This window comes from Molossus molossus, unplaced genomic scaffold (assembly GCF_014108415.1).
Source record: "Molossus molossus isolate mMolMol1 unplaced genomic scaffold, mMolMol1.p scaffold_m16_p_1, whole genome shotgun sequence".
Lineage (NCBI taxonomy): Eukaryota > Metazoa > Chordata > Mammalia > Chiroptera > Molossidae > Molossus > Molossus molossus.
This window is the reverse complement of record NW_023425344.1, coordinates 55,562,627-55,706,805: the sequence shown is the minus strand read 5'-3', so window position 1 is coordinate 55,706,805 and position 144,179 is coordinate 55,562,627. Positions and strand designations below refer to the sequence as shown.

General features: G+C 41.4%; 5 protein-coding genes across 7 annotated transcripts in view; 4 read left to right on the top strand and 1 right to left on the bottom strand.

Annotated features, from left to right (window-relative positions):
* The window catches only part of ART3 (ADP-ribosyltransferase 3 (inactive)), a 117,131-nt gene extending 110,004 nt beyond the window's left edge, over positions 1–7,127 (bottom strand). The window contains exon 1 of the mRNA XM_036243995.1: positions 6,996–7,127. The gene's annotated coding sequence lies outside the window, so the exon portion shown is untranslated. The remainder of the gene's footprint in view (positions 1–6,995) is intronic.
* Positions 7,128–13,797: 6,670 nt separating this feature from the next.
* Positions 13,798–18,516, top strand: CXCL9 (C-X-C motif chemokine ligand 9). The gene is made up of 4 exons (XM_036247684.1): positions 13,798–13,861; positions 15,509–15,635; positions 16,802–16,886; positions 18,407–18,516. The coding sequence occupies exons 1-4, from the start codon at positions 13,798–13,800 to the stop codon at positions 18,506–18,508; spliced, it is 378 nt and encodes a 125-aa protein (XP_036103577.1). The 3' UTR covers positions 18,509–18,516.
* Positions 18,517–32,893: 14,377 nt separating this feature from the next.
* Positions 32,894–65,351, top strand: SDAD1 (SDA1 domain containing 1). Its single transcript, XM_036274974.1, has 22 exons — positions 32,894–33,082; positions 35,544–35,648; positions 36,365–36,463; positions 37,457–37,567; positions 39,816–39,887; positions 39,963–40,063; positions 42,471–42,528; positions 43,606–43,680; positions 45,297–45,398; positions 46,499–46,568; positions 47,457–47,560; positions 49,099–49,156; positions 51,130–51,188; positions 51,776–51,852; positions 53,181–53,278; positions 53,391–53,467; positions 54,372–54,501; positions 56,234–56,328; positions 56,453–56,643; positions 56,751–56,835; positions 57,956–58,117; positions 62,004–65,351. The coding sequence occupies exons 1-22, from the start codon at positions 32,993–32,995 to the stop codon at positions 62,049–62,051; spliced, it is 2,067 nt and encodes a 688-aa protein (XP_036130867.1). The 5' UTR covers positions 32,894–32,992; the 3' UTR covers positions 62,052–65,351.
* A 6,474-nt stretch (positions 65,352–71,825) lies between these two features.
* Positions 71,826–95,416, top strand: NAAA (N-acylethanolamine acid amidase). Its single transcript, XM_036266992.1, has 11 exons — positions 71,826–72,035; positions 72,652–72,816; positions 75,737–75,863; positions 77,941–78,031; positions 84,097–84,173; positions 89,097–89,269; positions 89,417–89,479; positions 90,271–90,337; positions 90,736–90,764; positions 94,059–94,174; positions 94,771–95,416. The coding sequence occupies exons 1-10, from the start codon at positions 71,830–71,832 to the stop codon at positions 94,132–94,134; spliced, it is 1,074 nt and encodes a 357-aa protein (XP_036122885.1). The 5' UTR covers positions 71,826–71,829; the 3' UTR covers positions 94,135–94,174; positions 94,771–95,416.
* Positions 95,417–104,708: 9,292 nt separating this feature from the next.
* Positions 104,709–143,037, top strand: PPEF2 (protein phosphatase with EF-hand domain 2). 3 transcript variants are annotated; one of them, XM_036245962.1, is made up of 17 exons: positions 104,709–105,030; positions 109,426–109,562; positions 112,729–112,856; positions 113,005–113,062; positions 114,116–114,291; positions 116,179–116,296; positions 117,774–117,820; positions 118,615–118,781; positions 119,280–119,316; positions 119,409–119,558; positions 123,158–123,544; positions 125,445–125,630; positions 126,967–127,109; positions 129,714–129,820; positions 131,157–131,320; positions 132,527–132,614; positions 142,886–143,037. In XM_036245962.1, exons 2-17 carry the CDS (start codon positions 109,508–109,510, stop codon positions 142,939–142,941), a joined length of 2,067 nt encoding a protein of 688 aa, XP_036101855.1. In that variant the 5' UTR covers positions 104,709–105,030; positions 109,426–109,507; the 3' UTR covers positions 142,942–143,037. The 3 variants fall into 3 exon arrangements, with proteins under 3 accessions (XP_036101855.1, XP_036101853.1, XP_036101850.1); XM_036245960.1 differs by lacking the exon at positions 142,886–143,037 and adding an exon at positions 136,378–136,736 and having other exon boundaries at positions 116,182–116,296; XM_036245957.1 differs by lacking the exon at positions 142,886–143,037 and adding an exon at positions 136,378–136,736.
* The last annotated feature ends 1,142 nt before the right edge of the window (positions 143,038–144,179 follow it).

Below are 144,179 nucleotides of genomic sequence, written 5' to 3'. Positions count from 1 at the left end.
TCTCTCTCTCTCTTCCTCTCTCTCCCTCCCGCTCTATCTGAACAACAAAAAAAAGAGATCCACCTCAGAATGAAAGATACACACAAAGTAAATGGATGAAAAAAGATATTTCATGCAAATGGAAATTTTTTAAAAAGGTAGGTAGCAATACTTACATCTGACAAAATAGTCAACAAAACAAAGGCCATAAGAAGAGTCAAGGAAGAACATTACATAATGCTAAAGGGAACAGTCCACCAAGATATAACCCTTGTAAACATATATACACCCAACTTAAGAGCACCTAAATATATATTAAAAAAAAACTGATGGACATTAAGAGAGCAATAGCAATAGACAGTAATGTAGTCATGGTAAAGGATTTTAATACCCCATTGACATCAATGGATAAATCTTCCAGACAAAATATCAACAAGGAAACAGCAGCCTTAAATGACACTAGACCAGATGGATTTAATCAATATTTACACAGTACATTTCATCCCAAAACAGCAGAATACACATTCTTTTCAAGTGCACATGGATCATTCTCTAGGATAGACGACATGTTAGGATAGAACAAGTCTTGATAAATCCAAGAAAATTGAAATCATATCAAGCATCTTCTCCAACCACAATGGTATGAATCTACAAATCAATTACAAGAAAAATCCACAACCATATGGAGGCTAAATAACATGTTAATAAATAACAAATTGGTTAACAAGGAGATCAAGGAAGAAATCAAGTTACCTTGAGACAAATGAAAATGAACACACAATAACCCCAAACCTAGAGGACACAGCAAAAGCAATCCTAAGAGGGAAATTCATAGCATTACAGGCCTACCTAAGAAGCAAGAAAAATCTCAAATAAACCACCTAAACCTCCACCTAAAAGAACTGGGTGGGGAGCCCAGAGTAAGGAGAAGGAAGGAAATAATAAAGATTAATGTGAAAATAAGTGACAGACAAAAAAAATACAAACAAAAATCAACAAAACCAAGAGTTGGTTCTTTGAAAATATAAACAAGATTGACAAACCTTCAACCAGACTCATAAAGAAAAAGACAGAGGACCCACATAAATAAGATCAGAAATGAAAGAGATAAAGTAACAACTGACACCAAAAAGTACAAAAGACTGTAAGACAATATTACAGACAACTATATGCCAACAGATTGGACAACCTGGAAGAAATCAATTAATTCCTAGAAACATACAGTCTTCCAAGACTGAACCAGGAAGAATCAGAAAATCTGAATAGACTGATTACAACTAATAAAAGCAAAGCAAAAATCCTGGACTGGATGGCTTCACAGGTGAATTTTACCAAACATTCAAAGAAGAACTAATACCTATCCTTCTCAAACTATTCCAAAAAATTAAAGAGGAAGGAAGCCTCCTAAGCTCACTTCACAAGGCTAGCATTATCTTAATTGCAAAACCAGATAAAGACACTACAAAGAAAAAAAATTATAGGCCAATGTCTCTGATGAACATGGATGCAAAACTCCTCAACAAAATACTAGCAAACCGGATCCAGCAATACTTTAGAAAGATCATACATCATGAGCAAGTGGGATTTACTCTCTGGATGCAAGGTTGGTACAATATTCGCAAATCAATAAACATGATATACCACATAAACAAAATGAAATATAAAAAGCACATGATTATATCAGTAGATGAACAAAAGCATCTAATAAAATCCAGTACCCATTTATGATAAAAATTCTCAGCAAAGTGGGAACAGAGGGAACATACCTCAACATAATAAAGGCCATACATAACTCACAGCTAACACACTAGTCAATGGGGAAAAAATAAAAGCATTTCTCTTTTTTTTTTTTTTTTTAATTTTTTTTCCTTTATTGATTTTAGAGAGAGTAGAAGTGAGAGGGAGAGACAGACAGAAACATCAATGAGAGAGAACATCGATTGGCCACCTCCTGCATGCCCCCCACTGGGGATTGGGCCCACAACCTGGGCATGTGTCCTGACCAGGAATTGAACCAGTGATCTCTTGGTGCATGGGTCAATGCTCAACCACTAAGTCACACCAGCTGGGCTAAAAGCATTTCTCTTCGTTGGCCTACAGTCCAGAGAGACCTGGGTTCGGTTCCCCCTATGGGCACGTACCTTGGTTGCAGTTTGTCCCTGGCCCTGGTTGGGTTGTGCGGGTGGCAGCCACTCGATGTGTTCTTTTCGTGTCGATGTTTCTCTCTCTCTCTCTCTCTCTCTCTCTCTCTCCCCCTCCTGCTCTATCTGAACAAAAAATGGAAAAATGTCCTCAGGTGAGGATTAAAAAAATAATAAATAAATAAAAGCATTTCTCTTAAGATCAGGAACAAGACAGAAATGTCTACTTTCACCATTCTTATTCAATATAGTACTGAAAGTTCTATCCACAACAGTCAGACAAAAAGAAGAAATAAAAGGCATCCAAACTGAAAAGGAAGAAGTAAAACTGTTATTATTTTCAGATGACATAATACTGCATATAGAAAACCCTAAAGGTTCCTCTAAAAAACTACTAGCACTAATCAATGAATTCAGTAAAGTAATAGGATATAAAATTAATATTCAGAAATTAGTGGCATTTTTATATACCAATAATGAACTATCAGAAAAAGAAACTAAGAAAATAATCCCTGTTTGGCTGATGTGGCTCACTGGTTGAGTGTCGACCCATGCACCAAGAGGTCACCGGTTTGATTCCCGGTCAGGATACATGCCCAGGTTGTGGGCCTGATCCCCAGTGGGGGGCATGCAGGAGGCAGCCAATCGATGTTCTCTCTCATCAATGTTTCTATCTCTCTCTCCTTCTCACTTCCACTCTCTAAAAATTAATAAAGGAAAAAAAAAATTTTTTTAAAGAAAACAATCCTATTTACAACTGCAACAAAAAAATATAAGGTACCTAGGAGTACATTTAACCAAGGAACATTTTCAAGATACTGAAGACAGAAATTGATGAAAATACAAATAAGTGAAAGCATATACCATGTTCATGGACAGGAAGAATTACATCATTAAAATGTCCAAACTACCCAAGGCATTCTATAGATTCAATGTAATTCCCATCAAAATACCAATGGCATACTTCTTAAAACTAGAATATTCCAAAAATTGATAATGAAATCACAAAAGACCCTGAATAGCCATAGCAATCTTTTTTTTATTTTTTTTGCATTTATCATCAGATAGAGTGGGAATGAGAGAGGAAGAGAGAGAGAAACATCGAAGTGAGAGAGACACATCGATGTCTCTAAAATCAAGTGGTCAGCCCTGGCCGGTTTGGCTCAGCGGTTAGAGCGTCGGCCTGCGGTCCTGAGAGACCCGGGTTCAGTTCCCGCTAAGGGCACGTACCTCGGTTGCGGTTTGTCCCCGGCCCTGGTCGGTTGTGCGGGTGGCAGCCACTAGATGTGTTCCTTTCACATCGATGTTTCTCTCTCGCTCTCTGTTCCTCTCTCTCCCTCCCACTCTATCTGAACAAAAAATGGAAAAATGTCCTCGGGTGAGGATAAAAAAAAAATAAAAAAATAAAATCGAGTGGTCGCCACCCACACGACCCCAGCTGGGGTCAGGGAAAAACTGCAACCAAGGTACATGCCCTTAGTGGGAACTGAACCTGGGCCTCTCTAGTCTGCAGGCCAATGCTCTAACCGCTGAGCCAAACCAGCCAGGGCAGCCATAGCAATCTTAAGAAAGAAGAACAAAGTTGGAGGTATCATGCTACCTGATATTAAACTATACTACAAGGCCATAGTAATCAAAACAGCATGGCATATAGATCAGTGGAACAGAATAGAGAGCCCAGAAATAAACCCACACCTTTATGGTCTATTAATATTTGACAAAGAAGGAAAGAACATACAATGGGGTAAAGACTATATATTTAAAAAATGGTGCTGGGAAAATGGGACAGATACATGCAAAATAATGAAACTAGACCACCTCCTTACACCATAAACAAGAATAAACTCAAAATGGATTAAAAACTTAAATGTAAGTCTCGAAACCATAAAAATCCTAGAAGAAAACATAAGCAGTAAAACTCAGACATTTCTCGTAATAGTATTTTTTCTGATATATCTCCTTGGGCAAGGGAAAGAAAAGAAAATATCAACAAATGGGACTACATCAAACTAAAAAGTTATTGCACAGCAAAGGGAACCATCAACAAAATGGAAAGACAACCTACTGAATGGGAGAACACATTTGCCAACGGTATATCTAATATTCAAAATTTATAAAGAACTCATACTATTCAACACCAAAAAACCCAAAAATATCTAATTTAGAAAAGGGCAAAGGACCTGAACATACACTTCTCTAAAGAGTACATAGAGATGGACAAAAGACATATAAAAAGATGCTCAATGTCACTAATCATCAGAGAAATGCAAATTAAAACCACAAAGAGATATCATCTCACACCTGTCAGAATGACTATCATCAATAAATCAACAAACAACAGTCTTGGCGAGGATGTGGTGAAAAGGAAGAGAGTAAAATCTTTGAAAAAAATAGTAAGAGCATTTGCTGTACTACTGAAATAATAAAAACAATTCAATGCCTAGCACTCAGAGTATAAACAAACTACAAATATAAAGAACCATATTTAAAATATATGCGCTACATAGCTACAAAGAAGTGTTTATATAAAATATGATTAAAAGATACCGTTTAGTAATAAGGGTCAGATATAGATATATGTGTGTGTGTTTGTAAATCTCCTCACATCATTTCTTTGATTCAAGTCCTTCAATGTCTCCTAATCACACAGAGATTTACAACCATCCTGGTTCCTGCTCCATTTCTAGCCTCACTTCTCGCCACTGCCCCATTATCACTCTACCCTTTACCTCTGCCAAAGATCCTGCAGTTTCCAAAATTTGGCAAACTTTCTCATGCCTCCAAATCAGAATGACACCCCTGCCCCACCTTCTTCTAGTAACAAATTTCAGCCAACTCTTCCTTCCAAACCTAGTTCAAACAACTGTGTTTAAGCCCATTAGCCAGAGTTTTGTGGCCTTCTATGCACCTTCAGTAACTATGTACAATCCCTTATCATACCATTTCTTCTATAATTGCTCATTTACATGCAGCTACCCCCCCACCCCCCACCAAACTGTAGGGGCAGAGAATATTGTTCATATCTGTGTCCTCAGAGTCTGGAATCATAATAATGAAAGTTTAATGAATAAAATAAATGAATGATAAACAGTAAATAAAGCGTTTCAAGAATGTGGATTTTTTTTCTTATAAAGTTACTTAGATAAGTGATTTTAATGTAAATTGCTTTAAATGTATATGATATTTTATAAACAAAAGTATTGTCTCCCTTTTCAGAATAATTTTCTTCAAGTTAGGCAGCAGCTTCTTCATAACTATGGTTACATGTCATTAGACTATAAACTAACTTGCCAAAAGTCACAAAGCAAAAACATTGTGGCACTGCTAGCATTTAACCCCAGCTGTCCTCTAAATGATGTCTGGACATTCCCTTTCAGGATAGTTTATTTACAGATTTAATCTAGTCCTTAAGCTTTACATAAAAAAACAAACCAGCCAAGCCAAATATTAAGATCAATAAAGGAAGAATGCGTTCCTTTCTCTTTGTTACCTGAGATGCACACAGGACATGAAACCCCTACAACTACGATTTGCTTGTAGTCATACTATAGTATTTTGGAAGAAAGAAATGACTCCCTGAACTGGGAGAAAAGTGGAAGAAAGTAGGGGCCTCTGAGACTTTCAAGAAATAAACCCTTTTCAAATCAGCATCCTTCAGTACTAGCTGCTGAGAGGAGGGGAAGTCCACACTGTAAGAAACTCCAACAGGCTGGGGGATTTCACTGTGAGAAACTTCTCCTTTCACAAGTAAAAAGGAAGACTCTTATTTTCACTGTGACAGTAAGTCACGCTGCGTACATAACTGAACAAACCACACTTGGCTCCATAACCAAAAAGAGGGAAGGCAGAGGCTGGGGACCACACGTGAAGAACAAGAATCTTGCTCTGCCGGGCTGGTGTGGCTCAGTGCATTGAGCATCTTCCCGTGGACTGAGAGGTCCAGGTTTGAGTCCAGGTCAGGACCCATGCCAGGCAGGGTTGCCGGCTGGATCCCTAGCAGGGTGCGTGCAGGAGGCAGCCTATGGCACTACTGATGTCTCTATCTTTCTCCCCCTTCCTCTCTCTAAAAAATCAAGAAAAACATAAAATAAAAATAATCTTGCTTTGCGTGTCTTTTGAGGTTACATCAGCACTGGTTCCTCTGGAGTAGAAACTGGACTTTTTCCAGGCAAAAAGGTTAAAACTCCTTCCAAAAGGAAATTGGTAATTATCTGATTTCAACAGCACTGGCCATGCTTGGCTCCTTGCCCAGGACTGTGAGAAAAGCCTGCTAAGATCTTCTCAGCAAGTTTCTGTTTCTCCTAAAAGCCCTAGCTAGCCATAAATGCCACGTCCATGGGAGTTTTCCCACTGCTTTCAAGACAACATCCACAAAGAGGCCTGGGAAGCAAGAGACTGAACAGGCTGGAAACGAGGGCGACGGGCTCGGCCTTCATTTGCACAGGCCAACCCTGCCCCCCCCCCCCCCCAGGTGCTTCACGGGGACCGCTCCACCTTCAGCTGGGCCTCCAGAGGCGCCCTCCCTTTCTGCTGGTACCCAGACAATCTGCCCTGTCTGCACGATACGGTCGGGCCTGGAGTGACGCCTAACTGATCCCAACACCTCCTTTCTCTTGTCCAAAAGGCCGCTGTCCCACTCGCCACAGCCCATAGTCGATGGACTCTCCTAGGCCTTGCCTGGAGGCCTCCGCCCCAGTGACCAGGCCCTTCTAAAGCCATTGTGGCCTTAGGCCTCAACCCAAGTCTCGTGTGGAAACTGCAAAATGGGCCCCGCTCCCGGCATTCCCCAAGGAAGCGAGGCCTCCCCAAGTCAGGAGGCAGCAGGAGGACCAGCAGGAGACCGGGAGGGGAGATCCCCGGGGGTTCAACCACTACCTTTCCCACGGTGGGCTCCTCCAGGCGGGATCAGCGCAGGCAGCAGGGACCCCAGCAGCGACCCCAGCAGCGAGCTCAGAGCGGAGCGAGGTGCGCAAACTGCGGCTGTTGCTTCCCCACTGAAGGTTCTGGAAGCTGGCTGGCTGGGCATGCGCAGTGCGCCCGTCAGCCCCCCAGGGAGCCAGGCGCCCTTCGCAGGCGCAGTGCGAAGCCAGGCTGGGAGCCTTTGTTTGTTGGCTCCTTCTCTCACGCCTGTGCTCGTATCTACTGAGCACGTACTGTGTGCCAGGCTCCGTGCTCAGGCGGAGAGTCTCACTCGCCTCCCTTGTTGTGGCAGAGAGATGTTAACCATCGGCTTCCAGATACACTTAACCATTGTCTTGCAAATAGGCTGAAAGAGGGTAGGCGCAACGGGCCATGAGAGCATATGGAGGAGGACCTGACCATGTCCTCCCAGGGGACATGCCAGCCTGGATGTCTAAGGTGGGTAAGATAGACAGTAGGGTAGGGAGGCAGAGCAGGCACAGCATTTCAGGCAGGGAAACAGCGTGAGCAGAAACAGTGTGGTGGGAAGGAGCATTGTCCCTTTAAGGAACAGAAAAGAAAGGGTGACAGAACAGTTATGCAAGAAGAGGCTGGAAAAGTGGGCAAGGGCAGACTGTGCTGGGCCTTAGTCTTTATTCTAAGGAGTTTTCGTCTTTCTTTTTTTTGCTAAAAAGAATGCTTACTAACTCTATGATGCTTTGCAGTTGATAATGCGTTGTTGCCATAATTTTAACAACCTGTGAGGTCAGTAATAGTTTTCCCAGCTGAGAGAACAGAGACTAACAGAAGTTAAATATTTTGCAGTCATTAATTAGCAAAGTTGGACCTGAACCCACCTCCACCTTATGCATAGTCACAGTCATTACCAGACTTAAGCATAACCGAATGAGTAAGCTGGATCACCACTGGTTTTATTTTTAAAGATTTCTGTAATGTTGTATTTAAACATTAATAATCCATATAGAAACCAGTTCAAAAATGTGCACCATGTAACAGAAAATGCTAGTATTTGTCCCCCCCTTACTTTATAACATGCATTCTCAACTGGGAACGTGGGGACAAATTGGTTCTTAGGGGAACTAAAAATAATCTTAGATATTAACAATTATTAGGGGCACACCAAAGTTCAACCCTACCCAACAAAATCTTACTTATTTCCTAATACTGTCATATGTTGCTTAACAACTGGGATATGTTCTGAGAAGTGTGTTATTAGGCAATTTCATCATTGTGCGAACATCATAGTGCACTTACACAAACCTAGATGGTGTATGTAGCCTAAGATACACCTAGGCTACAGGAGTACTTGGGAGATATCGTAGGTTCGGTTACAGATCGCAGTAATAAAGCAAGTAACACAATTAAGCGAGTCGTAATCTTTTTGCTAGTGAGGAGCTGGCCTTCAGTTTGTAAAAAATGCAAGTATAATAAGCATAATAAGATGAAGTATGCCTGTATAGCGTGTAACCTATTGCTCCTAGGCTACAAACTTGTACAGCATGTTACTGTACTGAGTACTGTAGGCAATTATAACACAATGGTAAGTATTTGTGTATCTAATATAGAAAGGGTACGGTAAAATACAATATAAAAGATGAAAAAATAGTATATCTGTACAAGGCACTTATGTATGGAGCTTGTAGGGCTGGAAGTTTCTCTGGGCGGGGGGGGGGGAGGGGGTGAGGGAGGGAGTGGTGAGTGAATGTAAAGGCCTGGGACACTACTGGAGACTTTATAAACACTGTACTCTTAGACTACACTCAAATTATTTTTAAAACTTTTTCAATTAAAAAAATGAACCTTGACTTATTATAACTTTCTAACTTTTTTAACCTTTTAATTTTTTTAAACTGTTGACTCTTTCATAACATTAAAATACAAATACTCTGTATGGTTGTAAAGATATTTTCTTTCTTTATAACCCTATTTTAGAAGCTTTATTCTATTAAATTTTTTTAAACTTAAAAAAAACAACAACAACAACTAAATCACAACATACCCACTAGTTTAGGCCTACACAGGGTCAGGATTATGAATATCATGTTCTTCCACCTTCACATATTGTCCCACTGGAAGGGAAGGTCTTCAAGGGCAATAATGGGTGGAGCTGTCCTCTCCTGTGATAACAATGCCTTTTCTGGAGTACCTCCTGAAGGGCCTGAGGCTCCTGAAGAGGTGTCATTCTTTTCAGAAACAAGTCCCTGTGGTTTGCTTGGTTCATTTCTTTCTTTCATCACAGATTGGCTTGTAAGCAAATACTGCACCATGAACATTCCTCTTGTCAACAAAAAGAAGACGAATCTTTGTAGATTTAAAGAGTTTTTTATTTGGGATCATTTGATGATGTGCCCAAGAAGCTTTTAAACAGTGTTGCAACTTTAGGAAAGTGAGAGGATATTTATATAGGCAGGAGGATAAAGAAAAATATACATCAGCAGTTTTGGTTTCATACATCCGAGAATTAACAGTTTTATATCAGGTGAAGAGAATATACAGACAAGGTAGGGTCATCAAACATCTGGAGTTGGGAGTCATGGGAAGAAGTCTGGAAGCAATTATTTATACATTTTTATCAGGTTATAGAAAGAACAGGCATTGCCTTCTAAAATCATTTATCTTTTTAATTGAAATTGTTGGGAAGTGTACGTGGCTGGTCCCTCGGATGGCCTTGGTTAGGAATTTACTGTATTCCTTTGGTTACTGATCATGTTGGAGCAGCCGCTTTGACACCCTTTTCTTTTTCCCTGTTAATGAAAACCTTTTGGTATTGAGGTCCATGTTTTCAAACTTTTTAAGAGCTTGCTAATGTCTGCAAAAACTTCTGCTACCCCCTTCACTGACTTTTCTTGAGATTTATTTTTCATCTTCAGCAGTTTCCTTTGCTCTTGCCTCTTCTTCAGCTATGTGTTCCTGTTCCAGTCCCAACAACTCCTCCTTCGTCAGTTCCTCGGGAACAGTTTCTAAGAGCTCCTCAATGTCATTTTCATCCACACTCAGGTTAATGTGTTTACCATCAGTCTCAGCCTTGTTGATTTTTGCAACCTTTACACCATGATGTTACAACAGCTTCCCATCGTTAGGTGATGGGAATTTTTCGGCTCCATTATTATCTTATGGTACTACTACATATATGCGGTTAATCGTTGACAAAAATATCATTATGTAGTGCATGACTAATTTTTTTCTTTAGGAAGAAATTTAACTAAACATTTTTTTATCCTCACCTGAGGATATGTTTATTGATTTTAGAGAGAGAGAGAGAGAGAGAGAAGAGAAACATTGATCAGTTGCCTCTCGTACACACCCTAACTTAGGATTGAACCTGCAACCTAGGTATGTGCCTTGACCAGGAATTAAACCCACAACCTTTCTGGCGTACGAGATGACACTGTAACCAACTGTGCCACCCAACCAGGGCATAATTTGATTTAAATTTAAGTTAATTTAAATTTCATCTCAGGAGAGGCACTAATAAAAAAAAAAGTTTGAGAAACATTGTTCTACCATAATGGAACCTCCAAATTTTAGTGTATCAACCAGAATAAAAGTCACATTTCTTAACTTCCCCTGCAGCTAGGTGTGGCCATGTGAATAAGTTCTGGCTCCTGGGAGGTGATGGAAAGTGATGAGTGCAACTTCCAGGGGGGTCTAAAAATGAGGGACAAGCCCTTTTCTGCCTTCCCATCATTCTGTACTTGGAAAGCAGACATGATGGCAAAGCCCCCTTGGGCCATCTGCAGGAGGGCAGCAAACCTAGAGATGCCAGTGAAACAAAGAGATAGAAAAAGCCTAGCCCTGGCCGTTTTGGCTCATTGGTTAGAGTGTCGGCCTGTGGACCAGAGAGTTCCGGGTTTGGTTTCTGCTAAGGGGGTGTACCTCAGTTCCGGTTTGTTCCTGGCCCCAGTTGGGATCGTGTGGGTGGCAACCACTTGATGTTTCTCTTTCTCTTCCTCCCTCTCCCCCTCCTGCTCTATCTGAAGATAAATGCAAAAATGACCTTGGGTGAGGATAAAAAAGAAAGAGAGAGAGAGAGAGAGAGAAAGAGAGAGAGAGGGAGAGAAAGAAAGAGAAAGAAAGAGAAAGAAAGAAAGAAAGACTTTATGGAGCAGAACTGTCATACACACACTAATCCACCTGCCTCTGTTAGGGAGAAACACACTTTTATCTTAATTAGCCACTATTAATTTGAGTCTCCCTTACTCTTTTTTTTTTTTAAGAGAGAGAAGAAAAGAGAGGGAGAGAATCACTGAGGTGAGAGAGAAACATCAATCAATTACCTCCCATACACACCTGCAACCTGGGTGTGTGCCCTGACCAGGAATCAAACCCGCAGCCTTTTGGTGTACAGGATAACCCTTCAACTGAGTCACACTAGCCAGGGCGTTACTTTTTGTTTTTTAATTGTGGTAAAATATAATGCATAATGTGAAGTTTACCATCTTAACCATTTCTAAGTGTACAGTTCTTAAGTATATTCACATTGTTGTACAACAGATCTTTAGAACTTTTTCATTTTGCAGCACCGAAACTCTATGCCCACTAAAGACTAATTTCACCTCACCCTTTCCCCCAACCCTTGGAAACCACCTTTCTACTTTCTTTTTCTAAGATTTGACTTGAAATACTTCAGATGGATATTTGTCCTTTTGTGACTGGTTTATTTCATTTAGCATAATCTCCTCCAGGTTCATCCATGATGTAACATGGGACAAGATTTCCTTCTTTTTTTTTTTTTTATCCTCACCCGAGGATATTTTTCCATTTTTTGTACAGATAGAGTGGGAGGGAGAGAGAGGAAGAGAGAGAGAGAGAGAAACATCGATGTGAAGGGACACATCGCACGACCAACCGCACGACCAACCAGGGCCGGGGACAAACTGCAACCGAAGTACATGCCCTTAGCGGGAACTGAACCCGGGTCTCTCCGGACCGCAGGCCGATGCTCTAACCGCTGAGCCAAACCAGCCAGGGCCAAGATTTCCTTCTTTTTAAAATAAAGGCTGCATATAATTTCATTGCATGTATATACCACATTTTCTTCATTCATTCATCTGTCAATAGACATTTAGGTCACTTCATCTTTGCAAATAAGGCTGTTGTGAATAATGTTACCATGACCATGGGTGTGCAAATATCTCTTTGAGATCTTTGAATTCTTTTGGACTATTCCCAGAAGTGAAATTGCTGGATTATATGGTCATTCTATTTTTAATGTTTTGAGGAGCCTTGATATTCTTTTCCATAATGGTAGCATTATTTTACATTGCTACTAATAGTGCACAAGTGTTCCAACTTTTGCACATCCTCACCAACAATTGTTATTTTCTATTTATTGATAGTGCATCCTAATGAATATGAGATGATATATCATTGTGGTTTTGATTTGCATTTCCCTATCTTTTATAATTATGATGTTGAGCATCTTTTTATGTGCTTATTAACCATGTATATATCTTCTTTAGAGAAATGTCAAGTCAAATCTCCTATTTAAAAAAATATATGTTTTCATTGATTTTTTTAGAAAGAGAGGAAGGGAGAAAGGAAGGGGGAGAGAGAAACATAGATTGGCCTCCTGCATGCCCCCCTACTGGGGATTGAGCCCACAACCTGGGCACATGCCCTGATCAGGAATCAAACCTGGACCTCTGAGTTCCTGGGATGATGCTCAATCCACTAAGCTACACCAGCCAGGCCCTTTTCCCATTTTTTAATCTTTTTTATTATTATTATTGTTTGTTTTATTGTTGTGTTATAGAATTTTCTTATATATTCTGAACTCCTTATCAGATATGTGTTTTTGCAATTATTTTCTCCCATTCCATAGGTGTTTTTCCATTCTGTTGTTTGTTTTCTTTGATGCAAGCAAAGAAGTTTTTAAGTTTAATGTAGTCCCATTTGTCTATTTTCTTTTTTTTTATCCTCACCCGAGGACATTTTTCCATTTTTTGTTCAGATAGAGTAGGAGGGAGAGAGAGGAAGAGAGAGAGCGAAACATCAATTTGAAAGGGACACATTGAGTGGCTGCCTCCCACACAACCCAAACTAGGGCCAGGGATGAACTGCAACCTCGGCATGTGCCCCTGACCATAATCGAACCTGCGACCCATTGGTCCCCGGGCTGACGCTCTAACCGCTGAGCCAGACTGGCCAGGGCCCATTTGTCTATTTTCAATTGATTTGTTATTCTAACTAACCATTAAGAATAATAATAAACTGTAACGGCAATGGTTAAAAAAAAAAAAGCTTATCACAGTAGAAAATAATCTGGTTCTGGAGAAAATTAAGATGCTTTTTAATTTATCATAGATTAAGAAAAGATAAATCTAGACATGCATTATATAAATAGTAAGGGAATTTGAAAAGTGCATTCCTTATTGGGACTTTAATCTTTCCCAGTTCTTGTTTTATGATATTATTATAGTCATCATACAATCTAGTCTTCACCCAGGTGAGGAGCTGTGTGTCTACCAAAGGCTACCAGTGACACTGGTTTCACATCTCTTACTATAAACCACCCATTTATGTGAAATGGAAATAAAACATGCAGAAATTCCCTAGGATCCGAGAGTAGGGTTTCCCCCAGTGCAAATATTTGTGATTAGTTTAGCTAGATCAGCTAAGAATACTAGCCAATCAGAGTTCAGGAGGGAAAAAGTTGTTCTATATAAATATGATTCCCAAGAACATGTTCTCCAAAGAATTTCTCAGACTTGAAATCCTATAGAAGAGTGACTGAGTAGAATTCCATTCTACTACTATGAAGAAAAGTGGTGTTCCTCTCCTTTTGGGTATCATCTTCCTGACTCTGATTGGAGTTCAAGGTAAGGGATTCTGAGTGACATTAGGTTAGTAAAGTCGGAGATGTAAATTTCTATAAAAGCCTCTTGATTTTCCCAGTACAGGTGATTGCTTTGCACCCATCAGAAAGTGATATGAGTCACTCATAAAAGCTTCTCAGTGATGTGGTTGGTTATCCAAAGTTCATATCTTAGACTTGTCAAATCACAAAAGTCTTCTCAATCTTGGTGTGTGAATTCCTGGCATGTTGTAAGTGTTCAATAAATGTTTCTTGAACTAGGTGATAATGTGATGAAAGACTCTGTCTCTTAAGTTATATTTGTCACCTTGATATTGTTTCTTGATAAGTATGTCTGTGCTTAACCAATTAAAGATCCAATAATCAGAGAAAAAGTTCTTAACCTGTTTACTATCTACCTTTGTTACCTTGAGCAAATTAGTGAACTTTTCTAGACTTCAGTTTCCTCAGCTGTAAAATAGAGATTTTATAGTTATGCTTTTTCAATCTACCTCATGATATATGGCATATAAGCACTGAGTAAATATATGTTGAATGAATGAAAGAATTAAGATATGAAGATAGTGTATTTTAAAGTATTTCCAAGAGTTTAAAGCACTATTGAAAAGCAAAGCAGACCCTGGCCGGTTTGGCTCAGCAATTAGAGTGTTGGCCCTCAGACCAAAGAGTTGCGGGTTCAATTCCAGTCAAGGGCACATACCTCGGATGGAGTTTCATCCCTGGCCCTGGTCAGGGTCGTGTGGAAGGCAACCAATTGATATGTCTCTCTCACATCGACCTCTCTCTCTCTCTCTCTCTCTCTCTCTCCATTCTTCCCTCTCAGTCTATCTGAAAATCAATGAGAAAATATCCTTGGGTGAGGATTAAAAAAAGAAAAGCAAGTCCGTAGGGAGGATGAGGATGGTGATCGTGATTATATGTAGAGTTTCCTGTCCAAACCAACATCAGCTTCATTTTACTAAGGTTACATAATAAATGGCTTTGGAAATTACTTAGGAAACTATGGTCCACAGAGCACACATGAATTAGGTATCTGTGTGTGAGTTAGGTGATATGCAATAGGCATTTATTAAATATTGTAAAAATCTTTTCCCCTAAGGTTGTGGAATATGGTAGTTAAGAGGAATGCCTTTGGACTCAAATTCTGTACCTGCCCCCTAAAAGCTGAATGAGTTTGTTTTTTACTTAACTTCTCTGAACTTTAGCTTTTTTGTCTATAAAATTAAGGTAATAACTACTTCAAAAGTGTGTGGTAATGGCTCTGGCTGGTTTTGCTCAGCGGTTAGAGTGTCGGCCTGAGGTCCAGAGAGAGCTGGGTTCAGTTCCCGCTAGGGGCACGTAACTCGGTTGCATTTTGTCCCGGCCCTGGTTGGGTTGTGCGTGTGGCAGCCTCTCGATATGTCCCTTTCACATGTCCCTTTCACGTCAATGTTTCCCTCTCTCTCTCTCCCTCCCACTCTACCTGAACAAAAAAAATGGAAAAGTGTCCTTGGGTGAGGATAAAAAAAAAAAAAGTGTGGGGTAATGATTATTAGACACTTAGTAAATGATAGTAATAACCATGATTAAATCAAATGTATCATTTTGATGGATCACCTAAATTGAGACATTGCCTTACACTGATGTGTGCTACCCATTCTCTTTCCCTTAGGAGTCCCAATGATGCAGAAGGGACGCTGTTTTTGCATCAACACCAATGAAGGGACAATCCACTTAAAATCCTTAAAGGACCTTAAACAGTTTTCCCCAAGCCCTTCTTGTGAGAAAACTGAAATCATGTAAGTAAAATCTCATCAAACACGCATGAGTCCTATTGGCAGAAACATTAAATGTAGTGTGATTGTTACCCTCAGAGTGCTTGCCCACTCAGATACTTCGAATTCAGATTGTTGCTCCTCTGCAAATCTGGCCTACTTCTTTCTTTAAAAAATAAGTAATTTCTGGTAAAGATTAAGAACAAAGGGTGACATATTACAAAAGTAATACATGTTTGTTGTAGAATAGGTTTAATGCAGATAACACAAAAGGAGAAAATAAATATTATTTATAATCCTACCATTCAATGACAAAAACTGTTAAGCCCTTTGTATGTAGTTTTCCAGATCTCTCTCATTTGCTTTGTGTGTACATATATTGACACAAAAAATATATACATATATTTATAAACACTATATGTATATACATATATATACACATGCACAAAAATAAAATCATACCCTACATACTGTTTTGTAATCTTCTTTGTCATTAACACTATATCATAAACATTTCTTCATGTCAGTAAATCTTCCGTAATAGTATCATCTTTGTCTAATAATGTCATTTTAATGGCCAAATTATATTCCATCATATGAATGTACCATAATCTGTATGACCAATACCTAAATGTAGGTTATTTCCAAATTTTTGCTATTGATATCAAACTCTTATTATGGCAATATCATGTCTTAAATTCTTTCTTATTAATAATACTTTTCTGGAGATTAGGATTGCTAGGTTAAAGTATATGCATACTTTGTCTTTTGATGCCCAAATCATGGATGATATGTAGAATGGCTACTCTTATTCTCAGACTATCCTGATAAATTAAGGAAAAAAATCTTTGAATTATTCCTGGAGAGTCTGCTGTAGGTAATATTTAAAAATTCAGTTTGTTAATCTTATTTTAAGATAACATTTTATTATATTTTAAGTAGTTTTATTAGAAAATTCGGCAAAATTCATACTGATAATCATTGTTTCTGCAAAAAGGTAGGTATACTGATAACTTTTCTATTTTGCTGCTTCAGTTAAGCTTAAATAGCTATTTCCAGAACAAACTAACCAATATCATCTTTAGATAAAAGTTTCTCCCGTTACATATACCTGTTGGATTGTTTAAGGATAAGACGAAGCATTTAAATTGTTAAAATTTAAAGAAATCTTGTTGCTATTTCCTTGGCAGTGCTACAAAGAAGAATGGGGATCAAATATGTCTGAACCCAGATTCAACCAAAGTGAAAAAATTGATTAAAGAATGGGAGAAACAGGTTGGTGAAAACAAGGAACAAAATTTTCTTTCTCTTAGAAGTTAACTTTGGAAGACAAAGAATCTATGTAGTTCCTTTTGTGTTGTTGTTAATCCTCACCAGAGGATATTTTCCCATTGATTTTTTAGGTAGAGGGGAAGGAAGGGAAGGGAGGGTGGGAGAGAGGGAGAGATATAGAAAGAGAGATGTGAGAGAGACACATTGATAGGTTGCCTCTCACACGACCCTGACCAGGGCTGGGGATTGAACCTGCAACCCAGGTACATGCCCTGGACCAGGAATTGAACCCCCGACCTTTCAGTCCGTGGGCTGATGCTCTAACCACTGAGCACCGGCCAGGGCTAAAGGTATATATTTAAAATTCATATTATTGTGCTCCTAATTTGTTCCTAGAATGATGCCATCACTTGAGGTATTATTATATTCCTGCATAGAGTATCACTTGTCAGTCACACCACTAGAATGTGGGTTCTATGAGGTTAAGGAACTTTATCTTTTTTTTTTTGTGGGTACGTGCCCCTAGCGGGAACCAAACCCAGACTCTCTGGTCCGCAGGCCGATGCTCCAACTGCTGAGCCAAACCGGCCAGGGCACTTTATCTTTCTTATTCAACACAATAAATATGTATTGAGTCGAATAATAGACACTGAGAATAGAAAGGTAATAAGATGCAGTAAGTTCCTGCTGTAGAAAATATTCTAATAATAAATTAAAGAACAATGTGAAATATAAAATAAAAATATGTATGAGAATCTTGAAGATTATGGAAGAAAGAGTAATTAATTTTGCTGGAGGCAGGGGCAGGGAGAAACTATTAAGTAAGACCTTTTATATCAGGTGACATTTGATTTGGGTCTTGAAGGATAAATAGTTCACCAGGAGGGCAATGACATCACACACACACACACACACAAAGAGTAGAATCATGAGAGAGTTTGCTGTGTTCAGAGATCCTCAAGCAATGTGTGTGGAGTATGCTTGGAGGGAATTAAGGGATTGAGGTAAAAAAAAAAAAAAAGTAGACCAGGACAAAGTGGGAAGAATTCTGTATGACATGCTAAGGAGTTATGTTTGAAGAGGACCACAGAATATATAGTCGGGAGTGTGGCTTCCGGAGTCTGAGAGATTAGTGGTTCTACCACATACTAGCTGTACAACTTTGGGCAAGTCACCCTCTCCAGGCTTCAGTCTCTCCATAGGTAAGAAGTAGATGATAATATTCCCAACCTCAGAAGGTTGTACTTGGCACAGTTTGTTCGTGAGCAAGGTTGGAGTGAAGGTGGTAATAAGCCAGGAGAATGGACAAGAGAACACCAATTAGAAGGCTGTTGCCTCTTCCTCAAAGTGGGTGAAGTAGAAAGAATCAAATTTCACTTTTGAGAGTGAAACAACTTTAAACCAGTTCTGAGGATGAAGATGGACCACAGTCTGGAGAGTTCAAATATAATATAAGAAAGGAAAAATGGTAAGATAAAGAAACATTTTATTTTATATTTCACATTTCCCCCCTCTCCTTGCAGGTCATCCAAAAGAAACAGCAAAAGAAAGGGAAAAAAACATCAAAAAAGCAAATTCTAAAAGTGAAACGATCTCAACGTCATCACCAAAAGAGGACTACATAGGCGACCACTTTACCGACAAGTATTTTGTGTTAAAAAGGTTCTTTATAATTATACTGAAATAATTCCAACAGCTTAATCTATAAGCTTGTTGATCTGACTAGAAATTATAAAGCATCATTACGAAACTGTAATTAAAGCTAGAAAGTGGCTTTTTAAATCCAAATGTTAAGAATTGTTAGAGGCTGTAGTTTGTCTTGATTCTTCCGCCTACAGTCCGCTGACTTTCATTATGCTCAAGAGCAGGATCTTAGTAACACCCACATGTGGACAAATGCCCACACAACCACATCTCACACACAACAGCTGCCTGGGAGAGCAGCCCTAGGCTTCCAAGACCACAGCCTGCAGTTTTCAGAGAGTCAGCACGCCCCAGCTGGTCAGCTTGTTGATAAGCCAAGCAGCTTGAATTGAGCTGGACCTCGCCAAACTGCCATGGCCATCAGCATCTGTATTTTAATCCACCTTCAGGCCTCACATGCAATGTATCTGATGTAAGTGCTGGTTGTTTCTGGGGACCACCCCTGGAGAACACTAGCACTTAGCTGTCAGAACCTTGTATCTCACGTTTGAGGCCCTGTGACTTGATCTTGCCTGCCCAGGCTGACCACTTTATTTCTGTTGTTCCCCTTTGCCTCAGTCAAGCCAGTTCCTCATTGTCCTATCACAGTTCTATGCCTGCCTGCTCTACTACACCGGCCATGATCTCACTGCCCTGGTCTACTCTTTTCTCAGTATTTCCCCTACACCGCACAGGAATGCCTTCTTCTCCCCACTGATCTTCACTTGACCCAGGCTTCAAGATTCAGTTCAATCCTGCCTGTTAAATAAAACCTTCTGGACACTCAGATTATCTTAAAACTCTTATTTCACTTGTGTTCCACATCACACAGGTGAACACTTAATTATTTTCTAATTATTTCTTTCTGTTTATTCTCTCTCTCCAGCTCCTGAAAGGCAGGGGCCATAGTTCATTTCCTTGAATCTGCCACTGTGCCTCATATAATGTGGAACTAGGTTTTGAATAATTTCTTAATTGCAATTGTTACAGGTAGGAGGGCTACCAGGCCATCTCTTCAGAGCAGGAGCTGGCTACCCTATTGGCTACTCAATGTTGAGTAGCCCCTGGTAACCTCATTATCCTAAGGCCATGGTCTCTGCAGGCACCCAGGGTGGTGCAACATCCTTGCCTTATGGATGTTAAGTTGGCTTCTTTAGCAGATAAGAAGGAAACGTGTAAACATTTGTGGATATTCTGAACTGTTTTCATAAAATATACAAGGTGCCTAGAATCACAGAATCTTACAATAGGAATCTTGCAAGGAGCTTTAGGAATCAACCAATGCCCAACCTTTTCCCACCCCATACAAAAATTCCTTGAGTATCATCTCAGACAAGCATCAGATTTCTATAATAGGACAAGAAAGCCACCAATATCCTTTTGAAAACTGATTTTAAGTAAATATGAATGTCATTGTCATTAAATGTCATTAAACTTTTTTCAGAGTTTGTCAAGTATTGTGATTACTGATTATCTCCCTAGGTCTCATGAAGAAAGGGTGTATTAAGGTACCAAGAGCTAGAGGGAGCAGCAAATCCTACTAGTGGAGATATGGTTGGTGCTCACTTAACCTCTGCAGGGCTTAGAAACTGTCTTAAAGAAAGGTTCGGTGAACTGTTGTAGGACAGGATGTCTTTGGCCAGAATTTAAGTATATATCTACTTTCCCAAGTTTTGTTACTCCTTACACTACAGATGATTTTCACTGCTGTCTGGTGGTGATCCCACCCAAACAGTGTCTTATCTGATCATGAAATTCTAGTTCCTTCCATATAACTTCCCTGAAAAATCTAAATGTTTCTAATTTGAGAGTCTTGTGACCCAGTTACCATGCATCTCACAGGTAAAGTGGACAGTATATAACTAATAACCAGAAACCACATATTATGACATATATGTACATAATAATCATTCATCATTTATATAGACATGTATACTCTCTAAGCAAGTAATTAAGTTCAAAGCAGTATTGGCATATATACCTTGTACTCTGAAATAATTTCTTTGTTAAAAGACAGTGGTATCAATAAATGGACCATTAATCAGAAAACAAATCTTGATTTTTTTACATACACTTCAATGATTGCATGCTTAACAGTAATTCTTATGTCTTTGTTCATTTGCTTTCATCTCGGTTAAGATGTAATTGAGATAAAGACATGGAAACCCTTGAAAGGGCTTTTAGGAGACAGGAGGAAAAAAAAAAAACTGTGGAAAATGTGACAAAATTACCTTATAACAACATTGACTTATAAGAGGTGTGTGGAATGAAATTTATTTCCTAATCCTAAAAGATAATCCTATCTCGATGAGATATATACCCAGGAAACAAACAAACAAAAAAGTCTTCTTTTTTATATTCTGAAAGTATATATGTTTAAATATTATAAAGCCATTAGTAGTTACGGTGGAGATCAAGCACAAGGTAAGAGTTTAGAAAAATTGGGCTGGAGATATTTTGCAGTGTGGACTCTCAGAGAGGGTTGAGAGTGAACAAAGTATAACAACCTGGTACATTTGAGGTACACTTGAGAGGCCAGACAGGTGTCACGTTTGGGCAGGTAGCAGCTGCTGATTATGGACATGACTACCCACAAGGGCCTTAATGTGAAAGCCAGCAGGATTCTAGATTCTGAGATATCTGGGTTAGGATCAAAAGCCCGCCACTTATTAGCTATGTGACCTTGCTTCATGTATATCACTTAACCTGCCTGTGCACCCGTTTCCTCATTCAGGGCTGTTGTGAGGAACAGGCCCCGCATAGACCTTGCTGTAGTGAAAGTACTTAGTGTCAGTTCCACTCTTCTTGGACTATTTTCCTCTACGGTTGCTTCCTCACAACGAAGGGTGTTCCACATCTCCTACACAGAGGGGTGTTTCCAGGACTGAACAAGTATGTTGGAGAAATGAGATTAAAAACCTGACTGACCAGTTTCATATCTATACTTTTATACTCAAAGTCCAAGCCATCTTTGTCTCTAGCCTCCTATTTTCCTGCAGCCCTTTTCTTCAAATTTAATCTTCCTTCAGTACCTTCATGACAGCCGGAATGATCCTCTCAAAGAAGAACTCACAGAACACCACCACCTTGCTTAAAATCCAGTAATTTAGAATGAAGTCAACCATATCATGGGCTACCAAGCCATATATGACTTAAGCTCTGCCCGCTTCTCTGACATGCTCCCTCTCTCCTCCCCCTCCTTTGTTGAGCCCCCAGCCTCACCTTCTTTCTGTTTCTCAAGCACACTGAGTTCATTTCCTTCTCAGGGCCTTTGCCTGTGCTGTTCCCTGTTGTGCTGGGTTGTGCTATATCAACTTGGTTAAGCTGAGAATTCATTGTCCCAGAATCCCCTTCCCTGTGTGGTTCTAGGTTAGAGTTAGCCAAAGAGAGATTTATAAAAGAGAAGTGAAGACGTAAAAAAGAGAGATGAAGGAGTAGCCATTACTCTTGATTAGACAGAATGACAGACACCTTGGTATCCATGGATCCCAGCTTACCCTCGCTGTCCTCCACATTCACCTTGTCATCATGACTGTTGGCCTTGTGACCAACAATGGTCCCAGGCCCTCCACCAGATCTTGGAAGTGTACCCACAGAGGCTATAGTTACACAGGAGCAGCAGCTTCCCACAGGCCCCTAGCAGTCCCAATTTAGCAGCTGGACAGGCTTGGCTTCTTGGATTTTTCTCATGAGCTCTTACTTGTCCAACTGTACCAGTGCTTCTGCTGGCTTTGTCAGTGAATCTTTCTCCAACCTCTTGACTATCCTCCCAGACTTTCCCTTCTTGAGATCCTCCCTCATCTGTGTAAGATCTGATTCTTGTAGTCAACCCTTTATTTCCATAATATTCACAGTGGCTCTGCTTCCCTACCTGATACACCGGTACCTGAAACACTCTTCTTTGCAGGGTTGTTCCCACCTCATCATTTGAATTTCAGCTTATATGTCACAATCTCCTTCTTTATCATCCCTAGTGAAATGGTAGTCCTCTCCCCAGACTCTCGTTAGTGTAGTGCTTTCCAAAGTGGGTGTGTACACCCTATGGGGTAGATGAAATGAGAATATTTATAGCATATTTAATATATTAAAACATATATTTAAGCCCTGGCCGGTTTGGCTCAGCGGTTAGAGCACTGGCCCATGGACCAATGAGTTGCAGGTTCGATTCCAGTCAAGGGCACGTGCTTCAGTTTCGATCGTCCCCGGCCCTGGTTGGGGTCGTGCGGGAGGCAGCCACTTGATATGACTCTATCATGTCAATGTTTCTCTCTGTCTCTCTCTCTCTTCCTCTCTCTCCCTCCCACAACAAAAATAGAAAAATGTCCTCAAGTGAGGATAGGAAAACAACAACATATATTTGAACTGTATATACATAACATATAACATTTTAACAAATAAAAATGAACTGAAGACTTACTATAAATCTGAACCCAGCAGTTGATCCTGGCATCTTCAGTCAATGTATTTGTCTGGTGGTGGTCTGTCACATGCTGATTTCCTACAGGAAAGTGAGAATGCCACAACTGGGAGGGATTGACGTGTGCTATCATTCAGGCAGTCAATTTCTCAACATCGCAATAATGGATTGCCACTAATGTGGGCAGTCTGCTTCAGCTAATTCTAAACTACCACCAGGATTATAAAGATTATACAATAGATAGCTAACTAAACCAAACTTCATGAAATGGGCAAGTGGCTTTAAAATATCCCTATTAAGAAAGCCATCTGGAAAAGCTAATACTAATAACGTAAACATAAAACTAACAAAAGAAGAAACATACGTGCAAGGGATGCCTGTTGTAATTTAACTTAAAAGGGCCCACAATTTTTAAAAATCTTGGGGCTATAGTTTGTTTCATTCTCTTTTAACCCAATCAGAGAAAACAAACAAATTTCATCACAATCTGAAATTATGTTTTAAAAATATTTACGTTGTTATTTTCTGTCCCCCATCACATCACAAATATTAAGTTTCTTGACTGCAGAAAACATTGTCCTCTTCACCACTACATCCATAGTGCCTAAAACAGTGCCTGGCACCTGGAAGCACTTAATATATATTGTTTAGTTGGTTGATATGTGCTCCACTCCAAATATTTTTCCAGACCTTTCCCAAATCAATCTCAATACTCTTACAATGATCATCCAGATTTAGCATGATCACTCTCCCCTCGGCTTTGCTCATGCTCTTTTATTCATCTGCTCCCCTCAACAGCCCCTTCCCCCCAATCTATCTGATCCTTACCTACACATGATTCAAGTCTTGCTTTTCCATGACTCCATCCCAGAATGCTCCCAGTCATATGGAAATACTCTGCCTATTAATTCCCTGTCATAAAGTGACTTTAATTATTAAGAATTGTTCTCTGATATAAAATTTAAATTATTTTGCTATACCAGAAAGCAGTTTGTATCTAAACAAAGTTTATATATTAGAGCAATTGGTAAAGAAATCAGTAAAAGTATTTAATCTGTAAACTGTACATTTTTTGTTGTTAATCCTCACTCAAGGATATTTTTCTGTTGAATTTTAGCGAGAGTGGAAGGGAGAAAGAGAGACATCTATATGAGAGAGACACATGGACTGGTTGCCTCCCACAGCATAGGTATGTGCCCTTGACCTGAACTGAACCCTTGACCCTTTGCCCGAGGGCCAATGTTCTAACCCTCTAACAGCTGAACCAAACCAGCCACGACTGTACTTTTTTTCTTTTTTTATTGACTTTTTAGAGAGATATGAAGGGAGAGGGAGAAAGAGATAGAAACATTGATGAGAGAGAACATTGATTGGCCACCTCCTGCATGCCCCCCACTGGGGATTCGGCCCACAACCCGGGCATGTGCCCTGACCAAGAATTGAACAGGCGACCTCTTGGTGCATGGGCCGACATCCTACCACTGAGCCACACCAACTGGGCTAGGGCTGTACTTTTGAATTTAAATGCCAGTATTATTGTTAGTGGCAAGATGGTGAGACCTTGGTTCTTATCTTCTTGAAGGAAAAATTTCAGTCAAGAGACAAAGTGTAGCAAAGCAAGCAAGAGTTTATTGGCCATGGAAAAAACACACTTAGGAAAGTGAAACAAGGAAGCTCATAGAAGAAGCAACAGGAGAGCCTAGGTTGGGCTGCTTTGGCTCACTGGGAAGTCAGAGAAAAGGGGGCCTTAGAGACAGATTTAGGGGGTGAGCCCTGGATGAGCTGCCACTGTCCATTGTTCCCCTGGTTGCAAGTCTCCTGGGGTCCCCTAGAGGGAAGAAAAGGGAAAGGAATGGTGCTAGTGTGCTCCCCTGGGGGAGAGTTCACACTGGGCCCCTCATCCTGAGTGTATTTTTCTCTCTTGCAGGTGGGAATCTTAGAGGAGGTCTCAGGGGAGGATCTTATTAGAATATTCATTAGCTTTTGAGGTGTGCTCTTTCAGGGTCGTGGTGCCCACTGATTGGTCAGTACCAGGGCAGGGGGTCATTAGTCAATGATACTGGTCTTGAGGCAGCCACATTTGCCTGGTTTTGCTGCTTTTCTGGGCCTGGAGCTGAAGTACAACTAAGGCCTAGATGTTATCTTTTGGGAGGAAAAAGGAGGTCTAAACCGCATGACTAGGGGAGGACAGGTTACCCTGGGGGCAAGGTTCTTGTTTTCCCAGTTTTGCCCCTTGCTAGACATCCAGGGCTTTCTGTCCTGGTGAGTTTCTGTACCTGGCCCATCGTCCTTGCTCTGCTCATGTCTGTTTACTTGCCTATTATCTCAGTCAGCCAATTAGGAGAAAGGTCTTTCTTTCTTTTTTGTTTCATCGATAGTGATTTGTTACCACTTTATTTATTTATTTGCTTATTTTTAATCCTCATCTGGGAATATTTTTACATTTATCTTCAGACAGAGTGGGAGGGAGAGAGAGAGAAACATTGATTGGTTGACACTCACAGGACCTCATCTGGGGCTGGGCACAAACCGCAACCGAGGTGTGTACCCTTGGCCGGAATCAAACTCGGAACTCTTTGGTCCGCAGGCTGACACTAACCGCTGAACCAAACTGGCCACGGTGAGAAAGGTATTTTTTTAAAAAATATTTTTTCCTTTATTGATTTTAGAGAGAGAGGAAGTGAGAAGGAGAGAGAGAGATAGAAACATCGATAAGAGAAAACATCGATTGGCCACCTCCCGCATGCTCCCCACTGGGTTTGGGCCCACAACCTGGGCATGTGTCCTAACTGGGAATTGAACTGGTGACCTCTTGGTGCCTGGGTCAGTGCTCAACCACTGAGCCACACCAGCTGGACGAGAAAGGTATTTCTTAATCCCTCCAGGGAAAACAGAAATTTGCTTCCTTATTCAAAAGAACTATAGAGAGAGAGATTGCAATCACATGTGCACTAGTGTACTATCACTTTCCTTTTGGGCCTGTCTAGAGACAAGATGAAATTATGTAAGATAAATAGGCAACCTTCTAGTACTGATAAGGGGTTAATCTCCTGGTTTAAGAGATTACCCGAGACTATTTTTTTTTTCCTAAATCCTCACCCACTGATGTATTTATTGATTTTAGAGAGAGGAAGGAGGTAGGGAGAGAGAGAGACAATGATTAGTTGCTTCACCTGTGCACCTGGACCAGGGATGAAACCTGAAACTTTATGGTGTATGGGACGATGCTCCAACCAATTGAGCCACCTGGCCAAGGCAACCTGAGACATTTTGACACAAAATTAATTGAAAATTCAAAGGACAGTTTTTGACTCTACATTTTAAGAAACACATAAATCCCACCCTGGCCAGTTTGGCTTAGTGGCTAGAGCATTGGCCTGCAGACCAAAGAGTTGCTGGTTTGATTCTGGTCAAGGGCACGTACCTTGGTTGCGGTTCAGTCTCCAGCTCTGGTCAGGTGTGCAGGAAGCAACCAGTTGGTGTGTCTCTCTCACATTGATGTTTTTCTCTCTCTCTCTCTTTCCCTCTCACTCTATCTGAAGAAAAAAAAAGGAATAATCAAATTGAAGTCTGTGACTAAGATTATAAACTAGGGTAAATTGATAAAAGATTAGAGGAAAAGATATGGAATTATACATAACTATTTGCTTTCTTTAAAAGTCTGCTACACAGATAAAGAACTTTCATTCTTTAAATATAGTACTTCATTATACTGTTTCGAGTTGACTGTTTTCATATAGAATTTGTTTTTATTTTTATTTGTTGTTAATCCTCACCCGAGGACATTTTCCCATTGGTTTTTAGATAGAGTGGAAGGGAGGGAGGGACAGAGAGAGAGAGACAGAGAGAGAGAGAGACAGAGAGAGACAGAGAGAGACATCTACTGGTTGCTTCTTGCATGGCCCTAGGGGCCTGGGATCTAATCTGCAACCCAGGTATGTGCCCTTGGCTGGTAATCAAACCAGCAACCCTTTGGTCCTCAGGCCTATGCCTTAACCGCTGAGCCAAACTGGCCAGGGCAAGAATTTGTTTTTATAAAAAAGAAAAGCGCTGGCTGGTGTAGCTGAGTTCGTTGGAATATCATCCAGTACAACAAAAGGTTTCTGGCTTAATTCCCGGCTAGAGTGTGTACAGGAGGCAAGTGATTGATGTTTCTCTCTCACATCAGTCTCTTCCCTCCCTCCTTCCCTCCCTTCCTCCCTCCCTCCCTCCCTCCCTCCCTTCTTTCTTCCTTCCCTCCTTTTGTCCTTTCCTCTCCTTTTGTCTCCTTCCCTCTCCTTTTGTCTCACTTCCTATCTCTAAATTAAAAAAAGAAAGAAAGAAAAAAAGAGCCCTGGCCGGTTTGGCTCAGCAGTTAGAGCTTTGGCCCGTGGACAGGAGTCCTGGGTTCGGTTCCCGCTAAGGGCACATACTTCCATTGCAGTTTGTCCCCAGCTCTGGTTGGGGTCGTGTGGGTGGCAACCACTCGATGTTTCTCTTTCTCTTCCTCCCTCTCTCCCTCCTGCTCTCTCTGAACATAAATGCAAAAATGTCCTCAGGTGAGGATAAAAAAAAAAAGAAGAAGAAGAAGAAGAAAGAAAGAAAGAAATAGTTGCTGGTATCTCCATCTCTAGGGAACAAGGCCATGGCCTCTGCCTCTATGCAGAATGTAGAACCAAGTAGGCCATGGGGATCAAGCCTGAAACGGGCATGTGCCCTGACCAGGAATGGAACTTGCCACCTCTTGGTGCATGGGGCACTGCACAACCAACTGAGCCACACTGGCCAGGGGAGTAACAGCAGATCTTATAGAACAAGGCAGTGAATGGCATCAGGTTTATCCCAAACACCCAAGAAATCTGACTACAAAATAAGGGCAAGCCTTTGTTTCTGTTACCTTTTGATGAGATTAACGACTTCCTGTGCAGTGGTCTATCACCAAAGGATCTAGTTACCTCCTCTCTGTTCACAAAACTATTAAAGATCTTTCAAAGCCAACTAAATGTTATCACGCTTTGAGGTTTTAAGTGTAAAGATATAGGAAATAAAACCATTAAATGGTTCTTGGGAAACATTCTGACTTTAAAAACTTGGCTATGATGATTTTAGAGAAGATAATAATCAGAGAAAGATAGTGGAACGTCCTAGTGAGCTTGGGGGTGACAGATTTATCCAAAGGCAGACTCAATAGTTCTCACTATCCACAAAGAGGAAAGGATAGATGGAATAGTGGGCAAAACTCACAGGAAGCTGGAAAGAGAGGTGGTGTTGTGGGGGTGGCGGGGTTGAGGGTGGAACAATAAGAAATTAAACTAGTCTTGAAAAGAACAAAAATTTCTTCTGGTACACTTTTCCTGCGGAGTTTGTCTGTGGTCTTTTTGTAAAATGATGTAATTTTCTTGTTAAAAAGAAAAGCATGAGCTCCCTCCAGTGGCTACACAAACAGTTTTTAAAAACAATATATTTTTATTAGAAAAGTACTGACACATGCTTGGCTTTTCTGAACATAGTCAATACCACTGGTTTCTAGTGAGGGAAACAATAACTAGGATTCACATGTTAGTTACTTTCTGATTTTGAGGTAAATTTCCACTGTGGATATCTAAGATATATTAATTTCTTACTTTAATAAGTCACACAATTGAAGGATTGGAAGAGACTAGAGATTGTTCATTCATTCATTCAACAAATATTAACTGATCACCTACTGTTTGCCATGCGTTGCTCCAAATGCAGAGGATAGGGCAGTGAACAAAACAGAATCCTCATTAAATTCAATCTAGTGCGGAAAGACAGACAATAAACAATTAAGCTCTCTGGTCTATGCTCCAATAAAGAAAATTTTAATCCATTTGAATTCAGATATGATCCATTTTACAATTATAATAGGGTCTCCTTTGCAAAGGTATAAAGAATATTTTCTTTTCTAGAATAATTTACTTCAGGTTAAAAATAATTTGTGAAAGAGAAAAAGATGAAAACTTCCTTTACCAATTCAAAACTAAATATGAGTATAGCATTGATCTGGCTAATATACATTGAACACATGTATATCACGTTACATATAACATAGCCATTATTTATCACTTAAAAAATACATATTCAGTTAGTCATTCTAAATACATACAGTTGTCCCTAGGTATCTGTAGGGGATTGGTTACAGGAACTCCTGCAGATACCAAAATTCACAGGCACTCAAATCTCTTGTATAAAATGGCATAGTACCTATACACATCCTCCTATATAGTTTAAATAATCTCATTAGTGCTCATAATAACTAAAATAATGTAAGCTGTTGTTATACTGTATTGCTTAGAGAATAATGACAAGGAAAAAAACGTCTGTACATGTCACTACAGATGCAACCATCAGGTGTAGTTGGCTACGTAGTACACATCAGTAACAATGCAATATTTTTTTCAAACTTTTTTTTTTTCCAAGTATCTTTGGTTGACTGAATCCAAGAATAAGGATCCCATGGACATGGGGAGAGGGCTTACTGTATTCAGTTAGCCACTCTCAGCCTTAATTTTTTTTTTTCTTATTCCTTACCCGAGGACATTTTTCCTTTTTTTTTTTTGTTCAGATAGAGTGGGAGAGAGGGAGAGAGAGAGAGAAACATCGATGTGAAAGGAACACATCAAGTGGTTGCCACCCACGTGACCCAACCAGGGCCGGGGACAAACTACAACTGAGGTACGTGCCCTCAGCGGGAACCGAACCGGGGTCTCTCTGGAACACAGGCCAACGCTTTAACCGCTGAGCCAAACCGGCCAGGGCTCAGCCTTAATTTTTTCATTCATTTTTTTAAAAAATCTTGCCTTCAGGTGTTTTGGGTAAAGTGCCCTGACAGATATGCCCTCCTTAGATGAGCATATAAAGCCTTGCATCACCCAGACTGCATAACCTCACCCAATTCATTTTTCTCAACTCCTGTTCTGTTGCACACTGCCCTTCCAAACTTTAGTCACACCAAACTTCTAGCCATCTCTTAAATCCACTAGACTTTTTCAAGGCTTTGTACCTTGATACAGGGTCTTTTCTTTTTATCCCACAAGCAGATGGGTAAAACTAGTATGGGTTGATATCTGAATTTTTAACTATTGTTTAGGGAGAAGAAGGAGAACAAGTGAGGAGAAAGGATAAAAGAATAAAAAAGTTAACTAATCTAAATGTCATTTTATCTCCTGAACTCTTCACATGTTATTTATTTTTAGGTGGAATATATATATATATATATATATATATTAATTTATCTTTATTGTTGAAAGTATTACAGATGTCCTCTGTTTTTTCCCACATTGACACCCTCGGGCCCCCACCCCCCCATCCCCCCCTTCACTGAACTATTATCTGTGTCCATGGGTTATGCATATATGCATATACGTTCTTTGGTTAATCTCTTCCCATCAGGCTATTTTCTTTATTTAAAAAGCTTTTCTTTCCCTCCTACAGAACAAGTAATCTTTCAGAATTTCAATCAAATACTATCAAAAACTGAAATATTCTGATTCCTCTAGACCAGTTTGTACTATTGCTTCCATTGATCTATTGTAAGAATACTTTTATTCACTTTATTTATTTATCTTTTAGAGAGAGGGAGAGATAGAAACATCAATCGATTGGCTGGCTCCTGCATGCCCCATACTGGGGATCGAACCTTCAACCTGGGCATGTGCCCTGACTGGGAATAGAACCAGAACCTCAGTCCATGCTCAATCCACTGAGCTCTTTTATTCACTTTAAAAGTGTTTGTCTACCCCTGGCCAGTTTGGCTGTACCGTTAGAGCGTCAGCCTGGGGACCAAAGGGTGTGGGTTCAATTCCCAGTCAAGGGCACATACATGGGTTGCAGGTTCGATCTCCAGCCCAGTTGGGGTCATGCAGGAGGCAACCAATTGATGTACATCAATGTTTCCCTCGCTTCTCCTCTATTTAAGAATTAATGGAAAAATATCCTCAGGTTAGGATTAACAAAAAAATAAATAAATGTGTTTATCTGTCTCCCTTATTAGTCTGTGAGTTTCTTGAAGGCAAATGCTCATGCCTTATTTATTTTCGTATTCTTAGTACCTACACTAATGCCTGACATATGGATGGTGAATAAAAGCTTGTGACATAGCCTGAGTGTTTTATTCACAAGTCACATTTTGTGACTTAAGATGATTATTCATAGTACATAAACATAATTTTGACAGAAATTATATTGAATATTTCAACATATTTTGCTTTAAGAATGCTTTTTGTCTAATATTACCTAATCATTAAAAAAATAAATAAATCTAGCCCTGGCTGGTTTGGCTCAGCGGTTAGAACGTCGGCCTGCGGTCCAGAGAGATTGGGTTCGGTTCCCTCTAAGGGCATGTAACTCGGTTGCAGTTTGTTCCCGGCCCTGGTTGGGTCATGCGGGTGGCAGCCACTCGATGTGTCCCTTTCACGTCGATGATTCTCTCTCTCTCCCCCTCCCACTCTATCTGAACAAAATATGGGAAAATGTCTATGGGTAAGGATAAATAAATAAATCTATGAATTTTTTTAAATAAAAGATTTAATGCTTACATTTAATAACTACACAAGTACTTGATTCAATGGTTAATAAATAGAAGTGATTTTCCAAGTGCAGCTGAAAAACTAATCGTGGTTTGCAAAATGTTCTTGATTTTTTGTGTGCTTAGATGTGATTAGAGTTGTCTTGTTTTTGGCTCAGCCACAGATGACCTTGACTGAAGTTGGTGTTCTGTGAAATTGCTTATTTTAAGCAGGAGAGCACCACTGTCTGTCTACTGCCAAATCAGTTGCCAGCTGACAGCTGTCAGGCTACTTTTTTTTCTTATCTAGTTACAATCAAGACTGCCTGGAGTGAAGTCCCAGCTTGCTCACAGGCTATGGATTTGGACAGCCAACTTGTCTGAGACTGTTTCCTCATCTATAAAATGCAGATAATTATAGTACCTATTTTAGAAGGCTGTTCTGAGGAATATATAAATTAATACACATGAAGTGCTTGGAACAGTGCCTGGCTTAGGGTGTGATCAAGTGTATTTTTATATTAACAGCCCCCTATCTCCTACATTCATGACATATTTATTTTTGCATTGTGACATTGTATAAATGTATTCTCTGGACCGCAGGCCGATGCTCCAACCGCTGGGCAAAACTGGCCAGGGCTAAATGTATTCTCTTCAGATTACCAGGATCTGAATTTAAAATTCTGGTTGAACAGTACTTACAAAGATTGTTAACAGTGATTGACATTTAAGTACAAATTAATTTGCACTTTATTTACTTTTTAAATTTTTTTCTTTATTGCTTTGAGAGAGGAAGGGAGAGGGGGAGAGAGACAGAAACATACATAAGAAAGAACATGAATTGGCTGCTTCCTGCATGCCCCCCACTGGGGATCGAGCCCTCAACCTGGACACCTGCCCTAACTGGAATCGAACTGGTGACCTCCTGGCATGGGTCCAAGCTCAGCCACACCAGCGGGCTTAATTAGCATTTAAGCCAATCAATATAGCACTTCTTTACCAGTCTACAGCTGGATGACATTGAGTTGAAAAAATCCCAAACAAAACTTATAAGGTATTTCAAGTTATACAAAAATACTAATTTACACCTCTCTTTGCTCTTTCTCCCCCTCGTTAGAGGATAGACTACTCCTCATGGATATTTTTAGCTTCTAACTTTAGCCTGTGGAATTTAAAAAAAAAATTAGTAATTCTCATCTGTTTCACAAGAGTGTGTCGGGGAAATAATATGTGTGAAAACAACTTCGCGTTTTAGAATAGCGCAGAAACGACCGGCAGCAGCAGCGGTTGGCCGAGGAATAAAACCGCCGTATCAACCACGGAGCATTGCGGCAGAGCAAGTTTGACACTCCGAGGCTGCCGTAGTCTAGCCTTGCTGCGCGCCCCACGTGCTGCTTCCGGTCGTAGTGGGACACACGATTCCCAGCCGCTGCTGGCACCGCTCGTAGTTGCCAGCGGTGTAGGTATTTTTTTTTTTCGCCGCGGAGCTGGTCAGCAGCCAACATGTCCAACAGAAACAACAACAAGCTGCCCAGCAACCTGCCGCAGTTACAGAATCTGATCAAGCGGGACCCGCCGGCCTACGTGGAGGAGGTGGGGTTGCGCCCTGGCGACGCTAGAGGCCGAGGCGCGACTGGTGGACACACCAGTGGGGTTGGGGAGGCGTGGAGTGGAGTTGGGATCCGGCTGGCCGCGTGTGCTGCTCTTAGGTTCTGGAGTCTTTCGTGAAGTGAGAAGGGGTTGGGGAAGGGACATGCTTTAGGGTTCGTTCTCCACCTCTTGGGGCTCTGCTGTCCCTTTGGATGTTTCTACCTGCTGTGCAGACCTCGCTGTCACGGACCTTTAAAGACGTCGTTTGCTTTAGGGCTTATCTCTGATCTCACAGAGATGGAAAGACAAATGGCCCGCCCCCAATCTCCAACTTCTATGTAGTTTTCTCTGCCTTTTCTTTTCAGAAGCTACTAACTTGAATTACTTGGTAACACTTGATGAATCGTCTCGTAGGATCCTTTCGACCGACGTCAGTGTCCGAGCCCGCGCTCTGCGGGTTCTTGTGTTGGGAAGGAGGGGACGTTCCAGAGTATAAGGGGCAGACGCAGGCGCTTTTATCTCGTTAAACCAGGATTCGGCCTCCTCGGAAGCTTGCATGACCTGGATGTCAGCATTTGCTTCCGGAAAAGATGAGGTTCAAAATTAAGGTTAGGTCCAGGTTGTGAGGGACTTTGTATAGTGACTTGATACAGATTGTGAAAATGGAGGGTGTTTGAGCTGAGAAGCAACTAAATGAAAATGGTGATTTTGATATATTAATTTGTCAGATGTGTTCTTCAGACAGCCATTTGTCTGACAGGCATTTGCTGCAATTGTTTGTGCTTCTTCCTCACTAGATTGTGATTTGTTCAATGGCTAACGCAATTACTCATAGATTGCCCTTTTCACCCTCCCCAACTTGTCACTTAGAAATATTTAATTAACTCCTTTTTAACAAATAGCAGTTTCAATGGTTTAGGTCAATGAGTATAGAGAGCCTTTCCAAGGAAAATAAAGAGTAAGGAACAGATAACAAGAAATTAATAGGCAAGATGGTAATATGTGTAGAGCAGTATATACAACCATTGACAAAGTAATAGTTTTATCTGTATAGTGCTGTATTTAAGAGCATTGGTTTCAAAACTAACTCTACATCCTGGTCCTGCTGTTGACCAGTTGTGTTACTAGGGGACATTAATCATTGAGCCCATTTTAATATGTAACAGATAATTCTTACCTCAGAGAATTGCTTTCATTCACTTAACGAATACATATGCAAATCTACACATATTGTACCTACTGTGTGTCAGTATAATTCCAGACACTGGGGATACAATGATAAATAAGACAGCTATGAGAGCCTTCTTCTCTTGGACTTATGCTCTAGTGATGGTAGACATATAGTGGTAAGGACTATGGAGAACGTAAAACTGGATATGAATATGTCCTGATCATCTCAAGGCAGATAGTGGTGGCTGGGCTGGAGTGGGAAAAGGATCTTGCCAGAAGCAAACTGACTTCTGGGCTGCTCTCCTCACTCCTGTCAATGGCAGTAGGGTGTCAAGAAAGAGAGGGCCTTATCTGAAGCATGTAGGAGACTATATGCAGGTCTCTATCTTAAGTCTTACTCTTAGACAAAGCTGAAGGCCTACCAGTTTTGTTGGGGAAATCAACAGTTACATTTTTAACATGCTAAGTTTAAAATGTCTGATAGACATCCAAACAGAGATGTCAGACAAGTAATTGGATATATGAATTTGGAGTTCACTACATCATTTAGAGCTTGTGATATTAAGAAATATTCATTTTCATAGTCTCTCTCTCTCTTTCACACACACACACACACACACACACACACACACACACCTTAAAGCTGTGGTTTAGGGATGAAGAGTAGATATATAGAACTAACTGATGTCTGGTGTTCCAACATTAGATTATTACCTTTTAGGATTAAACATAATTAAATGGGATAATGTACACCGTGAGCTTGGCACATAGCAAGTGCTGAACAAGTGGAAGCTATTATCATTATTTCTGTGTATCTATTGCTTTTGGCTGTTAACACATTCTGTCTTTAATTCTAGGACAGAATCTTAATCAGTAGAAGAAGGAATTTTGACTGGAGTGCTTCATGTTCTTGAGAGATACATAATTTACATTTTCTGACGTGGTATTTTCCGCTGATAAGAGTGCTCCATATAGATACACAATGTAGAAGGGGTCATTTGGATAGTAAATGTCAGAATAGGGCCAGAATATGAGTTTTTGACTTTTGGCTTCTGTTTTTTACACTGTACCACCTAAATTTCTAATGATAAAGGAAAGGGTCTTTATCTGTGATGTGCACAAAGTTTTCAAAACTTACTTTGAAAATACAGTTAAGGAAAAGTGTTTTTACATACTTTTTGTCACATCTTTTTCTCCATACCACTATCACAGACTTTTACTAAGTAATTTTTTATTCTGTACTGAGCAAATCATATAATAAAAGGTGACCAACTTAAATTTTATTTTTTTACAGTTTCTACAGCAGTATAATCACTACAAATCCAATGTGGAGATTTTCAGATTACAACCAAATAAACCCAGCAAAGAACTGGCAGAGCTGGTCATGTTTATGGCACAGGTAAGATTATTTCAAACAAAGACGAGTTTTACAGTTTGTAGAATATTTTTCCAGTAATAGCCAACATCATTCCATTCGAGAATAAAAGCTTCATTTATTTATTTATTTTTATTTTTTTATTCTCACCTGAGGACATTTTTCCATTTTTGTTCAGATAGAGTGGGAGGGGAAAAGAAGAAGAGAGAGAGAGAAACATTGACGTGAAAGGGACACATCGAGTGGCTGCCTCCTGCACGACCCCAACCAGGGCCAGGAACGAATCACAACTGAGGTATGTGCCCTTGACTGGAATCGAACCCACAACTCATTGGTCTGTGGGCCGACGCTCTAACCGCAGAGCCAAATGGCCAGGGTTTCATTTAAAGAAAAAAATTTAAAAAATTTTTCCCTTTTTGCAAACTTTATTTTCTCTGTGTGGTGAATTAGAAGATTTTGCTGGAACTTTTCATAGAACCACCCAAGGCAAAACGTTCAAACTATTTGTTTTCTTCAAATTCATTATAAAATCAGATTCTAAATCGTATTGCACATATTTTAATTAAGAGGAAATATGAAAAAGATCAGAGAAATTGACATGTAGAAGAAAAAGACATGATTTGGAACCATCTACCTTTATGAAATAGCCTTTACCCTCCTTTTGCGGAATATCTGAAATACATGCATATGAATAAAAGGCGAGAAAGAGAGACTTCAGGAGAGTCTTTGTTTTGTTACAGATTGGTCACTGCTACCCAGAACATTTAAGTAACTTTCCTCAAGAGTTGAAAGATCTTCTCTCCTACAATCACACTGTCTTGGATCCAGATCTTCGAATGGTAGCGTTTGGATTTGGATTGATAACTTGTGCTGTGTTCGTGTGTATGCATGTAATATGTGTTTAAATGAAAGTAGCCTCTCAACTAAACATCTTTTTAAATTGTAAAACAGAATGTGTCGCTCCTTACTTAAAATTCTTCTGTGGCTTCTTTTTATACTTAGAATTAAACTCAAATGTATTTTCATGGCCTGTAAATTCCTACATCATTTGCTTCCTGCCTCTGTGTGTGTGTGTGTGTGTGTGTGTGTGTATTAATCTCATCATCTTTTCTACTATACTCCTCTTTTTTATCTTTTTGTTCTTCCAGCATGCTAACCCTCCCAGTATGTTCTTTTCCCTCTTTTGAATAGGTGATATCACTCTGGTCATTCAAATCTCACACACATGAAGAACTTTAATTACAATTTATGGTTTATACAGTGCTTAATTTAATAAATTTGTCTATTAAATAGCCAGTTTGGATGTGTAAATATGGTCACTTTAGTGGTTGACATTGGGTCCTGGGCAAGAGATCCCTTTTTCCAATCCAGTGCACCCATTTCCCCTACCTAATGACCCCCAGCTACGCTATTTCTGGAGCATTGTTCTTAGCTAAATGGGAGACCTAGCACCTGGGAAGTTGCCCTTGCTAGTACCTGACCAACCCAGTGGCATGAAAACCCAGCCCCTTTCCCTTAAGGTGGGTCCTTCTTTGTGTTGCAGTTTGTTCTCCCTGTGTGAAGTAGCCACAATGTATCAATTATATTGCCTTGTTTTACTTCCTTTGTGACACTTACTGAGATACTCCTGTTTATGTGCTTACTTTCTTATCTGTCCTCTCTTCTGCTGCACCCCCAGTGTGTAAGGTCCATGAGGGCAGAGACTATCTGTTCTGATGCCTAGAATAATGCCTGGTTAGTAGGAGATATTACACTCTTTTGGGATATACATGGTCTATTTTCTTATCTTAATTTTACATTGTTTTATAGTATGTTTTCTTTTTCTTCCTGAGACATTTTGCAAAGCTTTGATCTTGCTGAGAAATAAGAATCTCATCAGTCCCTCAAGTTTGCTAGAACTCTTCTTTGAACTTCTGCGTTGCCATGATAAGCTTCTGCGAAAGGTAAAGAACAAAATTGCTTTTTTTTCATATATCATTTTTTTCCTGCATGAAACTTGTAAAGTGAATTCTTGATGCTTCACATTATTGGATGAAGTATGGTAATAATAGCCAAATGTTTGCTTACTTTTTGCCAGGTACCTTTCTCAGAGCTTTTAAAGTATTTATTTGTTTATTCACAAAATGACATAAGGTGTAGTAGTAGTAGAAGTAGTAGTAGTAGTAGTAGTAGTAGTAGTAGTAGTATTTTACAGATGAAAAGGCTGAGGTAGAGTAACATGCCCAGAGTCACACAGATTCTGAGTGGTGAGCAGAAGTATAAACCCAGGCATTCTGGCTCCAGAACCCAAGTCCTTTGTCACTACACTAACTGACTAAATCAGAGCGTGGACTGTCCACTCATGGCTATAACTGCTTCACCTTAGCCCCCAAGAAACTAAATTTTTTGTTATTACTGCTTTTTTATTACTTTGTATTTGTTTATATAAGTAATATCAGAAGCTGAAGGTTTATGAAAGAAATTTAAGAAAGAACTTAACTTCACATTCATTAACTTAATTTTTTTCAAAGTGTTTAGAGACTGCCACCATTTCATTTTAGCAATTGTACTGCTTGGTCTAACTTGTGGGATAAAAATTGTCCATGGGAGTGTATCTTGAGCACTAAATGATACTTGTATTGCCAACATAATCTTGCATGGAGTTAGGGGTTCAGTAAATGGAGCAACTCTTCTTTTTTTGAAAAGACGATTTTATTGAGATATAACTCACACACAATTCATCCGTTTAAAGTGTACAATTCAGTGGTTTTTAGTATATTCACAGAGTTTGCAAGTATCAAATCAATTTTAGAACATTTTTATCACCCTCAAAAGAAACCCTATTCCCATTAGCAATCATTCCTCATCACCCCATCTCTCCCAGCCCTAGGCAACCACTTTTCTATTTTTGGTCTTTATAGATTTGCCTACTCTGGGTATTTCATATAAATAGACTCATACAGTATGTAGTTTTTTTGTGTCTGATTTCTTTTTATGTTTTTTTTTGTTTTTTTTTTTTTTTATCCTCATCCGAGGACATTTTTCCATTTTTTGTTCAGGTAGAGTGGGAGAGAGAGAGAGGAACAGAGAGAGAGAAACATCGATGTGAAGGGACACATCGAGTGGTTGCCACCAGCACAACCGACCAGGGCCGGGGACAAACTGCAACCGAGGTACGCGCCCTTAGCGGGAACCGAACCCGGGTCTCTCAGGACTGCAAGCCGACACTCTAACCGCTGAGCCAAACCGGCCAGGGCTGTGTCTGATTTCTTATGTTTTCAAGGTTTATCCACGTTGTAGCATGTGTCAGCATTTCTTCATTCCTTTTTGGTGCCATTCCATTATATGGTTATACCACTTTTTTTTTTTTTTTTTAATCCTCACCCGAGGACAGTCTTGCATTTATCTTCAGATAGAGCAGGAGGGAGAGAAGGAGGAAGAAAGAGAGAGAAACATCGACGTGAGAGAGACACATCAAGTGGTTGCCATCCACACGACTTCAGCCCGGGTGGAGGATAAACTGCAACTGAGGTACATGCCCCCCAGCGGGAACCGAAGCTGGGACTCTCTGGTCCGCAGGCGGACGCTCCAACCACTGAGCCAGATTGGCCAGGGTGGTTTTACCACTTTTTAAAAAATTCATTAATTAGTTATTGGGCATTTGGGTTGTTTTCACTTTTTGACTATTATGAATAATGCTGCTATGAATGTTTATGTGAACATTGGTATGAAACTATGTTTTACTTTCTCTTGGGTATATAACTAAGAGTGGAATTATTGGATTATATGGTAACTCCATGTTTAACTTTTTCACAGCAGCTTTTCTTTTACATTTTAGCTGCTGCTTTTTTAAAAAATCCTCACCTGAGGATATTTTCCCATTTATCATCAGATAGAGTAGAAAGGGGGGAGAGAGAGAGAAACATTGACATGATTGACTGGTTGCCTCCCGCATGACCCAACCAGGGCCAGGGACAACTGAGGTACGTACCCTTGACCAGAATCGAACCCGAGATTGGTCCACGAGCTGATGCTCTAACTGCTGAGCCAAACCAGCCAGGGCACTGCTGCTTTTTGTTTTGTTTTTGGTCTCTTTTGTGATAAAATAAAAAGTAGATAATATTAAATCCTCCTGTACATTTGTACTTTTCTCCAAATTAAACAATGTTTGAAATGTTGGTTAATATATATGTTTTTGTTTCTTTTCCTCAGACTTTATATACGCATATTGTGACTGATATCAAGAATATAAATGCAAAACACAAGAACAATAAAGTCAATGTAGTAAGTACCCTTCTGTTTTCCATGTTGCAGCATTGTACCATCAGTGTACTAAGGCTTCCTTCTCTCTCTCTTTAGGTGTTGCAGAATTTTATGTACACCATGCTAAGAGACAGCAATGCAACTGCAGCCAAGATATCCTTGGATGTGATGATTGAGCTGTACAGAAGAAACATCTGGTAATACATATGTGTTTGTCTCTGGAGAAATAGAATCTTTTGTTCATTTGTAATTGCTACAGAGCACAAACACAATTATTTTTCTTGGTCTTGAGCTCTTTAATATACCTCTCTCATAGATTCAATTGGAAGTAAAAATGGAGAGGCCATACAGATGGCTAACAACAACACTGGCTACCATTTGTTGAGCACATACATTTTATGTTACTTGTTCACCCTTCTAAACAAAGTAATGCAGCTTATCTGGAATTATTCTCACTTGATAGGTATTGAAACTGTAGTTCATAGAGCTTAAGGTTAGTAGCTAATAAAGGGCAGAGCTTAAATTCAGACCCAGATCTGTCTGACTCTGCAATCTGTGCTCTTTCTACTTTGCCATTCTGACAGTTTTCAAGTCAATTTATTCTATTTTTGTAAAATATTAATGATTTATGAACTTTGATGTGTTGGTATAATGCCTCCAACTCATGTCTTTTGCTTTCCCTATTTATTTATTTACATTTTTTTCCTTTATTGATTTTAGAGAGAGGAAGGGAGAGGGAGAGAGAGGTAGAAACATTGATGAGCAAGAACATTGATTGGCTGCCTCCTGCATGCCCCCCCACTGGGGATTAGACCCACAACCTGGGCATGTGCCCTAACCGGGAATGAAACCAGCGACCTCTTGGTGCATGGGTCAATGCTCAACTATTGAGCCACAGTGGCCCAACCTATTTATTTATTTAACTATATATAAAAGTAGTAAAAATTCATTGCAACAGAAAATTTGGAGAGGCTAGAAAAGTTTTTTTAAAATGCTGTTTGATAGCCCTGGTTTGTTTGGCTCAGCAGTAGAGTGTCGGCCTGTGGACCAGTGAGTCTCATGTTCAATTCTGGCCAAGGGCACGTACCTCGGTTGCGGTTTGTTCCCGGCCCTGGTCCAGGTCGTGTGGGAGGCAAACACTCGATGTGTCCCTGTCACGACGATGTTTCTCTCCCTCCCATGCTATCTGAAGATAAATAGAAAAGTATCCTTGAGTGAGGATTAAAAAAAAAGAAAAAGAAAAATGCTATTGATAGTCTCACCACCCAGAGACAGTCTCTGTTAGTAGTTTATGATAATTCCTCCTGTGTTTTCTTTAAAATGAATTTTTACAGTTAGATTTTTGCTATATTAATAGTTTTTTATTCTGTGTTTTTTATTTGTAAAAACCTCTTTAGTAGGTTCCTATGTCATTAAAATTCTTCATAAGTGCATCTTTTTTTTTAGAGAGAGAGAAAGAGAAAGAGAGAGAGAAAGTGAAACATTGATTTGTTGTTCCACTTTCTGTACTCTCATTGGTTGATTCTTTTTTTTCCCCTATCCTCACCCGAGGCCATTTTTCAATATTTTGTTCAGATAGAGTGGGAGGGAGAGAGGGAGAGAGAAACATCGACGTGAAAGGGACACATCGAGTGGTCGCCACCCACATGACCCAACCAGGGCTGGGGACAAACTGCAACCGAAGTATGTGCCCTTAGCTGGAACCAAACCCGGGTCTCTCCGGACCGCAGGCCGACACTCTGACCCCTGAGCCAAATCGGCCAGGGCTCATTGGTTGATTCTTATGTGCCCTGACCAGGGATCTAACTCACAACCTTGCTGTATCAGGATGACACTTTAACCAATTGAACTACCAGGCCAGGGCCATAAATGCATCTTTCTTTTTATCCTCACCTGAGGACATTTTTACATTTATCTTTACATAGAGCAGGAGGGAGAGAGGGAGGAAGAGAGAGAAACACCGGTGCGAGAGAGACACATCGAGTGGTTGCCACCAACACAACCCCAACCGGGGTCGGGGACAAACTGCAACTGAGGTACGTGCCCTCAGCAGGAACTGAACCTGGGACTCGTGGGTCTGCGGGCTGACGCTCTAACTGCTGAGCCAAACTGGCCAGGGCCATAAGTGTAACTTAATGGCTGCTTAATATTAACTTAATTAAATTAAATAGTCAAACTGTGGTCGACCATTTAGCAACCCATGACTTTTTAAAATATTACAGCTATTTTAACATGTCAGAAATATTTTTTACATTGTTTATTTTGTGCCATTATCTGTGCTGTCAAATACAATAGACTGAAAATTTACTTTATTTATTTATTTTTTTCCTCACGCGAGGATATTTCTCCATTTTTTGTACAGATAGAGTGGGAAGGAGAGAGAGGAAGGGAGAGAGAGAGAGAAACATCGACATGAAGGGACACATCGAGTGGCTGCCACCCGCACAACCAACCAGGGCTGGGGACAAACTGCAACTGAAGTACGTGCCCTTAGCGGGAACCGAACCCGGGTCTCTCCGGACCGCAGGCCGACGCTCTAACCGCTGAGCCAAACTGGCCAGGGCCTGAAAATTTACTTTAAAACATTTATTTGTCTTCCCCCAGGAATGATGCCAAAACTGTCAACGTGATCACAACTGCATGTTTCTCTAAGGTCACCAAGGTGAGTGTCTGTAGGGCTGTGTGAAGGCACTGTCTGCGTGTGGTCTGCTTCTCCAGACAGCGTAAAGGAGATGGCATATGAGGAAGAGCGAGTATGTGAATGTGCAGTTCATGTCACTGATGCTCACTCTCTGTTTAGGCTACTTCCCTGGTTCATCAGCCTGTGCTTTAGAGGAGCAGAACAAAATTATCATAAGTTCTTTTTTTTTTGGTATCCTCACCTGAGGACATTTTTGCATTTATCTTCAGATAGAGTAGGAGGGAGAAAGGAGGGACGAGAGAGAGACACACATTGATGAGAGAGAGACACATCGAGTGGTTGCCACCCACTCGACTCCAACTGGGGCCGTGGACAAACTGCAACTGAGGTACGTGCCCCCAGCAGGAACCAAACCTCCCGGGCCTCTGGTCTGCGGGCCCACGCTTTTAACTCCTGAGCCAAACTGGCGGGGCTATCATAAGTCCCCCCCCCCCCCACATTATTGAATTTATTGGGGTTACACTGGCTGGTGCACAGTTCTACATATCATGAGTTTTTTAAATGCTATGTATTAAACAATAGCCTCAGAATTTATTTTATGTTTTGTTTTTTTCCTCCTATAATTCTTGACTATTTTTTTATTGGGCTCAGATACAGCTGAAAGAAATTTAAGGCTGTGTTTGATTTTCTGGGGTTGTAATGTCACTTTTTTGTGGGAGATGTGGAAATTCTTATTTATTCATTTATTTTTTTTAGTGAGTGAGAGGAACATCGATTTATTGTTCCACTTATTTATGCATTCATTGGTTGATTCATGTACGTGCCCTGACCAGGGATCAAACCCGTAACTTTGGCGTATCAGGTTGATGCTCCAACCAACTGAACTACTGGATAGGGCATGGAAATCCTTGACAGCCTATTTGAAGGATAACTGTGTGGAGCCTAGATGTTTTTATCTAAGGTTTTTTAAATTATATATTCTTTAGGACAAGTGATTTTCTTTTTACTTATTTCTTAGTATGTACACATGTATAAGGTATAGATAGAAGTATTTATTCTTTGTTATAAGATGGGATGAATAATTGACTTTGTTTTTAGATATTAGTTGCTGCTTTGACATTCTTCCTTGGGAAAGATGAAGAGGAGAAACAGGACAGTGACTCAGAATCTGAGGTTAGTTTAAGATGCTTCTGAATTTTACAGATTATGAGATTTCATTATTGCTGTGAGTACAAATTATAAAGTACATGACTGCTTAAGTTAGAAAGAAACTTAACCTTGATTGAGTTCTGCCATGCTGAGATTTTAGTGTTTAGAATTTGTCACTTAACTTCAGTAAGATTGGTTAGGTAACTAATAAAACTTAGATTCATTCAGCCTTGTTCTTAGTTCTGAAGCAACACCTACATCTCACTATAGAAACCTAGAATGAAAATTGCTTCCAACATATTTTTAGGTGAGTGTTGACATCGTAGAAGTTCAGAGTGGGGAAATGGAGGGTAGTAATATCTTGGCACCTTTAAAAGGGAAAATCAAAATATATGATGTTATGAAATTTTCTTTATTAAAACATTTTTTATTAAAATAAGAAAAAAGTTTTCCATTTTAGCATTTTGATAATATTGGAATATGTAATAATATCTTGTAATTCATATTGCTATTATCTTATAAAGTAGTCTGTGAACAACACATTTTTATTATAAAAAGTTTCAGATACTGTAGATAAAATAGAAGTTTTCTTGACACTGTTTTATTTCCACTTCCCAGTTTCTTCTTCACAGATAACCATTTTGTTTTCCCTTGTATTTATATATGTAGGTGTGTATATATTATCTTATATGTGTAGTGGGTTTTTATTCTTATTTTTTATATACATTTTTATTTTTTTTTTTTAGAGAGGAAGGGAGAGAGAGATAGAAACATCGATGTGAGAGAAAAACATCTATCGGCTGCCTCCTGCACACCCCCTACTGGGAATTGAGTCCGAAACCCAGGCATGTGCCCTGACCAAGAATCGTACCAGAACCTCTCAGTCCATGGGAGAATGCTTAGTCCACTGAACCACACCAGCCAGGTTGCTAGTGGGTTTTAAAAAAAATATGTGTAAATAATACACATATTACTGTGCAACATGTTTTCTTTCTGTTGATACATATTGATATACTAATGCATTTAGATTTTGGTGCAGGTTTTTAAACTTTTTTTTTCTTTAGTGATTTTAGAGACAGGAAGGGAGAGAGAGAGAACATCGATCAGCCGCCTCCTGCACGACCCCCACTGGGGATCGGGCTCACAACCTGGGCATGTGCCCTGACCGGGAATCGAACCGGCGACCTCTTGGTGCAGGGTCAATGCTCAGTCACTGAGCCACACCGGCCGGGCTTGCATTTAGATCTTTTTTGTTAGTACATGTAGATCCACCATATGATTTTTAACCTCCAGATGTTATTTCTGAATATGAATATATTATAGTTTAAACATTTTTCTGTTCATGAATATTTACTTCCAATTTCTTTTTTCAAATAAAAACAATGCTGCATTCTGTCAATATATTATACTTAAATAAAAATTAAAGTGAAAATACAAAGATAAAAATCTTTGTGTGTACCTGTTAGTACACATGGGAAAATATTTTTTATTGAATTTTAGAAGTCATGTTCCATTTTAATAGCTATGTTCAAAGAGTGTAAGTACAAGGAAATGGTTGAAAGGATTACTCTTTGCTTCTATGTAGATTTTCCTTATTTACAGTTATACAAAGTAGTTTTTTTTTTTTTTTTTTTTTTTAGGATGAAGGACCAACAGCAAGAGACCTGCTGGTGCAGTATGCCACAGGGAAGAAAAGCTCCAAACACAAGAAAAGGTTGGAAAAGGCTATGAAAGTGCTCAAGGTGAGACTTGTACCTGGGAAATGAGGGTAGGAATCATTAGAATATAGGAAAGGTTTTCAGCAAAAGCTTTTAAGAATTTGAAATAGCCCTGGCCTGTTTGGCTCAGTGGTTAGGGCATTGGCCTGCAGTCTGGAGAGACCCAGGTTCGGTTCCCGCTAAGGGCACATACCTAGGTTGCAGTTTGTCCTCGGCCCTGGTTGGGTCATGTGGGTGGCGACCACTCGATGTGTCCCTTTCACATCGATGTTTCTCTCTCTCTCCCTCCCTCCCACTGTTTCTGAACAAAATATCAAAAAAAGATGTCCTCGGGGGAGGATAAAAAAAAAATTTGAAATAAAGAAATCATATTTTTGAAAGACTTAGACATATGTAATGAATTTTTACGCACTAATTTTTAGATGAATATTTTCAGCTCTAGCAAAATCTATGACTTGAATTAATTTGATTAAATTTACTTTTCACTTGTTATGATTGAGATGACCTGTATTCAGAGATCTTTGGTAGGCATGTCTTCTCAGAAGAGTACACGAATAAAGTACATTTTATATTTTGTAAAGATTATTCCAGGAATCATTAATTTGGCCATTATATGGTTTAATTTTATATTGCGAAATTCCTTTAAGTCTTACGGGTACTAATAGGTGAATCTTAAAAGACTAAAACCATCTGTACTTCTATGAAAGAAAGGTTTCTGGAACAAAGTTGTTGTTTTTTTAAATAGTGTGGCGGACTTGATAACAGCTTTAATTTATTGATTTATTATTTTTTAAATCCTCACCCAAGGATATCTTTCCAGTTAATCTTCAAATAGAGTGGGAGGGAGGGGGAGAGAAAGAGAAACAATGATGCAAGAGAGACACATCAGCGGCTGGGCTGCCTCCCGCACTACCCCAACCAGGGCTGGGGACTGAACCATAACTAAGACATGTGCCCTTGACCAGAATCAAACCCAAGACTCTGTGGTCCTCAGGCCGATGCTCTAACTGCTGAGCCAAACCTGCCAGGGTTGATAACAGCTTTTAAAAAGCACATTAGCACATTTAAGCGAAGAGCCTCATTACTGTAATTCAGAAAGTAAATATTTTTCCTCTCCCTTTCAGAAACAAAAGAAGAAGAAAAAACCAGAGGTGTTTAACTTTTCAGCTATTCATTTGATTCATGATCCCCAAGGTACTATAATTATGACTTCCCAAACTCATTGTTGGCCTGATCTCTGCCTTTTTAGTTTCTTACCTTCCGAGTTACCAGGGAATATAAGATCCCTGACGCTCATTAGACAATCAGTAAATACTTAGTTGTTACTAGTTGGTTGTAGCCTAGAAAATTATGTTCCGAAGCAATGATTCTCAGCGCACAGCAAAATAAGAAAATTGTGGAAGAACAGCTCTCTCTGAAATTTTTATCTTTAACAACACAATAATGGTAGGGCATTGTGCTTGATCAAATGAAAAATTGACAGTCTTTTTGTTGGTCGTATTTTTTAAAACTGACCTGTGGAAACCAAAAGTTTGGGGAATGATGTTCTAGAACACCAGTTCTCAAATTGGAACTTAAATGCTCTGGGTGCCTTAACATACAGCATTGTTTGCTGGCCCTTTCTCTAGGTCAGAGTTTCTCAAACTTTAAGGTACATATGAATCACCTGGGGATGCTGTTAAAGTGCTGATTGATTCAGTAGGTCTGGGGTGGGGCCTGAGATTCTGTATTTCTAATAACCTATCATGTGGACCAGCTGCTGGTGGTCTGTGACCACATGTTGAGAAGCTGAAGTTGCAGAAAAATTGTTGAATAGCGCAACTATTAAACAGTCACTCAACATAATGCTGAAAATCTTAGAAATCCTTAAGACTTGATTTTGGTCACTATTGAAACTATTGACCTGTGTGTGAATCTTTTTACCTTCTGTTATACTGCTGCTTTTACCATCCTGGTTCAGTGGCGTGATTTCAGGCACAGTCATACCAGTCACTGATCTAACTACTGCCTTCCTCTACATCTGTTAGATAATGCTGTACAGACAATGGACCCACAGTGTACTTCTCTGCTACTCTCTTCTAGATTTTGCAGAAAAACTACTAAAGCAGCTAGAGAGCTCCAAGGAGAGGTTTGAAGTGAAGATGATGCTCATGAACCTCATTTCCAGATTGGTGGGAATTCACGAGGTACATATTAGAAACAGAATTATACTTTGTAAAAATAAATCCACTAAGGTAGAGGAGTGGCTTAATTTTACCTCCCCACCCCAAAACATTTAACTTCTTACAATTTAGAGATACTCTGAAAATAACTGTTTTTATTGTTTTTTAGTATGGATATTAAATTGTATGTATGTTTAGTTTATGGGCAGACTATTTTGTGTTCTATTTTTCTAATTTCCTTTTATTCAACTTTATTTCACATATACATTTTTCTGAGCCAACATAACCTACATATTTTTATCAACTATTACTATATTTTGCAGTTTGTTTATTTCTTCATAGCTTTCCTGACTTCCAGACCACTCTAGTGGGAGATTGTCATGTTTGCAAAGCCAAATTTTGTGCTCATTTATTTTATATTAAATTAGCTTGCAAGAGCTCCTTGGTGGTGTAATGTATATATATTGTGTATACTTAAGGAAACTTCACACATACTCTTGGACCAATGCCATTATAGAAGAGATTCCAAAAAATTTAGGCCATAAAAAAATGACCATTATCATTTTGCTCTTGGGACTAGTGCTGCTGTTCTGAAAATCATTGAATATGTTGCTTTCTTTGAAAAAAATTGTAATTAAGAAAGAAAACAGGTTTGGCTTATTTATTGAAAATCAAACAGTTTAGACATATATTAACTAAAAAATGAAAGTATACATGAGTGAAAGTACTCATTCCCTTTCTCTAAGAAAAACAATATTTTGGCGAATAAATTGCTTTTTCTCCATTGTACAGACCTAAAGCAGGATTACCAAGTCAATTCTTGATGTATTTGTATGGTAATTTTATGCCCAACCTGAATTTGAGCTTGATAAGAAAGCATAAGTAACTTATAATTTAAGCATAGTTTGGTAGAAATGATACCTGAGTTTTACAACTGACTACAATTGAACATCCATCCTTCTATTGAACCCAAGCCTTCCTTGTTACTTCACTGGCCATGGTTTTGCTCTGTGGCTAAAATAGAAAAAAATTAATTTGTTCTCGAATAATGAATTTTGATAAAGTCCAGTCCATCTCCAAAGTTTCTCTTCTTGAAGTTGAAAATTGGTATTGTTTGCCCTGAATGGTGTGACTCCATTGGTTGGAGTGTTATCTTGTACACCAAAAAGTGGCAGGCTCAATCCCTGTCGGAGAACAACTGATCTATGTGTGTCCCCCCCCCCCCGCCCCCCGGTCTCAAATCAGTTTTAAAAATTGCATTTACTTTGATAACTTGACCCATATCACCTTGATTAGGTAGACTCCAGAGTGATAGTGTTTTTTCTCTAAATAGAGCTCAGAGTAATTACTTCAAAGTGGTTGGTCTTGCATCTAATAATAAAAAAAGAATTGTGTGGGAGGGTTTTGTGTGTGTGTGTGTGTGTGTGTGTGTGTGTGTGTGTGTGTGATCAGATTATACTAGATACTATTCAGATTTGAACTTGGTGATATAATTGCATTTGGAAAAACGAACCTATAGCTTTAATTACATAAACATTAAAGTCTGCATTTCCCCCCCACAGCTTTTTCTCTTCAACTTCTATCCCTTTGTGCAAAGGTTTTTGCAGCCCCACCAAAGAGGTAAGCCTCCTACTTGCCATGTCCCTTTGGTAGCCTTGGAGTTAAAATGACAATCCAGAATTTTTTGTTCTGGAGTTGTTGCTTCCTGCACGATCCCAACTGGGTTTGGGGATCAAACCTGCAACCCAGGTGCGTCCCCTTGACCAGAATTGAACCCACAACCTTTTGGTAATGCTCTAACTGCTGAGCCAAAGTGGCCAGGGCTGTATTATATATTTTATTCTTACATAAAGTAAGCTAGAGAAAAGGCAGTGTTATTAAGAAAAAGACTGATGAATCTCAGAGGTGTGGAGGGGAGGAAGAAATAAACCAAAGAATATATAGACATAGGTCATGGACACAGACAATAATGTGGTGAAGGCCTGTGGAGGGCGGGGGCAGGGTGGAGGCAGGCAAAGGTGGGGTGGGAATGGGGGATATATGTAATAGAATCAATAATTTGAAAAAGAAAAGTATAAGGAAGGTGGAGGAGGTGGCTCTCCCTTCATCCTCCACCTGTGTAGGATGGGCTTTGGCCAAGGTCCCTTCCAGAATGGAAGGATTCTTCCCTTTTAATTCACATTATCTCCAATCTCGCTGCACCCGGGATGTGAGAAAATCTATAGTATCTACTAAACATACGATGGTGTCCCTGAAACTACCAACCTAAACCCCATGGCAGTGTAACCAGGTGATACTTGATAACTCAGACATAAACTTAAGAAAAGAAGGGTGGAGGAAAGGAAGGAAATAAGACAGAAAAACCAGGCATGTTCTTCTTGGTCTTAAAGGAAAGGGGTTTAAAGACATCAAATAGAAATGTTATCTTTGCTTTACTTGTATGCCTTTATTCTTTTTGATTTACAAATAAGATCACTACATTGAAAAACTTACAGGGAAAAAAGAAGTTTGAATCCCAATAAAAACTAAAGTAAAAAATAAAAAATAATAAAGAAGAGAAAATACATTTATTGTATTTATTGAAAAAAGTCCACATGTAAGTGTACCCATGAAGTTCAAACCCATGTTGTTTAAGGGTTAGCTGTATGTAGGGAAAAACAGTCTATAAACAGGGTCAGGTACTATATGAGGTTTCAGGATCTACTAGGGGTCTTGAAATGTATCCCCTGCAGATGAGATGAGATGACTGTAATGCCATAAATTCTTATGTGGAAAATTCTAAAATAGAAGTTTGACCTTTTTCTATGATTTGGTAATAGATATTAGGATTTTATCTTACTGTTCTCATTGCCCTCACATGTATTCGCAAGAGAGATGGTTGCTTTTGTTTTCTAACTTAAACCAAGTTAGGAAGGAATTGAACATTTTTTGAAAATCTAACATGAACCAAGCACTGTGCTAAATGCTTTATATACATAATCTCATCTAATCCTCTCTCCAGGCCTGTTAAGTATAGGGAAATAAAAGGCCAAGATTACTCAGCAAGTAAATGACAAATTAGGATTCAGCTCACTCGTTTCTTTTGCCAAAGGCCTTGTTCTTTATAAATACTGCCCTTTGTAGGGAGACTGTATGTATATATGTATGTTTATATTTATTCACTTACTGAGTGATTTCTAGGCAGGGCACTGCATTAGACATGAAGAATTTCACAGTAAACATAAGGCAACATCCCTACCTTCATATATCTTACATTCTAGAGGGAGATCCAGAGAGTGCTGTGTATATGTCCAGGTGAAGACAAGAGTTTTGAGGAAAGAAGAAGCAAAATAAGGACAGTAGGGAGTGCTGGGGCAGGTTCTATTTTTAGATTGTGTGGTTAGGAAAGACATTTTGATAAGGCAGTAATTGAGTAGGGACTTGAAGGAAGCAAGGGAACCATGCAGATATCGGGGGGTTGAGTATGCCCTGTGGAATAAGCAACAATAGTATTAAGGCCAGAATGTCCTTGCCATGTTTGCTATAGTCCACTTATAGTCCAGAGGGTAGAGCAATAAATCAACTATGACCTTTCTGACCTCTTACATTTTTAGAAGTAACAAAGATCCTTCTGTTTGCTGCACAAGCATCTCATCACTTAGTGCCCCCAGAGGTGAGAACTCTTAAACCTTCCTTCTGTCTGGATCTAGTGCATGATGCATATTAGCGTTACTATTAAGTATCACGTGGCTTTTCCCACAGGAATAACTGCTCCCCACCCCCCAAGTGAGTAAAAGCGACATTAACTTTTAAGGAGATATACACAGAAGTTTAGTTATAGAAACTGAAAACCAATTTATTATAGAAAATAAACTTTATATTAAGAATTCTGATTTTAATTGCTCGATTTTATGACAAGGTTGAGAATGTCAGTAAATTTGTAGTGATTATTTTTCAAAGCTCATAGTTCCTTTTTTTGATTGAAACTGTATTTGTATTGGATTTTCCTGGGTCAAAGCAATTTCTTTAATTTATATAAAAAACTAACTTTAAAGGAGAGCAAAATGTAATCTGAAGTTAGCCAAGAAGACTAAAACCCAAAGTGGAGTATTTTTTCTTCCTCAGTGTTATTTCCTTTCAATTCCCAAACTGAAGGTGGAACACTGTTTTTCTACTATGAATAATCTATTGTTCTTCATCCTCAAATGTTTGAGTAGATACAGATATTTTACCAGCACTTTTCTTTTATTCTCAATTCAGATCATTCAATCATTGCTGATGACTGTGGCCAACAATTTTGTTACCGACAAGAACTCTGGGGAAGTCATGACAGTAGGGTATGTAGAACATGGCTGGAGGCACTGGGTATGTTTTTTTTTTTTATCCTCACCCGAGGACATTTTTCCATTTTTTGTTCAGATAGAGTGGGGAGGGGAAGAGAGAGAGAGAGAGAAACATCGACCTGAAAGGAACACATTGAGTGGTTGCCGCCCGCACGACCCAACCAGGGCCGGAACCAAACTGCAACCGAGGTACATGCCCTTAGTGGGAACCAAACCCCGTCTCTCTAGACCGCAGGCCGACGTTCTACTGCTGAGCCAAACTGGCCAGGGCTGGATATGTTTTTAATGTACTTTAAAACATAATGTAGATTTGCTTTACATGACCAGGATATAAGATTTCAGCTAGCAATGTGGCTGGCCTCTTGGAAAGCAGTTTAAAGTATACTTTGGTCTTCTCAGGAGGTTTAATATTTTTATTTTATTAGTCAGAATTTTCAGGAGGGAGTCAGAGAAAAGATATTTGTCTTTCTAATCAACATTTTGTTTTTTTACTAGCTTTACTCTTTCAAATGAATGATTTTTTTGGCAATCTAAGCATTTTTCTTCTGTCTCTACCCTGAATTCATGTCTTCCAACAAATGATTTGTTATTGAATCACTCTTTAATCGCTAGACAGTTCAATAACTTTTTGATTCACTCAAAAATGCTTAATGAGTGTAAGCACTGATTTAATAATTATCTAATCTGTCCTGGTAACTAAGCAGTATGTTAAGAGCTGGGATAACAACCCTGAAGATCTTTAGCTTTTCTTATTTGACCTAGTTGCTTCTCCCCTTAGAGCTGGCGAATAAATGCTGCCATTATTTACTTTACAAAGAAGATAGTGTTTCTTATTTCACTAGTAGAGGAAATGGCAGTAAGCTATCTGGAACAAAGCCCTGTAAGGCTGCCCACCCTCACATTCTCTCCGATGCTGCAGTTTTAGAGACCTAAGCTCTGTAAAACCCACTTCTATTCTTTTTAGTCTTTTTAGGAAACGTTCTTAGGTTGAACCATATGAAATTGCCATTTGGGTTTTTTTTTTTGTTTTTTTGTTTTGTTTTTTGTTTTATCTTCACTTGAGGACATTTTTCTATTTTTTGTTCAGGTAGAGTGGGAGGGGGATAGAGGAAGAGAGAGAGAAACATCGATGTGAAAGGGACACATCGAGTGGCTGCCACCCGCACGACCAACCAGGGCCGGGGACAAACTGCAACTGAGGTACATGCCCTTAGCGGGAACCGAACCCGGGTCTCTCGGGACTGCAGGCCAACGCTCTTAACTGCTGAGCCAAACCGGCCAGGGCACCATTTGGGTTTTTTAATTCATTTTTGCTTTTCTAGAATCAATGCTATAAAGGAGATAACAGCTCGATGTCCTCTAGCCATGACTGAAGAACTTCTCCAAGACCTGGCTCAGTATAAAACACACAAAGATAAGAGTAAGTTGCATGTTAGTCTCTGTAGACCAAAGAATATAGAGTGATTCATTTTTTAAAAATCTCAATAGACTCTTTCCTCTGGAGTTTCTAAATTAAAGATATGATTTTACAGATGTAATGATGTCTGCTAGAACTTTGATTCAGCTTTTCCGAACACTGAATCCACAGATGTTACAGAAGAAATTCCGGGTAGGTAAAGCATGCATATGCCGATCTAAAGGTTATGGTCTCAGAAGATGAGAGTAATGTCCTACAATTTGAGTTTTAGTATTTGTGATGCTTATGTTATGAGTTTTAATGATATGCATAGTTTTATTTATTCATTCATTCATTTATTTATATTCTCATCCGAGGACATTTTTGCATTTATCTTCAGATAGAGTGGGAGGGAGAGAGGGAGAAAGAGAGAGAGAAAAATCGATGTAAGAGAGACACATCGAGTGGTTGCCACTCACATGACCCCAACCAAGGCAAGGGACAAACTGCAACCGAGGTATGTGCCCCTAGCGGGAACCGAATCTGGGACTCTTTTGTCCGTGGGCCAATGCTCTAACCGCTTAGCCATACTGGCCAGGACCATAGTTTTATTCTTTAAGCTCAGAATACATTTGATTGAAAACCATTGCCTTAAATATTCTGTAGTTGACATGTGCTTTGATGATGACTGAGTCTTAAAGATTAGTCAGACTGTTTCACCTTAAAAGCTTTTGACATCATTAACTAATTGGAATATCAAAGATCAGTCAGTAGCTGATGTCAGTATTGAATGGACAATCCGCAGGCAGATACCACCTCTTTGGAGTTGGGAGGGGAGAGAGATGTATGTATGTGACAGAGTCTTGGTGATCTCAAGACTTAAGAATTGGAATGGTTATTCTCTAATAACTTCCAGTTTTCCGATCTGGATCAGAAGAGAGCAGGAAAATAGTGGACAGAGTTCTGGCTCAGGGATTTACTTTGACTGTTTTTTTGTCATTTGATTATTTCATTTTTTGTGATTCTCCCTTCTAAATTCATAATTCTAGAGAATCCTTTTCATGAATAATGTTTTACAATCTAAGGACCATGTTAAAAACAATTTCCTTACCTCTAGGGTAAACCTACAGAGGCCTCTGTAGAGGCAAGAGTACAAGAATATGGAGAATTAGATGCTAAAGATTACATTCCGGGAGCAGAAATTCTGGAAGTTGAAAAAGAAGAAGAGCATGTTGACAATGACGAAGGTTCATTTTTATTTCACCATTATTCGGGATATAATCACTTCTGTATCTGTATTGACCTTGAAATCCTTATGTTGTTTGAACATTCATTCAGCAGATATTTATTGAGCAATGACTACATACCAGTCACTGTAACAAGCATTGGGGATCAAATGAGCATGGTTCCCAATTTTAGGGAACTTACATTCCAGTGTAGGAGATACCTTTTCATGTCCTTCAGGTGGCTGCCCCTTATCAGAGGTATGCTGGTCCCTTGGGAAAGATAATGTGTTTTTGTTTGTTGCCTGGAAAAAAATGTTGAGGTATTTATTAGACCTTAGCAATCTTCTAAGATTCTTCTGCTGAAAGAGAATGCTTGTTGAATTTGTTGAAGAATGCTTGAGGAACTCCATTCTGACTTCTAGGGTTAGCCTTTATTACGTTGGTTGCTTAAGCCAAGTCTTCTTCCTATTCATTCATGCATGATGTCAACAAAGGTTTCTTAAGCATTAGCTGTGGAATGGCCAGTGTCAACACAAAGATAAATAATATGGTTTCTGCCCTGAGGGCCTTTCATAAAGAGCTGAGAATGAAGTATTAATAGGATTTATGATTGGAGTGGGACATAAGGGCAGGAGAGAGAGAGGTCAGGTCCACCTCATAGGTTTTAAAAAGGCCTCGAGATGGTGACCCACGAACCATATTTTGAATTATAAGTGAGGAATGGTAGAACAATGGAGACTTTCCAGGCAAACTGTAAGCAAAATCCTGAAGGATTTGGGAAACTATTATAGTATAGAATATAAAGTGGGATATAGCCAGGTAGTAGACTAGAGACTGAGTTGGGACCTTCTCGTGACTGGTTGTGTATGTGCCATACCAAAGGGCTGGGACACTGTATTATAGAACACAGGGAACCACCGAAATTACAAGTATCTGATTTTGAAATCTTTCTGTGGTGGCTCCATTAAGAACTCTAATACCACTTTATTGTGGTGTCCACAAATTGTTTTTTATTTTGTTTTGTTTTAAATGTGTTTTTATTGATTGTTTTTAGCGTGAAAAAAAGGGAGAGGGAGAGAAAGAGAAACATTGATGAGAGAGAAACACCCATCAGCTGCCTCCTTCATGACCCCTACTAGGGATCAAGCTCAAAACCCGGGCCTGTGCCCTGACTGGGAATTGAATTAGCCACCTCTCAGTGCATGGGACAATGCTTAATTAACTGAGCCACACTGGCCAGGGCTGCAAGGTTTTTCAACATCCAAAATCTTCCACCTCAGTTCTCTGAATGACTGTTTTTAACTAGTTTCTACAAACATTTATTAAACTGCTTAGAGGAGTTAAATACTTGCTGTGTAGCCAAGATAACTGCAGTTTTGATATACATGGTTTGGTGGAAAGAACATGGCCTCTGGAGTCAGACATGATTTTCAGGATTTCAGTGTACATTGCATTTTCTGACTGGCTTAGGACAGGTTACTTAACTCGAGAATCCGTTCCTCTTCTGTTGAGGTGTGAGGGTTCAAGAAAGTAAAGTTTTGGCTTAGGGTAGATACTTGGTCAGTGCTTATTTCCCATTCCTTCAATTAATTCAATTGATGTGGCTTATTTGACAATAAATACTGCTCAGTTCTTGTTTTGTAGAACATCTATTTGAGGTCCACACCCTTACTTTTCTTTCACCTCATTTATCTCCACTTACCATGAGTACTCAACATAAAGTGGCAGACTAACAGTGTGCTGCCTCACACAGATGGGTGGGAGAGTGCCAGTCTCACTGAGGAGGAAGATGACGACGGTGAGTGGATTGACGTGCACCACTCTTCCGATGAAGAACAGCAAGAAATCGTAAGTCTCAGAATGTCTTTCCATCAGTGCATCACTCCAATGTTTACTAATTTACGCAGGGCCTTTTTGGGATTAAACTCTCACCTGAGCTAGTAAACATAAAGCCTTTGTTGTGTCCTTAAAGTCCAGGAAGCTGAACAGCATGCCCGAGGAGGAGCGGAAAGCCAAAGCTGCAGCTGTCAGCACCAGCCGAGTTTTAACTCAGGAAGACTTCCAGAAAATCCGGCTGGCCCAAATGAGGAAAGAACTTGATGCTGCCCCTGGGAAAGCCCAAAAGAGGAAATATATTGAAATAGACAGTGATGAAGAGTCCAGGTACAACAGCACGTACCCCAGGTCTTCAATGAGCTCACATGGTAATGAAAGTATTAGGGAGAGGAATTCCACTCTTGTTTCATGCTATCTGTTTTCCTTCATCCTAGGGGCGAGTTACTTTCTCTTCGGGACATTGAACGCCTTCATAAAAAGCCAAAGTCTGACAAGGAGACCAGACTAGCAACTGCAATGGTGAGTGAGGCGTACTGTTCCCTTGTCCTTTAAACAGAAAACAAAGAAATGAAATATGACCCAGAACTTTTTTTTTTTTTTATCCTCACCCGAGGACATTTTTCCATTTTTTGTACAGATAGAGTGGGAGGGAGAGAGAGGAAGAGACAGAGAGAGAGAAACATCGATGTGAAAGGGACACCTCGAGTGGCTGCCACCGCACACCAACCAGGGCCGGGGACAAACTGCAACCGAAGTACGTGCCCTTAGCGGGAACCGAACCCGGGTCTCTCCGGACCGCAGGCCGATGCTCTAACCGCTGAGCCAAACCGGCCAGGGCTGACCCAGAACTTGTATAGGCACAGAATGGTAGTATTTTATTATAGTGTTTTAAATAAAGGTACAGTATACTGAACATAGAATGAAATGCACAGGTATGAGGTATTCAGTTAGATGAGTTTAGCAACTAGGTAACCATGTAACCGCCATCCAGAACATGTTGTGGAGCACAGAAAGCTCTGTTACATGCTCGTGGTGTCAGGGAGGCTCAATACACTTATCAAAGCTATCGGAAAAGCAGGGGAATGTTCACAGTCCTGAATGAAAAGCCAGACAGTTGGATTGGCCTTTGGGAAGTACTGTGTGACTGCACCCTGCCTACATTTTCTGTACCTTTGCTTGTTTCAGGCATCAGACCCTGCTGGCTCCACGTCACCCTCTGCATTCCATTTGTACTAAAACCTGTTTAGATACGTTAAAAAACCCATGTTCTTCCTCCTCCACACCTTTGCGTGTACTGTTATTCCTATTTCCTGAAATGCTCTACTGCGTTTTCTCCTCCTCCTCCCCACCCCTCAACCCTGAATGCCTTCACCCTATAAAAAACAGTTCTTAGGTCTCCCTTTCTAGGAAGTTCCTCAGACCACACCAGGCTGACTTATGACCTTTTCTTCCACTGAGCTCCACTTGCCCCACTGCAGTACATCATGGTCCATTTCCCCTGGACTGAGTCAGCGGGGAGTGAGGACTTTGTTCCGTTCATCTTTGTGTCCTTGGCATCCAGTAGAGCACTTGGCACAGAAGAGACATGTATGCTGATTAGGTAACTCCTGAATTGTTTTGTGTATGTGTGTGCTGATAGGCTGGAAAGACAGACCGAAAAGAATTTGTGAGGAAGAAAACCAAAATGAATCCATTTTCCAGTTCCACAAATAAAGAGAAGAAAAAACAAAAAAACTTTATGATGATGCGGTATAGCCATAATGTTCGTTCAAAAAATAAGCGTTCCTTCCGAGAAAAGCAGGTGAGTTCAACCTGAAGCTTGGTATTGACATTTTAAAACAATTTTACTTTGGGATGGACTTATGCCTCCTAAAGACCTTGCGCCACTGTGTCTTAGGGTTAATGGGGAGAGTTATCGGAGAGGTGGAAGATAGGGCATGCAAGTCCTTGACCTGACTTGGTTGAGATTTATCTGTGTGACCAAAGGGGAATCTGTTTTTCTCCTCTATAAGTAAAAGGGTACAGAGCATTCCCTTGCTAAAATGTTCTGGCATTGATGTGATAGAATATCAAAATTAACTGAATAAGAATTTTTGAGTGCTTATTATTTGGTAGTCTTTGATTATTATTTTTTATTTTTTGCACTTATCTTCAGATAAAGCAGGAGGGAAAGAGGGAGAAAGAGAGAGAGAGAGAAACATCGAGTGGTTGCCACTCACACGACCCCAACGGGGGCCGGGGACAAACTGCAACCGAGGTACGTGCCCTTAGCGGAACCGAACCTGGGTTCTCCGGACTGCAGGCCGACCCTCTAACCTCTGAGCAAAACCAGCCAGGGCATGTCTGGTAGTTTTTTAAAAGCAACAGTTATGTGTGGTAATAGCTCAGAAACAGTTTTAGTAAAGCATGCAAACTAAAGGCTCTGTTGTTAGTATGTGCCCTTTTGCAAAGCCTTTATGTTTACAGACCTTTGGGATTCCATTTTATCCATTTTTTGTCTTTCATGGTTAGTCTTGTGATGGGCTTTTTATTTCAGTAATTCACTGTAGTGAAACCAATTTATATTTTAATGTCTTTTTCTACGGGAGGTACACCAAAGTGTATCTAACTATATTCTGAAGAATCTCCAGGAAATCTGGTCAAGGGTAAACTAGTCCCACATTCTGAATCGGTGTTCCAAAATGCTAGCCAAGGATAAGCCTTCTAGGCCTGAATGTAATGGCCAGGTCTCCAGGGTAATGCTCTGTCCATGTGGGAACCAAGCCAGTATTAATTGAATTAAGTATTAATTAAATCCTCACCCGAGGATATTCATTTAACTTCAGATGGAGTGGGAGGCGGGAGGGGGAGAGATAGAGAGAGAGACACTGACGTGAGAGACTCATCGATTGGTTGCCTTCCACATAACCCCAACTAGGGCCAGGGATTGAATTACAACCGAGATACATCCCCTTGACCGAAATTGAACCCGTGACTCTGGTCTGTGGGCTGACGCTCTAACTGCTGAGGAAAACCGGCCAGGTGCCATTTAAAATCTATTGTCTGTTTATTTAATCTTTCTAGTTCTAAACTGTTTAACAATATTATGTAAATAGTAAAATGACAGCATTTGAATAGAAGTTGTTGAAGTTACGGGAAAAGGAAAGGTGCCATTTAATATTTAAAATTTTCCAATTCAATTTAAATTCATAGTTGAATTTATTAATTCCATTAGTTTATCCTTCACTAGACCTTTGTAAGAGTTTAGGGTAGAGGAAATAGTAGTAGTTGATAGGCCTTGCTTCATTATGAGGTTTTTGTGATCTTCCTACATTTTAGCGACTTCCTCTGTTTTTTAGCATGCCTTTTTTGGCATGATAGAGAAACCTGGCTTTGTTCCTACTCAACATATTTATTTCCTCAGCATACAGCAATATGAGGAGGTACTGTGATTAAACTGATTTTACAGTTGAGAAAATAAGACAGATGAGTCTGAGAAATACCTTCTTGGCCATGCAAATTAGGTTAAAATGAAAGTATTAATTTATTCTGCCTATCCACAAGAAATATCAAGATATGATCTAAAGGCAAGAGCTTATAACTTAAAATCATAAAATGTAAAAACTTTGAACATTTAGAGGTAGAGCCAGGCAACTCCCCACCCTGACCCCCAAAAAATGAATACATATCTTATTATAATTCAAAAGTGACAGATCTTTAAAAGTTTCTCGGAATCCAAGAGTGGTGCTTGGGAATTGGAATAGTATTCATCATACACTTAAGACATGTACGCTGACCTTGGTTATCTTTTTTTAACTTTGGATTTATTTTTCTGTTTTATTTATTTTCTTCTGGGACATGTAAAACTTTTAAGAACTTTCATAGGTTCACTTTGAACATTGATTGTGTAGTCTTCCTTTTCTTCAGTTCTTAAACTCTTCATTTTTAAGTTTAGGAACCCAGTTCCTGTGGTTAGGGAAGAACCACATGGGATTAAAGTCTGGGACCAGTCAAATTAGAATACATAATTCACTACTTTAATTTAATCATAAATATATCCGTCAACTTACCAAGTCAACACCAATAGGAATCCCTCATTTGGGATGTGCTAAAGAAGGAAACTTCATTCAGTATAAAACAGCTCGATTATGATATAGCCCTGAGGCCCGGCCCCTCTCTAGCTAAACAGCCCTGCTCTGCTCCTGGATGGTCTACTTTACTACATGCTGGTCTGCTTTGCACTGCACTAGTCTGGTCTATTTTGCTGTGCTCTGGCAAGATACCTTTGGTGTTTCAGCTCAGCCAGGGGGAGACCCAGTCTTTTTTTTTTAATCCTCATCTGAGGACATTTTTCCATTTTTTGTTCAGATAGAGTGGGAGGGGGATTGAGAGAGAGAGAAACATCGACGTGAAAGGGACACATCGAGTGGTTGCCACCCACACAACCCAACCAGGGCCGGGGACAAACTGCAACTGAGGTACATGCCTTTAGCAGGAACCGAACCCGGGTCTTTCTGGACCGCAGGCCAATGCTCTAACTGCTGAGCCAAACCAGCCAGGGCGGGACCCAGTCTTTAGTGGAAAGGGAAAGTGCACTCCCAGAGCTAGAGAGGAGATGGCTTATAGGGACTGGAGTCCTCACCCTGACTCCTGATTCATCTGTCCTCATGCAAATAAGGTCTCCAAATTTTCGAAGCTTAATTGGTTCAAAACCTGTGGTCAGAATAGAACCACTCTGATTGGTCAGAGCTGCACAACTCCGATTGAATGGGGAAAGCCTCAGCCCTATTGGTTGAAATAGGATCCCGAGAACTACATTATAAAGGCCGGCTCAGATCTCAGATGGTGGAAGCACAGTGCAGGCAGGCATTTCAGTGCTGAGACAGGCAGATCAGTGCAGGCTTCTTCCTGAAGTGCAGTTTGCATGAGAGCCCCCTGTGCAGAACAGCTGCTAGGCTCTGCTTTGTTTTATTTTTTAATTTTGAGCCCAGCTAACCACCAGGAGTCCTTCTTAGTAGGTACCTTCTTTCTCAGGGTTCACACCTCCAAGACAAAATAATTAAACAACTTACTAATTAGCCCATAGTAACTAAAATAAATATTTTTGTCTTAAAACACAATTTTCGGGATTCTGAGTTAATTTTAATAATTACTTATTGTAAAATGTTCTTAGTTTATTTATTGCATTAAATAAACCCATTTGAAAATCTGCAAATACAGGGAACATTTTTCTTGTGTTCTAAATTATATATTATAGACATCTGTATATGGTCCTGTGTGTGCCATATTTAGTGGAATATATGTGATCTTGAAAGAGGTGATTTTGAAAAAAAAATCTGTTTTCCTGTTGGCTTTTAGACAGTGTGTTCCACCCATAACTGTAGAGTATTAACTGTATAGACTAGAGAAGTACCTTGTAATATCTCTGGAGACAGGTAGTGCTCCATCTCTGTCTTCTGTAGCTGCTCTGTTTTAAGCTTTTGTCCAATGGAGTGGGAACAGCATTCAAGAGCTTTGTCTATTTCTAAGCAGTAAGGAGGCCCTAGCCTGGTGACAGATCTGGTCTGTTATGGAATACTTCACTATTTGTAGTTTTTGAGGATAAGGATGATGATTTAGTGATTCCATTTCAGTACACTTTCATATAACCAAATTAGTATAATTGGGTACCCAAGAGTTATGTTTAGTTGTTTTTTCTTATCTTCCAGCTGGCACTACGAGATGCACTTTTGAAAAAGAGAAAAAGGATGAAGTAACCTGGACCTGCAAGATTTTTATTCCAAAGAGAATGCTAAATGTGTGTCATTACTCTGAAAATTAATAAATCAAGAATGTTTACATTAAAAAGTCCAGAAACACTATACTGTGAAAACCAAAGTAAATTTGGTAGCAATTTTGTGTTTATATTTTAGAGATGAGTAATGGTGGTAATCTTAGAAAAGTAAACAGTAGTGATGTTGTAAAATCGTTTTCATTTCTCATTCATGCGAAGAATAAATTACTGAGTGCTTGATATCAGTAGAAGTAAAAATGACCATAATCCCTCATTCAAGGCATTCACAGCTTATTTAGAGGATGTGGGGGACAGAGGTGTGTATATGTGTAGTTGCAGTGCAGTGTAAATAGTTCTGTATTAGAGATAGGTTCATATTTCTATGGGGTCACAGAGGCCTTATAGAAAAGCTCTGCAGGGGACGGGAGTTATATATTCTCTTAAAATGAAACAGGACAGTGTTACAAGAGTAAGAGGTTCTTACTTGTAAATAGGCTTACCTGCTGAAAACAGGTCCCTGCTGTACAGATTTTGGGTAGACAGTTTAGCTCTTTCAGTCCATCCAAAAGATTTAAATATTTTTTGAATACCAGATAAAAACCTTGCTTTTAATATTGCCTTAAGTATAAATAGTAATCTTGGAGAGTCTTTATCATTTGGGCTGCTCACTCTTCCATAGAGGAATAATAAATCAAATTGGTTCCCTTAGCCATTTTTCACCCTTAATATTTTCAGCCTTGTGTCCATAAAAAGGTTTCTAATATCAAACAGGTACTCTTCTATGCGCTGAGCAGCTGTGTTGGTCTCCCTTCCCTGGGTATGCTTGAGTAGATTTCAGGGGACATGAAAGCATGGTTAGTCTCTCTGTTTGCAAGTTGTTGCATTTGGAAAGCTTGGTGCCTTTTACCTCGGATTCTTAGATAATATTGTGGTAGATGAGAAAGTCATTCTTTATTACTTTAAAGTAAAAAGCAATTTTCTGCCCACTCTGAATTAGAAAGCAGCTTCTAAAACTACTTTTATTGTTCCACTCCAGTATCTTCTGATCACTTTCTAAGTTCAACTTAAGTTGTATTTGAATGTGTGACTTTCAAAAAAGAAACTGTGTGACTTTCTCCAACATGCTGGGGATTAGTTGTGAAGACCTTGATGTTTAATGATTAAATTGCACTGGCCTAGTGAGGGGAGCTCTCCGAGTCAACCTTAGCAACTTCAGTGTTTCACACAAAGTGTCCGATGCAAATTTGAATTGTTCAGACTGGAAACTGCTCTTTTCTTTTTGCATTTTTGAACTGAGTGTCTCATGTATCTAGCTCCAGAGAGGGGTAAATAAAATCAAAATGGCATAGCAGCTGGGGACCACACTTGACTGCATGAATTGTAATGGTGCCTGAAAATTTCATCCTTCTGCTAGACTTTTCCATCCCACTTAGATACCAAGAGACCAAAGTCTAGTCAATGTTCTGACTTGTGTTCTGTGACTTCACCCTGCTCTTAACTGAAATTTATATGCAAGATGGAAAACTAGCTGGTTTACAAAGGTGAAGTCTTAAGTCTGTTTTATTTCTTTAATCCCATAGTATTTTATCTCTGTATGGTTTCTTTTATTATATTATGAATCTCTTGAGATTATTTTATGTTTGCTATAAATCTGAAGATCAGGTCCTTACAAGGTTGGCTGCCACCAGCAAAGGCAGAGTGGCCGTTCAGGGTGACTTACCTTGAAGGAGCCACCAGCGTCTCATCTTCAGCTTTTCAGGTTCAAATTTTTGTCAGCTCTGAGAATGGGTCCATTTCTGGGGATGAACTCACATTGTCCAGTGTTTTATATATATATAAATATATATATATGACTGGAATGCTGATGTATTATGTATGTTATCTTAGCAAGTTCCACTGGAAAATAAGCTCCACAAAATAAGCTCCACCTGTGCTATACCCAGGTTCAGCAAATATTTGAAACATGACCTACCTCACTGATTGTTTTGAGATTCTGAGAACTAATATTTATTAGAATTTAGCATGGTATTTGCCACAAAGTAAGCATTCAGTGAATTTCTTATCAAAGTTTAGATATTAATAAGTTTTTATTTTATCTCTTAATGTATTTGAAATGCCGATTGTAGTTGCTACAAATATTTCTTTTACTCCCTCATCCATTTTGGGGGGAACTAGTTTGAAATGCAGAAATGGTATTGAATGTTCACTATATGCAAAGCACCCTGCTAGATGCTGTGTGTGTTGCAAACACAATGTTTGTGCCACATAGAACTTGGAAACCAATGAAGGAAATAGACTTTAAAAATGACTGTATAATACAAGGCCACTTATAGAGCTATCAAAAAAGGCACAGCTTAGGGACAGGGGCATCCTGACAAAGGGACATTTTAGCTGACAGGAGGGTGAAATGCCTGTTTGCTGACAAACTGATGCTTAAGATGAACAGGGCAGCAGTAGGAAATGTATTCCTGAATCATAAAAAAAAAGTTATGGTTTAAAAGTTGGTACAACTTTTTAAAGGCTGTGATTAATATAAATTTCATTTTTATTACTTCATATTCAATTCTTTGAAAATTTATAATCTATGTAGAGTGTTGTATGGCAACTCTGTATTAACCAGAATGTTTAATCAGCTGTAATATTCTGTTCTTCAGACTATAAAACTGTTTTACTAAGTGACAACCTTTATTGTATAAAAATAAAAATTAACTATTGCTTACATATTTTTAGAATGTATTATGAGATTTTTAGAACATGTCGAATAGCAATAAGAAGGTAAGTTACTGACATGGATCCTTTTCTCTTTTTAAAGAAATAACCTTTTCTCTCTTAGTACAGTTTTTGGTCTGTACATATTTAAAACGAAACAAGAACAGAAAGCAGCTTATTCTGTACTATTTAAATATCACATATTTGTATAGGCCACTCGTGATATTTTTATTTCGTTCTGCAAATTCTGCTTTCATTGTTTTGTCAATTTGATCTCAATATGGAAATGGTTAAACTATGGTTTATTCACATGGTGGAATATTATGTAGCCATTAAAATATTTACAATAGGAAATGCTTATAAATGAAAAGAACAAAATACAAAGTATTTATAGTATAATCCAATTACACGTGAGCAGATAGGGAATAATAAAAGTCCAAGAAATATGCCAAATATTAAACATGGTTTTCTTTGATGTTGGAATCATGTGAGAGTTTTTTCTTTCTACTTTACTTTCCGAATCTTTTACAGTGTACATATTTTCACTTATGTCATTGTGTAAGAAGCACTTTTATTTGAGGCCGAAGAATAAAGGTGCCTTAAGACTCACTCTTGTGAATTTTTTTTTAAATCGGAGGGGAATGCACTTAAACCAAGGCAAGGATTAATATGCAAATACACCAGACGAGCCCTGGCCAGTTTGCCTCATCGGTCGGAGTGCCAGCCTGCGGACCAGAGTCCCGGGTGCGGTTCCCGCTAGGGGCACATACCAAAAAAAAAATACACCAGATGAATTGTGGTCCCACCTTCTTTTTTTTAATCCTCACCCGAGGACATTTTCCCATTTTTTGTTCAGATAGAGTGGGAGGGAAAGAGAGGAACAGAGAGAGAGAGAAACATGGATGTGAAAGGGACACATCGAGTGGCTGCCTCCCGCACAACCCAACCAGGGCTGGGGACAAACTGCAACTGAGGTACGTGCCCTTAGCAGGAACCGAACCTGGGTCTCTCTGGACCACAGGCCAATGCTCTAACCGCTGAGCCAAACTGGCCAGGGCTTTTTTCTTTTGGTACGTGCCCCTATCGGGAAACAAACCCGCAACTCTGGTCCGCAGGCCTACGCTCCAACCACTGAGTCAAACCAGCCAGGGAGGGCTGTGGTGTCACCTTCTTAACCACTGCCTTCCATGTGTTTACTGGGGGTGTTAGATGAGACCCTTTCCTCTACCCAGCAATCATCAATGTTAACAAAAGCACTATGTTAGTATAATTCTTAGGGAAAATAAAATTTGTGGTAGGTGCCAAGAACCTAAAAAAGGAGTCATAACCTTTGACTCAAACCCATGTCTGAGAGTCTCTTAAAGAAAATGGTTCAGTATATGCTGAGAGATGTGTTTGGGGCTGTTCTGCTGCAAGAAACTGGATAGCATCTAAAAATAGTGTAACCAGACTCCAGTCTCACATGAGAAGTCTGGAGGCAGACAGTTGCTGATTTGAGCTCCGTGATGCCCTCAGGATCTTAGGCTCCTCTTCTGCCCTGTCATCCTTAGTGTGAAGTCAGACTGGATTCAGATGCTGCCTCTGGCATAGATGTATAAACATGGGCAAGTTACTTAACATTTCTATGCCGAAGTCTCCTTATCTGGAAAAATGGACGTAATAATACTACCTTTACCTTCATAGATATTTCTTATGTGTTTAAGGCAACAAGAAGGGGTGTTGCCACATCTCTTCCTTTTATTAGGAAAACAAAAGCTTTCACAGTACCCCTGCATCTGCTTTCTTTAGGTCTGATTGGCTAGAACTGGATTTCATGGCTACTCTACCAACAAGGGAAGCCTTGAAAGCAAGAAATAGGATTTTTGGCCCCTCAGCTTAGGCACACTATAACCATCCCAACAAAACTGAGTTTCTGTTAGCAAGGAAGAGAGGGAAATGGATTTTAGATAGGCAACTAACAATGTGTACTACAAACTATCTATAGGGAAATAGCCATTGTAACATGAGTTACAATGGCAAAAAATGGGTGCAAAGTCATCTAAAATATGGGGATAGTTAAGCAACTTAGGATATAGTTATTAAATGGAATATTCAACCATTAAACAATCACTGATTAAAAAGTTATTTAAAGGTAAGGTAAATATTGTGAAAAATGGCCCTGGCCAGTTAGGCTCAGCGGTTAGAGCGTCGGCCCGTTGACAAGAGAGGCCGGGTTCAGTTCCCGCTAAGGGCATGTACCTCGGTTACAGTTTGTCCCCAGCCCTGGTTGGGGTCGTATGGGTGGCAACCACTCGATGTGTCTCTCTCATGTTGATGTTTCTCTTCTTCCCTCTCTTTCTCCTGCTCTATCTGAAGATAAATGCAAAAATGTCCTTGAGTGAGGATAAAAAAATATATGTTGTGAAAAATGTTATGCTATTCTTTTTTAAAACAGTATAAAATAATTTTAAACAATTTTTCACATTTTTAGTTGATGAAATGGATGTCTCAAAATTTTTGGAACCAAATGATAGTTCTGTTTTGTTTTTTACCCCACTGTATGTTTTTGCCTCCTTTGTCAAATACTAACTGACCATAAAGGTGCATGGGTTTATTTCTGTCCCTATTCTGGGTTCCCTATTCTGTCCCATTGATCTATATGTTTGTTTTCATGTCAGTACCATGCTGGTTTAGTTACTATCACCGTACAGTATAATTTGATATCAGGTAGTGTGATTCCTCCACCTTTGTTCTTTCTCAATATTGTTGTGGCTCTTTGGGGTCTTTTGTGATTCCATATAAATTTTTGGAATTTGTTCTAGTTCTATGAAATACACCATTGGTAACTTGATTGGAAGTGCATTGAATCTGTAGATTGTTTGGGGTATGGACATTTTAATGATGTTAAGTCTTCCTATCCTTGAACACAGTTTATGCTTTTACTTATTTGTATCTTCAATTTTTTTTTCTTCAGTGTCTTAGAATTTTCTGAGTACAGGTCTTTTACATCCTTGTTTAAATTCATTCATAAATAGATAGATGCAATTGTAAATGGGATTGTTTTCATATGCAACTGATTTCTGGATATATACATATATATAGTATCCTGTTACTTTACTGAATTTATCAGTTCTAGTAGTTTGTTGGTGGATTTTTTAGTGTTCTTTATATACAGTATTATGTCATCTGCAAATGACAGTTTTACTTCTTCCTTTCCACATTAGATGCCTTATATTTCTTGTTTGATTTTTGTGGCTAGGACTTCCAGTACTGTGTCAGATAAGAGTGATGAAAGTAGGCATCCCTATCTAGTTCCAGATCTTAAGGGAAATGATTGTAGTATTTGCCCATTGAGTATGATGGGTGTGGGTTTGTCATATATGGCCTTTGCTGCACTGAGTGTGTCCTTCTATTTCCGCTTGGCTAAGAGGTTTTATCAGATACCTTTTCTGTGTCTGTTGATATGATCATGTGGTTTTTATCCTTCATTTTATGTGGTGTATCACGTTTATTGTTTTGGGAATATTGTGTCAACCTTGCATCCCTGGAATAAATTCCACTTGATCATGGTGTATGATCTTTCTAATGTATTGCTGGATCCAGTTCGCTAATATTTTGTTGAGGATTTTAGCATCTATGTTCATCAGGGATATGATTTTCTTTCTTTATAGTGACTTTATCTGATTTTAGAATTAGGATAATGCTGGCCTCCTAAAATGAGCTTAGGAGTCTTCCCTCCTCTTGAATTTTTTGAGAAGGATAGGTGTTAATTCTTCTTTGAATGTTTGGTAAAATTCACCCGTGAAGCCATCTAGTCCAGGACTTTCATTTGTTGAGAGATTTTTTTTTATTACTACTTCAGTTTCACTAGTTGTACTCTGTCCAGCTTCTCTGATTCATTCTGGTTCAGTTTTGGAAGATTGTATATATCTAGGAATTTATCCATTTTATCCAGATTGTCAATTTGTTGGCATATCGTTGTTCATAATATTTTCTTGTAATTCTTTGTATTTCTTTGGTGTCAGTTGTTACTTCTCTTCTTTAATTTCTGATTTTATTTATTTGGATTCTCTCTTTTTCTAGATGAGTCTGGTTAAAGGTTTGTCAGTCTTGTTTATCTTTTCAAAGAACCAGCTCTTGGTTTTATTGATCTTTTAGACTCCATTTCATTTCTGCTGTGATCTTTATTATTTCTTTTCTTCTAATCACCTTGGGCTTTGTTTGTTGTTCTTTTCCTAGTTCCTTTAAGGGTAAAATTCTATTGTTTATTTGAGATTTTTCTTATTTCTTGAGGTAGGCCTGTAAGGCTATGAATTTTCCTCTTAGACTGCTTTTGCTGTGTCCCATAGATTTTTGAGTTGTGTTCTCATTTTCATTTGTTTCGATTTATCTTTTGAGTCTTCCTTGATCTCATTGTTAACCCATTAATTGTTTAGTAACATGTTATTTAGCATCCATGTCTTTGTGTGTTCTTCAGTGGTTTTTTCCTTGTGATTGATTCTTGTTTCATTTCATTATGGCCAGAGGAGATTTATTGAGACTTATTTTTGTCTTAACATGTGGTCTTAGAAAATGTTCCATGTGCATTTGAAAAGAATGTATATTCTGCTTTGGGGTGAAATGTTCTGACTATATCAATTAAATCCATCTTATTTAGTTTGTTATTTAAGGCCATTGTTTTTTTTTTTGTTGATTTTCTCTGTAAGATCTATCCATTGATATCAATGGGGTGTTAAAATCCCCTACTATGACTGTAATACTGTTGATATCTCCCTTTATATCCATCAAAATATGCTTTACATATTTAGGTACTCCTATGTTGGATGCATAAATGTTTGCAAGGGTTATATCCTCTTGTTGGATTGCTCCCTTTATTATATAGTGTCCTTCTTTGTCTCTTACTATAGCCTTTCTTTTAAAGTCTATTTTGTCAGATATAAGTATTTCTACCCCAGCTTTTTATTTCCTTTCCATTTGCATGAAGTATCTTTTTCCATCCCTTTGCTTTTAGTCTGTGTGTATCTTTTGTTCTGAGGTAGGTCTCTTGTAGACAGCATATGTATAGTCTTGCTTTCAGCAACCCTATGACTTTTGATTGGGGCATTTAAGCCATTTACATTTTTTTTTTTTTTTTAATTTTTTTTATTTTTATCCTCACCCGAGGATATTTTTCCATTTTTTGTACAGATAGAGTGGGAGGGAGAGAGAGGAAGGAGAGAGAGAGAGAAACATCGACGTGAAGGGACACATCGAGTGGCTGCCACCCACACGACCAACCAGGGCCGGGGACAAACTGCAACCGAAGTACATGCCCTTAGCGGGAACCGAACCCGGGTCTCTCCGGACCGCAGGCCGACGCTCTAACCGCTGAGCCAAACTGGCCAGGGCTTAAGCCATTTACATTTAAAGTGATTATTGATGGATACATATTTATTGCCATTTTATTTTTGTTTTCTTCTCCTTTCTACTTCTTTATTCTTATTTATTCTTTTCTTCTTTGAAGGCCCTTTAACATTTCTTGTAATACTGGTGCTAACAAACTCCTTTAGCTTTTTTTTGTCTGGGAAGCTCTTTATTTCTCCTTCAATTTTAAATGATAACCTTGCTAGGAAAAGTAGTAAATGATAGTCTTTACATAATTGTCATTGCCTACACATTCATGAACTCAGACTAAAACTCTCAAGTTGATATCTGCTAAGATAAAGCAAAGACTAGCATGAAAATTTTTAGAGGAGAAGTCAGTAGCTTGTAAGAAAATTCTAGAAAAAAATAGTGGATTTTTAAAAAATTGTTTAAACTTTGTATTGATGTATAATATATACATAAAAGTACAAGTACCATTAAGTGTATTTAAGCTCAACAAATTCTCACAAGTTGAGTACATCCCTGTTATCAGCAACCCAGTTCAAGAAACATTACCAACACCTTGGAAGCCCCTTTTTGAGTGGAGAATTCAACAAATGCTGCAACACCACGGTTCTTAATAGCACAGAGAGTGATGTGTGGGAAAACGGGCATCTGTGATGCCAAGTCAAGCAGGATGATTCAAAAGAGTCTAATTTTGAATGCAAAGTTGTTTATGTGATACCTTAATCAATTTGTTTCACTTTTTATATATGTACAAGAGTAAATATGTGATTTTAAAATATCTGTAAATAGCCCTGGCCAGTTTGGCTCAGCGGTTAGAGCGTCCGCCTGCGGTCCGGAGAGACCCGGGTTCGGTTCCCGCTAAGGGCATGTACCTCGGTTGCAGTTTGTCCCCAGCCCTGGTTGGTTGTGCGGGTGGCAGCCACTCGATGTGTCCCTTTCACATCGATGTTTCCCTCTCTCTCTCTTCCTCTCTCTCCCTCCCACTCTATCTGTACAAAAAATGGAAAAATGTCCTCGGGCGAGGATTAAAAAAAAAATAAAAATAAAATAAAATAAAATATCTGTAATAGAATTAACAGAGCTTTTAATACATATATACTTTTTTTTTATCCTCACCCGAGGACAATTTTCTATTTTTTGTTCAGATAGAGTGGGAGGGAGAGAGAGGAAGAGACAGAGAGAGAAACTTCGATGTGAAAGGGACACATCGACTGGCTGCCTCCCGCACGACCCAACCAGGACCAGGGACAAACTGCAACCGAGGTACGTGCCCTTAGCGGGAACCTTCCCCTTATAAAATCCAGAGAAACCCTTTTAGAATTTAATATGAGCAAATGAGGCGGAGAGGGACTGATCCCTCTCTACCAATTAGGACTCTCCTGCTGCCTTTTCGTACTGAAAATCATTAATTGTCTGGAGGCCGCAGTTTACACCGTCCCGGCCCACCTGAGAGAGATGGGGCGGGGAGCGGGGGTGAGTAGCTACGTCCCGCAAAGTGCAGCGCCCCCGCGGGAGGGAGAGCGCGCGGGACTCGCTGCGGCCGGCGGGAGAGAGGGAGGCGCAGGGGAAACGCGGCGGGAGCGGCTCCTCTAGCCGTTCCGGGTCCCTAGTGGCTCGGCCGGCGAGGTCGCGCGGGCTCCTCCTCCAGCCCTCCAGGTACCGCCCCGGCTCCTCCTCCTCCAGCGCTTCCTGGGGCACCGGCTATGGCCGCAATGGTCCTAACTGTGGCCGCCCCAGCGCTGGCATTGGTACTGCTTTTGGCCGGGGCCGGGGTGCCTGCCGCAGCCGCGCCCCCCGCCCCGCCGCTCTTCAACGTGAGCCTGGACGCGGCCCCCGAGCTGCGCTGGCTGCCGGTGCTGCAGCACTTCGACCTGGACTTCTTGCGCGCCGCGATGGTGCACGTCCTCGGGTGAGCGCGGGGCGGGCCGGGGTCTGCGGGGCAGGTTGCCCGGGTCCGAGTGCGGGAAAGCCCAGAAGCGCCGGCCCAGCGTGCTTGAACCCAGACTCTCAACCCTTCCTCCGTCTGCCACAGCCCTGCCCTCCACCCGCCCCCGCGTCCCCGCGCCCCCGCCTCTGGAATGTGGAGGGATTGGCAAGGACCAGAACTGGTATTTGCTGCTGCTCTAGGCAGCTGGAGGTTGGGGATGCCCTGGCACGGCTGGTTTGGCTTTCAGGTTCGGTGTCACCGGTGACGTGCCCATCCTCGACACATTCCAGGTCAGGGTGGCGCGCGGGACGTTGCCTCAGCCGCTCCACTACTGACCAGGGACGCAGCCCACGCCCTCCCTGCCCAGCCCAAGCTCGCCCCTCTGGGGACCACGCTCTCACCCGCTCTCCGGTGCACGTTTCCCTTTTCTCCCCCGGAGGCTGTAGATCGGGTGGCGTGGAGCCTGAGCTGTCAGCTCTGAGGAAGGGAGGCATGGAGCACTCACCCCTAAGAACGGGCGCCTTTGGTGCCCTCAACTCCCCAGGCTCACAACTCGCACCCGTCCCGAGCTCAGACACTCATGGCTTTTCTTTTTTAGGGATACGGTCCCCAAGTGGGTCCACGCAGTGATGCGAAAGGCGGTCGGGGAGCTGGAAGGCTCCCTGCCCCAGCCCTACACCGACGAGATCCGCGGCATGTGCGACGTCCTCAACTTCAGCCTGGCCGACTGCATCCTGGTGAACCTGGCCTACGACTTCACCGCGTGAGTGCCCCACGCAGCCGGTTCGCTTGGGCTTGACCGGGACTGCTGTCAGAGCGGGAGCAGGCATGTTTTCAGTGTGATAAAAACAGAGTGGTGACTGGGCTGCCCAGAAACCCCCAGCACTTCCTCTTTGCTTCTCTCGGTAAATGTGAAAAGAACAAGCAGAGCAGCTTCTGTGACATCAGCACGAACTTCCCCTCTGCCACAGGCCCCCTTTTCTCTCTCCACCAATCCAGGTAGCATCCCACCTTTAAAACTGCTCAACCTGTACTTTCCAGGAAGTTTTTGGAACTAACCCCACTCTCACATGATCCTCTAGTTAACCCAGGGACCCTCCAGCCTTATAAAGCAGAGGTCGGCCTAGCACTGATTTGTCCCCTGCATTTCTCCCCCATGTTTGTCATGGCTGGTGATCCTGACTCCTCTTTCCCAGTCTGTTCCTTCCAGGGCTGGGGTCACAGGCCAGCCAATATTTGGTGCACAGACCTAAGAGCAAAGTGGAATGCCTGGTTGATCCCAGGCAAAGTGCAGGGCGAGCCTGAAGTCTCCATGGGCTCAGTAACCGTTCCTGTGATTAACAGGTTTGACTTGGTTTCTGCCTTCAGGACTTAATTGTTTTACTACCAGACCAGCCTCATTTAGTAACGTCTTGCAGATACTTAATAGCTTCTGGCTGCCAAAAGATGATGAAAAGAAGTTATTGGGATAATGAAACATTACTGTCCTCTCCCTTGGCATCTTCCCAGAACTAGGCAGAGTAGGTTAACATGGACTGTGACTGCACTTCTCTTTAGAAAAATGTTTTAAGACACAGATAAGACACATACTTGTTAAAGTGATTTTCAGTTGAATGAAGTTAATTTTGCCATTCCTTATCTCCTACCCCATCTTTCCCCTCTTCTGACATGCGGCTTTTTTTCTCAGTGGAAAAAAATCAGTTTTCTTGTTCACTTTCACCTTCTTTTGTTGGAGTCACTGTTTTGCATCACTGCGTGGACCCACTTGGGGACCATTTCCCTAAAAAAGAAAAGCCATAAAGGTGTTTGAGCTCAGAGGCTGGCGGGGTTCCAGTGTGTGTGTCTGGGGAGATGAGGGCACCAGAGGCTCTTCTTAGGGGTGAGTGCTGGATGCCTCCCTTGCCCAGAGAGCTGACAGCTCAGGTTCCAAGTGACCCAATCTACAGCCTCCAGGAGGGAAAAGGGAAAAGTCCACAGAAGGAGAGGATGAGAGAGAGCAAAATATGTACCTTAATATCACATCCCATTCTAACTTTGGGATGTGATATTAAGGTATATATTGAATTGCCTGACAACCCAAAACACAGGCAAACTCCTAACAAAGGAAATGTTTTATTCTCATTTCTGGTATAAGTATAAGGCTTTTCAAATCAGAATAAACTAGCTACCCTATATTGAGCTCACTGGGTGCCAGGCATTGAAGGTGGTATTACCTGTTGTCAAGTGGAAACCAAACCTCAGGGGGATAACTTGATGAAAGTCAAGTGGTGAGTGGTCAGAGCTGCTGCTAAAAGCATGTGTCTCCATTGCAGTGCCTCCCTGGGCCTGGCCACCATGGTTCCCCGTGCTTGTGAGCTACCTCGTGTGAAAACATTTGGGCATGACACAAGTGTTGTCTTGCCAATTTCGAAAAATCATCTTTGAGAGAGATTCTACAAACTTTGCTTTATCAGTCCCCTCCTTTACATGAACTCTTTGAAGTTGTGATCAGAAACCTTAGAAAAAATTAAAAACTGACCAAGCTTCCTTCTTTAAACAAACAAAAATTAAGTAACACTTGTTTTCTCCTAATTATAAAAGTAATATATAATCATTCTAAAAAATTAGTAAATACAGAACAGTGAAAACAAATTAACCACATCCCATTATTCAGAAATGACCATCAGTACTTTAAGGTGTTTCCTCTTAGTTTTGTGTGGATATGCATTTCTTCTCCCCTTTCCCCACCACCTAGAATTGGACGTGCTATATGTAAATATTTTTTCATATAACTCAGAGAATACAGGCATTTAGATACCTTAGTACACCCCTTCCTCTTTTCCTCAAACTACTTCTCTCTGATTGAAAGTTTTATTTATTTATTTATTTTTATTTTTTTATCCTCACCCAAGGACATTTTTACATTTATCTTGAGATAGAGCTGGAGGGAGAGGAGGAAGAGAGAGAGAGAAACATTGATGTCAGAGAGACACATGGAGTGGTTGCCACCCACACAACCCTAACCAGGGCCAGGGACAAACCACAACTGAACTACGTGCCCCCAGCAGGAACCAAACCCTGGCCTCACTGGTCCACTGGCTGACGCTCTAACCACTGAGCCAAACTGGCCAAGGCATCTGGTTGAAAGTTTTAAAAGTATTGTTTTCTCCTATTAATTATGTGCAAGTCACTCTAAAGGGGACAGGAAAAGTGCCAAGCCTCTAAGGAGTTGACTGTTTTTGCAAGGAGACAAAATGAAACATTTGTGGACCAGAATGGTTTAGTGCCATTCTGCTTGCTCTGAGAAATTCATGGAACAGAGAAATGATCTTGAGCAACTTGGAACAATGTGTTAAATTGACCACATGCTGCCATGCAGCGAAATAACAAAGTTCAATTGTAGCCGAGCCCAGAGTAGATAGTTTCAAATTTATATTTAGGATGAAATTCTTCAGAATGTTTTGATGCCATGTGTACTGTGGGCTAAGATCTAGTAACACTAAACACTGATGAGCTATGTACAGTTGTGTTTTCATCTTGAATTGTGAATCCATAGTCTTGTACAAGGATCATATACCATATGTGTCCATTGTAAGGAATAACAATTGTGCTTTACTTTAAGGACTTATCTTAAAAATAAAAAACTCATTTTTCTTTTTCTTATTTTTCTCATTCATTCCGGTTGGACTTTCCCCTTTTCTCAGATTCTGCACCAGTATTGTGGCTCAAGACTCCAGAGGCCACATTTACCACGGCCGGAATCTGGATTACCCATTTGGGAATTTCTTACGCAAGCTGACCGTGGATGTGCAATTCGTAAAGAATGGACAGGTATAGTCCATGCAACATTAGATTCAGAAATCTGAGACTTGCTAACCCAAGTAAGCAATCATTAGAATGTCCTGCCAATTAAATGTGTTATCAGTTTAAGATACAAAAAACATCAAAGTCCTGCCCAGCTGGTGTGGCTCAGTGGTTGAGCATTGACCCATGCACTAAGAGGTTGCCAGTTTGATTCCCAGTCAGGGCACATGGCCAGGTTGTGGGCCAAATCCCCAGTGTGGGGCATGCAGGAGGTGGCCATTCAACATTGATGTTTTTAGCTCTCTCTCTCCCTGTCCCTTCTTCTCTCTCTCAAATCAATAAAGGAAAAAAACAAATAAACAAACAAAAAAAGACACATCAAACTCCTGGAAAAACAAAACCAGAAGAGAGGTTTACATCAATTATGTTTATAGAAAGAAGCATCATCTATTATTATTAAGCATCTACTTAAAGAGGTCAATCCATATTCCTTGGGGAAATCTCTATGAGGATATGATCTGTCGTCCACTTATGATGCCAAGTCAGTTCTTTCCTCTGCTTTCCCACGTCCAGCAGGGGCTGTGTAGTGTAATGGCTGGAAACACCCAATTTTAGGGTCTGACAGTCCTGGCTTTGAATCCTGCTACCTCCTTTATGAACCTGGGAAATCACTTAAACCCATTTTGCAGACTATAACTCAAAGAGGTTAATAATTACTTTATGGTGATAGTTATAAAGGTAAAGTGAAGTAAAAAATCTATGCAAAGCATGTGGTAGATGCTTGATAAATGTGGTCAAATAATAAATGGTGCTTCACTCTACAAGTATGATTGACCCACACCACTCTCTTACATGTGATCTTTAAGAAATTATTCTGAGATCATTTTATTTTCATCATTGTAAGATCTAGTAACACTGAGCAAACATTGATGAATTCTGTCCAGTGGTATTACTTATTTAAAAGTATAATCTAATGTGTACTAGTCATGTTTCTATGTAAACTTTTAGGAAGACATTAATTAATAAACATCGAGTATACATGGCATACTGTTGCTATGAAACAGAACAGAGCATGCCAGATTTTGACTTTGGGACAAAGACCATATTTTGTTTGTTCTTTGCATTTAGGGGTTGAGTCACAAATATGAAAAACTCACTAAATATTCATTTGGTCATCTGCTTTTACAGACAAAAATATTTTCTCATTAAAAGTTCAAACAACATCACCCTGGCCAGTTTTGCTCAGTGGTTAGAGTGTTGGCCTGTGGACCAGAGAGTTCTGGGTTCAGTTTTCGCTAAGGGCACATACCTCGGTTGCAGTTTGTCCCCGGCCCCGTTTGGGATCGTGTGGGTGGCAACCACTTGATGTGTCTCTTGAGCATCAATATTTCTCTCGCTTCCTCCCTCTCTCCCTCCCGCTCTATCTGAAGATAAATGCAAAAATGTCCTCGGGTGAGGATGAAAAAAAAAAAGTTCAAACACATAGGGTTTTCCACATATTGCAACTTCTTAACCTTCTTGGTGAGAGAACCCCTGTGGTGAAGTCTGTTGATCCCTTCTTAGAATTATGTTTTATAATATATAAAATAAATTGCATGGGATTACAAAGAAAACCATTAAGTTGAAATACAGCCATTTCCATACTACATTTTTTCCCTAACACATTAAATAGTAAAATTTGACAGTGGCTCTAATAACTAGCATAATTTCAGGGTAGTAATAAGTGTGAATCAAGATATGTATGTATAGCAAAGCGAGATAGGTGTGATACCATTCTGTATGGGAAAATATCCACAATTTCTGCTGGTGATGGAGTCACGGACACTGCTATGATGACATGGTTTTGTGCGTGTATTCATTACAGAAGAAGTGAAATTTCAGTTAGAAGTTAGTGAAAATAAACATGTACCTTTTTCCCTGCCAAGGTCACAAGTCCATTGAATTCTATCCAAGGTAAAACCTCCTAGAAGGCTATTTCAGAGTTTTTATTAATGTTGGAACCTTAGAAGAAGAAAAAAATCCATGACCTTTGGGGCAAAATAAGATAATTTCAAAGTATATATTTTTGGGGATGGTAGAGTGATCCCTTTTCTCTTGGTTTCAGATCGCATTCACAGGAACCACTTTTGTTGGCTATGTAGGATTGTGGACTGGTCAGCGTCCTCACAAGTTTACAATTTCTGGCGACGAACGAGGTAATCAAAACGAACTCCAAAACTTTTTTATTCACATCCTTTAGTTTTATCCAAGCACTTCGTTCACTCACCCAACAGAACACGGAGAAGGACACCTACTACACTCGATGGCAGGGACTTGCACTCTAGGGGTTAGACAGGCCCTGGGCTCGTAAGCAAGGAAGATGACTGCAGGAAGTTATAGGTGCAAGACAGTAAAACGGGACACTGTGATAGCGAGGGAAGGAGGGGCGGGGCGCCTACTACCCGGGACGGGTCGGGGAGGGTCCGACTTGCATGATCCTGCCAGGCTCCTGCCAGGTCTGTAGGAGCTGCAGGAAGACCATCCTGCTGGATTCCAGTAGTGTGATTACAGCGTGGAGTAAGGAGGGAGCTAGCGAGGGGCGGAGAGGAAGGCGGAGACCATGCGGAGGGCCAGGAGGAGCAGTTTGGATTCTAAGCGCAATGGAAGCCCTTAAGGATTTTGGCCAGGAAGTGAACAGATCTGATTTATATTTCCAGCTATCACTTTGGCTGCCCTGTAGAGTCTGGACTGGGCTGGGGTAAGATGGAAGCAGAAGACTGTCAGGAAGCTATTGCAGTAGCTAGAGGCCAGATGATGGCTTTCCCAGGCAACATCTGCGAAGCACTTAACAGTTTACTGTGCACTTTCTCCTAAGTTTTCTCATTACAATCCTGTTACATAAGCAGGGCTGATAGTATTAATAAACCCCATTCATTATGCAGAGGAGGAAACTGAGGCTATGAGGAGAAATGACAGATACTAGGGGAGAGAGGTAGTTCTCAAATTGATCTCACGGGTCCTGGCCCGAAGCTCTGTTTGTTATACAGCCCCACTGCCATTCCCCAAATCTCAGGCATCCTTCAGTCCACGATAGTGGGAACTCCAGAGATCAGCTCCTGTCTCTGTCCTCAGGAACTTGCGGCTGAGTGAAAGGAGCATACACAAGGAATCTCTTAAACTTTAGAATTGGTTATTGATGAATCCGATTGACTTCCTGTTATTGTTTCCTTGGCTTAGGTTTATTCTTTTTCTTTTTTATAATTCTCACCTGAGGATATGTTTAGAGAGAGGAAGGAAGAGAGAGAGAGAGAGAGAGAGAGAGAGAGAGAGAGAAACATCTGTTTGTTGCCTCCCACACTCCCCGACCAGGGATCAAACCCTGCAACCTGGTTATGTGCCCTGACCATGGATCGAACCCACAACCTTTTGGTGTATGTGACGATGCTCCAACCAACTGAGCCACCTGGCCAGGACAGTTTGTTCTTATTTATTTATTTATTTATTTTTTACATAAATAATGCTTTACCAGGAAGATGCTGGTTGAGTGTATATCAATGTCTATAGTAGTCAGTTCTTTTTTTTTTCCTTTTAATCCTCACCCAGGGATGTGTTCTTATTGATTTGAGAGAGAGAGAGAGAGAGAGAGAGAGAGAGAGAGAGAAGGGGAGGGAGAAAGAGAGAGAGAAACATTGATTGGTTGCGTCCCGTACGTACCCCGACCAGGGATGGGACCTGTAACCTGGGTTATGTGCCCTGACCAGGAACTGAACCTGTGACCTTTCCATTTACGGGACAATGCTCCAACCAACTGAGCCACACCAGCCAGGGCTATAGTAGTCAGTTCTTTTTTTTTTTTTTTTTTTATCCTCACCCGAGGACATTTTTCCATTTTTTGCTCAGGTAGAGTGGGAGGGAGAGAGAGGAACAGAGAGAGAGAAACATCGACGTGAAAGGAACACATCGAGTGGCTGCCACCCGCACGACCGAACAGGGCCGGGGACAAACTGCAACCGAGGTACGTGCCCTTAGCGGGAACCGAACCCGGGTCTCTCTGGACCGCAGGCCGACGCTCTAACCGCTGAGCCAAACCGGCCAGGGCAGTAGTCAGTTCTTTTTTTTTATCCTCACCCGAGGATATTTTTCCATTTTTTGTACAGATAGAGTGGGAGGGAGAGAGAGGAAGGGAGAGAGAGAGAGAGAAACATCGACGTGAAGGGACACATCGAGTGGCTGCCACCCGCACGACCAACCAGGGCCGGGGACAAACTGCAACCGAAGTACGTGCCCTTAGCGGGAACCGAACCCGGGTCTCTCCGGACCGCAGGCCGACGCTCTAACCGCTGAGCCAAACTGGCCAGGGCCAGTAGTCAGTTCTTTATCCTAATGTATTTCTTCAACATTTTCTCAAATGTCAGCTATGAGTGAGACTGGTTCTCAGATGGTACTCCAACCACAGCATGACAGTTAAGATTTTACACAGAACGTCTATAAACACATGTATATTTATTTAAAAGATGGGCTTTGTCTACATCATTTTGCAACTCAAATTGTTTAACAAACTGCATATTAGAACCTAAGGTATGAGCGGTTTAAAAATAGCAGTTATGCCCTGGCTGGTTTTGCTCAGTGGTTAGAGCGTTGGCCTGTGGTTCAGGGAGACCCGGGTTCGGTTCCCCGGGGGGGACGTACCTCAGTTGCAGTTTGTCCCGGCCCTGGTTGGGTCTTGTGGGGGGCAGCCACTCGATGTGTCCCTTTCACATCAACGTTTCTCTCTCTCGCTCTCTTCCTCTCTCTCCCTCCTACTCTATCTGAACAAAAAATAGAAAAATGTCCTCGGGTGAGGATAAAAAAATAGTAATAATAAATAAATAAAATAAAAATAACAGTTATACTGTAACACATTTAATTAAATACTGTCGAGTTTCTTTTTAAAAACTTTAAAAAAATTTAAAAACTTATTTGACTGAAAACTGTATTTTAATCTCCTAAGACTGAGTAGGAATGCCTGAACAATAAGGTAACACCTCTTGGTTAATGGAGAGAAGATATTCCATTAAATTTCTGGGCATTATGAAGCGTGCCAACAGCGCCTCCAACCACCCTGGGAAAGGATGGGGAGATGAAGAGGACTGACTAAGCGCACAGAGTATGAGGAGCCTTCACTAACCACCTGGCAGTTAAGATCTCAGACTCCAGAGCCAGCCTGCCTTGGTCTGTATCTTGCCAGCTGGGTGACCGTGACCAAGGAGCTCGGCCAGTCTGTGCTTCAGTGTCCTCATCTGGAAAGCAGGGATGATCATCACTGTTGTGAGGATGAAAGGAGTTCATGTATGTGACATACTCAGAGCAGTGCCTGGCACAGAGTAAGGGCCATAGAAGACTTTTGTCACTGTCACACCTCCAGGCCTGACCCCGCTGAGACCCAGGCCACAGTACCCAACCACCATCTCAGTATCTCCACCTTGATGTCCGCTAAGCGTCTCAAACGTAACGTGCTTCAACAGAGCTCTTGACTTTTTCTCTCCTTCTTTTCTTGCCCTCACTGAAATCTGTTCCTCTCTTGGTTTTCCATGGCTTAGGAAATGGCACTTCCAATCAACTGACTGTATCAGGAGAATTCTCTGACCCCTCACTCCCTGAGTCGTGTCAGCTCTACCACCAAAATGAGACTGTCCCTGTCCATCCTTTCTGCCTTCACTGCTGGACTAGCTGCTACCACACCTGTACTGCTGCAGTCCCTGTTCATCTGGTCTCCCTGCTTCTCACCTTCTATAATTCTTTCTTTTCTTTTCCTTTTTATCCTCACCTGAGGACATTTTTGCATTTATCTTCAGATAGAGTAGGAGGGAGTGAGGGAGAAGAGAGAGAAACATCGATGCGTGAGAGACACATCGACTGGTTGCCACCCACACGACCCCAACCAGGGCTGGGGACAAACTGCTACCAAGGTTCGTGCCCTTAGTGGGAACCGAACCTGGGACTCTGGTCTGCAGGCCGATGCTCTAACTGCTGAGCCAAACCGGCCAGGGCTATAGTTTTTTCTTTATCTAGCAGCTGGCATAATCAGGTTGTTCCTCTGTTTAAAACCTATAGTGACTTCCCATTTCACTTATGACAAATCCAGTGTCCTGACTCTGACCTCAAAACTCGACTTGATCACTTCCTATGCCTCATTTTATGCCTGTCTTCTTCTCCCTCACTCCACCTGCACCTCACCAGCATTCTTTCTTTTCCTGACATCTGCCAAGCTTGTTCCTGCCTTAGGTCCTTGATACCCATGCCTTCTGCTTTGAATGCTCAGCCCATCTTCACTCAAATGTCTGCAACCCAGAGAGGCTGTCCTTATGTTCTCGTTGAAAGGAATCTCATGATTACATTATCCTGTCTTATTTTTCCTATTAGTTATCCAACTCTTGTTTGTTTAATGGTATGGTCAGCTGAGCACCAAGTGTCAGTAGGCTTTGCTAGAAATAGAGGACACAAATTTATTCAAGGGTCTTAGGTTTTGCAAACCAGAGACAACTAGGCAATACACAGGGTCTTCTGAAGAAGAAAGAAAAGCCCTGGCTGGTTTGGCTCAGCAGTTAGAGTGTCGGCCCGCGGACCAGAGAGTCCCGGGTTTGGTTCCCGCTAAGGGCACGTACCTCGGTTGCAGTTTGTCCCCAGTCCTGGTTGGGATCATGTGGGTCGTGTGGGTGGCAACCACTCAATGTGTCTCTCTCTCTCTCCCTCCCTCTCTCCATCCCACTCTATCTGAAGATAAATGCAAAAATGTCTTCAGGTGAGGATAAAAAAAAGAAGAAGAAGAAGAAAGAAAAGCGAAGAGTTTTTGTAGTAAAAAGTACATTCTTCAGAAGAATGAGTCCTGCATTCTTAATCTCTGGATTGGTCAGAGATCTTGATCTTCCAGACACCACTGGACAATGGCTGTCAGGTTGTGCAGACATGAGAACATTCTCTCCAAGTTCTTCACGGAGTTATCTATAGGATATAGCTATGTCTGTCTGTCTATCCGTCCATCCATCCATCCATCCATCCATCCATCCAGGCATTGATACACTACTAGAAAGTTAAAAAGTTTAAGTTCCCTGGCTAATTAAAGCAGGAATATAATCATTTTCTCATGCCTCAGCCTACTTGGTTTTAGTAACTTAGCAGCTTGACTCTAGTGACTCCATTTTATTTCTTCCCTCTTTCCTCTGTACACTAGTTTCTTCTGTTCACTGTTAAAGTCCAAGGGTCTGGACCAAGTCAGGATATGCCAATGTTTTATGAAAAGGCCAAAGCAAAGTGACCCCCAAGTGCCAAAAGATCTGAGAGGCCATAGAAAGAAGCAGATAAGTCCTGCTTGTCAGGTTTAAAGAGTTTTAATAGGGAACTTAAACAGAAACGCAATCCTGGGAGTCAGCAGGAAAAAATGGATCACCCCACAAATCACCTTTTTTTATACCCCCTAAGAAATGGACCTATATCTCCAAAAGGAATGTGGGGGTGATTGAGGGGAACAAAGGGACCGGATACCAGGCACTTTGATGCCAAGGCGAGTTAAAAGATAGATAACATTGAGGGCACCTTCTCCCAGAGAAGGGCTGGCTGGTGGAGGAAGGTTAATGGCAGTTCTTGATTAACCTGGAGCCTCTGTACACATTCCAGAGTCCACCCAGGGAAAGGAGAGGAGGTCAAGGGTTCTGGAGGGTTGGTTTTAGATGAGTCAGCTTTTCAAGGAGTTGGCTCTATCTGAACAGCTACATGCTAGGTGCTCAGTGCTTATTTCTTGAATGAAAATTATTCTTTGAAAATAAATCCCCTACAGAGATTTTTCAAGATGTTAAAAAGTAATTTGGGGAAGTGATTTTAAATTTGTGTTTTTAAAAAATGTGAGCCCAAGTCGAACTTAAAGCTCTGAAAGATATATATTCTCTACAATTTTCCTAATACTTACTGAGCCACTTCTGATAGCTCCATCATTTTATTTTGCCTGAGATAGTTAATAGAGTGATTTCCTTTAAGGTAATTATCATTGTTATACACTGGAAATTCTGTGTACACACACACACACACACACACACACCCCACTCACATATGCACAGAACACAGAATCTTTGGTGCCTGAAAACAAAGCTTTTAGCTTCATCTTCAAAAACTGGATGCTAGTAAAATCACTTCCTCCACCAGCCTTTCTCCCCCAGCAGCGTGTACTGTGGGAAAGAAACAAGACTTAAGGAATTGTAAAGAGTGGCAGCAATGTGTGCATATATTTACTGTTCCTTCAAATCGGCAGATAAAGGCTGGTGGTGGGAGAATGTGATCGCTGCCTTTTTTCAGAGACACTCTCCGATCAGCTGGCTTATCCGCACTGTGAGTATATTGACCGCTGAGCCCACCTCACCCTAACTTCCTTCCTCTTCTAAACTGTGTTCCTGCTGTGACCTGTGTCATCTAACAATATTGTTCTTAATGTAAGAAGCTCATGAAAAGAATAAGCATCTAAAGGTTTGCAAAGTGCATATCAACCTTTTTGATGATAAGAATCAAAGATAAGCTGAACACCAAAGTGCTAAGGACAGACCTGCATCAGTAGTGTAATACTGCAACAGGAGGGAGTGTCCGGCGTGACCCGAGCTCAACTTCGATTTGTGCTGAGGGGCCTGGGTGTTTCGAAGGGAGAATGGGGAAATAGGGAAGCGGTGAGGAGGAGCCTGGGAGAGTCAGAGAAGTGACAAATTACAAAGAGCTGAAAATGGGCTGTTTGCGTAAATCTGTCTGAGTTTGCTGTTGGCTCCTTCCCTCTAGCAGGGACTGGGAGACAGGGCCCCTATCTTGAGGTGTTGGGTGGAACAAACAGTAAATTATTTTGGCAGTGTCTGGGGAGGAAAAATGGTCTTCTGGCCTTCTAGGTTCTTCTGCCTGGTCTAATAATCAAATTGACACGAGACAGATTAACAGGAGAAAATAAATGACAGTTTGATAACTTCTCTACCTCCTGTATACATGGAAGACATCAGGAAGACTGAGTGATTCAAAATGGTGGAAGCCATCACCTTAAATACCGCATTCGACTAACGACCAGAGGAGATGGTGGGGTGGGGAGTCAGTTATGGGAGGTAACCAGGAAAAGGCACAGCAAACCGGAGTAAGATTTTAACAGATTGGTAATTCCAAAAGAGTCATGGGATGTCAAGTACAGCACAGGAAATATAGTCAATAATATTGTAATAACTGTGTATGGTGCCAGGTGGGTGCTGGAAATATCAGGAACACTTTGTAAAGTATGTGATTGTCTAACCACTGGCTGTACCCCTGAAACTAATACAAAATAATATTGAATGTAAACTGTAATTGAAAAAAATGTTTAAAGAGTAAGGTTTTTATGCAGATTTAAGTCCAAGTCTTCTCCACTGATAACGGTTTCTAGAGATTCAGATGCCCACCTCCTGGTACAGTGAGGGAGACACCCCCACAAATGGAGATTTCCCTGATGAATGGAAATGTCTTTCATAAAGGGTAAATTCTACCTGGTTTTCAGAGCTTCTGCCATGTCTGCTGTTTCTTAAAAATAACCAGCTTAGCCTTGGCTGGTTTGCTCAGCGGTTAGAGTGTTGTCCTGCGGACCAATGATTTCTGGGTTCGATTCTGGTCAAGGGCACAGACCTCGATTACAGTTCATCCCCAGCCCTGGTTGGGTCATGCAGGAGGCAACCAGTCGATGTGTCTCATGTCGATGTTTCTCTCTCTTCCTCCCTCTCTCCCTCCCACTCTACCTGAAGATAAATGCAAAAATGTCCTCTGGTGAGGATTAAAGAAAAATACCTTTGGGTGAGAATAAAATAAATAAATAAATAAATAACCAGCTTCAAATTGCCCTGGCTGGTGTGGCTCAGTTACTTGGCTGCCATTCTGTGCACCAAACAGTTGCTGGTTCAATTCCCGGCCTAGATTGTGGGCTCAATCCCCTGTAGGGGGCATACAGGAGGCAGCCAATGTTTTTCCTGCTCTTTAAAAAGTCAATTTAAAAAACCTTTAAAAAAATTTTTTAAACAAATAAATAAAATAACCAACTTAAAATAATGCCAAAGAGACATATTTTGGGGTGACAGATTCTGTTCCCTTACAGCAAGCAGCCTTGAGTTGTCTCAGGCAGTCACTACGGGGGTGGGGGGGGTGGGGGGGGTGTAGGGTTATCATAGGGGTGTGGCCTTGAGCTGTTAGAAACTATGTTAGTGTTTGTTCCAGTCTTTATAGGCCAAGGTTAAGGCTTAGTCAAGAGGAGGGCTCAGAGGAGGCTGGCTAGAGTTTGGTCAAGGACAGAATCTTGGTCAGAGGCTAGACTTTTCACAATAGCTGATTGAGATGAGATAATATGCTTTTCTACTGATATAGAAGTGCCTCCCTTTCGAATCTCCATTATCAAATATTTGAATTAGCAAAACAAGTGCATCAGGAGGTAGCTTTACACAAAATGAACATCTGCTTTACAGGACCTATCAGACAGCAGAGTTCCAGGCCACATATACATTGTCATTTGACCTGGGAGAGCTTGTCTTCAGGAGCACATCTGAAGGAGCTGGCCCTGCCTGGCTTAGCCTGTTAGATCCTTCTTTGTGTTGCTCTAAATGATCTAGTCCCTCTGGACTTGCAGTTCTCCTAAATGTGTTACTTGGGTACCCCTAAGGATGTTGACAAACTGCATCCTTTACACATTCTTTTTGTTTGTTTGTTTTATCCTCACCCGAGGACATTTTTGCATTTATCTTCAGATAGAGTAGGAGGGAGAGAAGGAGACAGAGAGAGAAACATCAGTGTGAGAGAGATGCATCGACTGGCTGCCACCCATACAACCCCAACCGGGGCCGGGGACAAACTGCAACTGAGGTATGTGTCCCCAGTGGGAACCGAACCTGGGTCTCTCTGGTCCGCAGATCAATGCTCTAACCACTGAACCAAACCAGCCAGGGCTACACATTCTTAAAATGACTTCCAAAATAGTTTATCCGAAGATTGAAAAGCTGCAAAAAATCCTGTGTATTGTAAATGTTGATATTTAAAAATAAAACTATAATTTAAATGTATCCAGTGGAATCTAAACACCAAAATGATTTTAAAACTTTTATGTGACTTACATAGAGTGAAATGCATAGATATTAAGAGTTTTGGTAATTGCACACACTCTAATCAGTTCCCACCTCCTCTGACCCGCCTACCCCAGGAAACCACTCTTTGACTTCTATCACTGCAGAGAAGTTTCGTCTGTTCTACAATTCATATGAATGAAACCACAGTATATTGACTCGATTTCTTTCACTCAGCATAATGTTTTTCAGATCCAGCTCATTCCTTTTATTATTGAAGAATATTCAGTTCTCTGAATAAGTCACAATTTATCCATTTTCTTGTTGATAGACATTGGGTTGTTTCAGGGGCTATTATGAGTAACTTGCTATAGAAATTCTTGTATAAGTCTTTTTGTAAACATATATATCTATTTCAGTTGGGTCAATACTTAAGAATGGAATTGATGGATCAAAAGGTAGATGTATCTTTAATTGAGGTATATAAATAAATGCCATATAATTCATCTATTTAAAGTATATAACTTGCCCAGCCCGTGTGGCTCATTGGTTGAACGTTGACCCATGCACCAAGAGGTTGCGGGTACAATTCCTGGTCAGGTCGCATGCCCAGGTTGTGGGCCCGATCCCCAGTGGGGGGCATGCAGGAGGCGGCCAATCGATGTTCTCTCTCATGGATGTTTCTATCTCCTTCTCTTTCTCCCTTCCTCTCTCTCTAAAAAACAATAAAGAAAAAATATTTTAAAAAAGAAATAAAATAAAGTATATCGCTCACTGGCCTTCAGTATATTCACAGAGTGGTACAACCATCAGTACAGCCAATTTTAGAACATTTTTACTCCCCTCAGAAGAAACCCCGACCCCATTAGCAGCCACTTTCCATTTCCTCCCTTTCCCGAGGTAAACAGATGAGGCCGTGCTCTCGCCCTGACTTGGCCTCTAGGTGAAATAGGTCAGCACAGCCTTCAGTAGTTCTTATTGATGTTCTTGCTTTTTTTCTCATACAGTTCTGTTAGAGGCAATGAATTATTTTATAGTAATTGGGGGATGGTACAGGCAATGAATGAAAAAAAGAAAATGTTTCATCACTCCTATTGCCTCACTTTATAATTTTGCTGAGTTCAGAACAAAGTGACTCAAGTCTAAATACCTCATTCCTAACAGCAATATGTATCAGGCAGGGACAAGTCCATGGCCCTGGCCTGGGTTGAAGGTTATGGTGTTGAATGTTGTGCCTTTGCAGACACTCATATTCTGAGCTGCTCTTTGGCTTGACCCTGTCCTCACCCCACCCTTGACACCGTGCCTCGGCAGCGCTCAGAATGGGCGAGCAGAACAGTCCTGTTCTCACGCAGTGGTGCAAAGTGACTGTGAAGGTGGAGGTGGGCAGGGCACCCTCCCCTGCAGGGTATTCTTGTGCTGGTCAGCTTGAGGGATCGCACTTGGAAGCTGAAGGCTGGGAGAGCTGTGCCCTAACGAGCCCTGCCTCAGATCTTCGGGGTCTTCGTGAACCCCAGGGGACTGAACACCAGCCGGGCTCACTGCGCTGATGGAGCATGCTCTCTCTCAGCTCTGAGCCTTTGCCAAACTACCATCGAGCTAGAACTCTTCCCCAGCCCCACGCCTCTTTCACCAGCCTAACTTCCGTTTGTCTCTTTGGCCTCAGCTCACGTGATACTTCCCTGAGGTGCCGCCTCGGTGCCCTGGGTGAGGATGGGTCCCTTGCTCCGACTTCATAGCAGCATTTCCTTGTTGACACTCATTACGCTGTGTCACCATTTTCTGTGGACTTTCCTGTCATCCTTAGAAGTTTGGGGAGAACAAGGCTGGGTCAGTCGTCGTCACTGCTCTGTCTCCACACCAGTGCGGTGTCTAGCACATAGTAGGTATTCAAGAAACGCCTGTTGAAAGAACAGATGAATGAAACATGGGGAGTCGTCTGTGAGGGCGATCTGCCTGGAAGGCACACAGCCCCGTGTCCTGAGTTGGGCCTAGAACTTGTCAGCAGTTCTTCCCTTTGTGAGAAAAATCCTGCTGCCTCTGGCTCCCCACTGAGGTTTCTTCCATTTCAGGAGTCCTGATGACAGGAGGGTGGAGTCAGAGCAGTTCAAGACGGTGGTCATGGGTTAACATGTCAGGAGGATGTGCTATGGACCACCTGTCCATCGATGGGTATGAATGATGTTGCTCATGCAGGCTTGTCTCTGTTCAGACCCTGAGCGAATCAGAAAACTTTGAAGCAGCTGTGTACAAACTGGCCAAGACTCCCCTCATTGCTGACGTGTATTACATTGTTGGTGGCACGTCCCCCCGGGAAGGAGTGGTCATCACGAGGAACAGAAGTGGCCCAGCAGACATTTGGCCTCTAGATCCTTTAAATGGGGCGTAAGTAGAATTAAAGGCTCTGGTCATTTTGTATTAATAACCGGTTTTTAATGGATGGAACTGGACATATTTTCTAGTTTTATATATTTCTTCTGTACTTATGTCTCCAATGACCTTGGTAAGATAAGATGATGTGCTGTGTTGTAGGTGGTTTCGAGTAGAGACAAATTATGACCACTGGAAGCCAGCACCCGAGAAAGATGACCGAAGGTAGGCCGCTGTCGCGTCCACAGTGTTTTCTTGTGGCCAGGAGACTGTGCCCTCCTAGTACAGGAACTGAAGGGGACTACAGGTGCTACCCCTCTCAGAAAATATGCCTGGGCCCCTTTGCCAGTGCCAGGCTGCAGTGGGAGAGTAGTGTGTGGTGGGGAACATGGGGGGAGCCTCTTGGCACTTGGTTGGGTGTTGGGAGAGTAAGGTTGTCCCTGGCCTCAGGGTCAGAAGCCCCAGAAGCCTTAGATTCCATACAACCTTCCATGTTTTATTAAAGGGGATGCTCGTTGCCAGGGGAGAAGGGGACTGTTTCAGTCCTCTTGGGTTCACCCATCTCTAAAAGGAAAAGATAGAGCAAGATTCATGGTTTTCTATGGAAGACTTTTTTTGGAAGGCAAACATTTTTTATACTTAAATAAATAAACCTGTTGGGGGCTTTTATTGTCCCTTCTAATTTTGAAACTTCTATAATTATAAGTCAGTGCATCCCCAGACAGCAGATTTTCCCCTTGGCTTTACTGCCCCCTGGGTTTGGTGGCCACTATTCAATTCTTCAGCAACACATTTTCACCCGCCCAGGGAGCCGATGGGGCCAGTGGACCCGACTGTTGAATTAATTCCACTGTGGGGGTCGGGTACTAGGGAGGAAACATGGTTGGGGGCCAGCATCTGTTTTGAGGAAAGGGAGATAATGAGCCCAGGCCTCGCATTAAGTCTCCCAGAATGAGAACTGGTGGGATTCAGGGCTTTCTGAAGTGCTAAGTGACTTGTGACCTTTTTCCTTACAGAACACCTGCCATCAAGGCCCTTAACGCCACGGGCCAGGCAAACCTCAGCCTGGAGGTGCTCTTCCAGGTAACCTGCACTGGGATGCCCCGTTTTCGCTCAGAATGTCTGGTGTCTTTGTTAATAGTGATTTAAGAAAATACTCTCCTCTGAAAGCAAGCAAATGTGGTAGAAGTGCTAGAGTACGAGTTTTACCAGGTTGAAAACATGAGAAAAAAAGTAAGATGGCATTTTCTGAACAGGTTAAAAGTATTTGTCTTCACCTAAGTTTTTCTGCACGTTAGAAAAAGGCACAGACGTAATATATGTGTGTTCATTGTTTCAAAGGAGAAAGGATTCAGAAGTCTGTAACACTGTCACTCTGAGATACACTGAAGTGTTAAGTGGTTTTATTCTTCCTATAGATATTCTACATTTATTTCTTCTCCATTTTAACAGTTTTTAAAATATGATATTTTCCTATGCAGGTTTTGTCCGTGTTTCCAGTTTATAACAAGTAAGTAACATCTGTTCATACGTCATCCCACAAGGCGGACTCACGGGCTCTTTGGTTTAGCAGGGATCTGAGGGCACCTGTGGAGCAGGCTTTCCAGGTGCTGTAGGAACAGCAGTGAACAAAACAGCCTCTGCTCTCACGGGACTAGCATTCCACTGGCCCAGGAGGGGCAGATAAACAAGTATATCGTGAGTCAGGCGGGAAGTCCACAAAAGAAAAACAAAGGTACAAAACAAAGGGACGGTTTCATCCCAAGTCTGTCTGGTAGCTGGGACCTGCCTTCACTGGTTGGGAGCTCCTTAATTCATGGTAGAACGAAACTTGAGACAGCTTTGGCTTTCCTTGGTCTTCCTGGGGAGGTTCTGCTACCCCATGCTCATTCCGCAGATAATTCAGCATCTAAGTTCCGTGCCCTCGACAGTCTGCAGCCTGGGGTTTTACCCACATGCTTTTCTGAAGTGAACCACTGGGCCATCGCTTCCACTGCCATAGGAAGCTCTTAGTTAAATTTGAGAGGCAGCCACCACCAAACATGTACAGGAAGCTCTGAAGGTCCCCTGTCACCATCTCAGCAACGCTGTGAAGGCCAGCAGCCTCCTGGTCATTGTCCCACTCAGGTGTTGCCTGACTGCCTGATCCACCCCGAGAACCAGCTCATAGGTGTGCTGACACCTTTTGCTTCTGTGTTAGGACTTAACTTACTAATAAAAGAGGAAGCATCTGTAAGTCAATGCAGAGTTTTAGTTTCTTTTCAATAAATTCCCAAACCCAGCGTTTTCTACCTACTCATCATTCTCACTTCTGCTTTCTCCGAGACAGGAATATCAAAATAGTATTCTTCAAGAAATAGCCTAATGCAGATAAAACCTGTAAATGGTTTTTAGTTTCAAATACCCAGTTGATTTCTTTGAAACAATCTTCTTTTACACAAATACAAAATAGGAGTTTTCCTGATGGCCTCTAGAATGATGACACTTTTAAAAAAATTTTTTTCTTTATTGATTTTAGAGAGAAAGTAAGGGAGAGGGAGAGAGAGAGAATCATCGATGAGAGAGAACATCAATTATCTGCCTCCTGCATGCCCCACACTGGGGATTTAGCCCACAGCTGGACATGTGCCCTGACCAGGAATCAAACCATCAACCTCTTGGTGCGTGGGTCTACACTCAAACAGTGAGCCACTTCGGCTGGGCTGCATGATGACATTGTCAAAACCAGTGTTATTATTTTCACTTTGTAGTATAGGAATATATCTTCAAAATACCTCTTTGAAAGTTTTTTTAAAGTATGGCCTAATGAAAAGATTAATGCTAAAATGTTTATTCCATAAACAATATTCTAACGGCCAAATACGGAAAAACCAAATAACCTGGTCAGTCAGTGTTTTACTACTCTACCAAATGAGCTACTTGGGTAACAAGTGGTACCCAATGGTATGCTAGTAAACTAGCTGTTTGGTGGGGAGCAAAAAACAAAAGACCCCCCCACCACCACCGATTTGTAGGATTTATTAGCTACCATGGTATAAATACTCCTACCTAGCCTGTTTCAAGCTTACAGTTGGCTCATAAACGTCCTGCGCCTTTAACAGTTGGCTCTCACCAGCCTGTAGGGGCCAGCTCCCAATACTACATGGACCGTGCCCGTTCCGGTAGAGCACAGTTTTGCCCTTTTAATATTTCAAATGAATCTATTTCAAATATTCATTGGAAAGATAAAGGTTAAAAGCCTGTTTGTGTGTTCTTATAGTTTTGAAAATAATTATATAAATTATGAATATATCTATAATTTGTATTATAATAAAATACTTATATTTATTTTAATAAAGCATGTCCATGCTGTGAATAACCCTTGTAATTTTAAATAGCTGCATAGCCAGTAGAATGTAGTATAACTCAGTTAAGCATTCTCCGGTGGTTAGTTTTTCCTCTATTAAAGCTCTGAAAGAAACATATTTGTGCATGTTTCCTCTCCCCACTCCCACTTCTGGATATTTTCCTGGCCTGAATTCCCAGAGGGGGGTTACTGAGTTAAAGGCTGTGAATGTTGAAATGGCAACTGAAATGTTTTGTCAAAATAGAATTGTTAGAAACTATAAACAGTCAGGGAGTGACATTTTTCTTTGTTGTATAATCGAAAGCCCAGGATGAACTGCATTTAAAGGATAATCACCACTGAGCCAGAATTAACACAGATTCTTTACTGTCAGGCCCTTTACGTGTGTGAGGTTAATAGAAATGTCTGAACAGAAGTTAGCTCTATGCTGCCCCCTTGTGCTGCGCTACAAAATTACACTCACCTGCAGTAGAACTCCATCCTCTACTCCATTCTCTGGCTAAAAGCAGAGAAAAATTTAAAACCATGATGGAGAATAGAATTGTGACTAAGGTAAATAAGCAGCCAAGGTTCTTATTCAGGGAACATGTTCATAGTGCTTTCTTTATCTGGGTGTACAATTCAGCTGCAAAGCCCCAGGGCCACTAATTCTGCCTATTCCTGAGCAACCTAGCTCCAGATGCTTTGAACATGCATCCCAGCTGGTGTCCAGCACAAGTGGTAGGTGAAGGGAAGGGGCCCTTGTGTGTATGTGCATGTGTGCACCTGGGCTCATGTTCACATCTCCTGCTATGCAGTGTGTTGAGTAAATGACATTGTACTTTTCATCCTTAGGTTTGGACAAGTGGGCCCCCGTCTTGATCTGAGCTTTAGAAACTCTGCTCTGGCCTTCCTCTGACCCTCCCTGATATAAAGATTCCACTGGGCTAGGTGCATTTGCCTGCACAGTCTGGCTCAAGCACCCAGAATCCTTAGCCTGAATAGCACTAAGCCCATTTCCAGGGCCCTTGTGATCCACTTCTGTAGGCGATGGTCCCCTGAGATGGTGTGCAGCCGTTGTGGACATCCTGTGCCTGGTGGGTGGCCAGGGGATGTTTGCTGGGGTCATGCATGAAGCCTAGATGCAAAGGCTGAGATGTCCACATACATGCCACCTGTGGGATAGGGCAGAGCCAGGGGAGAGGAGCAAGGCTGGCCCTTCCTCACTGCCGCAGCATGGAACTCTGAGGAGTCTGACAATTTTAAATTTGAACTTGGCCTTTAACGGTGTCATCAAAATAGGAGGAAAGAGCACCTTGAGTGTGGGGTCACTTGAATTATAAATTTTAAATATTCTAACTTTTGTGGGCCTCTATCAGTATTCTTGTTCTAGGTCCTAAGTGTTGGTATTTTTTTCCTTCTTTGGAATATTAGGGAAAATGATGATGTGCATATAAAAATTTACCTCATTATTTTCAGCTACACGATTTATACTACAGTAATGAGCGCCGCCAACCCAGAGAAGTACACGACAAAGATCAGAAACCTGAGTTAGAAGAAAGCAAGCAGAAGAGTGAATTCACCTGCTATGAAAGGTTTGTTAAAGGTTATTTGGGGGGAAGGGGTAGGTGTGCAGGTATTTCTCACAGAAGATGGTAAGATAACATTTATACATACACGACAGGCATCTGGCATATGGGTGTCATTTGTGTCAGATGAGTGTCACTATTAGGTATTTATTCTGAACTGTTTGTATGAGAGCTAATCTTCTGGTGCTCAGTGCCCTTTGCTCCCTCATTAAAGCTACTCTCAGGACAAGTGTTCTCTCTTCCCTTACATGGGGAGGAAAATATCTGGTAAGACCTAAGTGCCCCTAGAGTAATAGTGAGGTAGGCCCAATACCTTTGCAGCAGAAGACACACACTGAGGACAGAGGGTACTTACAGAATTTAGTTTAGGCATCAGTGAGCTCATAGATGAGAGGAAGGACCTGAGGAAAAGCAGGAATCCTTTTTGCTGTCCCTGAAAATGTATGGACAGCCCCCTACTGATAGGACACCTTTCCCCATTGCAAGGATCTTCTGGAGTTCATCCACCTGACCTGATGTTTTGGTCATTCTCTTATCATGGGAATGTTAAAAGTCAGTGTTTGAATTACGTGCATTTATTTTTTCTTCTTCTTTCTTTACAGGTCATTTTTAAAAAAATGAAATTCTTGAAGAGCTACACTTTAAAAAACAAAACAAAGTGAAAGGACTATATTATTTTATGAACAAACAGGCTCCTTCCTCATTAAACTTTTCAACCGTGTGAAGTGGGGGGTGGGCAGGAGGCTCCCTTTGGAGCTTGTGTGGGTGAAGTGGTAACAGGCACCTTGCGTTCCCTCCCTCTCGTGGTTTGCCTTGCTCCCCCCCAGGCCCGTCCACCCTGGCTTGAACCACCAACTCAGAGATAATGGGTCTCAGAGGTCAAACCACATCCCAGCTTCTCACCATAACATAGCTATGCTGTTATACCTGAGCTTATAAAGAAATGGGCTTCTTGTTCCTTGTGAAGTATTTGTGGAGGAGTCTGAGAAAACAGATCCTTCTAAAGGAAACGGAGAGCCCGTGTTTGAATAGAGCCTGTTTGAATGTTTGTTAGTCTAATCTCTGATCATGTATTTACATATGTTGGGAGTCTCCCTTTTTATAATGTTTCTAACCTGATGTACCTCCTTTTTATAAATAGCTACTTTCTTAGTGCTTTTTGAAAGCAGCATATGACCAAATCATTTCTGATGGTCACTTATCATTGGTTAGCAAAATGCTGGGAAAGGTGTGGGTGAGGAAAATAAAAATTTCTGGAATATTTAGTGCCGTGTTCTTCCTACATTCTGAGTGGCTGTCCCGAGGAAGCCGCTCTCAGAGGTTCGGTGTCAGGATTCAAGGGGCGCACAGCCGCTTTGTAGAATTTGTGTTTTCACATGTGTGTGAAAGAAACGTCTTTGGGATGGAGCCAGAAAGGCTAGAAGCCTGAGCAGCGACTGGACATTGGGCCCGTGCCCAGCGGGAGGAGGGGAGGGCGGGTCAGGGGAAGCGGCCGGCACAGATCACCCCTGCCCCGTCACGCTGCACCCCTCGCTAGTCGCTCCGAACGTTTGTGTTTCTTCCTGGACAGTGTTGGGTCAGCACTGTTAAAGCTCCATCATTCAATGCCCCCTTTGAAATCAAATTTCAAGAGTAGTTGACCCTTGCCAGACACATCGCCCTGCGATTGAGACCAGACATTTCTACTCATTCGTCACATTTCATTCTTGTTTTCTTGAAAACACACTATGTGCTTTAGATGGAAATTTGGGGAATACCCTAAGTTTAACCAGGCAACATGAAGCCCGTGAGGGCTTTGGAGCAGGGTAGTCATTGAAAACTCTAGGTCTCTGGTGCCATGTGGTTCTTTACGCCATGTGGTTTCACTACAGTGTGCCTGGATGTAGGTTTCTGGTTTTTCAGTCTGCTTAAAATTTGTTCTGCTCTTCACATTTGAAATTTATTTCTTTTATTCAATTTTGTAAAATGGTCGATTATTATGTAGGAATTACTCTCCTAGGTTCTCCTGCCTCTTCTCCTGAGTTCTGAGTATGTACGTGACACCTCTATTCTCTATGATGCTTAGCCCCTCTGGAATTTGGGGGAAAGAACTGAGAGGAGTGGATTTCTCTCTCAGTGAAGTATTCCAGGTATTTACTTAAATATTTTCCCCACTGTAAATCAGAAATATTTCTTCACTGGATTTATTGAGCTTTTACTATTAAGAATAGCATTTTTATTTTAAATGGACTATTTGTTATTTTTTCCAACCCTGCCAGGATCTTTCTTTTTTTTTCTTTTTTTTTTTTTTAGCATCTTATGCTTGCTTTAATATCTTTTTGTTAAGCTTCTTACCTATTTTATATTCTACTTCTAAATTCCATCATCAAGTCCTCAGATATCCGAATTTGCTGCGTGTTTTTGCTGACTCTTCATTATAACCCCAGTTGTGGCTGGGAGAGGTCATCCCAGACCCTCCACAAACGACCTGTGAGGCCCGGCCTGCTTGATGGGATGCTGCACTACAACCCATTTCATGGAATGCAGGCTCTTATCATTTTTAGTTTCAGGCTTCAAAATTAATCACATATGATTGTTATTTAGTTGCTATTCCTAATTCTGTTCGAATTGTAATAATTCAAAGCAGATAACAAGATTTGTGAAACAATGGGACATAAATTTGCAGATTTTTTTTTTTAATCCTCACCCGAGGATGTTTTTCATCCACCTTAGAGAAAGGAAGGGAGAGAGAGATAAACATCGACTCGTTGCCTCCTGCATGCACTCCAACTGGGAATCGAACCCAAAACCTGGGTATGTGCCCTGACCAGGAATTGAACCCACCACTTTTTGGTATATGGGATGACACTTCAACCAATTGAACCACACTGGCCAGGTTTCAGATTTTTAATTTGATTATGAACAAGTAAATCGAATTCATATATCCAGTCAGTATTTATGAAACTTCCACTATATGCCAAGCATTGAGCTGGGCACTGGGAGTCAGTGATGGGCAAGACAGTTGTCCTGCCCTCACAGCATTCTTTCTTGTAGGAACAGAGACACAAGCAAATGGGCACACAGAGGTTAGTGTTATAAAGTGAATAAAGCAGTGTGACAGGATGGAGGCTGCTGAGGTATTGGGTGATAGGATTGTCCCCACATCTCTACTGCATTCCCCCCCCACCTTTATTCTGCTTTATTCCACTCTGCAGGAGAACTTTCTCCACCTCTGTCCCATATCTGGTGAAGATGGTTATCCACAGCCCTCCAGTTCATATCTTCCTGGTTTAAGAAGCTGAAAAAGAAAACAAATACAAATTCCTGGAGGATAATTTGGCCCATGTTGGGACAGGGGTGAAACCCCTAGTCCAGTCAACTATAGGCAAGAAAAAAACATTTAGAAAAGGATAGAGCCCTGGCCGGTTTGGCTCAGCGGTTAGAGCGTCGGCCTGCGGTCCTGAGAGACCCGGGTTCGGTTCCCGCTAAGGGCGCATATCTCAATTGCAGTTTGTCCCCGGCCCTGGTCAGTTGTGCGGGTGGCAGCCACTCGATGTGTTCCTTTCACATTGATGTTTCTCTCTCTCTCTCCGTTCCTCTCTCTCCCTCCCACTCTATCTGAGCAAAGAATGGAAAAATGTCCTCGGGTGAGGATAAAAAAAACAACAAAAAACAAAGAAAAGGATAGAAAGTTTACGTACAAAGAGTACCAGAGAAAAGACCAAACTTAAAAAAAAACAAGAAACACAATGTTTGTTGTTGTTAATCCTCACTCAAGGATATTTTTCCATTGATTTTTTTAAAAGATAGAGTGGAAGGGAGGGAGAGAGAGAAATAAACATTGATGTGACAAAGACACATCCATTGGTTGCCTCCCACACAACCTTGACCAGCAGGGGATCAAACCTATAAGCCAGGTACATGCCCTTGACCGGAATCAAACCTGAGACCCTTTGATCTGTGGGCTGAAGCTCTAACTGCTGAGCCAAACCAGCCAGGGCCCACATAAGTTTTTTTTTAAGAAACTAGCCCTGGCCAATGTGGCTCAGTTGCTTGGGCATTGTCTCCCGCACGAAAGGGTTGCCAACTCAATTCCCAGTCAGGGCACGTGCCCAGGTTTTGGGCTGGATCCCCAGGAAGGGGCGTGCGGGAGGCAGCTGATCGATGTTTCACTCTTACATCGATTTTTCTCTGTCTCTCTCCTTTCCTCTCTCTAAAAATCAACTTTAAAAAAAAACTCAAAAAACCCTGGCCAGTTTTGTTTAGTGGTTAGAGTGTCGGCCTGTGGATCAAAGAGTCGCAGGTTCGATTCCGGTCAAGGGCACAGTACCTTGGTGGCAGTTCTTCCCCGGCCCTGGTCGGGGTCATGTGGGAGGCAACCAGTCAATGTGTCCCTCTCATTCCAATGTTTCTCTCTCTCTCTCCCCCTCGCTCCTCCCACTCTATCCGAAGATGAAATACAAAAATATCCTTTGGTGAGGATTAAAAAAAAAACAACAAAACTCAAATTACCAAGGTTGTATCAGTTACATTCGTCTGCTATGGTGGGAAGACAGTAACTCCCACATGATTATCAGTTTACAAAGGTTTGATATTCCTGTAGATATCAGCATTGCAAAAATCAGGGATAAATTGTTTTGGTTGGCGAGTCCGGTTGACAGGAAATGCTCAAGGCTTTGCTATTTTGGAAGTCAGAACCAGTCAGGATGACTCCAATCTTTGGTTTATCTCGAGGTGCAAAGTGCTCTGTCATCCTGGAAGCAGGGCCAACCGTCCGCTTTTGCTTCACAAGCTACAAAAATAGCAGCCAGAGCCCATTCACACCTGAAGGAGGCATTGAAACGGGTTGCTCTGACCTGGACAGACTTTCAAAAGAAAATGTTTACTGCGGCCTAGACATGCTAAGCCTGATTAATCCTAATTACATGGCCAAAGACATCGACACAGCAGATTCCTATGTCTTCACACTTGACCAATACTGTATATAAAGCGCTTTCATGCCTATTTATGTAGTCAATCCTCAAAGTCCTGTGAGAAAAGAATACTGTGAAACTTACTAAGCACTTCCTATAGGTGCCATCCAGTCATTGGTCATTTCCCCAGAGCCAGGCACTGTTCTAACACATTTACACACATTCGTTCATTCCATTCCCATAACATTCCTATGAACATAAGGTGTGCTTATCATCCCTATTTTACACGTATGACATTGAGGCACACAGGGGTTAAGTAATTTGCCCAAAGTCACACAGCTTGAAAGTGGTGTCGTTGGAATCTGATCCCAAGTAGTCCAGCTCCGAGTCATGTCCTGCACAGCCTCTCTAGAAATGAGAGCTAGTCTATCAAAATTTTTTTTCTTTATTGATTTTAGAGAGAGAGGAAGGGAGAGGGAGAGAGAGATAGAAACATTGATGAGAGAGAACATTGATTGGCCACCTCCTGCATGCCCCTCACTGGGTATCGTGCCCACAAGCTGGGCATGTGCCCTGACTGGGAATCGAACCGGCAACCTCTTGGTACATGGGTTGACGCTCAACCACTGAGCCACACCACCTGGGCTATTCTATCCAATTTTACAGATGAAGAAGTAATCAGTACTCCAAAATTAAGTGACATGCTCAAGGTCACTAACAGAATGAAAAGCTAAAATTTTAAGTCAACTTTTTTTTTTATCCTCACCCGAGGACATTTTTCCATTCTTTGCTCAGATAGAGTGGGAGGGAGAGAGAGGAACGGAGAGAGAGAGAGAAACATCGATGTGAAAGGGACACATCGAGTGGCTGCCACCCGCACAACTGACCAGGGCCGGGGACAAACTGCAACCGAGGTACGCGCCCTTAGCGGGAACCGAACCCGGGTCTCTCAGGACCACAGGCCGACACTCTAACCGCTGAGCCAAGCCGGCTAGGGCTAAATCAACTCTTTGACTTTGAGCCCGGTTTTTTTCTTTTCCTGATAATAAAACAGCAGTAGTAACAGCAGTTAATTATATAGGGCTTACTACATGCCATGCACTGTTCTGAACACTTTACATACATTAGCTAATTTAATCCACAGCTCTGTGGCACACACATATTATTATTCCTATTTTACAGAGGAGAAAATGGAGGCACAGAGGTTAAATAAGTGGCCCAGGGTCACACAGCTGGAAAACAGCAGAGTACGGATTCAAACGCAGGCAGTCCGTCTCCAGAACCTAGACGGTTACTGTGAGCTGACACTGCATGGTCTACAGCCGTCGTCCTCAGCAGAATCAGGAGGGAGAAGAGGGAAGGAAGGACACTAACATTTACTGGTCATACTTTTACACAGTGTGATAGATTGTATGATTGCTAAAACATTGATCGCCCCTCGCTCTCAAGCCTATGGAAGGATTACACTTTGCATTAGCTTGGTCATTGAAATGTGAATGGAAGTGATGTCATTTCTAAGCAGTCCTGAGAGCCACTGTGAGGTTCTGCCATTGCTCTCTCCCCTTTGCCAGGAGACCTGCCTGTCCCAGACAGAAGCCGCTTCCATATTGCTCTTGGCATAAAGCAGTGGAGCAGAGCACAGCGGACATGCTCAGGATGTGAATGTGAACAGGAAGCACCCTGGGATGCTGAGCTATGGAAATATGGGAGTCAATTGGTTCCATAGCGTGACTCAGTCTAAGCCAGTGGTTCTCAACCTTCCTAATGCCGCGACCCTTTAATACAGTTCCTCATGTTGGGGTGACCCCCAACCATAAAATTATTTTTGTTGCTACTTCATAACTGTAATTTTGCTATGTTTATGTCTTAGGGACCCCTGTGAAAGGGTCATTCGACCCCCCAAAGGGGTCACGACCCACAGGTTGAGAACCGGTGGTCTAAGCAGACTTATACATACATATTAAAATTTTATTTAGTATTCACAAATACCCTAAGAAGGTATAATTAGTTGCAGAAAGAAACTAAGAGTCACAGTTTCAGTAATCTGCTCAGGGATATGGACTGAATATATGTATTCCCCCAAATTGTATGGGGAAGCCCTAAACCCCAATGTGATGGCATTTGGAGTTGGGGATCTTTAGAAGTAGTTAGGGTTAGATGATCTCTCTCTCTCAAAATCAATAAATAAAATTTTTAAAAGATTTTTTTCCAATGAGATACCTCTGTCAGACTACAAAAATTCAGTATTGCGCTAACTATAGAAGTTACAGAGTCGAAACTAACCACTTAATTCTAATAACATATTGAAGAAAATCCTAAGACTAAGCACCCACCACCAACAAAACAATTAGTCATGTAGGGCATAAAGACCGGGATGTCTGTGGGCTCCAACTCCTGCCTAAAAAGCTCAGTGGCTCCCTTAGCTCAGCCCACAGAACTTGGGCTCAAGAAAAACTTTGACTGAACTCACATTGGCTTGTGGCGCTTACTGTTCTAACAGGCACATGACCTACGATGACAAGATGAATATACAAATACTAGGGCAAACCGATCGGTCCTGGGGTGTGAGTAATACGGCAAATTGTGTCAAAAAGATTTTTTTGTTGAAAATGTCTGAGCATTGTGTCACATTGATAATAAAGGGGGGAAACAAAACAAAGGACAGAAAACATCTAGCCCATCTGAACTGTTTGGTCAAAGCACCAGCACGGAAAGGACTCGGGTGGTGGGTGGTGGTGACCAGGACACAGCAGGGTCTGAGGACACTTCAGGATCCTTCCACTTGGCTACATCGATGTGGACCCATCCCCAGGCTCATTTCCCTGTGCTCTAGTTTGCATCCGAGGGGACAGATGACATTCAAAATGCAGGCAAATCAGGCAAAAGTCAAAGCAGTCTCTTGGTTTAGACCAACTTCAACCACACCTACCCTGTTGCATGTCACCAGGGCCTTTGGACCTCCCTTATCTGACCTTCTGTAGGAGTTACATGTGCGTGGAAACAACCCCGCCCCCTCCCTCAAGAGCCCCCCACCCCCAGGATCGTTCAGGCCACAACTCTGTCAAGTACACGGTGCCACCAGTGTGTTCCGGCCAGAAAGTGCTTTCTCTAACTTGGTCTCTGTCCTTCTCCTTGCAGCCAGTTCAAAGATTGAAAGGGAAGCCAGAGAATGCTTTAGACAGGAAGGCAGCCCACTTGCTAGCTCTGCGGACTTCCGGTGTTTGGGGCGGGCCAGACACCACTAGACCCACTGTCCACGCGCTGGTCAGCTTCCAGCTTCCACCAGTGCCGGCCCTTCCTAGAAGAAGCCCACCCACCATGACCCCTCCTCCTGTTCTCACACTGTCCACCCAGCCCGAGGTGGTGGAGATCCCTGGAGAGACCTCTGCACCAGGGAACCTGGGGACCTGCTTCGGCATGTCAGCCAGGTTGTCCCTGACACCCCAAGTTCTGACTACTCCAGGTCTCCCCACAAAGGGAGCACTTCACAGCACCAGCTCCCCCACCTCGCCCACAACTCAGGAGCCCCGGGGAGACGTGTAAGCTGAAGGGCTGAGTGCCCTCCTGGGAGGAGATCCAGACCACACCTGCCAGGCCCTGTCAACCAGCCCTGGTGATGCGTCCTGTGAGCCCGACTGTGTCTGTTACGGGATTCACCTCATCACCGACTCCCTAGGAATGAAACTCATCCATGAAGGAGCTTCACAGTCCCCAGAAAGTGATGTAGGCACATGCCCTACAACCTTGAGGCAATTTCTCGCTGCTACCTACAAATAAAGCAAACTTCTAAATCGTCTCTGAACTGTTTTAGGATATTTCTAAAAAGCCAATTTCAGGCAAAATTGAGAGGCCATAGGACTCTGCTGACTGTTACCCTGACCTGTCTTTGTATTTTTGCATCTAGATACAGTCAACAGTAACTGGTGAGGCCAATGCAGTAATACAGGGGTGGGCAAAAGTAGGGTTACAGTTGTGAGTACACGAAACACACAGCTTATTCTTGTAAGAGAGAAATATTGATTGGTTGTCTCCTATGCACACCCTCATCAGGGATCAAACCCAAAACCTAGATATGTGCCCTGAATAGGAATTGAACCCACCACATTTTGGTGTATAGGACAATGCTCCAGTCAACTGAGCCACCTGGCCAGGGCACTGATCTACTTTTTTAAAAAAAGACTCTCCTGTATGTATATACAATAACCTAAGTAACCATTTTAAACTTTTAAAAGTTGTTTCTATTTTTTTTTTTTTTATCCTCACCCGAGGACATTTTTCCATTTTTTGTACAGATAGAGTGGGAGAGAGAGAGAGGAAGAGAGAGACAGGGAAACATTGATGTGAAAGGGACACATCGAGTGGCTGCCACCCGCACGACCAACCAGGGCCAGGGACAAACTGCAACCGAGGTACATGCCCTTAGCGGGAACCGAACCCGGGTCTCTCCGGACCACAGGTGGACGCTCTAATCACTAAGCCAAACCGGCCAGGGCTAAAAGTTGTTTCTAATATTTCATGTTCACAAACTATGTTAATGAAAATTTTTATATACATTTTTGTGTGGGTGTATAGTTTTATCAGATACTTCTAAGTGGGATTTCTGGACAAAAGGGTTTCCATATTACAAATCTGCAATTTAATAAAGTAAATACATAATTTAATGTCACAATTAAAAGTTAATCTAGTTTTATTCCTAAAATATGAAACAATTTACATCCCCACCAGTAGTGAATGGAGAGGCCCTTTTTCTCATACTCTCAATAATAGAGCATTGTATTAGTTTTGCAGCTTTTAGTCAATTTGGAGAAAATATGTTAGCAGTCAACCACTAACAAACAGTGAAACAATGTGAAGATATTAAAATCAGACAAAAGAGAATTTAAGGCAAAAAGAATTTTTAAGCTGTGTTATTCTATTTTGATAGGTCACCCTCTACCAAGAAAATAAAACAACCGTAAACCTTTGTGCATTATAATGACATAATTGTCGATGACAATTTCATATAGTTTAATCTCATTGCTTAATTACAATGTTTCAAAACATATAATGCAAAGATTTAGAAATACAAGAATAAATTGTTAAATCTGTACATATAGAAATCTTTAAAACAGTTTTTTCAAAGATGGGTAGATCAGGAAGAATAACCAAGGATAAAAAGGATTTGCATACCATAATTAACAAGCTTGATCTACTAACTATATGTAAGTAAGCAGAGTATAGATTTCTTTGCAAATTTCCATGGAATATTTAGTACCTACCAGGACATACATGGATATCTTAGATTTATTTAAAAACTGAGTTGTCCGGGAATAGTGATTTACAACAGTTTAGGTTATATTCTAGGGAAAGAGTGTCCATGATGGGAGTAAATGAGAAAGGTCAAGATACTTTAATGAGTTGTGCAAAGAGAAGCAAGCCAGTCACGAGGAAGTATGCCTTGGTCTCCTGCCTGGCTGCCGCGCAGCCCCTCCAGGCTTGGTCTCTGGAGCCCGTCCCATCAGCCTTGATTTGGCACACTTCTGTTTCTGGGTTAAGGAGCTCAGGCTTCTCAGGCATGGCTTGAGAAACAGCCTCCTAATCCGGGAGAGTATGAAGGCTTAGAACTCTGGACGGGCGGGAGTGAATGGTGGAGAAACCGTCTTCAGGATGTGGGCCTGAGTGTGAGGGAGGCACCAACTCTGCAGTCTCCCCCTGCAATCCTCTTGCAGGCTGATCTGACTGAGGTCAAAGGGCGCCTCCTGCCATGAGGCGGGGGCCCTGATGCTTGGCCAGGGCAGTGGACGTCATCATTGTCTTTCTAGGAGAAGCTATGTCAGACCAGGCCTGCACTTTATTTACTGGGCTCTAGATCTGGAAGAAATGAGATTAACCCCGGGATCCCTCAGCCAGCTCTGAAAACAGGATGTGGACCACACCTGTGTGCTCAAGTGCCTCCTACCGCGTGTCTCATAGTGAAGAATACTGAAGAAGGTAAGAACTTTCTTTCTAGCCTGCAGTGCAGAAATGGATGAGGCCATGAAGGCAACAAACATATTTTCACACAGGAAATAAATATAGGTTTGGTTTGGGGACGGAGGTCAGAGAAAGCCCCTCTGTTATTTCACTGACTCTCCCAGAGAGGGTCTGCTCTGCACGTTTCAAGGTCTTTAAGTCCTGGGTGATGAATCTTCCTTCTATTTTTTGGGTTCATTTAATGATAATGTCACATATGAGTGCTACTAGGGGGAATCCTAGAGGGACAAGAAGTCTCACCAGTGAAGAGGCAGGCTCAGCTGGGGACTCACCAGCAGCAGAAGCTGCTAGTCATTCCCAAAAGGTGCTGAACAATTCAACAGTCTGAGGCTATATCAAGCTGATTTTTCGTGTTTGATCTTATGAAGTTTTCACTTTTTGCCTTAAGAATTATTATATTTCTCTTTTCTATTTGTTTTTCTTAACAACTTCTTAAACATTCTCAGCTAGTCTAAAGACATTATCACTTTCTTATCTTAAGACAGCAAAATGTGACACCTATTTAGTCAGTCTCTCTTTTTTTAAAATCCTCACCTGAGGATATTTTTTCACTTATTTTCAGATAGAGTGGGAGAGAGAGAGTGAGAGAGATCAACCAACGTGAGAGAGAAACATCAATTGGTTACCTCCTATATGACCCCGACCAGGGCCAGAATCAAAGCCACGACTCATTGGTCTTTGCTCAAACCACTGAGCAACCGGCCAAGGCCTAATTTCTTTCTTATATGTGAAATATTTTGAAAAGTATAGTTTACTGATTTTTATTATAAAAGTTATAACAGAACTATGTAAATTAAAAATAAAATTTTCTCACCCCACCCGATTCTCCAGAGGTAATCACTAACAGTTTGGTATATGCTCTTTGATTATATACTTATTGACATTTTTTATACAGACGAGATCACTTTAAGCCTACTGTTCTGCAATTTGCTTTTCTTCATGTAACAATATATCTTGGAAATATTTTCATACTATTACATATAGACTTGCCTTGTTCTTTATCATGGCTGATCATGGTTAAATTCTATTCCATTATTTTTACCATGATGTATTTTGTCAATTCTGTACTGATACGTATTTAAGGGGCTTTTATTTGGGGGGAAGACAATTTTAAAGAAATTTCTGAAAGTGTTACTTAAGAAGTTCCTCTAGTTTTAAATGACGATAACAAACATTTGCAAAGTACTCCTCACATGTATCCTCATTTCACTCTCATAACAACGCTGTAGTGGAGTCACCATGATCCATACACAACAGAGAAAGAGATGAGGCCGTGGAGCCCAAAGCAGGGCCCATGCATCTGTGCTGTTATAGTGGTGATTGGGTGCCCCTCCTCCTGACCCCGTGATATATGAAAGCACATCCTTTCAGTCTCTGGGGACCCAGAGTTAGTTACAACTGGATAAGCTACTTGATGGGAGACTCTTTCTTTCACTCCTAGAGGTTGTTTACATTGTTATTGGCCCATGATAGTTGTTACTTTCCTACTCTATAGCAGTGTCATAGTTCTACCGTCAACACTTTTTTATAGGATAGATGATCTAACAAGGTTGTCTTGTTCTACCACCGTATTTCGGTTTATAAACACATAAGAAATCTGAAGGGCAAAGGAGAAGTTATGTAATAGCAACAAGCCTTGAGCCAGCAACAACCAGTATCCATCCCATTGGTTTATGCTTATTTTAACTCAGGCTGCTATAACAAAATACCAATGACTGGGTGGCCTAGACAACAAACATTTATTTCTCAAAGTCCTGGAGACTGAGTAGTCCAAGGTCAAAGTGCCAGGACATTTGGTTCCTGGCGAGGGCTCTCTTTCCATCTTGCAGGGAGCTCTGGTATGTCTTCTTTTTCTTATAAGGACACTAATCCCATTATGGGGGCTCTGCCTTTATGGCCTCGTTTAAACCTAATTACCTCCCAAAGGTCCCACCTCCTAATACAATCGTGTTGGAGGTTAAGACATCAACATGTGGGTTAGAGGAGAAACATGCAGTACGTAAGAGTGCTGCACTGAGATAGTGTATCTATCTTTTACTGCCTCCTAATTTGAGCCAGGGACATGTGTTTTGATTATTGATATTTTAAAATAAATATAAGATCAGATTCAGTCCATCAACATATATTGAGAGTCTACTGTATACCAAGAGCACTTTAAATATATTATTTATTATTCTTAGTAGTATATAAATGAGAAAACAGACTCTACGAGAGTTTAAATAGCTAAGATCTAGAGAGAAGCGGGGCTGCAATTCTCCACCCCATCTGTGCACTTTCAAAATCCAATGCTTCAATATACAACATGGCTCTGCAGGCAGTTGACTAATTATCAAAGCAGTTTATGATTCATTGGCAGACTCAGTCATTGCTGATGTCCCTTCCAGCTCCAAAACTGTGTGGGAGTTTGGCTGATTTGTTCATGGTGGCTTCTTTCTCACTTTACCTCATGCTCAGATTCTGGTTAATGATATCTCTCACATCTGGAAACCGTTTTGCTCACAAAAAACAAATTATGGTAATCTTTTCTTTGACTATTTTTTCAGGGTGGGGAGGGTACATGCCCCTAGCAGAAACCAAACCCAGGACTCTCTAGTCCGCAGGCCGACGCTCCATCCACTGAGCCAAACTGGCCAAGGCTTGACTATTTATTTTTAAAACATCAGTCAGCAAAAGTAAGATGGGCCTTTTATTTGGATTTGCAAAGGAAAAGATAACTCGTTGACAATCTCCAATATAATAACCTTCAAACACAGAGGAAGAAGAATGAGATAGAAGTGTGTGTGGGGGGGGGAGATATTGAAATGGAATCCACTGTTGACTCTGTCAATACATCTCACATTACTTCCTGAAGAAGAGCAAAAGATTCATCTTTGTCGTGTGGAAATAAATATGGTATAAAGTTAATTCAATTAACATGTATTGAGTCCCTACTATGTGTCAGGCACCATGCTAAGTCCTGGATATAAAAACGGTGAGTTTGCTTGCACACAGTCTTTGCTCTCAAAGAACTCACAGTCTATTGGTAACACAGAGTAGAAAACTTCGACATGGTATTGCAGTGATGGAGATGTGAATAGGATACTCAGGAGCTCGGGGGCATGTTCAAATGGCTTCCTTGAGAAAGGTGATGCCTAAGGTGAGCCTTAGTGAATGAGTAGAGTTGGACAAGGTAGGAGGAGTGGGATAGGAAGAGTATTCCAGGTAAGAGCAAAACCACACAGGTCATGATGGACAAAGAGCAGAGTTTGAAGAAAGGAGAGACAGGAGATGAGTCTGGAATAATAGCCTTTTGAGAAGATGAATTTACAATACATGGAATCCGAAGCACTCCAGTGAAAGTTTAGCAGGAAGCTGGGTATATGGGGTTGATGTTTAGGGATGGCCTCTGATGAGGTATAGATTGGAGAGGTGGAAATTTATAGTTGAAAATGTGAGAGTTAATTAAATCATCCAGGGAGTTTGTACAGGGTGAGAGCTGATATTTGAGACTAGAATACAAATAAAAATTGACATTTGAGGAATAAACAGACGAAAATGAGCTTAAGAAGGAGAAAGAGTAAATGGTTAGCGAAGCAGTAGGAAATACAAGGGCGTCTGGCCTCACGGAAGTCCAAGGAGTAGAATTATAATCAAGGGGTGACTTGTGGAGGCAGATAATTTTGCTGTTCTGGCAACAGCAAGTGTTGTAAAAAGTAGTCTAAAGAGGAACTAAGGAGAAAATAATGTCGTCTACTCCTGGAGGAGAAGAAAAGAGAGGTTGGGTTATAGGCTAGCCAGTATGGCTCAGTAGATTGAACATCGTCCCATGGACTGAGAGGTCCTGGTTCAATTCCTGGTCAGGGCATGTGCTCAGGTTGTGCGCTCAGTCTCCAGTAGGGGACGTGCAGGAGGCAGTCAATTGATGTATCTCTCACATCAGTGTTTCTAGCTCTCCCTTTCTCTCTCTAAAAAAAATAAATGAAAACATATAAAAAAGTTTTTTATGTTTTTGTTGTTTTGTTTTTTTTAAAGAGAGAGGTTGGATTATATAGCTGGAGGGATATAGGAGGTCAAAGGATGGTGTTGATGATTATGATGATGATGACGACGACGATGATGATGAATTGCTGATAGTGAATTGCTTTGAGAAGAGAAGAGACTTTAGTATGTTCCTGGGCTATAAGGGAAAAGCAAGTAGAAAGGTGGGAAACATAGGAGATGTATGCAATGGCAAATAGAGGGACTTTTCAGGTGAGGAACACCTCATGCGCTGAGACTGGAGAGGTGATAGTCTGAAGTTTTTTATGATATGGGAGACAAGATTCATAGATAATTTGCTGGAACTAATGCTCTACCTAAACCTCCTTATTGCAGATTCCTCCTTCCCTTTGTCAGCAAACAATTCACTCTCCCTTGGACCTGCTAGCTAAGTTCTGAAGAAACACTGTCTTACACCATGGGAAGTGGCACCTCAACCCAACATCATTTTGCTTTCCAGAATGCAGAGAAAGGTGTGTGTTTCCCATCTCTCAAACTAGCTCTGGGTACCCCAAAGCTCATGTTGTGCAGGGAGGGACTTGTCAGGATAGAAGCAAGAAACCGTTATATTTCTCCTATGCAACTCTTCTGCTTTTTCTTGTGATGTGACCAGTAGAATGTTTGGCTGAGTAACTTAGGACTTTGTGAAGTATATTTGACAGAATTAAAATGTACTCAAGGGGTCAGGCTGTCCATTGGGGTTTTTCCCAAACTACACCATATACAATTGCATAAAATAGGTTGGGCAAAGGGGGCATGAAAGAGCACTCCAGGTAGAGGGACAGCATGAACAAAGATCATGAGGTTGGAAAGAGGGACACATATTCAAGAAACTGAATGGTTTGAAGTGAGTGAGGTAGAGAGTGGCATGACATGAGGCTGCTGAGATACAGCCCAGATCACTGAGATCATGTAGAATTTTAAACTTTATCCTAAAAGCATGAAGAACCACTGAGGAATTCAAAATATGAGTTCTATAATAAGATTTTCATATTAAAAAGACCCTTATTTAAAAGACTCTTCTGGCTTCTGTGAGGAAGGGATTAAAGGGGTTAAGAGAAGAAAGAATAGTTCAGAAGCTACCAAAGTCATCTAAGCCAGAGGTGATGATGTCTTGGTCCAGAGTTGGTGGTAGCAGAGATGGAGAGAATAGGTTAAGTTCCAAGAATACTCAGGAGTTGGAATTGACGGAGTCCAACTGATTAGATGTAGGTGAGGTAGAAGGATGGGTCAAGAGTGACCTCCACACCACCACCACCCTCCCACCCATCCACCACTTATTATTATTATTATTTTTAGATAGAGTGGGAGGGGGGGGGAGAGAGAGAGAGAGAGAGAGAGAGAGAGAGAGAGAGAGAGAGAGAAACATCGATGTGAAAGGGACACATCGAGTGGCTGCCTCCTGCACAACCCAACCAGGGCCGGGGACAAACTGCAACCGAGGTACGTAGGTACGTACCCTTAGCAGGAACTGAACCCGGGTCTCTCTGGACCACAGGCTGACGTTCTAATTTCTGAGCCAAACCAGTCAGGGCCCCACCACTTATTTTTTAAAAAGGAAAAAGGAAAAAAAACCCACCCCCCAACTCCACACCCAACCTCAAATGACCCCCAGGTTTCGGGCTAGCAAAATTGGGTAGATGATAATACCAATTACTGATGTAAAGATAATGGAGAAGAACCAAGTTTGATAGAGGGAGAATACAAGTTTATACACGCTGATGATAATTTTATCATCTGGATTTGAGGTGCCCATGAGACATGCAGGTGGAAGCATTGAGTAGGCAGCTTCATGTTCAGATCTGGATTTGGGTGAAATGTCGGGCTGGAGATATGTGCATTTGGAAGGCATCAGAGTGTAGGTGGTTGGTGAAGCCATGAGGATCACTGAAGTTGCCTAGAGTGAGAGTAAAGCCAGATCAGGCACCAGGGCCTGGGACAGAGCTATGCTTACTTAAGCCAGTACTTAAGCATCAGGTAAAGGAGGCTGAGCCAACAGTAGAGGCCTAGGAGAGGAGCCAGAGGTGTGGAAGGAAGCAAGGCAGTGATGACAGCACCTAGTTCACGTGGGCCTACGCATCTCTGTGAGCTCGAGGCGTTCTTGCTTTCTAGTCCGGCAACATGTCCCAGGCTCATCCTGCGTATTATTTGGTCCCAGCCAGAGAATAGCTATTTCTCCAGAGTGTAGGGTATTCATTGCTACCGAGTTGGTTATTATTTCTACATTATTTTAATGAACAGATCCAGAAAATACGTATTATTTAAAGAAAAAAAATTATCATGATCAATTTGTATTTAGAATCACTATATATATATATTTTTTTTTTCTTTATTGATTTTAGAGAGAGAGTAAGGGAGAGGGAGAGAGAGATAGAAACAATGATGAGAGAGAACATCAATTGGTTGCCTCCTGAATGCCTCACTAGGAAATAAAATTCAGCTTTGCTTAAATTCCTCTCAGGTTCTCTTTTCCCACTCCACCATCATTTTCCTTCTTAAGGGAATCAGCAAAAATTGTATTAGTTCTAATGCAAGCTAAATATATTAAATTAATCTGTATGCTGTTCACAGGGTTGACCTGCGTGAACCTGCAGGCTTCCCTTTGTAATCCAGCTTTCTCTACAAATAGCTTCATTCATCACTGGCCTCACATCCAGGCCTTAGAGCTTAAGAAGAATCTAGGTATTTTTGTGGACAGCTGTCCTCTTCTCTGGAGCACAGGTCCGAAAGCCCATATGAAGAATGAACGTACCCACACCATCCTGTGGTCACAGTCACCTAGCGCAGCTCCTGGCAAAAGGACAGCCCACAGGCTGCCTATATATTTCATAGTCAGCACTGTTGTGGGCGTATTGTGATGGGGACACTCAAAGCCTGCAGGATGCCAGAATACGGGGAGAGCCAGCACAGAGCCCACAAGTGCATCACAACCTGACACTACAGTATGTAGTAATTTGCATGTTGTTGTTGTCTGTTTCCCCCAGTCATCATCTAGTTCATCACCTTTTCCAGATGAGGATACTGAGGCCCATGCAGGTGACTCATCTGAGGCCACATAGTTGGTCAGGGCAATTTCAGGCCCAGAACCCAGATCTCCTGACATCTGATCTATTGTTACAATATTAAAATGTGCCCCCCACCCCGCCTGCATTATCCTGCTCTTCCAGCATCCTGCATCCTTGCAATCGCTCCAGTTTTCATACCCTTCTCAGAATCCCGAGAGTCCAGCCTTTTCATTTCTTCTCATGTAAGTGTTTTTGTTAATAAGTGGGAGTTCAAGAACCCTCCAGTGATATGAGTATAAGCAAGAGGTAAGAATGGAGGTGGAGCCCTGGCCAGTTTGGCTCAGCGGTTGAGGGTTGGCCTGCGAACCAGAGAGTCCCGGGTTTGGTTCCCACTAGGGGAACGTACCACAAAAAAAAAAAAAAGAAAGAAAGAAGGAAGAATGGAGGTGGTATGGGGGCATGAGTGGAAAAAGAGCACCCCGGCCAGCAGGAAGGCAAGTCCTTCCTACCAGCAACTGTGGGTAGTGCTTTTCCCACCATCTGGTCCCCACATTACAGTGGGAGAGGCACCTCTTCCCTCCCCCAGGCCCAGGGAACCCCACCTCACAGGCTTGCTTCTCCGTCCATGTCACAGCCTTCAAGGCAGCGGTCCTGATCCAGAGGTGGTACCGGCGCTACATGGCCCGCCTGGAGATGAGGCGGCAGTGCACCTGGAGCATCTTCCAGTCCATAGAGTATGCTGGGCAGCAAGACCAGGTCAAGGTGCGGTGGGATGTGGGACGGGCCCCCCTCCAGCTCTGCCTCCAGCCCCTGGGCAGAGGCCTAGGTGCCCAGAGGTGCAGCCGACCTGGACCACTTCTGGGTCCCCTCTCACTCCCTCTAAAGCCCAGTCTTCTTGGCTCTTCTGCAGCTCCACAATTTCTTCAGCTACCTTGTGGATCACTTTACCCCCAGCTGTCACAATGAGAGTGAGTATGAACTGCCACACGGCCCGTCCTCCTGTCTCAGGGTCGTATCTGGGGGCGCGGTGGGAGATGCACAGGGAGTGAAAACTTGATTCTGGTGACAGCGGGAATGAGCAAAGGGGACAATAGATAAATGGCTGAGTGGACCTGTGTCCTGGGTTCTCCCAGAAGCATATCTGGAGACAGAGTTTGAGTGCAAGGAAACAAGGTGGGTGGGCAGGCGGTGCGAAGGGATTCAGGGAAGGGAGGGCAGCCAGCAAAGGGTGGACTACTAAGTCAGCAACTCCACATGCTGGGGAAATCGTGCAAAACACATGCCTCGGACCGGTCCCACCTTATGGCGGAGGGAACCAGCCCGCATTGGGCAGCTCCTGAAAGGCACTGGTTGAAGCTCCGGGAATGCAGACAGGAAGGCTTGTTCGTCCCACAGCATTGTGGGCTTGCCAAGTGAGCAGGGCTCTCTGTGGAGCCAGAGAAAAGCCCTCGAGCTAGAGATGCAGAGCCAGGCGATGGGAAACTGCCCGAAGGCCCTGAGAGGTCTGAGCATCTGCCACGTCCACGGAGTACACCACACACCGTGACCTTGTTTCCCACCATGGCTTTCCCCTTTCTTCTTACTAAACCCAGGCCCCTAAATATCCATCCTTTCTAAGTCTGACAGATCTCAATCTTTAAAACAAAAGTAGAAGGGAATTGATATAAAGTCGTAAACGTTGCCTCCTGCCCACCGGAACTCGCCCCGGCTCCCCCCTTCTCTCCTGGGCTGCGCCGGTGCCAGCCCGGCCAGGCCCCAGGTTACAGCAGGTCAAGTAATAGCGTTTCATTCAACGTCCTTTCGTTACAAGATTGGCGAGTTTCTGTAGGAATTTAACTCTTGTTTATATCAATCAGCCTATGATAAAACGGATTTTGTTATGTTGTTTCACTTAAAGTCACTGAACATATTGACAGCATGAAGTGAGGACTTACTGTCCAGTCCAAGGAAAGACTATTCTGTGCTGCCTGGGGACTGGCTCATGTCCGAGCTAAGCCGGCCACCCTTTCTGTCCTGACTAGGGGACTTCCTGGACCGCATGTTCGCTGAGGAGACAGTCCCCCAGGACTCCCAGATGGAGAAATGCAGTGACTACGAATCCATAGAGGTGCCAGACAATTACACGGGGCCACACCTGTCCTTCCCGCTCCTTCCTGACCATGCAACTGCCCTGGTGGAAGCTTTCAGACTGAAACAAGTAAGCGCCTGGGAACCTGAGTCACCACCGACTCCACCTCTCGTGCAGAGGGAGAGCAGACCAGCGCAGAGGGGATGGCCCCCGACGTAGGGTGTTTGTGCCATGAGTCCACTAGAGGTTCCACTGCGCCTTTGCTTAGCCAGGACCTGTTCAATCACCAGGTCCTATGCACTGAGAACTTCTCCTACTCATGACTCTCCCTTTGTCTGTTCATCTCGCAGATAATGATTGAGCACCACTCTGTGCCTGCACTGTTCTGGGTATGGGGGTACAGCAGTGAGCAAGACAGACACAAACCCCTGCCCTCATCGGGCTGACATTCCAGTGGGGAGACAGACAAATAATAAATAATAAATAAGTAAATGATGTACTCCTTCCCTCCATTCGGAACAAAATCCCTGAAAATAGCCAGACCCTCCCTTGTCAGAACAGTGTTTTTATTGTTACTTGACCAGGCTCCACGTAAAATGTGTATATTAGAAACTGGTAAGAGCTATACAAAAGAATAAACTAAGTTTTAGGTGGCAGAGATGGCGGATTTATAGAGTGGTTTGGGAAGGCATCTGAAAAGGTGATTTCTGAGCAAGGTTGCAAGTGGTGAGGGAATGCACCATGTGGACATCTGGGGAAAAGCGTTTCAGGCAGAGGGAACAACCTGAAAGGCCCTGAGGCCGGGCCTTGGCTGGACTGCTCAGGGACCTTGGGCAGGCCGCTGCGGCTGAAGAGGCAGGAGCCAGGGAAAGAGTATTAGGAGATGGAGACAAAGGGAAAGGGAACGGACTCTCATTATTCTTCTAAAAGAGATGGGGAGACACTGAGCACAGGAACGCTATCATCTGGCTTTCTTTTTAAAATAATCATTCTGGCCCAGCCGGTGTGGCTCAGTGGTTGAGCATCGACCCATGCACCAAGAGGTCGCCAGTTCGATTCCCGGTCAGGGCACATGCCCAGGTTGTGGGCCCGATCCCCAGTGGGGAGCATGCAGGAGGCAGCCAATCGGTGTTCTCTCTCATCGATGTTTCTCTCTCTCTCTCTCCTTCTCTCTTCCTCTCTCTCTAAAATCAATAAACACTATTTTAAAAAATAAATAAGTAGCCCTGGCTGGTTTGGCTCAGCGGTTAGAGCGTCGGCCTGTGGTCCAGAGAACCCAGGTTCAGTTTCCGCTAAGGTTATGTACCTCGGTTGCAGTTTGTCCCCGGCCCTGGTTGGGTCGTGTGGGTGGCGACCACTCGATGTGTCCCTTTCACATCAATGTTTCTCTCTCTCTCTCCCTCCCATTCTATCTGAATAAAAAATGGAAAAATGTCCTCGGGTGAGGATAAAAATAAATAAATTAAATAAATAAATAAATAAGTAATCATTCTGTGTGTTAAATAGAGTGTAGGGAGCAAGGGTTGGAGCAGGGACGCCAGACAAGAGATTACTGCAATAGTCCCAGGAACGATGGTAGTGGCTTGAGATGCTGGAGGCAGAGGCAGGGTGGTGAGAAGTGATCAGATTCTTGCTCTGTGCCAGATTCCAAGCCTGCCCCTTTCATATGAATCAATTTACTGCAGGAGGAGTTGGAGGTGATTTCCCCAGTAGTGTTAGGATTACCCAGAACCATCAGCATGCATGCACTTATTCATGCTTCGCTGAGACAATAATGTATTTCTCCCCAGCCAAAGACAAGGGAGGCTTTCATAGAGCAGAGAGAGGAAATTAGGTCCATGTTTGAGTGACGGTGAAAAGCAGAAACAAGAGTAGAGGATGGGGGAGAAAGAAAGGATCTGTGCATAGGGTCCCAGGGGCAGTTCACCTGGCTCAATTTTGGGATCTTGGGTGATTGGGGAGGCCCATGTTCCTTCACGAGTATCAGTGTTGTTTCGTTCCTCCTCTTCCTCCTAGCAGCAGCTACATGCTCGCTATGTCTTGAATCTTTTGCATGAAACCAGAAAACATCTGGTACAACTGCCAAACATCAACCGGGTCTCGACCTGTTACAGTGAGGAGATCACAGTGTGTGGTAAGAGCTGGTCTGAATTGGTTTTTATATGCTACACCCAACTTAGAACACTCCACCTGTGATGGGGGAGGAGGAAAGGTGAGGCTGGGGTCAGGCGCAATGGCGTGCGGGCAGGCCGAGTTCACTGGTTCACACAGAGCAATCGCATATTCGCTCCATGGGGGCTTAGACTGGGGGTGAGGGGAGGACTGTGGGCCACAGGGCCCAGCCTCAGCTTCATTTTCCCAAGCAATTCATATTTGACTCCAGGCTCCTGCTGTCCAATCAGAGCAAAATCCCCGCAAATAGTCAGATCGTCCCTTGTTAGAACAGTTTGTTTATTACTGCTTGACCAGGCCCCAAGGCCTAGTGAATTATTCCTGCCATCCACATATGTTCTCCCAGACAGAAATCCTGTTAATGACCATTTTCTCCATCTCCTCTTTTCAGTGATGATTTAACATCCATTGTAGATTAACGGCCCACACCTTAACTTCAGGGCAGACTGTGGTACAGCAGGGGTTGTACATTGGCACTTCTAGGCCACCTGCAGCCTGCAAATAGGTCCTGAAATAATCGGTATTAACTTTTTCTTTATTGATTTTTTTTTTTTATCCTCACCCGAGGACATTTTTCCATTTTTTATTCAGATAGAGCGGGAAGGAGAGAGAGGAAGAGAGAGAGAGAGAAACATTGATGTGAAAGGGACACATCGAGTGGCCGCCACTCACATGACCCAACCAGGGCCAGGGACAAACTGCAGCCAAGGTACATGCCCTTAGCGGGAACCGAACCCGGGTCTCTGTGGACCGCAGGCTGACGCTCTAACCGCTGGGCCAAACCGGCCAGGGCAATCGGTCTTAACTTTTTAAAATCAGTTTTCAATATTTTAAAATTAGAGGGTTTCATATTAAAGTCCAGATTTCCAACTTCTCTTAAAGAATCTTGTAAGCTTGGCCCGTTAGGGAGTTGTAGCTTCCTGTATTAGATGGGGCGAAATCTCTCCCATCTCATCTGGATTTGCAGCCCTGTGCTATTCTGTCCCATCTGTGCTTCAGGAAGAGTGCATGTTGTTTACAATGGGTGATAATCATGCAGGAACAATATTGTGCTTCCTGCTTTCAGTATTAACGATCCCTGCAACAAGGAAAATTAACATTTATCCCTATCTTATATATGGAAAAATGAGTAACTATATGTTTCCTAACCTTGTCAGTTTTTTTCTGGGTATTTTGATTTTTAGATAGACTGGAAGGGAAGAAGGGAAAGAGAGAGAGAGAGAAACATCAATGTGAGAGAGACACATCGATTGGGTGCCTCCTGCGTGACCCCTACTAGGGCCAAAGATGGAACCTGCAACCCAAGCCTGTGCCCTTGACTGGGAATCAAATCCATGACCTCTGGGTCCGACCAGGGCTATTTTCCTTTTTTATAGTAAAAAATAAAAAACAATGGTAAGGATCAATCAAAACTGATACTCTTTTTCTGTTTTTGTTAGGAGACTTACATGGCCAGTTGGATGACTTAATATTTATATTTTATAAGGTATAAATGTTCAATTTAAATTCCTGTCTTGCTCTGAGGTTTAGTTTATAAGTTTGAATACAGTATCTATAAGTGTTGCTTGGATTTAAAATATATTAAACATACAGAGTATATTGATACAAAAGAAAATATTAGAACATATAGTAGCAAAAATATAATATAAAAGCCAGGATTGTATTATATTCTACTATATGTTTGTAAACTGTTTAAAAAATACAAAATCTGAGGTTAATAAAGAGGAAGGATTGTTATTCAGCAATTTATTTTCTTTTTTTCAAATATAGAACATTCTTCATTATTAAAGCAATCAAAAGCTATTTTCATTTCCATTTTTAATTATAAAATATAGAGCATATAACAAGATATATGAATGTTCTATTTATTTTTTAATATATATTGCATTTCCCAAAGCATTTTGCCATGTATTGTCTTGTTTATCCTGAGAAATCTATGGCAGTCGTTACTGGTAATTAAAGACAGTATGGCCAGAACTTAAAACTGGCCTTTGGACGACAAGTTCAGTGCCCTTTGCACATACCACATGGCAACACTCTGGCATTGTAAAGCATTTCTTTTGATGAGCATGTCATAACCTCAGCCTGGCTGGAAGGAAAATATAAGACCAATAGAAACTATTTCCATCTTTTACTGACATTTCACATTTGGAGGAGAGACAGAAAACTCAGAATTGGTGTTAGATCTGATGTAAATGTCAAATACACATGTTGGCTTAACCTGATTTCCTGCTCCCTTCTTTCTCTGCCTCTTCTGGGACTTGTTTCCTTGTTGGGAAGAATGGCCTCCCATCACCAGAGCGAGCCTACGTGTTCAACGGTGATTTTGTGGATCGAGGCGAAGATTCAGTAGAGATCCTGATGGTTCTTTTTGCCTTCATGTTGGTTTACCCCAAAGAGTTCCATCTTAACCGAGGAAACCATGAGGACCATATGGTGAACTTACGGTACAAACCAAAACATGTTTGGTATTTGATATTTACTTGTTGCAATTGTAAAATGTTATTTTGTCAGAGCTTCTTATCTGTTAGATGCTTTTTAAAAGTAGTTTTTCAATTTTATAAGTAGAATACACACCATATAACATTTTATTTTTAATTTTTTTAACATTTTAAAAGATTTTTAAAAATTAAAAATTATCCTACTACTCTAATAAAAACATTACATTTTTTCATATATTCATACTTTTTATCATATAAACAGTTAACTATTAATAAAAGTTAACTATTAAAAAAAGTAAGAAATACAGATAAGCAAAAGGAAGAAAATTAAAATATATGATAATTTGTCTACCCAGAGATAATGTTACAATTGTAAACATTTTGGCAATTAGTCTCTTTTCTGTATAGTTAAGTACACGTATATAGAATATGCATTTTATAAAAATACAATTGTGTACAACTACCGTTGCTAAATTTAATATCTATTTTTGCTTCTAAATCTAGATATGGCTTCACCAGGGAAGTGATGCATAAATATAAGGTCTGCCTCCTCTAAAAGCAAAAGTTTCTCTTAGTTTAGGAAAGTTGAGTGAATTATTTGAAACTTATTATCTTGTTCATATCATTTTTCAGATGCATGGCAAGAAAATACTAAAAATACTGCAAGATGTTTTCTGTTGGCTTCCACTGGCCACTTTGATTGATGAGAAAGTCCTGATTCTTCATGGTGGAGTGTCAGACATGACCGACCTAGAGCTTTTGTCTAAGCTAGACAGGCACAAGGTACTGACTAGATAATGAAATAGTGCAAATTTTACCAAAATGCCCAGTTTCACTGTCAACATAAAATAACTGATATCTTGTATGCTGACTCAAGAGAGTCAGCTGACTAAAAAGAGCTGTTACGAGAAGCCCAGCAATTTTCAGCCTTTTTTTTTATCTCATGACACACATAAACTAATTGCTAAAATTCTGAGGCACACCAAAAATATATTTTTTGTTAATTGACAAAAAAAAAATAGGTATAATTTTGATTCATTCACACTGGACGACTATTGTTGTGTTGGCTGTGGTCATTTTTTTATTTGACAATTTAAAGGAAAAGAGGTCAGGTATTGCATGTTTTAAAAATTCTTGTGGCACACCAGTGTGCCACGGTACACCAGTTGAAAATCACTGCAGTAGACCATTACAAGGAGAAGGACTGAGAATCCATAGCTGGGCTCAGGAAGCAAGTGTGCTGTGACCAATTAGTGATGTTTGCCATGGACATGACGATGGGGAGCTAGTGCCATGTGCTTCCATCTCTGATCTAATAACAGTTGGAGTAGCAAAACCATAAGATGCTATTCAAGTGTAAGAGCCTGTGATCAAAAGAAAACAGTTCTGGCCCTGGCCGGTTTGGCTTAGTGGTTAGAGCGTCGGCCTGCGGTCTGGAGAGACCCGGGTTCGGTTCCCGTTAAGGGTACGTACTTCGGTTGCAGTTTGTCCCCGGCCCTGCCACTCTACCTGTACAAAAAATGGAAAAATATATCCTCGGGTGAGGATAAAAAAAAAAGAAAAGAAAACAGTTCTGTTACTTATAGTTATGTAACCTTGAATAAGTTACTTAACTTAGTGTAACTTCAGTTTCTAAATCTTCACAATAGGGATATGAATAACTATATCATAGATGTTATGGGAATTAAATGAAAATATATGTACATCTGTCTTACAAAATCTGTATTCAAAAGTATTGATTACCTTTGGCTGAAGTGGCAGAAAACTTCAGATAACAATGGCTTAATGTTTCTTTCTTTCTCATGTAAATAAAAGCTGGAGACAAGCAGTCTGGGGCTGCTATAATAACACCACAAAGCCATTAGAGATCCAGGTTCCTGCTCTCTTGCTTGAGCTCCAGCTATCACGACCCCATTCTAGTCAGCATAAAAGTAGAGAGAAGAAATGCATGTTCCTTCCCTTTAAAGATATTTGTTTGTACACCCAATTTCTGTTCATATGTCTGTTCAGACCTTTGTCATATGTCAACACTTCGCCAAAAGGCAGGTTAGAAGGTGTAGTCTTTATTTCAGGTGGAATCTGTAGGAATCTCTGTTTCTATACTAAGGAAGAAGGGTAGACAATTGTTGGGTGGCAACATGGCTTATTCTGTCCTTGTGGCTCCCCAGATTTTGATGCCCGTCTTTCTTTCCACGCATAGAACCATACTCATCCCCTCCCCAAGGGAGTCTACACTCAAGTCTCATCTAATACTTGCATTCAGCTCAACATCCGAGGTTTCTGGATTCAACCCCTAGCTATTAGGTTTGACTATGGTTCCTTGTGGTCTGATGACTAAAAGATGAGTTATGTGTCCCTGCACACCAAACTCAGTTTTGGAAAGGGAGGTCAGCCCCTTGGCAGAGGTGGAAGAGGGGAGGCCTGCAACATTTTCAATAGCTTCTTCCAAAATTCCTCATAAAATCCCCTCTCAATGTCTCCACAATCTCAACACTTGCATGTTCTTGTTAGAGAGGGAGAGTCTCAGGTGATATATAAAACCAGTTCTTAGTATTTCCTTTGTTCATTTCTGCATGTTGTCTGGCACCTATTTGTTTCTTTTCAATTCAAACATTTCTATTCAGCTGCATCCAGGTAGAGACAGAAAGTCACAATAGAGCAGAGTATCTCATGGGAAGAGTCACATTTATTTATGTAAAGATGGGAGAAGCAGGAACTTTGGGAAATAATGCTAGAAGACACTGGATTTCCTGTGGCTTAGCAAAAAGCTAATTTCCCAACATCTGGTTTGCAAAGCTCTGGGAAGAGGAGATGTAGTGATCTGCACAGGGGCCAGGGTCACTTGGGAGGAAAGCACAAAGAAAAATGGACTCTGGGGTCAGTTATCTGGATTCAGTCCTGGTACAGTCTTGGTATCTCTGTGCCTCAATTTTCTTATCTCTACTATAAATAAGGATGCTATCTCATAGGGTTATGAGGACTAATCAATTAATTCATGTAAAACTATAGATGAGGATGCTATCTCATAGGGGTGGCCTCAGGGTTAATCAGTTACTTCATGTAAAGTGCCCAGGACAGTACCTATTTGGAAAGGGCTCAATATATATTAACAGTATTATTCTCCTTAAGAATCAAAATTACGGATGCCTCTCAGAGAAGAGAGTAACATCCTTAAAATAAAGTTACCTGCGGGTCAAAAGGGGGTGGGACTGATGGTCTGTCCCTCAACGTGAGTTGGCAAGGAGGAAAGGAAGAAGTGCTTGGTCCATTCACATTGTGTGGCCTTTCACTCTCTGTGCCCAGGAAATAACTAGCGCTTGTCCAATGTTAGAGAATAACCTCTCTTCTATTCTCTTTGATCTGGATTCCTCTTCAAACATCACTCAGGTTCTGCTGATCCTCTCTGAGTGTCCTTCTCTGCTCTTGCCCTAAGCCAGTGCACACCAGGATGTGGCTTTCTGGTAGCACATTCCCTATGTCTGTGCAGAAGGTTCTTGTTCTTTGACTGTGTGCTTGCACAGAGATCCCGCTGTGAACCAGACCTTTATTATTGACATCCTTGTGGGAGTTGTGCCCCTCAGTTTTCGCTGTGGCACTCAGACATGCCAGGAATGGCTGCTTGATGCCACAGCTCTTCTCTGTGGCCTGACCCCTCCCTTTCCTGTGATCGGAATCCTTTCTGCTTGTGTCCTCTATGTTCTCAGCCTGGTCCTAGTACCATGATGGCTCTGAGTCAGTGAGAGGGACCATACTCAATCCCTCTTCCCAATTAGGCTGCAAAGAGGTGTTCCCTTCCCTCCCCGGTCCTTCCTCATCAGTGAGACAGCAGGTAAGATAGCACTTCCTGCGAAATGCCAACCCACAGCATGTCCAGTTTCCAACATTTCTCAACCACATGCTGCATTTCCTCTCCTCTGCTTTAGTATCTGTGAAACAACAGAAAAGTCAGTAAGGGCTCACCTTCCTGAGAGAGAGGTACCCTTTCTCATCCTTGTCTAAAATCACTAGGCTCCCAGAGAGAAATCATGGCATATGTTAGCATTTATCAAATTGTCTGTGGTGAAGGGCCAGGTTTGATCAATTTCCAGTTTGTCACAGATCAATACTTTTCATAAAATATGAGTTACTAGAAAAATAAAATTCAAACCAAAAATATAAGCCCACTGATCACGTGCTTGGATGTCATAGCACTATCAAATGGCTATAAAAGTTTCTAAAGTGTCACTCTCAAGTTCTGTGCCTACCTTGTCCTGGGCCAGGGCGAACTATTCACAGACCAGCACTGATCTGCGGATCCCAGTGTCAGGAGCCCTGGCCTGATGCTTTGAAGGACCTACCTCTGTTTTCATTCCACCCTCTGTGTGTTTTCTGGACATTTGTAGATTGTTTCCACCTTGAGGTGCAAAACAAGAAAAGAGAACGAGAAGCAGGCCAAGGAGAAGGGAAGAGCCAAGCAGACCAGCTCTGCAGGAAGGCCCTCCCCATGGTTTCTCCCCCAAAGCCACTCTCTCCCCTCTTCGCCCCTTCACTTCAGCTCCAACAACACCCACAAAGCTGGACGCTCCTCCAGCGTCCCCTGCAGCGGCCCCCTAAGTGCCAGAGAGCTCTCGGGGCGGGCGAGGCGCTCCGTGGACCTGGAGCTGGAGCGGCGCCGGCAGCAAGCAGGCTTCCCGGTGACCAGGGAGAAGCAGGAGCCCTGGCTCTTGCCGGCAGAAGCCGACTCCGAAGCTGGGGAACTGCTGGAGCCCACTCAGGAGGAGTGGAGGCAGGTACGTGTGGCCAGGTGCTGCCCCTAGAATCTGGCTGCTATCAGGAGGGACTAAGGATTTAAAACAAACAAACAAATAAAAAACAACAACAAACAGATCAAATCTCAACTTTCCATGTAAACTCAGGGTATTCCCGCCCCCTTCCCGCCCCGTTCCTGGGGTTAGCACATCCCCCAAAATATTAGTATTTGCCAGTATTTAGAGTTTTATGAAGGATGGGAAGATGTAGGCTCTATGTCTGAGTAAACTTGGGTTAGTGACCTAGCATCACTGGGGTAAAAGGAAAGCCACGAGTTCTTAGATGCTACTATATGTTTTGTTTGTTGTTTGTTTGCTTTGTGTCAGAAAGATGGCTACTGTAGCTCAAAGCCAAAAGGGCTATGTCAGTAGTTTCCGTCCTCTTCTGTTATCAGGCAACCAAAAGCTTTTCCAACATCTCTGGAACTGTGTCACATGGCCACCCCTAGCCGCAAGGGGGATTGGGAAAGCAAGTGTTTAGCTTGGCACAGTGCCACCCCAAATGCCCAACCGGAGTTTTGTTAGTAAGGAAGAAGAATGGACATTGAGGAGATAGTCATAGTGCTTGCCAACATAGAGGTCTACCTCGTTTTACTGCACCTCACTTTATTGTGCCCCACAGATGTTGCATTTGTTTACCAAATGAAGCCAAGACCCTCGGTCAGAGAAAAAGATTGCCACTCCATTTGTTGTGGTGGTCTAGACCCAAGCACGCAATGTGTCCAAGGTAGGCCTGCAGCTGACTCTGGCAGCCGAATGAGGGCACATTTCACTGGGCAACACTGTGGCAGGGAGACCCCTTAAAAGACTGTTGTAATCCAAGGGGGGATGGTGACGGTGATCTTGTGTGGTGCTGGTAATAGAACCATGTGAACTTGCTAGTTTTCAACCATTTTGACCTATTAAAACCTCTTACGGTTCACCCAATAACAGAAAGGAAGGAATTCAGAATTATTTAAGGACTAAAATTATTAAAATTTGCTGATGGACTGGGTGGAGGGTGGTGAGGAAGAGGTGAAGTTGAGCTCACTCCAGCTCCGGAAACCTGAGGGAGGGAATGTGGCCTTCAGGGTCAGCTTAGAACTGACATTTTAAAATGCAAGTCTCTTGTTTTGCAAAACATGATTTACTAATAATGCGCTGATATTTACAAACAAAATACATTTTCCCCCTTAAAGTACATTTAAGAAAGTACTAGATGTCAACAACCAAAATACACCCAATTATTTCATAGGAATTGTGTTAGACCGGCAGTCAGTGTTTCCCCGGGCAGTAACAATACACTAGATTAGAATCTGAATTGCTAGAAAAAGGGTTCAGCTCCTCTGCAAATTCTTTTTAAAATTCTGAAATTGCTTTAAGAAATAAAATGTCCTATTGCAATTTCCCAGGACCACACCTGGGCCCTGTGAATGATACATTAGAGACTCCCTCATCAGGCCCAGGACGTCTGCCTTCCCTTTGGGGCAAATGGCCAGGAGCCTGGAGTTCTGGTGCTGTCAAGGGGAACTGGCCAAGATCAAAGCTTCTATCAGAGCAGCTCCTTTTTAAAATCTGTTTTATGTATTGAGATTTCCAATGAGATTTATTTGCGAGAAAGTAGGTATATATACTTGTCAAATAATATGCACATATACGTGCACATGAATAATAGAATGTTTATAATTTTCGTGAATAATAAAAAATTGGGGAACTGCAGAGGTCCAAAATATAAATGTATATTAAATACTGATTGCATGAAAATGTATTCACTTAATTCTATCCAAATATTTTTATGTTCTTTCTCTTCTCCTCCTGCTCTTCCTCCTCCTCTTTTCATAGAAATGACTGAATGAATATGTGTCTAGTTTTTAGGATAGACACCATCTCTTGTTCTCTCCAGGTCGTAGATATATTGTGGAGTGATCCCATGGCTCAGGAGGGCTGCAAGGCCAACACTTTTCGAGGAGGAGGCTGTTATTTTGGGCCGAATGTGACAAAAGAGTTGCTACAGAAATACAACCTGCAATTCCTGATCCGCTCACACGAGTGCAAACCCGAAGGCTATGAATTCTGCCACAGCCGCAAGGTGGGTGGACCCCTGCAGTATCACAATGGTGGTCCCTATGGCTCCCCCCAGGCCTGGATGAGTGAAGGTTGTGCACAATCAACTGTGCCTTGTATCTGTGATCCACTTGCTCAATGTAGGTAATCATTTATCCTGGACTTTTACAGCCTCTTTCAAACTCCATTTGGATTGAGGCCACTGCTCTCCAATACCCTGAGAGGAGAGTGAGGGGAAGTATGCTCCCATTTCACGGATGGAAATATGGCCAGGTGTTTTCCCAGCCACCTCTCTATTCTTTAAGTCACATTGCTCGCTGTCACATGTCTCAAACAACACTCCAGGGTAACCGAATTTCTGCACTGTGCCCCACGCAGGGATTCTGGCTTGTTTGTTTTCTCCTGCCTAATCTTTGGGCATCTTTAAATCCTACAATGTTTGCCTAGCATAATACCATTAAAATGAGGGCATTCCCAGGAATATTAACTCTACAGGAGAATAACATGTTTCCATGTGAAAAAAAAGTTGGAGATCAAGCAATGTGAGGAATGTTTGGTTAAATGCTTCTGTAAGTGTCTTTCTTGCAGGACTTCTGAGAGCCTTTACCTCCCTATAGTCATTGTAAATGTGCAAGAAAAGATGCAGTGTCTAGCATTCCCCGGTGTACTGACAATGGAAACATTTCCACAGAGTATCCCAGGGGCTCAATACTGTAGGAATCTGCGTTGAGGCCTCGCACCAGCTAGTAACTGATGTGGCCACTAGTTGCAATGGCTGGCCCAGTCTATTATGCCCAGCTTGCCTCTCAGTTGACAATGAAGTTTTTCTATGACCCCTGCTAGTTTTACTTGGGATAAAAATGTGAAGAAAATATGTTGTGGCTGTTCTATCAGAATTCAAGCTTTGTATTATTTGAGTCACAACTCCTGCCCTGCTAGCATTAATGACTTTTATTTATTTATTTTTTTTAATCCTCACCGGAGGACATTTTTCCATTTTTTGTTCAGGTAGAGTGGGAGGGAGACAGAGGAACAGAGGGAGAGAGAGAAACATTGATGCGAAAGGAACACATCGAGTGGCTGCCACCCGCACGACCGACCAGGGCCGGGGACAAACTACAACCGAGGTACGCGCCCTTAGCGGGAACCGAACCCAGGTCTCTCAGGACCGCAGGCCAACGCTCTAACCGCTGAGCCAAACCGGCCAGGGCGCATTAATGACTTTTAAAAATATAAAAAAGACCCATAGGTGAGGTCAAGGAGAAATGGCAGCTCCTAAAACCGGGGCAGGCCCTCTAGGATTGAGGGCAAAGAGTTCTCCAGTGAATCTGAATGCCTGTCTCTCTTCTCTTTTGATTTAGGTGTTAACCATCTTTTCTGCCTCCAACTACTATGAAGTTGGCAGTAACAGAGGGGCCTACGTCAAGCTGGGGCCAGCCTTGACCCCACACATTGTGCAGTATCAAGCCAACAAGACGACCCATATGCTGACCATGAGGCAAAGGCAAGACTTTCCCATGAATGATTCTCAGAAAAACAGAATTATAGTGTTTATAGAATCTCTGAAGTGTCGAATGTTAGGACATTAATCTAAATTCTAAGTGAGAATTCAGAATTAGGCTCTGTTAGCAGAAAGGTCTATCTATAACAGACATTATAGGCAGGGGTCTCCTTCTTCTCCACATACTTGAAAGTCTCCGCCTACTCATCATCAATGGCAGGAAGCAAATTTGCTTTTATTGAAATTATTCTCAGTGGGTGCATGTTGGATAAAGTCCATAGACCAAGCCACCAAGTCTTTCCCGGGTCACTCTTCTGTTCTCTCTCACCTTTAAAGAATTTGTGCTGCCCCATAAACCTCAGCCAAAGGTTCTTTCACTATCTGGGGATTTAGCAGATGGATTTCAGTTGTACACATTTGTTAACAATGGCCCTTTCCTCCCGAGAAGGAAATATATACTGTTACTTAAATGCCTTTTGTTAAGATGATTCTGAATTGCAATCTTAGTTAGAACATACCACACATTAAGCAGTATTAGAAAGAATTCATATGTCTCACAATGAACTTATGAAATACATGTTAATAATTTCAGTTTTATAGATGAGGCAATTAAGGAACAGAGATTAACCAGCTGGCCCCTGGTCACACAGCTAATAAGCAATGAGAGTTAGCCTTAACCCAGGCAGTCTCATTTAACACACACACTCAACGATGACGCAGTCTGGCCCCCCACCAAGAAGAGGGCCTCAGAGTGTAAAGCTACTAACAGATACAGTTTTAGTGGTCCAGAACAAGCTTCTAACACTATCAGATGAACTAAATTAGAAACAGAAAGAAGTTAGTGTAAATCCGTGGAAAGAACCAATATTTAACAATTGCCTCGTGTGAGTGTTCTAAAAGTACATCATGTTAAGTTGCTCGAGTTATGAAACACTCAAATTATTAAATAATCAAGGCCAGCATTACTTAAAAAGAAATATTATGTAAACATTTAAACTCACGCCCTGGCCGGTTTGGCTCAGCGGTTGGAGTGTTGGCCTGTGGTCTGGAGAGACCCGGGTTTGGTTCCCACTAAGGGCACGTACCTCGGTTGCAGTTTATCCCCGGCCCTGGCTGGGTCGTGCGGGTGGCAGCCACTCGATGTGTCCCTTTCATGTCGATGTTTCTCTCTCTCTCTCTGTTCCTCTCTCTCCCTCCCACTCTATCTGAACAAAAAATGGAAAAATGTCCCCGGGTGAGGATAAAAAAAAAATTTTAACTCACTAAGTAGTAGTTAAACCTACTGTGCTGCAGAATCATCTGTGGAGCTTTATTAAAAAATCAGCTATCTGAGCCTCATCCCAGTCCTTCCAAATTAGAATATTCAAGCATGAGCCCCAGGCAGCTGAAATGCCATGATTTCATATGATTTCAGTGTTGTCACTACAAAAAGAGTCACTGTAGGGAATCCTATAAACAACATATTTAATAATATAATTAAAGATCACTCAGCTCTTTGAAATGTTCATTGATTGCATCACCTGATTTACCCAGAAGTCACTTGTCCAACAACTTCAACTATCTGGACCACAGTAGAGAACTTAGAAGGAAGGGGGGAAATGTCTCCAACCAACCATAATTGATGCTTCGATATACATGAATTCAAGATCATGTGTTTTGCTTAGAGGAACCCTCATTCAGAATTCATTTACTTTTGGTTTAAATCAACATCTCACAATAGTTTAGCCAGCCTGGAGTCCACTTGTCAAGACTGAGTCCTGCCCTGGCCGTTTTGGTTCTGTGGTTAGAGCATCGGCCTGTGGTCCCTAGAGACCCGGGTTCAGTTCCCGCTAAGGGCACGTACCTTGGTTGCAGTTTGTCCCCGGCCTTGGTCGGGTCGTGCGGGTGGCAGCCACTCGATGTGTCCCTTTCACGTCGATGTTTCTCTCTCTCTTTCTCCTTCCCATCTATCTGAACAAAAATGAAAAAAATGTCCTCAGGTGAGGATAAAAAAAATAAAAGACTGATTCCTGGCCCCACGCCTTATTAGCTATGTGACCTTGGGTTTGTTACTTACTCCGTAATGGGCATAATTGTTCTACCTCCCTCGGTGGGTATAGTAACAATGAGAAAACAAAATTAGTATTACTTTGTTATTCATAAACCTTGCCTTACGACTGTTTAATGTAATTACAAATTATAAGGAAAGTATGATTTGGATAACAGATAGCACTTACTGAGTGCTTTCTATGTGCCAGGTTTTCTTCTAAGTGCAGTATATTAATTTACTTATTTATTTTTCACAATAATATGAAGTAGGTACCATTTTATCTCTATTTTGCAGACGGGTAAACTGAGGTACAGCGCAGTTATATAACTTGACCACAAAGGTGGCCTCTCCCCAGGCCTGCTGCTCTAACCACTGCTCCGTGCGGGACGGCCAGCAGCACTCCACAGACTGGGCCTACTTGTGCACAGCAGGAAACAGTGGGGAGACTGAGGAGAAGTAAGAGGTGGAGCTCTTCCCTCAAAAACCGAGCCCTTGCGAGGGTGAGACAGCCCGAAAGAGAGAGGTGAAATTTCTCCTATAGTGATTTTTTTAAATGTTCTTCTTTCCTTTTGTCCCAGGATTAGCAGAGTAGAGGAGTCAGCTCTACGAGCCCTGCAGGAAAAGTTATTTGCTCATTCCTCAGATCTTCTCAAGGAATTTAAAAAGCATGATAAAGATAAAACTGGTAAGCCCTGGCCATTTTGGCTCAGTGGTTAGAGTGTCGGCCCACGGACCAGTGAGTCACGGGTTTGATTCCGGTCGAGGGTATGTACCTCGGTTGTGGTTCGTCCCCGCCATGCGGGAGGCAGCCAGTCCCACTGGTGTTTTTCTCTCTCTCTCCCCCTCTTCCTCCCTTCCTCCCTCCCACTCTAAAGATAAATGAAAAAATGTCCTTGGGTGAGGATTAAAAAAAAAAAGATAAAACTAGTAAGACTAACCGAGTAAAATATTCATAGGGAAAGGAAGCTAGCCAAAAAAATCTTTGTTTCACAGTAGTTAGCAAATAAATATTTTCTGAACAAACAGATGACCAAAAGACCTCTTTGACTACTTCCTCCATTTTATTCAACTTAATGTCTCAGTTATCTCTTCTAAATTTTAAAATTCCATGCTCTTAACAGAATACGAACTAGGCTAAATGTAGATGGAGATGGTGAAAATAACTGGAGTCGAGGGAAGTGTGACAAGGCCATAACTAAGCAAAAAGCAGCAGGTAGAACAGCTTCTAAGGGTATATCCAAGATTAGCAAAATATTAATGATTTAATTTTTTGCCATTTTTTTATTTAGTATTTTTAAAAGTTTATCTTTATTGCTGAAAGTATTACAGATGCCCCCCCCCCCAACTTCCCCCCATTGATCCCATCCTCCCTAGTCATAGCCCACCCCCTGCCTTCACCACACTATTGTCTGGGACCATTGGTCATGCATATATGCAGAGAAGTTCATAGGTTTATCACTCCCCCGCCACCCACCTTTGGCTTCTTGTTGTTGTCAAGGGTGTTTTCATCTGTTCCATATTCTGTTATAAAAGCTGGAAATTGTTTTTTCACAATTCAGTGGAAAGTGTAACGTACATCACCTACAAGTACCCATATTAAAAGCCAGCAGTAACTGTCCTACAGTCTAGCAATATCTGTTCCTATACAAATAAACAGTTGAAGCTGTGTATGTATAATGATTTATGCTATTATTTGTAAGACTTCAAGTAGTATTGCCAGATTTAGCAGATAAAAACAGGATGCCTAATTAAATTTGAATTATAGACAGATAATACATAATTTTTAAATATGAGTATGTCCCATGCAATATTTGGGACATATTTATACTTCATGGTCTGTCTGAAATTCACATGTAACTGAGTATCCTGCATTTTATCTGGTAACTCTACTTTCTCTACCACAACCAACAGAAATAGTGACAGTGCCCATTATTTCTACTGTCAGGATAAAATGATATTTTCTGTTGGGCAGAAAACTGGACTTGTAGGCAACATGTCAACAAGCTAGCTCTTTGTTGTAGGTTTAATCACCCTGAGTGACTGGGCAGCAGCTGTGGAGTCTGTGTTGCACCTGGGACTGCCATGGAGGATGCTGAGGCCACAGCTGGTGAACAGCTCAACAGACCACATGCTGGAGTACAAGTCCTGGCTGGAGGACTTGGCCAAAGAACAACTGAGTCACGAGGTAATGGTGAGAGAATGGTGGATGAGGGCATATTGTGGACCATGAAGCCCCTTATGGAGAACTTTGAATCAGAAACAACCAAATATTGAGAACCCAAACAGGAAGATGGATAAGAAAAGGGAGCAACTATTTGTTGAGTTTCCATGTGTCAGTCTTTACATTAAGAGATTCATATATATATTGCTTTAGTTTATCCTTAGAATCACACCAAGAGATAGGTATTATCAGCCCCATTATAACCAAGAGGACACTGATCACAGAGGTTGAGATACCTGCCTCAGATCATAGTTTCTAAGTTATAGAACTGAGACTCAAACCCAGGTCTGACTTCATTGACTCCATGCTGCTTCCTCCAGTAAAAAAAAAAAAAAAATGTATTTATTCACCCTGGCCAGTGTGGCTCAGTTGGTTGGGCATCATCCTGTGTACCAAAAGGTTGCCGGTTCAATTCCAGGCCTGGGTTGCAGGCTTGATCCCCAGTAGGGGTCGTGCAGGAGGCAGCCCATCCATGTTCCACTCTCACATGGATTGATGTTTCTCTCTCTCTCCCTCCCTCCCTCTTCCTTCCTCTCTCTCTAAAAATCAATTTAAAATCTTAAAAAAAAATTATTTATTCAATAAATACTCACTGAATGTGTAATGTATGTGAAGACACGGGCTAGGTACATTTTTTAAAATTGATTTTTAGAGAGAAAAGGAAGGGAGAGAGAAAGAAAACAACAACAACAAAACAACAACATCGATTTGTTGTTCCACTTTTTTTATGCATTCATTGGTTACTCCTTGTATGTGTCCTAACCAGGGATCAAACCTGTAACCTTGGCATATTGAGATAACACTCTAACCAACTGGGATACCCAGCCATGATGGCTAGGTACATTTTTAAAACAGCTTTATTGTAATATAATTCTCATTCTATACAATTCATCCATTTGAAGTGTACAGTTCAATGGTTTTTGGTATTTTCCCAGATACATGAGGCCATCACCATGGTCAAATTTAGAATGTTTTTTTATCATGTGTTACATACTCTTAAACTATTAGATTATTTGGCAGACTGAAGGAAGTTGAGGATGAAGAGATGGTAAAACATCTTCAAGTTTTTTCAACAGTGTCTTATTGTCAGGATTCATTGTGTATTGATTATATATTAGGACAAGCTAAACATAAGGTATAGAAGGAAAATAAGTTTTTTTTTCCTTGCAGAACATACAGTCAAGTTTGCTGGAAAAACTGTATCGAAATCGGTCCAACCTGGAGACCATTTTTAGGATCATAGACAGTGATCATTCAGGTAAAGGCAACTCATCCTATCACTTCTGATACATAGCAAGTATTTTGCCTCCCACCCTTTGGTCTCCTTCTTGATTATTTAGCTCTCTACTCCAGCACTTTGGGAGCCAAGTAAATAATGATAATACTTATAAATGGCAGAAACTAGAAAAATATTTGAGCAATACCAGCAGTCTATGTAGAAGAGGGTTTGGGCAGAGAAAAATACAGACAAACTGAATGAACATTTCTTATAGGAAGAATAATTATCAGTACATATGATAACCCTCCAAGTTCCATGAAAGAAGGCCACAGAGTAATGAAGGGTGCAGAGAACACAAAGGCCTTTACAATCTCACTCCCAAAGTATTTTTGGAGACATTTTTATTTTAAACTAATTATAGATTTACCAGGAAATTACAAAAAAAATGTACAGGAAGGTCCTATATACCTTCACCCTGTTCCCCAATGAGAACAAAGGCCTTTTTCAATGTTACTACTTTTTTAAATGTTATTGCTCTTTCATTTATTTTTGTAAGGTATAATTCACATGCCCTATAACTTACCCATTTAAAATGTTCAGGTCAGTGATTTTTCAGTATATCCACGAGTTTGTGTAATCAGCGCCACTATTTAATTTTAGAACATTTTCATCACCCTAAAAAGAAACTCACAGCCTTTAGCAGTAACTTCCATTCCCTGTTTTTTTCCACCAGCCCCTGGCAACAATTAGTCTGCTCTCCGTCTCTATGAATTTGCCTGTTCTGGACATTTATATTAATGGGTCCATATGACATATAGCCTTTGGTACCTGGCTTCTTTCACTTAGCATAATGTTTTCAAAGTTCACCCATGCTGTAGATGTATCAGTTCTTTAATACTTTCTATAGTGAATAATATTCCATTGTATGGATATACCACATTTTGTTTATCTATCATTAGTTGATAGTTATTTGGATTGTTTCCACTTTGTAGCTATTATGAATAATGGTGCTTTGAACATTCATGTTCAATTTTTTGTGTGAACATATGTTTTCAATTCTCTTAGAATGTATTTCTAGGTGTACAGTTGCTGGATCATATGCTAAAACTATGTTTAACTTTTAAGGAACTGCCAAAATATTTTCCACAGTGGCTATACCATTTTACATTCCTAACACAATGTATGAAGTTTCCAATTTCCACATCCTCATCAAAAATTTTTATTTTTATTTTTTTTAATAACCATCCTACTGGGTGTAAATCTCATTATTGTTTTGATTTGCATTTTTAAATAACTAATGATGTTAAGCATCTTATCATCTGTGTATAGGAAATTTGTACAATAACCCCCTTTATCCACAGGGAATATGTTCCAAGACCCTCAGTGGATGCCTGAATCCATAGTGTATATTGAACTCAATATACTATGTTTTGTCCTATATATACATACATTTTCACTTAAATGAAGCACTTTATGGCTTTGGCATATCCGAATTGTCAGCATCACTACTTTTGCTCTTTGGGGCAATTATTAAGTAAAATAAAGGTTACTTGAACACAAGCTCTGTGATACCATGACAGTCAATCTGATAACCAAGACAGCTATTAAGTGACTAATGGCAGGTAGCAAATATAGTGTGGACACACTAGAAAAAGGGATATTTCACGTTCCAGATGGGACAGAGCTCAATGGTAACAGATTTCATCATGCTACTCAGAATGGCATGCATATTAAAACTTACAAATTGTTTAGTTCTAGAATTTTCCATTTAATATTTTTGGACCATGGTTGGCCAGGGATACTAAAACTGAGAAAAGGCGAAACCGCAGATAAGGGGGGACTATTGTACAGATAGTCCTTATTAAAGCTGCAACTTAAGATTTTTTTTTACTTTATGCTGGTATGACAAGTGATAAATATTCAGTAGGCACTATACTTCAAATTTTGAATTTGGTCTTTTCCCGGGCTAGTGCTATGCTGTACGATACTCTCTTGTGACGCTGGGCAGCAGCAGTGACTGCAGCTCGCAGTCAGCCATGTGAGCACAAGGTGAACAACCAATCCTATACAATGTATTCATTTCGTTAGATGATTTTGCCCAACTGCAGAATAATGTGAGTATTCTGAGCACATTTAAGGTAGGATTGGCTAAGCCGTGATGCTCAGTAGGTTAGGTGTACTTAATGCATTTCAGCTTATGATATTTTCAACCATTTTGACTTACAGTATTTTCAACTTACAGTGGACTTACTGGAATGTAACCCCTTTATAAGTCAAGGAGCATCTATCTGTATACTTTCTTTGGAGAAATATCTCTTTAAATCCTTTGCTCATTTTTAAATTGCATTATTTGTCTTTTCATCATTGAGTTGTAAGAGTTCTTTATATATTCTGGATACTAGACCATTGTCAGATATATGATTTGCAAATATTTTCTCTGATATTATTCTTTTCACTTTCTTGGTGTGTGCTTTGATGTACAAAAGCTTATAATTTAAAAAATATGCTGAGCCAGTTTTGCTCAGTGTCTTGAGCATTGTCCCATGAACTGAGAGGTCCTGGTTTGATTCCCAGTCAGGGCACATGCCTGAGTTGAGGGCTCGATCCCCACTAGGGGGTGTGCAGTAGGCAGCCGATTGATGGTTCTCTCTCACATCGATGTTTCTGTCCCTTTCTCCCTTCCTCCCTCTCTAAAAAATCAATAAAAAACATAGTTTTCTAAAAAATCTATTTTGCCCTGGCCGGTGTTCCTCAGTGCTTAGAGCATTGGTCTCTGCACTGAAGGGGTATGGGTTCAATTCTTGGTGAAGAACACATACCTGGGTTGCAGGTTTGATCCCTGGCCCACAGTTGGGGCACATGCAGGAGACAACCAATCAATGTCTCCCTCTCACATTGATGTTTCTCTCTCTCTCTCCTTCTCCTTCCCTTCCTTCCACTTTCTCTGAGTATTTAAATATGGAAAAAAATATCCTCGGGTAAAGATTAGCAAAAAAAAATCTATTTTATCTTTTTTCTCTTGTTGTTTGTATTTTTGGTGTCATAATCCAAGGTCAAGAAAATGTGTACCTATGTTTTCTTCTAGGAGTTTTATAGTTCTAACTCTTACAGCTAGGTCTTTGATCCATTTTGAGCTGGTTTTTATTTGTAATGTAAGGTAGGGTCTAACTTCATTCTTTTGCATGTAGATATCCAGTTGTCCACTAACATCTGTTGAAAAAAATTATTCTTTGTCCATTGAATGGTTTTGAAACACTTGTAAAAAAAATTGACCATGGATATATAGGTCCAAAGGCTTTTTATAAGCAGAATAAATTAGTATATGTTTGGGACAATTTAATTCAGGGTTTCTCAGCAGTGGCAATATTGACATTTGGTCTGAATAATTCTTTGTTTTGGACTGTATCCTATTAGATACTAGGCCTTGGTTGTCTTTGTTTAACAGTAGGGAGCAAGTGTTCTTATAAGAATGTCAGAGGATGCCCTGGCCGGTTTGGCTCAGCGGTTAGAGCGTCGGCCTGCGGTCCTGAGAGACCCGGGTTCGGTTCCCGCTAAGGACACGTACCTCGGTTGCAGTTTGTCCCTGGCCCTGGTCGGTTGTGCGGGTGGCAGCCACTTGATGTGTTCCTTTCACATCGATGTTTCTCTCTCTCTCTCTGTTCCTCTCTCTCCCTCCCACTCTACCTGAACAAAAAATGGAAAAATGTCCTCGGGTGAGGATAAAAAAAAAAAAAGAATGTCAGAGGAAATGAACTTTGGAAACTAGACTGACTAACTGAAGTGACTTCCTCTCTCTGGTAAGGGTTCATCTCACTGGATGAGTTCAGGCAGACTTGGAAGCTGTTCAGCTCTCATATGAAGATTGATATCACAGATGACTGTGTCTGTGACCTTGCCCGGAGCATTGACTTCAAAAAGGATGGCCACATCGACATCAATGAGTTCCTGGAGGCCTTCCGACTTGTGGACCAATCCTGTGCAGAGGGCAATGGCTCAGATTGCCCACGAGCCACAGATAATGACAGTGGCTTCAGCAGGCCCGGAGCACACTAAAGAGCCTGGTCTCTGTTACCCATGTCTCCTCATAAGCGATGCCAAGCTTGTCATTGGAATAGCTTCCTTGTTCTCCATAGATTTGTGAATCTTCATGCCAAGAATTTGCCAACCAACATGCATCAGAATCACCTATGCATTTGTGGGTACAGGGGTGTGTTGTGTGTGTGTGTGTGTGTGTGTGTGTGTGGTGTATATTTAAATATATAGGTGATGCAATCCCATCTCAGAATTTTCACAAGGTGGGACCCAGGTATTAGCATTTTTTAACTCTGAAGTCTACCCCAGTTATAAATCACTGAGAATTCAACCCCCTTATTGTTTCCATTTTATACCTTTTATTTATTGTTTTTAACATGTCATATTGATAAAGGAAAGTTATGAAAAATTATTTATGTAATCCTGTGACCCAAACATGGATTATTTTATTATTTTTTTCTTATTATAATAATAGTATTATATATTTAATTTTTTGCTTTTTAAAATAAATTTACATCTAATTGTAAATACTTTCCCATATTGCTACAACATAATCTTCATGATTGCTAGTTTAATGGCTGCATAATGTTCTTTCAAACGAATGCACCAAAATCTAGTCAGCCATTCGTCAATTGTTCAATGTGTGTATTGTTTCCAGTTTTTCTTTATTATAAACAACACCGTAGTTAATAATTTTGTGCATATAGCTTCTTCTACAAAAATCTTTTAAATTATACATTTTCTCAGGATTAAATTCCAAGAATGGAATTACTTTATCAAAGGGTGTTGTATTAGTATATAGAGAGACTTGCTCTTTAAAAATTGGCTCATATGACTATGCTAAGAAGTCCCAAGATCTGCAGTCAGCAAGCTGGAGACCCAGAACAGCTGATGATGTGGTCCAAGTCCGAGTCCAAGTCCAAGGCAGAAGAAGACAATTTCCCAGCTCAAAGACAGTTAGGCAGAAAGAGAGAAAATTAATTCTTTCTTACTCAGCCTTTTTGTCCTAGTAAGACCTTCAAGGGGTTGCATGAGACGACTCACACTGGGAAGGCAATCTTCTTTGCTCACTTTACCAATTTAAATTTTTTTTGTTTTTTTTATCCTCACCTGAGGACATTTTTGCATTTATCTGCAGATAGAATGGGAGGGAGAGAGGGAGGGAGAGAGAGAGAGAAACATTGACATGAGAGAGACACATCGAGTGGTCGCCACCCACACGACCCCAACCAGGGCTGGGGACAAACTGCAACTGAGGTACGTGCCCTTAGCAAGAACCGAACCCAGGCCTCTCTGGTCCGCAGGCTGACACTCTAATTGCTGAGCCAAACTGGCCAGGGCACCAATTCAAATGTTAGTGTCATCCAGAAACACCCTCACACATGTACCCAGAAATAATGTTTAACCAAATATCTGGGTACCCCATGACCAAGTTGACATCTAAAATTAACCATCATAGTTGTGAATATTTTTTATGGCCGTTTGCTTTTCAGAAATGAGTGCACCAGTTTCACCATAAATTTAAAAGTTTTGGGTGTGATCATAAGCTCCCCAAATCAGTTACTCTAGCGATTTTCCCTATCTGATTAAATGTCAATTTCATTCTACCAGTTTCCTTATTTAAAAACAAAAACTTGCCTTCTCTCTTTTTCTTATTTCCCACATCCAATCTATCAGCAAATTTGTTGACTTTACCTTCAAAACACATTGAGAATGGAGTCTCTTCTTATTTCTCCTTTGCCATCTCCCTAGACTAAGCCATATTATATCCCCACTTCCTCGTTTACCTATATTGCAATGATTATCAAACTTTTTTACACTCTTAAAAATTGTTGAAGAACCCTGGCCGGTTTGGCTAAGTGGTAGAGCATCAGCCCATGGACCAATGAGTCTCAAGTTCGATTCCAGCCAAGGGCATGTACCTTGGTTGCAGTTCGTCCCTGGCTCTGGTCGGGGACATGCGGGAGGCAACCATTCAATGTGTCCCTCTCACGTCGATGTTTCTCTCTCTCTCCCTCTCTAAAAAAAAAAAATTGTTGAAGATCCCAAAGAGCTTTTGCTTATGTGCGTTGTATCTGTGATGTTTTCTGTATTAAAAATTAAAACAGAAATATTTAAGATACTTATTAATCAATTAAAATAAGCTATTATATATTAACATAAATAACATAAAAAAATTTTTTTAAGTAATTATAGATTCATAAGAAGTTGAAAAATAGGCCCTCTAGCTAGGAGGAGAGTGAGTGACTGTGGAGAAATTCTTGTCTCTTCCTGCTTTGCCTGGGTGTCGCACCCACAGGTGCCATCCTTGCTCAGGGAATAGAAGCGCGGAGGGCAGAATGGGGTTAATAATTAGTGTCACCAAATGGGGACCGAGTTAATAGTAGTGTAACCAGAGGGCCTAGTCACCCTCCCGCCAGACAGTTGTGTGCGGGTTCTTGACTTGGTGCAGGACTCTGCACTTCCCGAGAAGGAGCAGGAGAAAATGACCAACTGCCAGGAGACAGTGACCTTCAAGGATGTCACTGAGGAGGAGCTGGGGCTGCTGGACCTATCCCAGAGAAACTGTGCCAAGAGGTGATGCTGGAGAATTTGCAGAACCTGGTCTCAGTGGTCTCTCACTGCCTCCCTGCTTCTGTTTTGGCTTCTTATAGTCTGTTGTCCAAAAGCAGCCAGATCATATCAGTCAGATCAGGTCACTTCTCTGTTTACCCTTCCCTGACTTCCCATCTCATACAATCCAAAATCCTGGACTTCCGGTCAAGATGGCGGCGTAGGTAAACGTGGTATCGCGTCCTCCCACAAGCACGTCAAAGTTACAACTAAACTACAGAACAACCATCATTCAAAACTGCCTGAAATCAACCTGAATGGAATTCCTACAACTACGGAATTAAAGCAACAGCCACATCCAGACTGGTAGGAGGGGTGGAGGTAGGACGCATGGAGGCAGAAGGGCTGGTCCCACACCCACGTGTGGTGGATAAAGATCAGGAGGACACCTCAGCTGGGAAGGTCCTCCCTGAGGACTGAAGGGTCCCCGTCCCACACCAGGTGTCTGCTCAGGGTTCCAGTGCCAGGAAGAAAAGTCCCCATAACTTCTGGCTGGAAAAACCAGCGGGAACTGAGGCTCAGGGAGGCTGAGGCGGCTGGAGCCCCAGGCAACTCCTCTTAAAGGGCCCACACATGGACTTATTGGACTCTCTCCCTCTAAGCTTGGAGGGGAGGCAGCTCGAGGGGCACCAGAGACATACAGGGAAGAACTGAGTTGTTTGGCACTGGAGCGAGGGCTGGAGAGGGGGCTTTCTCCTGAACAGATGTGCTGGTGGAGGCTGATGTTCCTTTGGTGAGCCCTTCCCTGGGGTGGCAGACAATCGCCATATCTGATACTCCAGCAACCTGGCTCACACTGGTAGCCCCGCCCTGGTGATTCCTTGAGGCCCTGCCCCACCCAGCTTTCAGCCCCATACAAGCTGTTCCCAGTTGCTTAACTATAGGATTGGCTTCCAGCTTCAGGTTTTCCTAAATTCTTTCAAATAAGCAGCATCTGGTCTCAGCTAGCCCCATACCTCCCGTTAAGTAATACATAGAAACAAACACAGGGAGGAGGCCAAAGTGAGGAGACAAAGAAACAGGTCCCAAATGAAAGAACAGAACAAAACCCCAGGAAAAGAACTAAGCCAAATGGAGATAAGCAACCTAACAGCATGCTGAGTTCAAAATACTGCTTATAAGGATGTTCAATGAACTTAGTGAGAACCTCAGTGAACTTAGTGAGGGCCTCAAGAGCATAAAAAAGAACGAGTCAGAAATGAAGGATGCACAGTCATAAATGAAGGGGGTACTAACAGAAATAAAGAATAATTTACACAGATTCAATAGTAGAGTAGGTAAAGCCAAGAAGCAAACCGTTGATTTGGAATATAAGGAAGCAAAAAACACCCAATCAGAACAGCATAAAGAAAAAAGAATCCAAAAAAATGAGGATAGTGTAAGGAGCCTCTGGGACAACTTCAAGCATGCCAACATTTGCATCTTGGGGAAGGAGAAGAGAGAGAACAAGAAATCGAAAACCTATTTGAAACAATAATGGCAGAAAACTTCCCTAACCTGGTGAAGGAAACAGACATACAAGTCCAGGAAGCACAGAGAGTCCCAAGCAAGATGAACCCCAAGAGGCCCACACCAAGACACATCATCATCAAAATGCAAAAGGTTCAAGACAAAGAGAGAATCTTAAAAGCAGCAAGAGAAAGGCAGCTAGTACCTACAAGGAAGTTCCCATAAGGCTGTCAGTTGATTTCTCAAAAGAAACTTTGCAGGCTATAAGGGAGTGGCAAGAAAAGTCAGAGTGATGAAAAGCAAGAACCTACAACCAAGATTACTCTATCCTGCAAAGCTGTCATTTAGAATTGATGGCCATATAAAGAGTTTTTCAGACAAGGAAAAGCTAAAGGAGTTCATCACCACCAAACCATTATTATATGAAATGTTGAAGGGTCTTCTTGAAGAAAAAGATAAAAAATATGAACAAACAAAATGGCAATGAATACATATCTATATCAACAATTGAATTTACAAACAAAATGAACAAGCAGAACAGAAACATTCTCATAGATACAGAGAACATTTTGTTGGTTGCCAGATGGGAGGGGGTTGGGGGAATGGGTGAAAAAGGTGAAGGGATTAAGAAGTATAAATTGGTTGCTAGACTGACAAACCTCAAAGGGAAGGGGGGTGAGGGGGTAGGAAGGAATAAACCAAAGAACGTGTATGCATATATGCATAACCAATGGACACAGACAACAGTGTGGGAAAAGGCAGGAAGGGGGGCAAGAGTCGGGAGGAGGGGTCAGTGGGGGAAAATGAGGAACATCTGTAATACATTCAACAATAAAGATAAACAAAAAACGTTGAAAAATAATACAGAGAGATCTTATGTTCCATCACCCAGCTTCTCCCAGTGGTGATATCTAACTTAACTATATTGCATTATCAAAACCAAGAAATTGATAATAAATAACATACTTTAAAGGTTAACTATATATTCCAAAACAAAACAAAATTAGTGAGAGGAGTGGCATTGTTTTAAACATTTGCAAATATCTTTCAGAACTATCTTAATAGAAGACAGAGTTTTATATCTGCTCTTGCAATCTATCAGCTATATTATGTTTTGTTGGCTGAAGTGTATGAAAAAAACTGAGCCTCATACAGATATGTAGTTGAAAAAGGATGGAGTATTTTAATAGCTCTTTCAGATAATTGTGGATATTCTTTGATACTACACCAAAAGTTGACAAGTGATAGGTTAATAAAAATGGGGAATTTGAAATCATATCACTTATAATTGTTATGCTGTCACTACCACACAGCCAAAGAGCACCAGTAACACACCTATAATTGAACCATTAGGTTTGTTGACTGTTCCAGCCCAGCTGATGGCAGCCCCAGCTGATACATATGGAGAACAGTCACCCAGTTGAGCCAGTTAACCCAAACAATTGTGAAATATAATACTATACAAGATTATTGTTGTTTTAAGCCACTAACTTTTGGGATAATTGGTTACACTGCATTAAATAAACCAAAACATTGAGAATCTAAAAAATTAAAATTTGGCTGTGATAATCAAAACTGAAGTATAATTTCATTATGGACTTATATTTCCCGGAAACATTGTTTTCAGAGAATATGATACACATGGTCATGAAAGTCTTTCTGTTTGGGGGATTTTTTACATAAATAACTATTTGTGTGTGTTTTAAACAATTACTGCTGCTGGATGTAGAATTCATGAGCCGGTAGAATTAGGGTTCCCTGAATCTCTAAGAATCATTGCTTTAAATTTGAATGTTTATTTCTGTAGAACCCCAAATCTCCTTTTATCAGTATTTTAATGATTAAAAGAAAGGCATAAAGTTCTTTTTTTTTTTATCCTCACCCGAGGACATTTTTTTTTTCAGATAGAGTGGGAGGAAGAGAGAGAGAGAGAGAGAAACATCGACGTGAAAGGGACACATCGAGTGGTTGCCATCTGCATGACCAACCAGGGCCAGAGACAAACTGCAACTGGGGTACGTGCCCTTAGCGGGAACCAAACCCGGGTCTTTCTGGACCGCAGGCCGACACTCTAACTGCTGAGCCAAACCAGCCAGGGCGAAAGGCATAAAGTTCTTAATCTCTGTGTTACTGTCTTGAAATATTTCCCAGAGACTCTTAAGATTTACAAGGGACTTTCAACCTTAAGTACAGTCTCAAAACCACTTCCCTCGCAGGTGTGTCTGCTGGAATGTCTCCAGGAAGAACATCACTACTCCTAGAGACAGCCTAGTTCTGATCTTGGAGAGATACAGGTTAGAAAGATTTCCCTCTGATCAAGCATCGGCCTGGTATGAGATTCTGGAGTCAGAGATTTGGATTTCAATTCCGGCTGTGGGATTGGTGAGGTATGGCAGCCACACTGAGCTCTCTGCACCTCTGCCTAAACAGGTGTGACGAGATTCTGCGGGCTAATTAACACAAAAACCAAGGCAGAACTGCTCTGACATAACTTTCATCTTAGTCTTCAACTAAATGATACAGAGCTAAATTTCATTATTACTCACTGATCACAAACTATTTTTTCCCAGATGAAGATCATTTTAGGCATACATTCCTATAAACAGATTAGATTCATTATTATATTTAATTTAATTTTAATTTTAAGCTGTTTCAAATGTACTCAGTCAGTTTTTTTCTTTTTTAAAAATTAAATCTATTTGTCTGGTATCTTACGGCAAATCAAATTGGTTTTTCAATCACAGTATTGGGACAGTGTTTTCTTTTAAAATAAAAGGGTCCAGACTTTGAGAAACAACATCCTTGTAGATAAAGTCCCAACTCTATGCTGTAACCTGTGCTCATCTCTACAGTTTCACATCTGAGCTGCTTCCCAAACCCTTTCTAGCTATGTGGACCTTCCTATGGTCTCCCAGTTATACCACACCTTTCACATCCTGGTTCTGTCCCTGAACTGCCCTCCCCCTGGTTGGGTTAGCCTCATTCTTCAAGACCCAGCTCAAGTGCCTTCTCCTCTGTGAAGCCTTTCCATGGCCCGTCTGTCCTCACTTCCTCCCCTCAGCCACCAGCTTGCCTGGGTTCCCTGCAGTAGAGCCCGACGGTGGTGAATGGTTTACACACAGGTCTCCTCCACTGGCCTGTGAGCTCCCTGGTGACAGAGGGCAGGTTTCATGTCCTGCTCTCTTCACAATTCACCCCAGTGTCTCTGGATTGGCCAGGCACACAGTTTGAGTATGATGAATATTAATAAGGTTAAATGTTTCCAGAAAGATTAATGGTCAGAAAAAAACTGTATCACACAGAACCCAACCTAGTAAACTCCTCTTTTTTTAACAGAAAGGTGAAAAAGCAAGCCGCACAAGGATTTTTATTTAAGTGATAATGTTCTGGTGGTGTGAGCGGGTGGGGAAATAAGCATCCTCCTGCGTTATTGGTTGAGTTGTAAATTGGTGTAAAAAGTGCTCATTCTCTTTGACCCAGTAATTCCACTTCTAGATGACTTTCTCCAGA

Bases quoted from the DNA above. Each gene is read 5' to 3' on its own strand.
- SDAD1 (XM_036274974.1), top strand. From the start codon at position 32,993: ATGTCCAACAGAAACAACAACAAGCTGCCCAGCAACCTGCCGCAGTTA. The intron at 45,399-46,498 runs GTGAGACTTGTA...TCTCCCTTTCAG, and splicing joins AGGCTATGAAAGTGCTCAAG to AAACAAAAGAAGAAGAAAAA. The intron at 56,644-56,750 runs GTACAACAGCAC...CCTTCATCCTAG, and splicing joins GACAGTGATGAAGAGTCCAG to GGGCGAGTTACTTTCTCTTC.
- CXCL9 (XM_036247684.1), top strand. From the start codon at position 13,798: ATGAAGAAAAGTGGTGTTCCTCTCCTTTTGGGTATCATCTTCCTGACT. The intron at 13,862-15,508 runs GTAAGGGATTCT...TCTTTCCCTTAG, and splicing joins GACTCTGATTGGAGTTCAAG to GAGTCCCAATGATGCAGAAG. The intron at 16,887-18,406 runs GTTGGTGAAAAC...CTCTCCTTGCAG, and splicing joins TTAAAGAATGGGAGAAACAG to GTCATCCAAAAGAAACAGCA.
- PPEF2 (XM_036245957.1), top strand. From the start codon at position 109,508: ATGGGAAGTGGCACCTCAACCCAACATCATTTTGCTTTCCAGAATGCA. The intron at 116,297-117,773 runs GTAAGAGCTGGT...TGTTTTTGTTAG, and splicing joins TGAGGAGATCACAGTGTGTG to GAGACTTACATGGCCAGTTG. The intron at 123,545-125,444 runs GTACGTGTGGCC...TGTTCTCTCCAG, and splicing joins CTCAGGAGGAGTGGAGGCAG to GTCGTAGATATATTGTGGAG.
- NAAA (XM_036266992.1), top strand. From the start codon at position 71,830: ATGGCCGCAATGGTCCTAACTGTGGCCGCCCCAGCGCTGGCATTGGTA. The intron at 75,864-77,940 runs GTATAGTCCATG...TCTTGGTTTCAG, and splicing joins AATTCGTAAAGAATGGACAG to ATCGCATTCACAGGAACCAC. The intron at 89,480-90,270 runs GTAGGCCGCTGT...TTTTCCTTACAG, and splicing joins CCCGAGAAAGATGACCGAAG to AACACCTGCCATCAAGGCCC.